Here is a 144,179-nt window from a genome sequence, read left to right as displayed (position 1 = left end):
CGGAAATTCAAATTTTCCCACGAATACCAAAACCTTCGATACTCATTGCAGCTTAGTATCTTTTCAGAAAAGTCTTTGCTGTTGTCTTCAACGTTACCATTCCTCATGTAAAACACATATATTTCCTCATTGTCAGCAGCTCCAATTATTATTTGGAAACCAAAGTTTTCATTGTGGCCAACAAGAGTTACGAATGCATCTTTGCAAGCTTTAACGTCAAATATCATTGATGTTGTTTCTTTCAAATTAATGCCGTATGGTACAAGATCAGGTCCTGCTGCTATTGATTTCTCGGGATCTTCATTTAAGTCAAAAACTCCGTCTAACTTTTCCGTGAAAAACCAAAGATAGTCTATGGATTTACCTACAAAAAACAGAAACAGTAATATCGAGGAATTTCTAATGAGGGCCATAAGAAGTCAAGGTATTGCTACCATTTAATTTTTCCTAAAAGGAAACAACAAAAACAGATTGCTCAATTAGTAATGACAAAACCCTTCTGTTTTTTTTAAATGAAAATGCTCTCGTTTTCTAATGGTCATTTCCATCGCATCCATTTTTATTCCGCAAAGTGTTATATGCAATACACAGCTATGTTAAAGCGTTTTGGTTATCAAATACTATTATGACAATGGAGATTTTTGAAATATTATTACATTTTGAAAATGTAACCCTAACCCTAACCCTAATTACGAAAAGACGAAAAAAATTGCACACTTACATTCGAAACGATATTATTTTCTACACGGACCTAAAATACGCTATAGCTTAGACAATATAACGTCTAAATCGAAAGTGGCCTATTATTTTATATTTTAGTATAGAGTGTTTCATAATGAAATGACTGCACTTTGTCATCAGTATTTTTCTTTTCACAGATTTTCTGTGTCCTGAATTAAGAAAAAAACGTTATAGCTATAATTTTATTCGGACTAGAAGCAACAGGGTGCTGTGTTTTGGGAAAAAAAAAGAAAATATTACTGATGCATTTCAATGAAGTTTTTTTTCCAGATGTTTCTATGGTGTTTAGGTTAGTTTGTGGTGATTTGCTCATAGTTTATCAAGCAACTGCCATATTTTATGAGGTTGTTACAAAACATCTTGACAGCGTATTTACTAATACTGGACGAAACGGGTGTATTTTATCATTGGTTTAATGCACGTAGTATGCGCGATTTGATTGATTTAGTTCTTTTAGCTATGATCTAGAATATTGACAACTTTTTCATGAGAACTTGTTCAACTTGTCATAGTTTGCCTTTCCTCTTTTGTCTACCTTTGACTTGACTTTTTATAAGCAACTCAGCGGAGTAGAGTAGATGACGATGAGAAAAAGTAGATGACGCTTACCCTACCGGTGCACCTGGTCCATGTATGTTATGCATGCACCATAATTTTGATAAGTAAAACTTCTATCAAAATTACCAACATTTATTTCAGATGTATATAAAATGTACGTGTATTACTCATAATACATTTAACTATAGAAAACAAGGTCTTGGATTCATGCTATTGATATGCAAAGAAGTCATGAGAACATACTTTATGTAAACGGAAAGTTATTCTAATTAAGATCCTTAAATAAAAACACATTCTTATCTCTTTAAAAGTCAATTTGTCTAGACATTGGTTGGTGTGTCATTGGTTGTATTTGTCTAAATAACAATCTTGTGGAGGAATTGGGTTGTCTTGTAGCGTATGGGGTCAAAATTTAGTTTTTATATTTTGTGTGTTTCTGTCATCTTTCTATATTTCATTATACATTATTTTAATCTTATCCCGATAATCAATGCCTATGCCTGGTTATTGACAAGAACGTGTGACTAAGTTAAGCATGTAGGTTTAACATGCTTATATACTGACATGAATGATGGAGATCCCGACCCTATATTTTAGCGTACGCTCAAAAAATGACAGCGCCTCCAGCTTAAAATTTTGAAACTTTGCACAATGAATCATGCGTACAGGCTAAATTTTGGATTTTTGCGCCTGCAGAAGTACTGCGTACGCTTTAAAAACGAGCTGCATACAAGAGCTGGAGGGGTTACACACACAATGACATTTTTCAACCCTGGAATAGTGTTATTGATTTACATTATGACTTTATATTAAGTGTATAAAGTTACCCTAAAGCTCGTATGGTACAGATTCAGATTTGTCAACATGTCAAGGGTTTGCCATTCTGAATGTCTACCTAAAATGAAGGTTGCAATGCTCTGTTTATTATATTCAAATTATCTGCTATTGATTTTACATTAGTTTAGAAATGTTGTGCCCGGAGAACTCTACATCCTGTTAAGAAAATACTTTCTGCAATATTTCGGATGGACATTTGCCTTAACATTTATGTTCTGACAGACATTGGTAGGGGCAAGACTTTCATATTTGCTGCAAAATCAATCATTAGAAAAATCTGGTTGAAAAATGAAAGTGTCATCAAAGTCCTGAACGGAAAGGATTATGATTTAATTGGCGTCACTCAGATTGTACTAATTACATCTAGATAAAGACTATGAATCATATAATTTAATTTTAAATAAACATATCATAAATAATAAATTATTAAAAGGAGTAACTGCCTCATACAAAGCTATGCGCTTAAATCATGTTCACTCTACTGGTTAGGTTAGGTCCTTTCGACTATTTGTTCTCAATCAGTTCTTGACAAATTTGTTCGTTTGGAAAACACTTATCACAAGCATCTAGATACTTCTCTAAACTATCTAGAAACTTCTCTAAACTATCTAGAAACTTCTCTGTACTATCTGGATATTTCTCACAAGCATCTAGTTGCTCCTCACAACTACCTAGATACTTCTCACAAGCATCTAGATGTTTCTCACAACTATCTAGGTACTTTTCACAAGCATCTAGATGCTTTTCACTACTATCTAGATACTCCGCACATGCATCTAGATGCTTATCACAACTATTTAGATACTTCTAATAATCATATAGATGCTTCGCACAAACATCTAGATGTTTCGCACAAACATCTAAATGCTTCCCAAAACTATCTAGAAACTTCTCACCAACACATAGAATTGCCTTATCCACATGTATCTAGATACTTCATATAACTATCTAAACACTGCAAGAAATTTAATCAGTTATGCAAAATGGGTTAAAAATGGAATAATATTGACGACTCCGCCAATATAATTCGCTGTTTCCTTATTCTGAAAAATAAGCTGATGTAACTTGGTTTTGCTGTCGTTAATCTAACATGCCATGATCGCCATCACAAACTTATTGATAAATGTAGGATCATATAGCGTTACCATATTTGCTATGAGAACAGAATTATTTGTTTCCTATACCATAGTTTTCCACTTTTGATCACTGCCTACATACTTGACATACGAGCGACTCAGCAAATGATACAAAATAGCAACCCAGTAAAACCAACCGCCGAATTCACAACTCTCTCCAAGACCGTCATAATCTGTTGAAGATCGTAGTAGAATCGTGGTTAAACAATGTCACCAGAGAGCTACTTGTACGCTGAGGTCAACAAAATACGACCGCAAACCTGTAATTTGGGGACTAAGTCGGATACTCTATACTATTTTACGCATATTGAAAATGGCGGACTGCTTAGGCACCGACCTTTTTTATCCTGGGAGGTGGGGGTTAGGCAAAGGCTTTGGATGTCGTCTAAGATTTTTTTCACGTAAACGCAAAATAGTTAAGCAGTGGCTATTTGAACGGAGCCGGTTGAATAGCCTGTCTTTAATGGACAGGCAATTCAAACGGGGGCTACAAAAAAACATATTTAAATAGTTGTGAGAAGCATTTAAATGATTTTGCGAAATATCTAGATATTTGTGAGCAGTACCTAGATACTCTTGATAGGTATCTAGACAGTGGTGAGAAGCATCTAGACGCTTTTGTAAAGCATCTAGATACTTCGCAAAAACATCTAACTGCTTCTCATAACTATCTAAATATTTCTCACATATACATAGATAATCCTCACAATTATATAGGTATACTTATTTCGCATGAATACGATACAACTAAATAATATCATCTCCACTGATGCTTTTTGCAAAGTATTTAAATACTTGTGAGAAGTATCTAGATACATGTGAGAAGTATTTATATACTTTTGATAAGTATCTAGATAGTTGTGAGAAGCATTTCGATGCTTTTGCGAAGTATTTAGATAATTTACAGAAGCATCTAAATGCCGTTAAAAGTATCTAGATAGTTGTGCAAAGCATCTAGATGGTATTGCGAAGCTCTCGGTAGTTCTCATCTAAATGCTTTCGGGAGGTATCTAGCTACTTTTGGGAAGGATCTAGGTACTTGTAAGAAGTATCCAGATACTTTTTTATAAGTATGAAAGCATCTATATTCTTTTGCGAAGTATCTAGATATTTTCAGATGCATGTAGATGCAAAGTATATAGATACTTGTGAGAAGCATCGAGATGATTTTGCGAAATATCTAGATACTTGTGAGGAGTTTTTTGTGTATCTAGGTACATGTAAGAAGCATCTAGATAATAGGAGCATCTAGATACTAGTTTATAGGAGCATCTAGATACTAGTTAGAAGTATCAAGATAGTTTTTAAAAGTATGTAGATATTTGTTTAAAGTATCTAGGTAGGAAATAACATCTATATGAAAAAAAAGTTATTTTGACATCAACGGTCACTCATAGAGTGTTTACAAATGTATCGTTTTCTATCTGTAACATGGAGATAATTTGTTGGCTAATATATGTTATATGTATATGTGTGTTTCTATAGGGGATTATGGTAGCCCAATGTTATATCTATGTGTATGTTCCTATAGTGGACAATGGGTAAAGGAAAGTTAAAGCTATCAGTATGTGCCAATTTGAAACCATGCACAAACCAATTTATTTTATATATGCATGTTCGTATAGGGGACCATGGGTAACCCTGTATTCTATCTATATGTATGTTTCTTTAGAGGATACTGGGAAACCCAATATTATACATATATATGTTTGTTTGTACATGTGATCATTGGAAACAAAATGTTATATCCATGTGTATGTTCTTAATGGGGACCATTGTAACCCAATGTTGTATCGATATGTATGTTACTATAGAGGACCGTGGGTAACCTAATGTTATATATATATATATATGTATATATATAAAGAATTTTTCAGACCCTTCTATAAGTTTACGTTATCTTCCCTGTATCTATTTGATCCGATGGAGCAGTGTAGCGAATAGAGTCGTCACATTCTGAGACGTTGTATGTATTTATATATATATATATATGTTCGTTTCTAAAGGGAGCTATTGGTAACCAGTGTTATATATATATGTATAGGAGACCATGGGTAACCTAATGTTATATATATATATGTTAGTTTCTAAAGGGAGCTATTGGTAACCCAGTGTTATATCTATATGTATAGGGGACCATGGGTAACCCAGTGTTATATCTATATGCATAGGGGACCATGGGTAACCTAATGTTATACTGATATGTATATTTCTATAGTGGATCATGGTAACCCAATGTTATATCTTTTTGTATGTTCCTATAAGATACCATAGGTAACCTAGTGATATATATTTTGTGTACAAATTGTAATGTCATACATATAATTTGTATGAAAATATTGTATAAATTGTAATTTGTATGTTGCCTTTGTACACATTATATTTTGTCCAAAATCCACTTGGAAAAATTATATTTTGTACAAAAATAGGTGAAAAATCACTTTCAACTTGTGCAATATTTTCAATATTAATGATACGACCTTATATATGTGATATTTAATACTAATTATTTTATAGGAATTTACCTGTAGTCTTGTCATTAAATACCCTTCAGTCAAGTAATAAAAAATCCTAAGGGTGATTAACACTAATGTCTCACCGCAGGGTTTTCAATCAGCCTCCGTATAAGGCAAGTTTTGGATCTGAACCGAAAAGTGGTTTGTCTTCTTCCAATTTACTAAAGGAATTACTTCCTACTTTGGAAACTGAAGAAGATTTTGAAAAGGTACTAACAGAGAGAAAAGAAAATGACAACTACAATGTAAACCCTATCAGTACCGATGAGACCACAAATGGTGAATCAGCAATATCAACCGATGACTCTGTTGATAATTCAACAGATACGGGTAATAATTCTAATGGTACGGGTACTGGTTTTTTTTCTATATAGGAAAATGAACAACCCAGATATATCTATTTGTTTGTTCCTATAGGTGACCACTGGTAACCCAATGTTATATACATATGTATTTTCATATAGGGGATCACGGGTAACCCAATGTTATACCTATATGTATGTTTCTATAGAGGACCATAGATGGCCAAATGTTATATCTATATGTATGTTTTTTTATCCATCTATCGATGGGGAACATTTGTATAGGATACAGAAAAACAAACGGAAAGCTATACGACAAATTTAAGTATAGTGTTTTTACACAAACAAGTAAACAACAACAAAAATATACTGTTACCGGCAGGTAAAAAACTCAAACTTAATTCTATACGGAAATCAGAACAGACCCCCGAATTTCCGGAAACGAAAAATACCGTTATGTGAACAGACAACCATCAAAAATAGATATACAACATATTTTTCTATAGGAAACCATTTGTAACCCAATGTTATATCTATATGTATGTTCCAATAGGGGACATGAGCAACCTAATGTGATATCTATATGTATGTTCCTATAGGGGACCATTTGTAACCCAATGTTATATCTCTATGTACGTTCCAATAGGGGACCATTGGTAATCCAATGTTATATAATTCATGTATTTTCGTGTAGGACCATTGGTAACTGAATGTAAAATCTATTTGCATATTTTCATAGTCAATTAAGAAAGTTGAGAAAAATGAATATGTATGTTTTAAAAGTCAATTAAAATCCAACTTTAGAGCTGCATATAACAGGTTAATCTTCCGAAATCAGCCAACAAATGATATCATAATCATTTAGGAATTACATTTAACGTTGAGTTACAAGCATAGCTTCTGTTTTTTTTCTTTTTTTTTTTCTTTTTTTTTTTTTTTATAATCTGCCTGCATCTCCTATTACGTTTTTATGTCTAGCATTTTCCAAGGTAGAGATAGTCAAAACATGGCGCCTTAATGTTTACAAAAAAGACGTAATCATCTCATCAATTCTGGTCATTCCGGTCCACAGACATTGCGGACCAGGACAACTTTGGCTTCCTTACGAATGCGAGACATTGTGCCTCATAATCATTTCAGACCATGATAATTTCGAGATTGATACCATATTTCAAGACAATTTTTACTATATAAAAAAAATATAAGAATATGTTCTGGTTTCACCTGTCTTACATCAAATTTTATCATATCATATTATATCATATCATATTGTTCATCTCATACTATACTTCAAATAATATACTGTGTTCTTCATTGCTTTGTAAATATCAATTATTCTGGTATACCACCCTTTCCTCGCAAAAAGGATACCACCTGCTCCTATCGGAAGTCTTTTATTATCCCCTTTGTTTCAATCTCTGCTTTTGTATACATCCAACAAAATACAAAAACAAACGACAATTCTAGGAAAACTAGATTTTGAAAGGGAGTTTTTTAAGGTTTAATCAGTTATTTATTGGCAAATAGGGACACAAAAGAGACACACCGAATTCTGCAAAGAGGAGTGAGATTGTTCCACCACTTTCTATTAGATTATTGCATCCTATTGTTCTGAAATGTATCCAAACAACAATTTAATGATAATTTAGTATAATATTACACTTACTCGTTGCAGTTGCGATTGATATACTCAGAACAATGTATCACCCTCAATTTCATCTCTGGTCATATTCTTACTCCATATGTGGTAATCTAGTATACCACACTCAAATGGAGGCAGTCTGTATACAATATTGTATTGAATTAAATTATAATTTTTTTTTAAATATTATTTAATTTACTCACCCATGCAAGTATTTAAGCCCAGAAAAAAGCTAAACTGATAGATAAACTTTTAAATGCTTCGTTTTGGCCAGGTTTTGTAACAAAACTGAAATATTACTAATCGTGCAGTTATATATATACAGTAAGTTGTACACAAAACAAATCCTGTTTAAAAATTTATAATTCATAACACAAACAGTGTTGATTTTTTTTACATTTCCTGTCCGAGAATTATAGTTCGTAAATCATTACATCTTTAGTATATATTTTTCGCCTACCTATTTTATTTGTGTTGTTCAATATTGTACGTATTTCACAATTAGTAGTTTTAATAGACTTATCCCCCTTCATTATGATCTGTGTTTGTTTGTTGTTGATGGTGTTGGTTGTTGGTATTTTACTTCAGTAAAGCTAATTTTTAGTACTTTAACGGCGCTGGAGGGATTGGGTTATTTATTTATTATTATTATTTTTTTTTTTGCTTCATTTATTATTTTTATATAAGTTGCCATTTTTCTTCCGGTTTAAATCCCTTCCTGTATTTCCGAATGACAAGCACCTGCAGTTATTCCGAAATCATCATCCGATGTTGAGTAGAATAAAGAATAATAGCACTGTGACAAAATAGAGGCAATCACTCTTTTTGTTGACATGAAATTGATATTCATTGTTTGTAAATTTCATTTCATGACCAGTCTTTTAAAATTGTCGTAACATTTACTTGTTCTCATATGTAATATGCCTAAACGTTTATCTGTTTTACGGAGTTAAACTTCAAACCAAGAACAATGTTAAAAATGCGAAATTAAAACAACTTGTGCAAGGGCGAATTAATTAATCAATTAAATGATTCAATAATATGCGTAGGGCATGCTTAAGTAGTTTAAGAGTAATCAAGGGAACCAACGTTATAGCGGTAATCAAAAGAACATCATCCAGGGACAACGACCAGACATGGAAAACACACATACACAACAATAGCATAAAGTAAGTAAAATCATATATACAAAGTAACAAAAGCAAATGAGCAATTCGGTAGGGTAAGCGTCCTCTGCTTTTCTAGAAACATCCGCCGAGTTGCTCAGTAAAAGTCAAGTCCGGGATAGACGAAAAAGGAAAGGACAAATATGACCCGTTGAATAAATCAGTTTCCATGGTCCAAATGGATACACCATAACGATCCACGAGTTCATGATGACGACCATAAAACTTCTGTAGTGATGACTTCAACCTTGTATCAACATAACCCTGTTCCAGAAGCCTATTTGTTAGAGTTCTAGCGCGATACAAAAAGTCTGCGTAGTTTCGACATGCTCTGGCATAACGTATGAGTTGTGATATGAACACTCCATACGCAGGTGCTGAAGGGATGTTGCCACATATGAAAGGAAAGTTGACAATTCTGAATGAAAATTCATCACGTTTGTCGTTAAGTTTGGTCAATAGTTTTCCTTTACCATCGGTTTCTAAGTGAAGGTCAAGATATGAGGCTGACTTCACAGTGTTTGTAGTATCCTTTATCTCAAGTTCTTTGGGGTAGTTGCGATGTATCAAATCCCCGAAATTAGGATTGTTTAAAGATAATATGCCATCTATATAACAGAAACTAAGATTAAAGGATCTAGCCAAACGATATTCTTTCTTTCGGATCAGATCAGCTATAAAGTCAGCCTCAGAAGAGTGAAAGAAAAGGTCAGCAAGTAAAGGAGCACAATTTGTTCCCATTGGAGTACCGACCGTTTGTTGAAAAACACTTCCACTATACTGGACAAATACGTTGTTGATTAAAAATTCCAGCATTTTGTAAGCATCATTCTCTGTATATTTGGAATAATGATTTGAAATTTGTTCTGACTAAGTATGAGAAATTTCTACCACGAACTGAATATTTGTATCTAGGTGTACGATCATTTTGGGGAAAAAAACGATGTATAATGTTTTTAAGTAAGTATACAGTGTTGCAAAATCATAAATTTCAAAAACAAAACAATACGTAGGCGAATATTGCGGTAAGATGAAATACATTAAAAAAAAACTATACTGGTGAACAGGAAATATCAAATAAAACATCAACTCGGTTTTCAGCAAAATGATTTATTTTTATTTGGATTGCTTCCGTATATAAAACATATTCTGGTTGATTACAATTACAAAAGGGAACAGATGTTATAAAAGCAACAAATGCACCAATTATTAGATACAGTCAGTTTTAACATACATTTTTTATGGTTTTGAAATCTGTCTTAAAAGTTGGAAATAAAATGTTGATAATTGGAAAACTGACTCATCTCTACTACATTATTTTAAGCGTTACTACATGCAGGGGTAAGTATTTTTAATTATATTTACAATTTGGCTGATTTGATATAAGATGATGTTGAATATATAAAAAAAATAATTAAGTAATTAGAGGATATACCTATAATTAATAATGGCTCAAAAACCATTAAATTATATGTAATAATTTATTGAATATTATTAGCCTAACTGCACATTTCGTTGTTGACTTTATAAGACTATTTTGATATTTTTTATTGCAATCTCTTTTGATGATGACATAAACTATAAATTGTGTACACCTAAATAATCATGTATCTTAGCAAAAACATTACAATCAGCTTAGCTAGATTGAACATTAACATTTTTATATGACATTTGCGCGAGCTAGGCCATAAGTGCTTGCAAATTTATTTTCGGAGTAAAATTTTACATATCTCAATATACATACAAAGCGTTGCACTTCTTATTAAGCTAAGCTGAGCTGTTAATCTATCTCAGAGGTAGGGGTGGGTTCCTTTAGAACTAACAACATAGCGTTCTACTAGATATAAACGTAGAAGTATTCATATTACGATAGGTTTCTATTGAGGAAGTAGCATATACAGTATATGTATAAATTTAGGATAACTATTCGAAATTTAATGGCACAATTCTTCCTTTTTTTTCATTATATAGATAACATATAGCAGGAAGGGTGATAAAGCGGTTTGTTACCCCGAGAAAATCGTTCTTACCCAAGGCATAGCCGAGGGTAACAACGTATTTTAAGGGGTAACAAATTCTCTGTCACCCTTTGAGCAATGTGTCAATTTTTTTTATTATACTGAATATTCCAATGTTAATTATTTTCAACAAACAATCAGTTTTGCATATTTCTTCTTGATTAATATTGTTTCATCACTCTCTTTGACATGTGTAGAACCAATCAAAATCTAGCAAATTGACTTGAAGTATAATAATAATAATAAATATTATTATTTTAATCCATAAAATGAACAAATAAAAATACAAAACCGTTTCCGATGAGAGTATTTTCGAAAACCATCGAAGAAATTAAGTTCAAAACTGCAACATATTTTTGCAGGAGGATACATCTACCCTTATATTTTTCATTGTATGAAAACAAGAAGGAATAGTGCATTCAACAGTAAAGATTAAGGTTTTTAATGATATTGTTATTTAAGAATTGAATATTTCATTTATGAATATTAAAAAAATCAGTGTGATACATTGGGGGGTAGCATCTTTTCAATAAAGGACTCTAGAGTCCGAAATTTGCTACTTGTCATCACTTTTACACGCCGATAAAATAACAAAAATGAACCATTCAATTCTTTGTTTTGTTTTGTTTTTTTTGTTTTTGTTTTGTTTTTTGTTTTTTGTTTTTTTTTTGCAAGCAGTAACAGTAATTGGTAAAAGAAGTCAACTTAATTATGGCTTTGGCCTACAGATGAGAACAACAAAAACAAATAAAACAATTCATTCCTAACGGCCTAGAGTAGGAATTATATTGTAGGCAAAATTTCAATCACTTTTTGTGTCTTTCATTGGCAGTAACTTTAACAAAGACCATTGGTCCCCTATAGGAACATACATATATAGATATAACATTGGGTGACCACTGGTTCCCTATAGGAACATTCTGTCACAGGCGGGAGAGTGGTCGTGTATGTTTGCGAGCGATTTGTGAGACCTTAGTTTTCAGCTGAGTGTTGGTTATATTTGATAGTGGTATTTCTTTGCTAAGTCGGTGATAAATTCTAGCTAAGTTGTAAATTTTCATAGTTTATTACATATGGTTGATAATATCCACTTTCCTCGTGTAGCGATAACATTTACATAAATATGTATCAACTGACGTAAACCTAATGATGAAATAAGATGGATGCTGGCTTTCCATTATAATATTTCACCAGATAAATGTACTGGTTGATATTGCGTCGTGAGCCGTATGTTGATTAAAATAGCTATGCTTAATATTGCGGTCTATAGAAAGTCAATATGGTGGGATATCGTTCCTTAAGTAATATTTGCGTTATTTCATTAAGTTAGAAATTAAGTGAAAATAGCATCTTTTCTATTGCTCTCCCTATAATTGTACTTTATTTCGTTGAATAATTGCCGCTATAGCCTTGGTTCCCTTGATTACTCTTGCATACAGAGTTAAATAATAAAACTCTGTAATTACTTTTAGTTTTTTGAAACGATATGATGCCATGAGTGCACCTGAGCCGTATTTATAGGGCCCGATATTCTCATACGCTGGCCCACGATACCTTTTGGGACATATAACTTCATAAATACACAATAAATCCTGGCTCATGATATACTAGAAGATTCTGAATTAAATGATTCCCTTAACGCACCATACTTTAATGATTTAACTAAAAATAGCTTTTGGATGACGTCATGTCGAAAACGAATGTAGTTAAAGTATGGAGTCATCCGCAATGAAAAAGTTCATGTATAGTTCCTTTATAGTACAATAGAGATAACTTATTGCAAAAAAGAATTGTAAAACTGATAACGAATGACCATAATAATCTTTTCTAAATACTTAGGCAGTATTTGAATACTCTAAATTACTAGATATTTCGCAACTTGAACAACATCTGCAATGGCCGCCAAGTATGAAAACATTTTCCATGGAATGAAATGTGGGGATTTCTTATCTGCTTCTTAAAATTAGCAGTTATTAAGGAACTTGTAAAGTACTGCAATGATATTTCAATGATACATTATGCCAGAAAGGAACATAAATACAGATATAACACTGGGTTACCCATGATCCCTATAGGAACATACATACATATATAACACTGGGTTAGCCATTGGTCCCCTATAGGAACACTGTAAAACATGTAGATATAACACTGAGTTGCACATGATCCCCTACAGGAACATACATATATAAATATAACATTGGGTGACCACTGGTCCCCTATAGAAATATACATATAGATATAACACTGGATTATCCATGATCCCCTATAGGAACATACATACAGATATAACGCTGGGTTACCCATGATCCCTATAGGAACATACATACATATATAACACTGGGTTAGCCATTGGTCCCCTATAGGAACACTGTCAAACATGTAGATATAACACTGAGTTGCACATGATCCCCTACAGGAACATACATATATAAATATAACATTGGGTGACCGCTGGTCCCCTATAGGAATATACATATAGATATAACACCGGATTATCCATGATCCCCTATAGGAACAAACATATATAGATATAACATTGGGTGACCGCTGGTCCCCTATAGTAACATACATATAGATATAACACTGGATTACCCATTGTCCCCTACTGGAACATACATACATGTATATAGATATAACAACAGGTGACTATTGGTCCCCTATAGGAACAAACAAATAGATATAACACCTAGGAAGTCGGGAACTTGATAATTGGTGTGTTTGTAGAGTTTGATGAGCTCTATCATATTTTGCAACAAAATGGATCAATGTTTTGTGTTGCCATGATCGAAAAAACAAAACTTTGGGCTGACTTTTGTTATTTGTCAGATGTTTTGTCACAAATTAAAGAAAAATTGAGATATCTGTCTTTGAGCAGATATATAAAACCATCAAGGCGTGATTTAAGCGTGATTTAAGCATATTTTGAAGTATCCAAGATTGCTGCCATTTCAAAGTGGCCTCCATCCAAAGTATGTGAAAAAGTATTAAATTCATCAAGAAATTTTTGAAATTTGGTATTTCACACACACACACACACACACACACACACACACACATTATATAAGAATTAGCAGACTAATAATTATAATAATTATAACAGCCTATTTATTCTAAGATAACAAAGGAAAAAAACTTAAAAGAATTGGTCACATACATTGACAAATTTAATTAAACGTCGCTGGTACCTTACTGCTCACGATCAGAATAAATTTCAAGAAATATAAAATCTGTGTTTTTATTTTGAATTCGTTTAATTCAGAGAGCCTGCTAAAAAATACAATGGATGATAAAATGAACATGAAATGATGGTGAAATGAAAAATAGGTTGGGACACAAAGATATTAGGGTCGCCGAATTTTGATTGCCACTGAAAATAGGGGGAGTTAGGTAGGGTCGGGCAATTTAGCCTCTTGCGGCGGAGCGCCAAGGTTCCTTCTATTGAATACCACAGCAGAGTTTTTGGACGTGTGGGTAACATTGCATCTTTTCCTTCACGTTGCACTACTATGGTTTGAGGTCAGGTATTAAGGCATGACGACCCCAACATGTATGCCAGGTTTACCCCATTCAATCACCTTTGGAACACAACCCAGCTGCATTTTTGGCAGAACGTCCTAGCTGTTGGCCAGGGTTCTGGACGCTATTAAGACGCCTTCTACGACAAGCTTAGCGCTGCTGTGGGCCTATTCTTTTGACACCTGAGCAGGGATACATTTGTGATATGAAATGGTTAAAAATATTTTGAAACTAAACTTTGTTATGTGCCACCAACAGCCTGGTTTTTGCATGGACATAAATAGAAACAAAACATGTATGTTTTTTTTTTTTTTTTTTTTTTTTTTGTTTTTTTTTTTTTTTTTCAAAATAAAACGGATTCGAAAAGTGCCTTTAATACATCAAATGGAACCATTCCTAGATTTTCTAAAATGCTAATACAATGCTCTTCTTTTTTCACGAATATTTTATTTCTGGTCGTTCACATTGATGATGTTTTTTTTCTAATTTGTCTTTTTATGTTTTAGAAATTTTCAAAATTACATTTCAGTTTTTAATTTTTCAGGTTGTGAAAATTTGTGCCATAAAATTTTCCTTTAAATTGTTATCATATTAATGATGTTATGAAAATTGTTCCTAATATGGAAACTCTTTTGAGCTGAATCAAACCATATTTGTCCATAAAATGGGTGTTCTGATCATCCTTATTGCTATACTATTATTTGATAACCTCTCAACGCTTTAAAATGTATGCACATGTACCTGTGCGCATGCGTCTCTAAAGACGAAAATGACCTTTAGAGTATAATCACAGTTCCATCTGAAAACAAATAATAATACGAGGTCACTTTTCAGTACTAATCTGTGTTTTTTTCTCCATAGGTGTTTTTTGTATTATTTCAATCTTTACATATCTGAGTATTCCTCGGCAGTGATAAAAAAGATTTTATTTGTAGGTAAATCAATTGACTTTCTCTGGTTTTACACAGAAAAGTTATACAACATTTATGACTTTACGAGAAATCCCGAGAAATCAATAGCAGCAGGACATGATTTGGTACCCTACGGAATTAATTTGGTAGAAAAATCGTCAATGATTTTTGAAGTTAAAGCTTGCCATGAAGCAGTCGTTATTCTTTTTGAACGCAATGAAAACCTTGGTTTTCAAATTATAATTGGAGCTAATAATGATGAGGGAATACAGGTAGGTATACATGCGATGTTCGTAAAAAATAATAATGCTGGAGACGACGGCGTATTCATCAATGAAAACCTACTAAACTGCAAAGAATTTCGAACGTTTTGGTATTCGTGGAACAATTTGCTTTTTCGATTGGGACAAGGAAATATAACTTTTGAGAACCAGATATATCAATATAAGATGACCTTTAATGCATTTGTAGAATTCAATGTGATAAACATTTACACGAACGAGAAAGCTGACGGAACATGGATTATTCACAATATGGGTAAGACTTTCTTGAGACAATCTAATCTGTAACTAACAGAAAAAGTAATCAAGGGAACCACGGTTATAGCGGAAATCAAAAGAATGCAATACAGGGACATATACCATACATGGAAAACAGATAAACACAACAAAGAAAACAAAGTAACTAAAATCATGCACACAAAGCAACAAAATCAAATGAGCAACTCGGACTCCACTAAAATGTGGGAGCATGGACCGGTGCACCGGTAGGGTAAGCGTCATCTATAGAAAGAATGCACGAATTGTTCTTCGTTTATATCATTGTTCATTTTAAGGGGGTTCAGGTAGTTACTATGCGGGAAATGATTTTACGTGTTATGCAGTGCTTAATTGCGTTCTTTTGTGATACATTCTTTAAAGATAAAATTATCAATAACTTAATTGTTATATGTTAGCTATATGTAAAACCTAACACACAATACATTTTTCAATCATGTTGCAAATTTTTTTTGGATTGCAATTGATGAGGATAATATAATATTTTATATACGTTTGAACTTTCAGCAAATCCATCGGGAGCTTTTTGTGGACGCAATAGCTTGAAGGCAGATATGCGACTACTGCAGAAACTGAAAGTGAGATCGAATATCGAATGTGGCTCCAGCTGTAATGCAGATAATGACTGCCTAGGCTATAATTTTAATTCAAAAACAAATGAATGTGAGCTTGTCGACGGGAATCAATTGATTAAAACGAATAATGATCCAGATTGGAGATTTTTAGCAAAGTGCTTACAGGGAAAGGATGCGTGCATTCAATGTTTATTATAGTAGAAACATATTGGAGAAATTGGAATCATTGCTAGCACTGAAGTTAAACTTGTATTTTCGACATACATGACACAAAAAAGTTACATCGAACTGTCGCTAGTAAATAGATATTCAATACCACAAACTATCCAAGAATAACTGAACCCTTCTCTTACAGTTGCCTCAAGTTAACAAAGCAACCAATAATGAAGATAAGTTTTCTCTACACCCATCATTAAGTCATGCTTTTGTTAGATTCTGTATTACCAATATTGATTTAACAGCGGAACTCTTATGACCATTTTAGACATGATTTGGCTAACCAAAAAAACTTGTTTAAGTAGCTGTCTTTGTAAGAATCATGCAAAATCTGAAAAATGTGATACACCCTAAAAAAGGCTACATATTTTTATTTTTGTCATTAAGTTGTTTATGAGTCTATACTATGAAATGTGTAATTATTCATTCAAATCTGCTCTTAGGAGATAATCAACATTGGAAATCCAATAGATTATATTGTAGGTACAAGATCACAATTAATTCCCCTTGACTTTTACGACTGTATTTCCTTTTTTTTTAAGTGTGTTTCTTCTTGATTTTTTTCCTTGCTTAGTACTAACTGCAGAAATGTAGGACAAGGATCAAATTTACAAGGTTTTCTTTTCATTCTGTAATTTTATGTGGAAGTTGTGATTTGGTCCTTTGAAAGAAGGTCAGAATTTAGGACATTTGGCAATGGTCACTTTTCATGCCTACGGGGTCTCCGAAGCAAAGTTGCTAAAAATAAAATATGATGGTGAATTTTTCTAGCACTCTTATAGAAATCTGCTTTTATACATGTTTCCATATTGGTGAAGTTTGAATCGGTGGAATTTTTTTATATGTCAAGATGGGTCTGTTGAAATTCACTACGAAATTAATTGTGTCCTCGTACCTGTATCTGAGTTTCATTTACAGAGTTATCTCCCTTACTTTTGAATTTTACAGTGCATTCTATACAATTTTAATATCTTATGAGCACGGGTTATATGAAAAACCAAATGTTAATTTCTGTTTACTAAAGCATTTTAAACAAGATATCAAAAATAAAAATATGTAGGCTTTCCAACCATGTATCACATTTTGCTGGCTTTTTTCTATACGGATCCGATACGATTGAAGGCCGGTGGGACTACGGATTTAAACGGACCCACCAAGGACAATTCTGGAAAATGGCTATAATTGATACGGAATGACACGGTTTAATACGGATGGGTACGTGTCAGGACGTATTCGCCACGGTGAAACAACGTATTGCTACGGTATAGGTAAGGGTTACTACAGAAAACCACGGCCTGATACGATCAAGTACGGAACAGTAAAGAGTGCCCTCATGATGTTGTATAGGCAAACACAGGCTAGTACAATTACTTGAACTGTATCTGGCTCTTGGTTCATGACTGACAGCACACATCTGAGAGCCATCAGAACTACTGAATGACATCCTTTGTAGTTGAAGTAAAGAGAACCTTCCTTTGGAGGACACTGTATGGCTACATGTTTGCCATCCAGAGCACCAAATGTGTAGGGAAACTGCCATCTCGCTTGAAATTGCTCAGCTATAGCCTGCCATTGTTCAGGCCCAGTAGGGGTCTGTATAACGTCCTCGGCATATATTGAAACTATGGCCTCGCAAATATCTCGAAATATACCACTTATTGTGTTGTTAGCAACCCTAAAATTATACTTCAATGTTCGGCAACAGTCCCCTGTATCCAAATATGTCATAGCTAGTCTCAATCCAGGATCAATGAACTGCCTATACCATGTGTTCTTCTAAGTAATCATAGGACCAATGACTTGAAGAAGTTCCTGAAACATTTGTGGATCTACCCTCACAAAGTTCACAGAGGATGCTTACCCTACCGGTGCACCTGGTCAATGCTCCCAGTTTTCAGTGAAGTCCGAGTTGCTCATTTGCTTTTGTTACTTTGCATGTCTGATTTTAGTTACTTTAAGTTCTTTGTTGGGTATGGCTGTTTTCCATGCCTGGCCTTTATCCCTGGGTTATATTCTTTTGATTACCGCTATAACCTTGGTTCCCTTGATTACTCATTCAGAAGTAGCAAGTTCTCTAAATTACAAAACGAGACGATGTTTCTTCAAATTCCTTGTCTAGAGAAAATTGACACAAAATTATTTTTATTTGGTTCTCTTTTATCAAATGATAAGCAAAACAAAAACATTTTTTCTTATTGTTCAAAAATTGATTTTGAAAAGTAATCGCTTCTCAACTTGCATTCACTCCTTAAATTGCTTACCAATATGTTTGTAAGTAGACACTTTTAACTCTTTATGCACACTCTTCATTTTTCCTATTTGAACGCTTATTTAATACTTATTTAACTTTACTTGTGTGCACTATTCATATTTATTATATATGTAGCAGTGTTTTATCGAATGTTCTCAATCAATGAACAAACCATATCAAACAATATTTTTTTTTCAACGAGAGGGAGTTTCTCATGCTCATCTCGTCGAGCGGTTGAAAAAAATATATTAGATAATCTGTTTATCGCTGTTTTGCTGAATTGTAAGGTTTTAGTTTTCTTTTATTTCAGTTTTCCTGACTTAAACATGTAAGTTTTATAAGCGCTGCAAAATTTCCTTTCGTAACTATTTTTCACCGACGTGCTATGTGACGTCACGTAAGTTGTGCAGCTGTGATACACATCTAAAAAAATCGGTTAACTATGATGGACGTGTTTAAAATTTGTAGAATAATTTTGGGATTTATTCATTCTAATCGGGTAAGTTACAGTATTTAATCATTTTCTATTGTAGACTAGAAAATATTGCCGCAAATTAGCCATTATTTCATACGTACATGTATTAAACAGACGGTTATTTGGGTCGTTAAATATTCCTACGCTGTTGCTTGTATGTCACGCGGGGACGTAGTAACTAGCGATAATTTTCATTCTCACTCGACTGACTTGAGATGGAAAATTATCGTACAGCAAGATCAAAGGGATTTTACACATAATAGCGATAAATAAGGAAAACTACAACATAGCAAACAAAATTTCAATCTCCGAAACAGCGTCTAGACGCTGCAGCTATCCCTCTCAGAAAATGCAAGAATCCGAATCTCCGAAACAGTGGTTTGTAGCTCCTTCGTCCCTGTTTGATTGACGTAGGAGATACAAGGATTTCTGTTTCGGAGATTGGCAAGAATGCTGCAAAGTCGAGAAAAAGTTAATGATATTACGCGACGTTATCCGATTGTCAAACGACGTTTGAACAATTTAAGATAAAAGCCTACAGAACATGTAAGTAAAGTGAGGTAGCATCTTTTAATTTTTAAAAATGGTAATTGAGAAACCCTCTTGATGCCTCTTATCGGAGGCAGCATTGTAACGTCATACAACCGTTGCATGACGAAATGTCACAGAACAACAGCTCGAAAAACATTTTTGAAAATACATGTACGTCTGGCACTCTCTTAGAGAAAACTCTGGTAGTCAACGGGTTAAAAAACATTCAACCTTTACACATTGACATTTTAAATGAATGTGGTGTTAGTGTCAATCACTTTGATCTTCTTTGAATTGTTTTGGCAAAATAATACATCAATGCCATTTTATTTTATGTCCTTCTTTGATATACTACACCAAACGTTGGATATACATACTTGCCGAAGACTTTGTATGACCTTCAAATGTATTTCAATATTGACGTACTTACAGCAAAAAATATTTTGTTGACACCAAATCGTAAATGAGAAATAATCAGTTCTGAATTATATATTGAATTGTATGTTGAATTATATATGTGTGTGTTACTTATCACTTTATAATCTAGGGATGAAATACTTCCTTACCCAATTTTAGATGTCAATAATAAATGAGATGTTTTTTGTAAAAAAAAAATAAATGTTGGAAATCACATGTCCGATTGTAATCTGAAACAAAGAAGGAAACGATGACAGACGTTAAGTCATTAATCCTTTGAGTGCCAAGGCTTTTCCTCGATTTTGCCAAGGAAAAATTTGAATATTCAAATTCAGCTGTCCTGCTTATGTCGTCGACAATAACCTTACCTCAAAAGAAAGGGCACAAGGGCGGTGCGCTCAAACGCGGAAACTAAAAAAAGACATTGCATATGGAATTAATTTCTTGAATGTTTTACGACTGTAATGTGTACTGTCAAGTTGATAGGTCGATCCAACAGGGATTTTTTTTTAGTAACAACGATGAATGCTGCTTTTGAATCGGGATCTCAACTAGGTATTAGGAATATAAGTTTAGGTTAAAAAACATAAATCGGTAATTATCAAGCGTTGAGGTTTTCCAGCAGATCTTTTTTCGTTTCTGTTTTTCAGAATAAAAATTGAATTGATATCACAATACCTGGGTAATAAGTGAGGACCCTTCTTGGCAGCTGTCATCATTGAAGTTAAGATTCAGGTAAAGTCAATATCTAGGACATTCCATAATGAAATGTTTTAATAATACATCATTTTCATGCGCTGATACACTGCTAAAAGCATCATTCAACACACAATTACAAGTTAAACTTAAAAAAAATGTTTTATAAATTCTATATATCATTTACAACAAAAGTGTAAACATCATATTTTAGACTAAATCTACAGTTGTCAAAAACAAGATTTGAAGTCTAAAATTCATAAAGTCCTGTTCCTAAATGTAATATGTAGTGCAAGCTAGCATTAATTTTCTTGAAAAATTGCCACTTCTTTAAATTTAGATAAATTTTATGCCATAGATTAAATGCCATGATCCAGCTAAATACCAACACCAATAAACATAAAATATTAAAATTTCATTCCAATATGGCAGTTTGTCACAAATTATGGTTAGCTTGCACTGTACTAGATATTTTAAATTAGGCTACTCTAGCAGCTTTGCATCTCCGAACACAACTATTATCTTGGTAAATCTGTTCATCTATTTTAAAATTTGATTTTTAAACTTCTGTAGTTAGCAAAATATAGCTGTAGTAACATGTTTGTCGAAGAAAGGAAACATGCGTATATGTAGAATACTGTATAAAGAAGCATTAAGCAAATTTTTCAGAAAACATAATGATTGCATTCTTAATATCTTCATTAAAATTATCTTGACAATTAATGTCCTAGATTTTGACTTTAGCAGAACCTTAATAGTTTCGAAAAAAGGTTTGCACTCCAACACATCGACGAAAACTTATAATTATCGTCTTTAATTGGGAGATCAAAAGAGGACAGAATTGATTTATGGCTTCCCACCATATCATACAATTGTATTAGGAGAGTGTAGTAGCAATATAGTCCGTATTACTGCTTTTATTTTCGACTTTTACCTCCGATAAAAACAATGTATGTAGACAAACGCAATGTTGCTGATACAACATACATGTATAGTAGACAATGTTATGGCTACATCAAGATCTTTGAAAACTGATGTAACATAAACACTCATTGACCTACAGCCACTTAGAACTCTCATACGTTTCACGAATAAAGACTTCATAGCTTTCACCCTCTCCTTCCTTGTCTTCTTTTTCTCGTTTTAACCATTTTTCTATGAATATTAAAGTTATAATTCCAATTTATGGACGTAAGATCTTTAGCAAGGACTTTACGGAGAGATTTGTCTTCTATGATGTCTAAATCTCATAATTACGTGACTAGAAGGATCATATTTGAATGGAGAGTTTTAACAAGAACAGTCAGGTGTGTTAGCATTGAAATCGTCAATACACTTTTGCTGTTGAAAAATGCATAGGTGAAGATACTTGGTACGGATTTGCACGCGACAGTTTTATGATAGAGGATGCTAGGATGAAATTTTCATTAAATTTCATTCAGTGGTTTTACGTAGGAGGGGTAACAGATAAGAGATGAGTAATCCAATGTACCAATCTACAAAAGTGACAATATCCATGTTTTGCTAAGTGAAAACTCCAAATTTATTTGGATTACTATCTAAAACAAGAGATGTACAATTGGAATATATAATGAAGAGTCTGTGGAAGCTTTAACCAATTCCATTGAATGATTTAGGAGGAGTAACGGGTAAGAGATGGGTCACCTCTGCGTGACTGATGGACACCACTATCAATATATACCGTATTTTGCAAGTGGGATATCACAAGCGCAAATTCCGCACATATGATTCCGAGCTATTTCAACCAACAATCACTTCTAACCATCGGGCATCGTCCTTTTGCGCCAATTGGATAAAAAAATCGTAGTTAAATTGCGCCAAAATAAAAAAATTCCGTGTAGTCCTTTTTCCGCCAGAAAAAGACTATCTTTTGCGTCAAATACAAATAAGGAAATTAAATATCAAAAAGGTAAAAATCTAAAATAAAACGAACATAAAATAAAGAAAATGAGTTAGAAATGACTAAATTAAAGATGAGAAACATGAAAAAATGGATATATAATGTTTAAAAGTCCTCTTATTTTGGTGCAAAAGGAAAACGCCCTCACCATCACACTCCGCACGACTGCCGAACATCTCCGTCTCATCGCGGGTCCGAGTCTTCCACAAAAGAAGTACTTAAAACTGAATCTCAGCATTGGAAGCAAAGCCAAACTATTACAGTAGAAAATATTTTATGTAATTAGAGTTAGACAAGTCTTAAGAGGTAAATACTTTCTTGGATCTTTGGTACAACAGGAGAGATGTCGACCCATTGATGTCTAAATAGAAAAAAAAATATCTGACACATAAATATTGACTATTTCATAATGATGTAAAATGTACACGTTTCAAAGAGTAATTTTTCATGAAATGGTTATCACAAGACGCTTTCTCGTAAAATATATTTGAGATGTAATATAAAATCAAAACATTGGCAAAATAATCAGTGTTATCTTTTTAATAATTTAGATAATAATACAATAACTCATAAATTGAACTTTCCCCAAATAAAAAAAAAAGATTATTTGTGACAATTGTTAATTAAATTCCAATAGTAGCACGCTAAACCATTATTTTCAACGTAGATTAAAGATCAGATAGACATCTATAATTTTAAATAGTATTTTATACATATGAACATGTACTATTTATGTCAAAAAATATCTTCAGTTAAAAAAACATGTTGTTTGTATACGTGGAAAAAAATCATTTCATTAGCAACAAATGACAAATATAGAAGCTAGAAATTTAACTACATGTATACGCGTAATTAAAAGGAAGCATTGACAGAAGATACTTTGAGGCAGCGGTTAAAATGTAAAAAGACATATACCCTATCTTTCATAAGCAATAATGCTATGATGGGTAATATTAAACCCTAAGTCAGGATTGACTCAATAGTAAATGATAACTAATCAAACTCAATGCTGGACCCAAGACGAAGGTTCAAGAGTCGGAACACACCCCCTTTTATGATTGAAATATTTTGCTAATTTTTTGGACAAAGATGAGAAAATGTTTGTCTGTATCAACATTTTTCTAAACCTCCCCATTCAAATTATTTGGATCTGGCACAGCTGCCTAAGCTTAACAGTATACTCTCTGCCATACTTTACCTAGCATACAAAATTACCAGTAATGTAATGATCTACAATAAGGAGAATGGATATGGTGAATACGTCAAAGAGACGGCAACCCCACTGGGATGTAAACTGTAAGCTCAAGACCATGGTTGCCTCTATACACTCCAGAAACATAAAGTGAATTGAAAGTTAAAACGTAAAAACGAAACAAGACTAACAGATGCCTGAAATTCTCCACTTGGGACAGGCGCAAAAAAAATGCAACGGGGTTAAAGTACCTTGGCGTGATCATAACCTTCCAAATATATATTTTAATGCATATCACCCAATGGTGAGATTTAGACTTGTTGATGCTTTGCATACAGTCTTATTGGCAAAAGTATATGGAAGAGTAATCAACGGAACCAAGGTTATAGCGGTAATCAAAAGAATGTATTCCAGGGACAAAGACCAGACATGGAAAACAGACATACACAACAAAGAACATAAAGTAACTAAAATCATACATACAAAGTAACAAAAGTAAATGAGCCAATCGGACTCCACTAAAAACTAGGAGCATGGACCAGGTGCACCGGTAGGGTAAGCGTCCTTTGGAAATTGTTCCGAAAATGTATCTAGACTTCCTACAATTAGACTTCTGAAATAGATTGCTGCTACAAGATTGAAGTCATCACTACAGAAGTTTTACGCTCGTCATCATATCATGAACACGTGGATTATAACGATGTACATATACATTGTACATGTCTATTCAATCTGCATATTAGAACCTATTTGTTCAACATGTCATGGGGTTTTCCTTTCCTCTTTCGTCTACCCCAGCCTTGACTTTTTTTAGCAACTCGGTGGGTGTTTCTAGAAAGGTTGAGGACGCTTATCCTACCGGTGCACTTGGTTCATGTACCCAGTTTTTAGTGGAGTCTGAGTTGCTCATGTATTTGTGTTTCTTTGTACGTATTATTTTGGTTATTGTATGTTCTTTGTTGTGTGTGTTTTTGGTTTTTCATGTCTGGTCCTTGTCCATGGATTGCATTCTTTTGATTTCCACTATGATCTTGGTTACCTTGATTACTCTTAGAGAACTTTCTCGTATATGTTTTAGCTTGGTTATGCATTTCGTCAAAGCGTTGTAAACAAAAATTAACATTATATCCTCGATGGGAACACGAAATCCACTGCCGACAGTGAGACCCAACGATAACCGTGTACTATTATATGGTCCAAAAGCCCTAAAGTGGACATTATGATTAGTGCACATTTGGGACGAAAATCCCGCTTTAAAGTGGATTTTATTGGCATGTTCAATTTTAAGTGTGTTTTATAAAGCTCTGACATTAAAAGAATTTAAAACATTTTCTTCTTAATACATTTACGTTAAAAAGATCTACAAAATATTTGAAAAAGAATATTTAAGTATTAGTCTTTATAAAAATCAGCCAGAAGGTGATTCATGCATATCAAGAACCCACCGAATTCAGTTTTATTTCTTGTTCAGAAACAGTTACTGATCACATAACCAGCCTTAGTTTTTCATTTGGTTGTTGCACTTTTAAGATAAAAATTATATAGATTGTACATGACATTTGCACTTTGCAAGAGTTATTGTTCTTGATTAGACTTCATTTGGTTGATTTTCGTGGGAGATAAATGTATGATTTCCCAAAACTGCAGATCTGAATGCAGAAAAGGTTGTCGTTATGTGAAAGTTTAGCATATGTAGACTGAAAAAAGCATTGTTTGTTTGGTGGGTTTTTTTTTTTCACACCATGAATCACTTTACCATTGGTAGTGTCTGAATTTTATGTGGACTGGTAATTAACAACACAACACTTTATTCCCCCTTTTTTTTAATTTAGTCTTTACTTAATAACTAATTATCAATGAATTCTAAGAATTATATTAATATTAATGACCACTATTACATGTATCATTTTTAATGAATTCTACAAGAAGGTGAAACCGAATTAACTTTAGAATGACTTATTATAATAGATTTATTCAAACTTCAATTCAGTAGAAATACATGTATAATGAAACATCGCACGTTACATCTTACATGTACAAATCAGATTATATACACGTGCCTAATTTTGCACTGAGTCTCACTTTTATGATTAACATACTTTACAAATCAATGACTTATTTGAAGAAAACATAAATTAATTCATACATTTTTGCTCAGCAGAAATGGATAATATGACGAAAAACTTGAATGCCATGTGATTTTTTTTCGTCAAAGAAAAAAATCTGTCCGCTGTCAATTTTTTATGATTAAAAATTTCTATAACTTTTCTTCATATTTTTAAATACAAACCATGAGAAGTGTGCATGATAAACGTCAAAACGTTTTATTTTTTTTAAAGTTCAAACATTCAAAGCGATGAAATGACAAAAACAATTCTGTAACACCGGTGAATATAGTTTTTACAACAGTGTAATCGTAAACATCGCTTCGACAAAATATAGAGCCGATTGAAGGCGTGAAACAGTGCTTTACTCCATTCATTTTCGGCATCGGATATTCAAAACAATTATTTTTAAATTGCTCATGACGAAGAAACTTGTGCGGGAGATGCTTTTTTTTTCATTTTATTTTATTTATGGCGATGAAGAATGATAATGAAATGCTTTCAAAGAGAAGAAATCGGCCTGAGAAACATGTCATTAGTTCTAGTTGGCCTAATGCATCTTTCCTTTTTCCTACATCGACAAACACTTCATACATGTACTTATTAACTGATGACTTAAAATACAGTGCAAATTGCCCATTTAATATAACAGGAAGTTGCATGGATTTATTACACCCGAATGTATACAGGGCAATGCCCTGTATTAAAAATTTTAATACAGGGCAATGTCCTGTATTAAAGTCGGGCAAATTCGGCTATTTCCGGAAACGTACAAATACGAAATGAACTATAGTCAAGTGTAATTTTCTGTAACATACTATAGTTTTGCAGACGATAAACGAACAATGAACATGGCCGCACCAGAAAGAATGTCAGATCGAAAAGCAAAGAGCGGCGAGGATATGCTGGAGGTATTAGCACATGATATCATGAGATATGAAACATTGGCAGAAAATGATGAAATGTTAGCACTGGCATCGGCTCTCGCCGGGGAATCTGAAGAAGGGTGTACGATTTACGAGATTGATGTCCCACTGCCACAGCCACAGGCACAGGCACAGTTCGAGGCTGTTTATGTTATAAAGAACTAATGGCAGTCATTTTAAGTTATCAGTTAATATAGGTGTCATGAAATGGGTATTTTCATACAAAGCTGTATTATGTCCTCTGTACGAATAAATACGAACTAATGGCAGTCATTTTAAGTAATCAGTTAATAAAGGTGTCATGAAATGGGTATTTTCATACGAAGCCTGTATTATGTCCTCGTACAGTCGTATTGGGTCTCGATCATCTGTATAGACCCTCGGCGTTGCCTCGGGCCTATACAACTGACCTCGACCCAATACAACTGCCTCGGACATAATACAGGCTTCGTATGAAAATACCCATTTAATAACACTATAATATAAAGAATAGAATGATACATACACCTCAAATTTGACAATTCGTATTATTTAAAATACAATTCAACGTAATTGACGATTAACATATGGATAATGTTATTGTTAAAAAGTATGTAATAGATAAGATTTAAAGTTGGCGGGGTTTTGATAATAACATATGTGAATAATTCATAGATGAATTGAAAACAAGTTTAAACTCCGTATTACAGTTATCACTAAAGTCGTCCACACCTGAGTAATTCCTCTATGCTGTATTGAATCGCAAAATATAACAAACATTTAAACTTTTATTTATCGACTTATGTTTCTCTCTTCCTGTTCTAAAGGACCTTCTGTGATATTTTTGGGTCTCGTGACTGAAGATGAACTATATTTTTGGCGTTATTTTGTTCATTCTTAACAATGCAGGTAGGAAAGCTCATAAAAACACCCTGAAAATGAAAACTTGAATCGAATTTACGTAATCGTCTCTCTTGATATAACGGTATTGATTTCCTCATATAATGTGTTACTTATCCTATATTTGAGGTATACAATATCTAAATGTGTGTATCTTTTTTGCAATATTTTACCATTTTTTAGGAAACAATAGAACGTCCTATATAATGACTCTGTAGGATAAACTTTGAAGATCTAATTCCGTGAAGTAATATATTCCAAACCTATCATGAGAAGGGCGTGGTTAGATATAACTTTCATGCCTTTAGACTTTATAACCAAGATACATGTAGAGTCTAACGGGGTAAACAAAACTCTGGGATGGCTCATAACCTGTTCTGGTTTCAATTCTACCCCCTCCTATGAAATAGATTCTGAATTTGTAAAAAAAACAGTGGGGATCCTATTTAGATATTGATGAAAAATATGATTCCAGGCTATCATAGCCCCTTTTCTTCCCTTCAAATTGTTGTATATATGAACATTTTTTCCAACAAAAAGGAGGGTTATTACTCATGTCTTCCCCCTCCCCCCATTTGGATCCGTCTATGATCCATCCGTATTTGTCTATAATATTTTGTCGTTACTGTTTCTTGAATTATCATTTTCTGTTTTAGGTAAATTAATGTTAATCCTGATAATTAATAGAATATTTACATTCCAATATTAAACTAAGAAGTGTTACATGTAAGAGTGTAATTTGACTTACAATATAGCCCCAGACACAGGCCTTTAGCACTCAAATTTGTAAAATGTATCAGTACAACGAGTGAGTTAGACGGGTTGCTAAAAAGGGGGTCATTACATGTAAGCATGCTCGCCGAAGAACCTTTTATTTAAAAGAGTAATCAAGGAAACCAAAATTCTAGCAGAAATCAAAAGAATGTAATCCAGGGACAAAGACCAGACATGGAAAACAGACATACACAACAAAGAACATAAAGTAACTAAAATCATACAATTTAACAAAAGCAAATGAGCAACTCGGATTCCACTAAAAACTGGGAGCATGGACCAGGTGAACCGGTAAATTTCTAAATTTTAGTGTAAACTTTGGATTTAGCATACCGTACCTATGAACAGTATTGTTACAGCGTCTGTCGTGTATATATACATGCCTGACGTACCGATCGCTGTGCTCATGAGTCATTCTTAAAGTTTCCATTCGTGAGAAGGGGGGATGGGGCTCTGATGAAATTCAGAGTTACTTTCAGAGAAATAGCTATAATTGTACACTGGCAAAACTGATCATATGATGAAACTAAACGTGGATCATAACTTTAGTAAGAGTGTACATCGCATTGAGTTACAACCCAGTATTTTAAAGAAATATCGATATACCTTCATCCTTCCAGCCCGACCGCATTGCCGGATCCTTGGGGATTCAGGGGTAGTTTGAGATTTTCCTTTTTCTAAGAAAATTGTGTTGATTATTTTTGTAATATTTGTGTACACATGAGCAAAACGAATGATAATTCAGAACACTCTTTGTAAATTTCTAGATAGACGTTTCTCTTTCTCCCCCTTTTATAAATTTGTCGACTAGTCCTAGACACTTCCGGGCAATATAGCCCTGGGAAAAAGAAATGATGTCAGATAACGTACTATTCATAATTTAACAAACTTAGTTTTAATTAAACAGTCAAAATTGAGTAATGAGGAAGGATAAACATTATAGATTCATTTATCATTCAGAATTCAATTTTAAAGTACCAGTCCAAATAGAATTCAGACACTGCCCTTGGTACAGATGATTCACGGTGTAGCAAATAAAAATACCTAATATACATGTACAAAGGCAGAAAAGCCTTCAGATTATATATTTTTACTTATATTAACAAGAAACTTTTTTGTATTCAGATCTGCATTTTGAGGAAACCATACATTCATCTCTCATTAAAACCAACTGAATCAAATCGAATCAAGAACGATAACTCTTGCATACTGCTGGTTTCATGTACAACCAATTTAATTCGCAGCACCCAAATGAAAAACTAAGACGGGCTATGAAGTCTGTACATGTGTAACTGATTCTGCCTAAGAAGAAAAAGTTAAATTCGGTGGGTTTTTGACATGCATGAGTCACCTCCTGTCCGATATTTATGAAGACTACTACTTGAAAGTGTTTCTGTCCAATATAAATCTACCATGCATAAGTGGCTGGCTCTCATCTTATTGTCAGATTTACGTAAATATATTTCAGATATAATGGGTTTGGTTTTTAACGTTATCGGTTTTTCTGTGAGAAAAAGCTGATCATAAAATAAACAATTATTGGTTTAAAATAAGATAATGTTTATGCCTATGTGATGTACAACCGTTCAATACGCTTGCAGATTCAAATAAATTAAAGCCTCATTTTTCGAATAACACATATCTTCCGATTGTGATTCTGCATGGTAACCAAGGTTCTCTGGTCACAGTTCAGTTTGACTAGTTTGTTTATATCATTTCTGGTCATTTAGGTCCTTTGGTCACAGCTCAAATTCACAGGCCCTCTGTATTTCGTTCAGATCCGGCATGCTCTCGGGTCGTAGGTCAGATTCGACAGGTTCTTGGATAAATAGACTCTAATGATATTCGGACTGCCGCTACAATCATGCGAGCTTGGAAATTTCTTACCCTTAGATGCTAGAAAGGTTTTTTGGACAAAAATGTATAATATACACAAATTTTATCAAGAACATATATGTAGCTTTATATAGTAAAATCAATCTGATAGAAATGTGCGTCATTACTATTTTTTTCTTCTTCAAACATGTACGAAATAATACGATCGTATCACCAACAAGTACAAATGTATATTAAAATGACTGAACTTCCTGTTTGATGTGTCAGTTATAATGAACACACATGTACTTCATGGTCTTTTTTTTATTATCTTTTTTTCTTTCCTTTTTCTTTTGTTTTCGTTTTGTTTCTGTTTCGTTTTGTTTTTTTTTCTTTTTTCGTTTTTTTATTGAATTTTGTTTCTTTTTTTGTGTCCGTTCTTGTTTTATATTGCGTTTTTATTACTTATAATAAGATTATAAGGGTTTGGTTTAGACAGGTAACCGGTTTGTAATGGTTGATTTAGGCAGGTAACTGGTTAATAAGGGTTGGTTTAGACAGGTAACTGGTTTATATGGGTTCGGTTTATACAGGTAACTGGGTTATAAGGGTTTGGTTTAGACAAATTACCGGTTTATAATGGTTGGTTAAAACAGGTAACCGGCTTATAAGGGTTGGTTTAGACGGGTAACCAGTTTATAAAGGTTAGTTTAGACGGGTAACCGATTTATAAGGGTTGGTTTAGAAAGGTAATCGGTTTATAATGGTTGGTTTAGACAGGTAACCGTTTTATAAGGGTTTTGTTTAGACAGGTAACCGGTTTACAATGGTTGCTTTAGACAGGTCACCGGTTTATAAGGGTTTGGTTTAGATAGGTTTACCTATAGTATCAATTGTATAATTCAAAGTAATACAAAAATACATGAAATGCATTTTGTACATGTACTATAGTATAAGTTTATTAGTTCCAGGAATTAATCTTAAAAACTTTCAGGATATTTGAATCCAAATCTAAATATTTTCCACATTAGTAAATGAAAAGCCAAAATATGTGCGTTTCCTTTTCCATAGACATTTTATAAGTATATATTTCTTAAATTACGTTGCTTTCATTTATTTATTTTTTTTTTTTTTTTTTTTTTTTTTTGTTCTTTCTATAACACTGTTAAAAATATAATGTAAAATTCCGGATTATTTCAAAATGGTCAAATGAAAGAGTCATGGAAAATGGCAAAAAAGGGTTAGACGGGGAAACAGACACACGTGAAAATAAGTTTAGCCAACTGAGCTCATGACCCCTAATTAAATGTAAATATTTTTTTTACCAAATTTAAACGGACCCCATATTCACTCTGCCCACAGATAACGGTGTATAATATCTGGCCGGTGTGTAATAAATGTTTCGTTAAAATCAAGTTCAATACATTTTCGTTCAAGAAGAATGAAAAAAAAATATTCCTCTAATGGTCAGTACGTTTTAGTTTCATCTATGTTTGATGAAAGGAACAAAATGTGCTAAGTTCAAAACATTTTAGTGGAAAAATCTCTGCTTTTGGTTTGTTTGGGTTTTTTTTGTTTTTTGTTTTTTGTTTTTTTTTTTGTTTTTTTTTTTTTTTTGGATTTTTTTTTTTGGTGGAGGGGGCCTCTAGGTTGCCCAGTGGGAAAGTAAAACTTACATTCAATAAGGCCCTATATCGACAAGACCCGTCCCCATGTATTTTGCAAATGACATTAAAATTTCATTTTAGTATGTCAACCGCATCAAAATGATTTGAATGTAGCTCCTCATGTACTTTAAATTCGGAAAAACTATTACTTCCAGCTGTCAGCTGCCCAAAAATTTGGCAAATGATTATTTCCCGCGATTTAAAGTTTTTGCTAGAATTAATGAATTTTTTGTAAAAATTAACAATTATGCGGCAATACATTTTTTAAGTATAAAAATCAATAAACTACTTGTTTGAACAATCAAAGTTCAATATGATACATGTAACAAAAATTGTGCACTGACTTGACAAATACTTTAATTTGATATACGAATTCGTCTCGGACCGGTGAAATTGCTCGGCACAGCCTCGCATTTTCCCGCGATTCTGCGTCTCCTCCGTATATCAGTTTTATATCAAGTTAGTGTACTGTTGTCTAAGTAAGCTCTAGTCAAAATGACTGACTAATGATAAGGATATTATATTATTGGATCATTTCAGTATTCACAAATTCACAGACAGAAACAAAATTAACAACTGATGGTAGTACTACACTGAAAACTATGACGTTACAGTATACTAGTACAGAGTCAACTACGTTTTCAACAATAAAGTCAACTACGACTCATCCAGGACAAACAACTGTACATACATCAACTGTTAGTGAAATGGCTTCGTCTGATTCTTCAGCTAGAAGTGGAACAGTTACGACTAGATCTTCAACTCCCATTGAAAGTACAGTAACAATTACAACACCAAACGTACAAGCATCTACAGGTAAAACAACATCAGAATCCACCACTTCACCGTCAACTACAACAACACAATCAACAGAGACACAATCTACCACCGAAAGTTTTACAACATCATCGACTATGGTCCCGACTCATTCAACTGCTACTTTATCAACACCAACAACATTTACAACAGGAACTTCACAAACTTCTACGATGTCGTCCAAAACAACTTTAACAGTATCAACATCTACGCCTACTCCAACATCAACAACAGCATTCACAAAGTCAACTTCAACATCGCCAACAACATTCACAATGTCAACTCTAACATCGCCAACCACTTACACGATGTTGACATCGACAACAACAACAACAGATGCTCAAACGACAACCAAATACACTCACTCTACAACAGAAGAATCAACAACGTCTACCTCTATTGGCCTTGAAACAACATCGAGGCTATTAACAAATGAAACAGACAACTTGACAAAATTTAAACCGGGAATATCTAGCGAAGGTTAGTATGAATTTGTTTTAAGCATTGAAATAAAATATTCAGAAATTAACATAGAAAGAAAAACTGGCTCCGCCCTCTATACAATGAATATATGAATGATGAACCTAGATAGATCATTCCGATATACATGTATCTCCTCAGACCTCATGATATATTACATTGTACCAAGTATTCGCAATATACAGACCAGCAACTGCTTTCCCATTTTAAATACGCAAATACAATTTCTTGCACAGTCGGTTTCTTCGCTATTTCAAAGCCTTTACATCTCTGTCACACTCTACACCCAACCCGAGCATTTTATGCTAATTAGAATAGTACTACGGAAACAGCTTCGTGGTTTGGTATTATCAATGAGTAGTGTTCATGCCTTGTGATTATTTTTTCGCTTCCAATACAGCAGAGCCTATAGAAAGGTAGTTATACGTGATAATCAGGGAACGGTAATAAAAAGGTAGTTATACGTGATAATCAGGGAACGGTAATAAAAAAGGTAGTTATACGTGATAATCAGGGAACGGTAATAAAAAAAGGTAGTTATACGTGATAATCAGGGAACGGTAATAAAAAAGAGTTATACGTGATAATCAGGGAACGGTAATAAAAAGATACGTGATAATCAGGGAACGGTAATAAAAAAGGTAGTTATACGTGATAATCAGGGAACGGTAATAAAAAAAGGTAGTTATACGTGATAATCAGGGAACGGTAATAAAAAAGGTAGTTATACGTGATAATCAGGGAACGGTAATAAAAAGGTACGTGATAATCAGGGAACGGTAATAAAAAGATCGTGATAATCAGGGAACGGTAATAAAAAGGTAGTTATACGTGATAATCAGGGGACGGTAATAAATAGGTCTGCCGACTGAAGAGATTGGAGTAAACGTATTCAGTGTATATGTATTTATATAGCACAATTCCAACAGTAAATGGATTTACATAGGAATGTCCTCTACCACTACAGGAATAATGTTTGTAATATATATCATACATTTTGTAAAAAAAATTAATCCAGGTATCTTGAGTGGATATGCATGACTGTATAAAATATCTAATACTGTACATAATTAAGAACCATGTAGCGTGTATATAAATTAATTTTATACAATTTTAATGTATTTATAAGATATATTTAATGTTGGATATATACTAAATCCGCTTGCCTAGCTATTTGTCGTTTAACTATGGAGTCCACTATCATGTCTCTGAGTATGCATTTATAAATCTTTTTTTACTAGACACGAGTGACCAAGGCTAGCAAAGTTACCGGTTTGTGTATCATTATAAACTCTAATTTGCATTTTTCAGCGGTCATCGGAATAGTAATTGCCGTGATACTCATCCTGCTCTTGCTCATTTTAGTAGGCTGTTTCTTAATTTACAGGTAAGACCAACTAACAATATATATATTTTTTACTATAAGTCCATAAAACCAAAGATATGTCTAAGTTTATAGTGTGAAATGCATAATCTTTAGTTGAATCACCATTCTTCTCCTCTTTCGTCCACCACGGACTTGACTTTTTATGAGCAAATCGGTGGATGCTTCTACACGCTTACCCTACCGGTGCATCTGGTCAATGTCACAGTTTTTAGTGGAGTCCGAGTTGCGCATTTACTTTTGTTGCGTTATGTGTATTATTTTGGTTATTTTATATTCTTTCTTGTATTTTTTTGTTTTCATGTCTGGTCTTTGTCCCTGAATTTTTTTTTGTTTCCGCTAGAATCTTGGATACCTTGATTACTCTCCAAAGATGGGGTAATTTTAATTGTAATTGTTAATCAGCTGTAATTGATTACATTTCTTCAAGTAATTATTGGAATTATTAATCACCCAGTAATCTGAATACAAGTAATATAATTTAATCAATTACATTTAAAAAATATCCTGTAATTCTGATTATTTTATGTTTACATTATGATTACAATGGAAATATTAAAGCCTCAAATGGTATCTACGGATAATGCATGAAATGTCAACGACAAAAAAGACTAACATGATTGTTAATTATTCAATGTGTAAATTTTTTTCATTTGTATTTTTTTTTCTTTTTTTGGGGGGAAGATATTACAAAATGTTAATTTAATACCAACTAGTAAAAAAAGTCTAATTATTTTAATGAACAAAAATGTTTGTAAATTATAGTTCTCCTATACAATTGTTTTAAAAAATTTGATGAATTTTATAAGAAGTACAAAAGTAAAAGCCAAGGGTATTATGGCTATTTTCTTTTATATTCGAATATCCCCAAGGGCATAACTGTATACGACTCAAGTACAATGGTTCTTAAAAATTCAAGTGAAAGTCAAAATTTGTTATATTGAACTTATATATATTTTATTATAGATCTTTCTGGTTCAATAAATTGGTGAAGATTAATTTTCTACTATATTTAAAAAAAATAATATTACCTGTTAAATTAAAAAAAAATTAAGGCCTAATGAAAATTACAAATAACATAAACAAAATGTTCTAAACCTTTCATTAATTCATAGTTATTTGCAAATTCATCGTAATCAGATGTATTCATGATTACTTGCCAATGTAATCATTAATTTAATCAATTACATTTAGAAATGCTGTAATCATTAATTTAATTTAATCATACAATTGACAAAGAAATTGTAATTTAATCAATTACATTGAAAGTAATCGGATCCATCTCTGTTACTCCCTAACTGATTCATTTTATGTAGTTCAATATACGTAAAATATACCTACACAAAGTCATACAGATCACCTGTCTAATATGACCATGATATTTTTCTCACTCGAAATATCACTCGGTTTGACTGTGTTAATATATATTAACTTTACATTTTGTATAGACATGATGTCTTATAGACTTGGTGAAAAGGACTCTTTGAAAAAATAATAAGTTGCGCTGCTAAATATAGATATGTTATTGAAACCTTTGAAAAGCATTGCCCTAAAAATCTGCTTTAATATATTAGCACAACTGTTGACTACATCATTAACTGCTTTTGTCATCCGAAAAAAATGTATAATTTGTTATTCAATATCGTCACGATATAATCACGATTTCTCGCAAGCTTAAAGCATCCGCAAACGTTCGAAATTCACTTCACGCATGGCAAAATGCAAGAAATAATCTTGAAAAGTCGATCCTCATGCGACTTTATACAATTCTCAAACAATATTTGATTGAATATTGTCAAAGAATTCCGAAAGGCCTGTCTGCAGCGGTCAGTAAGGGAGGAAACGAATTCGAACGTCTGCCACGAGGTGGAGAATGTGTTTCTCTTTATATCTATATATTTATATATATTTCAGGTACCGGAAGCGACGGAACCAGTATAAACACCAGAAATATTCGGATGTTAAAATATATATGAATACAGGGTTCGAAGAGGATTTTAGCTACGACAACTTTATAAGAACAGCTATTGGTGAGCATGACGATTCGGCGACGGATCCAAATGAACTAAATTTAGAAATGTCTCCACATGACAATTCAAAGCGGGACTCGCATCCGTATGACATTTTAAAGAAGCAAGAGGACTCTCACCCGTATGATAATGTGCATAAAGACAAAGACACAGCTCCTTATGCAAACTCTGGCTTTAAAACTTCGAACCCTTATTCAAATACTGCTGTAGGTCAAGGGTCATCAACTGATTATGCGAATTTTAATCCTCCCGCTTTTTCATCTTTCAAAGATGATTAGAGTATATCTAAAATATGTTTCAGGGTAAATGTAATAGCAATTATATTTCACTGTGCAAATAATGTATACCTAGGCACAAAACAATGCAATGCTTCTTATACTTAAGTGTAAGTGTTTGTAAGAATCGGACAAAATAAGGAAAAATCCAAAACATGCATGTCAAAACCACACCGATCGGACAATCTAAAATCCCTCAAGGATACTTTCTCTTTTTGAAAAGACCATTATTTGATCTCTGCATCACTGACTTCGCTCAGAATTTTTTCAATAGAATGTTAGAAAAAATAGGATTTGACAGAGCTATCTGCCCTTGGCATGTTCATTTTTAGTGCATTTCAATGAAATTTTAACTCAATGCACCAACATGATATGAAAAGTCTGTTTTCCTTGATTTTGATCTGCAAATAGTTAAATTACACTATCAAAATGATGGTTTTTTTTTCATATTGTGTTTCATCCACTGCATGATTCTTGCAAAGACTGATACTTAATACAAAACTTTACAATTTACTGCCTTTACCAAACGTTGTGTATATCAGAAAACTATTCGCGCATCATTCATTTGTGTTCATTCAGCCCTATAACCAAGGGGTTCAGAAGTTACGAACCTACTTTGAAAGCAAAAATGTGTAAAGGAAAGTTAGAATAGGTTACCCACTCTAAAAATTGGAAACACATCTTACTTATATACATGTAACCGGGAACTTTATCGAATATACACTTCCTAATGTAACCTCTTCCCGACCAACCAACCCCTATGCATTTTCCAACAAAATTTCTGGCGACGGACCACACATTGTATACTTGAACTTTTACTCTTGTAACCTCTTCCCGACCAAACTCGTAATATTTCATAGGAAAAGAAGTTCGTCATACGACTTGTACATAGCGTATGGGAGCATGCACGTCAACATGTAATATTGTTTCATATTCATAATTAGGAGTAAATAAATTCATTTTTATTAAGATAAAACTTGATCAGTAATAACTTGACTTTCTTATATTTTAGTTTTAGTCTTTAGGGTTCCATCAGTAAGCGTGTTCAGTAATCCGACCGTCACATTTCGACCAATCAGCGTAGTATGAAGTATACATGTATAATCATCATCATTCTCCTCATTTGTTCATTTTGTAAGAAACTACATGTACATGGTAGTCATTAAACTATCACACTGGATTCCCGTTAATCACATATCCTGTTTAAGTAAAAGGAATATGCAAATAACAGAATTTATCATTCCAATGGAAAATACCAAATATTTTCAAATAGTCTTTATTCCTATCTAATTCATTGTGATTCGTTTTACGTTTTTTCTAGATCGATTTTCGTCTTTTATGATGCTTCACATCATTTATTTTGGGGGCTTTTACAGCTGATTTTATGGTATGGGTTTTGCCCGTTATTGAAGACCGTGTGGTGACCTGTAGAAGTTGTATTGTTCGTTGCTTGGCTTTTGGTGGGTGTCTATCTCACTGGCAATCAGACCACATCTCCTATTTTTATTTTTAACAGTTACGCTAATTACGGACATACAGACAGCACGCAGGTCCTACAAATGTCCAGTAAATGAGCAAAATTCAATAAAAATTAAGCTCTTGCGTTCCCCTTTCTCCTCTACTCATCACGTAGAACACAGCTTTAAAAATTGAAAAACAGGATTGGTCAAACTACAATCATCTACCATGCGGAGGTATTTGTAATATTCTATTTTAACCTTACAGAAAGTACCGAATATGCTTATCACTCCCTGACAGTACATTACGCAGATTACGCGTATAACATGGATGATGATTAAAATGTCAAATAACGACGCGGAAAAAACTTTTATGATTAACATCTCATGGCTTGTCTGCGGTGCGGTTAAACAAATAACCATTCATCTTTAATATAAGGTCAAAAACGAACTGAAATAACAAACAAACACAATAAAATTCCCTCAGTAATACATCCAAATTTCTTCAAGGAATATCTCAACATACGACATGCATGTTTAAACAAAGTGATACATCTAATGAAAAAAAAAAACGCTCGCAGTTACTGAAAGCTAGCTCAGAACATATAAAAAAAATGCCAATACCATCTAAATTACCGGCATTGGAAATAATTGGTCACAATAACTCCAGTAGTCAAGACTGGAAATGGAGTAGTCATCTTAACTAGGTAAGTAACGTAGTCCAACAGTTTGGTTTTTCTATTTTCATATTGTTTTCTTTAATACTATAAAGCCTTTGTCGGAGTGATAGCTCTGATCGAATGTCATCAACTGCCAACGCAGACTAAAGAAAATCAAAAGACATTCACAATCGTTGCGACACTCTTTCGAACTACACGGCCGCCATATTGGCTTCAAGTTGACTAGCGTTAATGCATGTATGAACGATCAGGCTAAGTTCATGCAAGTATGAATTTTCTGGCAAAGACGTTCTCGACCAATCAAAAACGACTATAAGCATGACGAATCTTATGATTAGAATTATAAGGGAAATAATAGCTACATGTGAGTGAAGATCATAAATCATACACATTTCTCATATTCATTGGCGCCATCTTGGAAAGGGAGGAAAGTTAAGCAAGAGGACCAACCAACATCATGTACTGTTATTTGTATTATTATAATGCCAAAGGATACTTTTAATTACGCATGATCCAAAATTTACCTTGCACGCTCTAAAGGAACGTATATATTAGCAGGTAAGAGGCAAATCGGTCTTGAATTTCGAGAGAACTCCAAAATATGGTCAATACTTCTATTTCAATGAAAAAAATCAATATATAAATCTAGTTCATCATCATTGAAATGTAAATTACGGTAACAATATTAACATCTCTTTAAGAATTGGCAATAATAAAAAATTTGTCTATTGAAAAATAACATAAATTTTCCATGTGCATATTGTTTTCATTGCGCGAAGTGCAATAAACGAAATATGCACATGGAATATTTGTTATTTTTCAATGGACGAAATTTTTATTACTGCCAATTCTTATAAATTAATTTTAAAACATATTTTTATCTTTGAACATGAGAAAAGTAGCTCCGAGTTTAACTGAATATGGGCTTGTCAATATTTTTTATCCATTGAGATATAAAAAAAATATTTTAACCAATCAGATTACAGTATTTATTTCAAATTAATTTATTATAGACTAAAACAAAAACAGCAACATTTAACGAGTTACATGTACATGTAATGATGTATTCATATTGACCTTTAATCCCCATTGAAGATGAAACTCGATCTTTATTGGAAGGTTTGTTTGTTTTTTTTTTTTTTTGTTTGTTTTTTTTTTTGTTTGTTTGTTTGTTTGAATAAGTAGTAGACGTAGTATTTGTATAAATAAGAATGGATGTTAATATAAGTGCATTGGTACATGTAACCAAAATGCATGATGTCAAACACCCGTTTTCGCATGTGGGATATTGAAAGTGATAGGGATGTCCGTTCGCCTTTTGTATCCTTCAGTTGATGGGGAACATGTATATAGGATACAAACAAACAAACGGAAAACTATACGACAAATTTGTAATGCGTCACTTTGCTCTGATATTGGTGACAAATTTGAGATCGGTGTATTTTGTGAAACGTGAAAAATGAATTTCAGTTTTTTTCTGCCGTAGACTGACGAAAAAAGGAAACCTGTTTGAATCGGATGTTGGAGTATTAATTAAGTCGGAAATTTGAATTTCGATTTGTCTTAAAACGAGTCATCTAAACGTGATTTTGATTTATAATATTGAATAGAGAGTTCTAGACATGTTTCAATTCAGTCAGAGTTGTCGCGCTTTATACATGTATGACGTTATATACAATTTCAATATTGTAAAACTCACCTCGACGAAAAATTTCTCACCTGCTTTTTAATTCAGTCGACTAACAAAGCGAGAAAGATCTCACCGAAAAGTGCAAATATCTGTTGACTCAGCATGGCGAGACAAATCTCACCGATACGGAACTTTCTTGATATTTCAAATATAAAACAGTCATTCAGCAATACAGTCAGTTGTCACTAACTTGCAAATACGCAACAACCATAATCGAGCTAAATGTGGTATTGAATGGACACCATGTAGGTATAACAATGACAATCTGAAGAAATACCGTGCTCTAGTGGACCAGCCTTTCCTACTATTTTCGAGGTCCATAGAAAACTTCGGCGACGTCTTCCTATAGATAAGGTTGGTTTCTCTAATGAAGGAGTTTACAATTTGAACTTGCCTGTCCAAAGTTCTATCATCCTGCGTACATCTCGAACTGTAACTGCCACAATGATTGTTGAAACTTAGTATATAGGCAACTCTAATAACACAGGTTCCACTTTTGGAAATCTTGTACATGTAACAAAAGCATATATTACTTTATACTTTTCAATGAGATCGTTAGCAGACGAGTTGTCCCGTGATTCAAGGTGCAATAAACCTTTATTTTTCACCGTCAAACTACACGTACCAACCAAAATATAAAGTACAATACGGGGATGCCTGCGGACAAATGTCTATTAATTGTATCGTAAATATTTCAACTGCCCCTCGGCTTTAGCCCCACCTCTAAACCACCATTTTATCTCCCGCTTAACCGCATCACTTAGGTAGCCTGTCTTAGTGTCTAATAAAACGACTGGTTTTTTCAGTCGGATATAAAACAGGGAAGGTTGAAACGTTTGAATTGAATTCAGTTTGATTGCATAACAAAAATTCATCTAGCAAATTACCGGCCACGTGCTTCCAGTCATATACAAGCTAAGAAACGGAAAGCTATACGACAAATTTAAGCTTCTATAATGTTTTTACACCAACAAGTATACAATAAAAAAATATACGTCTGCTCCCGGCATGTAAAAAGCTCAACCTTAATGCTATCCAGAAATCGGAACAGAACCCCAAATTCCGGAAACGTAATACACTATACAAATGGGATTTAGGTGCACTATTTCGTACACAAAACTGACCCGGTCTAATTTTCTAAAACTTAAAAATAAGAGGTGAAACTTGGTGAAAATATTGATTGTGGGTAGTAGAGCAATCGTACATAAATAGATGCAATACTTGTGAAGGTGACGAGATTCAGGTCCTCACCGGATTGGATTCTCTTTTCTGCATCAACAGGCTGTTTTCCAGAAATGCAAAATTTCGCACGCACTTTAAGAATTAAAATCATGAGCAGAAAAAGGTACACTTTTTATTTGTTTTTTTTTTACAATAATACCATGCCAACTTACTTTTTCTAGCAGTTTTTAAGTGCCTGATATTTTAGAAAACCTGTTTTTTGACAATTAAATTTGGGAAGGCACCCAAAATTTGTTATGAATACTGGCGTATATTTTTATCATGTTACCATGGCTACAGATTTTCATAACAAAATAGAAAAGAATATCTATCTTATTTTTATGGATCTCCATAACGTAAGGTTTTGAAAAATAATATAGGTTTTACAGAAAAAAAAAATGTTGGCTTTGCTTGTTTAAGTGTCTCAATATAGCTTTATTTCCATAAATTGTCATAAAGTGATCTGTAGTGACCTATCTATAATGTACATGTATATAGTGGAAACTTATGTGAACAGACAACCATCCGAAATAGACATATAACACGCCCTACCATCCGTAATTCCTTCCGTTAAACAGGGTGACTCATCTCTTATTCGTTATTCCACCTACACCGTTGAATGGAATTTAATGAAACTTTCATAGAATTTTTACCATATATCCTCATTGTGCATCTCCTACAAGTATATAAGATTTTGATCTGAGTCAATTTTGCAGTTGTATTGCAAAACATGAAAATTGTCATTGATGAATATGGAGCGATCCTTCACTTATTGGGGAGTCGGGGTATCACTTTTGTGAGCATTGCTAACGGTTGATTTACTTTAGATACATGTAATAACAGATCACCTAACCAATCTAATTTTCTACCGGTTGTTGTACTTCTGAGATTAAAATTATAAAGATAGTACTAGTACAACTGTATATGAAATTGGTATTTTACCAAAGTTTTCGTTTCTGATTTCGATAATTCAGATCGAATGTAGTTGCTTTAAATATGGTGTAAGTGGATCGCAAAAAGCATAGTTCGTTCGGTGGGTTTTTCTGAATATTGTATCATCTCTAATATAGGCAGGGTATGATGTAGTTTATTCATGTATGATATCATTTAGATTGGTACATAAAACGTTTATGGAATTGGTGGAATTGAAATTTCTTATAAGGATAAAATTCACAACCCCAAGGTCCATACCCATAGCAAATAACATCTATCGAACGGCATTTAAAGACAGACTATGCTACCCCAACTTCCACTAATAAAATAGAAACAAGACAAAATTGAAAAATATAAAAAGATATCTTTGAAAAACATACAACAGCAAATTTACTCCCTTAAACTCTGTCTGAACTCAATAATCAGGAATTAATCTAAATATACAAGGGTGATTTTGCATTTATAAGAATGCTAATTTTGTTAAAATGTACAAATATGATATTATCAACATTTCAAGCGTTTTTCGTGTTCTAATTGCTATACAAATGTAGAATTAGACTCATATAGACGCACAGATATTTTAGAGAACAGTGAAAAATCTTGTATTTATGCCGTACTGGACTTTAAGTAAATGAGCAGTTCCAGAGTACAAGTCAGATATGAGCAGTTGTTTAAGTTCTCGACTGTAGAAAACTCCGGAAGGTTCAAGACATACTTCGGATAATATCGTTCTGCAGTATTCACCATCTCGTGTTAAGCAAAGAACACGATTTGTTCTACCACTTGCCACGAATATGTTTTTATATTCATCGATAGCTAGCCCTCTTGGGTACTTTAAATCTTTTCCGTTGTATTTCCATATCAGTTTCCCGTCTCTATCCCGACATTGGACGGTATGGAACTCCCAGTCTGTCAGGTAGATTTTATCCTCACTTATCACAATATCCTTTGCAAAATCGATACAAATAGGTATTGACTGTAAAAGATTTCCTGCTTTATCGATTATTTCGATACCGACTTGGTTCGACAGTAAGTAGAATTTACCGTCTTGGTAATGTATTCCGTTGCACGACGTCGATATCAATATTCTTTTTTCAAAGCAATCGGTTGCCAGGTCAAAAATATCTACTTTAAGTTGGTCATAGGTTATAGCGACCAAAAAGTCTTCCATTTTTGCAAGGTACCTTGGTGAACCAGAAAGTTCTATTTTTCTGTCGATTTTTCCATCTGTTTTACAAATTATTAGACAGTTACCGATATTGTTAACAAAAACATATTGCTGGTCGGGCAGTATCACGCAACTATACATTACTGGGGATACTAGTTCTCCTAAGTGAAATAACCGATGCTGTGAAAATTCTAAATCATTGTTTAAACTCAAGCCAGGAATGTGCAGTTGAGCCTCTTTTCTCCTGGTCTGCATCAGTTTCACTGTAGATGGCCTTTGGTTAGTTTCAATGTCTCCAAAAGAATCCATCACTCCAACTAGCCGGTCAATAATTGTATTTTTCTTAAACGCAAAATCGACTTCTACTAAATCTTCTAAGAATTTGTCCATTTTTTCTTCCTGACGAAGAAGGGCATCGTTTAGTTTATGGGCACCAACAAATACATCTTGTCCTGATAATTCTTCTTTCTTGTCCACCACTTCTCTCTTCATTTGTAGAATGAATGTTCGTTCGTCTTTTAGCTGATTAATAGTTTTACGAGTCATATTATCAAAGTTAGTATATTTTGTGGTTAGTTTCGTGGCAATAGTATTTTCCATTTTATCTAGTTTTAAATCTATTGCCTGTCGAAGGTCTTTAATTTTCTTTCTCACTTGACTTTCTGACTCGAGCATTTTCACCAAGTGGCTTTGTCTTTCTCTAATAACCTCTTCAATGTTCACAAGGGCCTCGTTTATTCTTTCTTCGAAGTCCATCACAAACGCGGAGGTCTTTGCATATTTAGCAGCTTGGTCAATTGGTTTGAGACCTGAACAGTCGGAATGCGTTTCATGGAAGCAGGCTTTGCATGCCAGTTGATCATGATATGAACAGTAGTATATAATTTTGAATCCATGTTTGTCACAGTTTTCAAACTGAAATTTGTACTTAATATGGTCTTTCTCTGAAAAAGATTTGAAATTGCAACTTACCTAAACCAAGTTTTTAAAACATTGGAAGAAAATCATTGGTTGTATTTCATGTATACATTAGGAGAGAATCTATGTTATTATAATCAGGTATGCACAATGTAGATGTGTTTCGTGTTTGAGACTTCTGCATATCTAAAAGCATACATATAGTGATCCTGTCATACCTTACATATAATATGTAGAACATGAAATGCGAGACCGTGACCAGAGAGACGACACTTCCAAGATGATAATGGACAAACCAAACAAATTAAGTAGTTTAAAACTGCGCCACTTAAACTTTAGTAAATGCCATTATGATACCTCAACATTTAACTAACAAAGGAAAAATGAAACCCTTACTTTGAAAAAAAAAATTGATATATGTATATGCGAATAATATCATGTCCTTACATATTTTTTATGCATTTTCTGGTGTTCTAAATTGAAAATTTGAATAAAAGAAACAATAGGACACAAAACAAACATATTAGTTCTACACACATACATTCTTGCAATTCTTCAAAATACGTATGAGACTTTTTTTTTGTCAGGGCCTTACAGAGCCTTATAATACATGTACTTATAGACCAGTATATTTACACTTATTGAAAATCTTCATAATGAACTCTGAAAGTATTTACTATTTTGAATTTAGGTTAATACGTGTATACGCAGGTGCATTTGTTGCGCTTCTCCATATCCGTTCTTTTTTCTTCCATGCACTGCCCCCTCCCCCCCCCCACCCACCAAAAAAAATAAACGTACATGTAGCCAAATAAAAATCGCTATAATTTGCATGTGCATATGTAAAAACCCAATATTTTATGAACATTTTTTTGTAAGATTTCTAATTGTTTTATATTATTTATTTACAATTATGGTCACTTTATCTTTCTTGAGCAATTACCCTTGGATGTCGACTGCACTACAAGATCCATGCTGTCTCCGCATAGCTGTATAGTATTCTCCGTCTGCCTTTGAATTCTATCGATAAAACTTGTCGCAACGCTGTGAAAGGTTTCAGAACTTTCTAAGGCATCTTGGTTAAACTGGACATTAAATTTTATCCACTTGTTTTGGTCGGAAGACAGGTCAAACTCGTACTCTTCAATAAAACTGGATTCCAAAACTGTAAAATCAAATTCATATACAAGTACAAATGTAATTCTTGTTGAAATTAATATAGCATACTCCGAAACAATACTTTCTACATTTTAGGCGTGTTGATTTATAAGAGCACAGATTGTTGTTTGATTAGATATGCAAAAACTTTACAAATTTCATACATGTACATATTTGTTACGTTTAAATCTTTTTTTTTTTCAATTACCCTTTTAGTTGAACTCCAGACTCAAAGTATTATATATCGTCGTTACTATAAAAAAGATGAAACACCTGGACACAGATATGTAGTACTTGGAATAAAATATCAATTCATAGTAAAAAAAAACGATTCTAAATCATCTTTTAAATAAACCGAAGATGTTGTTAAAATGCTTTTTATTGACAATATATTTGACCAATGGGTGGATGTGTATATTAACAGACGATCGGCATTCCAATGGGACCAAATTGTGCTCAATTACTTGTTGACCTATTTCTTCACTCTTATGAGGCTGACTTTATAGCTGATCTCATTCATCTCATTCAACAAGATGGATCATCGTATAGTTCAGTTACCGCGATATAGATGACGTATTTTGTCATTAAACAATCCTAGATTCCGGGATTTTCATACATCGCGTCTACCACAAAGAATTCGACACAAACAGCAATATAAATACTACGAAGTAAGCCTCATATCTTGAACTGCGCTGAAGAGATCGATATAAAAGGAGAACTCATGACTTCTTATTCTTTATTGCCAGCTTTCATTTTATCTGTAGCAACATCACTTTAGCACTTTTGTATAGAACTCATACGTTACTACACGGGCTTTATGACTGAAAAATGGTTACGCTGCTACAAGATTAAATTCATCACTACAAAAGTTTTATAGTCATCATCATGAACTCGTGGATAGTTATGGTGTATCCATCTGCTCTATGAGAATAGATTTAGTTCACCGTGTCATAGTTCTTTCATTTTTCGTCGAGCCCGGACGTAAAATTTAATGAGCAAGGTGTTTCTAGAAAAGCAGAGGACATTCTCCTACCGGTGCACCTGGTCCATTCTCTTCGTTATAAGTGGAGTTCGGGTTGCATCTATTTGTACTTTTGTAATTATGTTTATTTCATGATCTTTTTTGTATGTGTCTTTTCCCCCTTCTAATCTTTATCCTTGGAATACATGTACTTAATTCTTTAGATTATTGCTCTTATCTTGGTTCCCTAGATTATTCTTTAATGTTATTCAAAATTTGATAATAAACAACAAAATTTTCAAAATTTTGAATTCACACAGTTTGAGCGTAGATATGCTTATTCTGTGGGTTCAAAATTAAGTTCTATCTAACTATCATTTTCTGTAAGAACAATTTAATCTTTTATATACTTACTTCCGTTACAGTTTTGGTTCAATGTATTTAGATAAAAATTGGCTTTGACAGCTAATTTGACTCTTGGGTAAAACAAACAATTAAGATTATTTTCTCAAAAACAAATTATTATTAAATGTGTTATAAAAGAAATTATAAGAACAGAATTAGAGCCAGCTATGCTAGAATTGTCAGAGAGCTGACTCTAGGATTGTTCTTTGACACTTTTATAATTGTCATAGAGCCTGTTCATCTGACAGTTTGGCTTATTAGTTATTAGAACTGATCTCATCTATATAAGGTATTCGACTGACTTATTTTAGCCAGTGCAAAAATAATAATTAATATTATACATACCTTGAGGGTCAATAAAGTCATTGATAAATAAAGAAACATCGACCGTTTCCTTAAATAGTAAGCATAAGTAATAATGGCTAAACATGTGTTTTAAAAACTCCATCGCATGTGTATGTAAACTTTCCGCTGAATTTAAAACGCTGGCTAAAAAAGTAATGTAAACCAGAACACTCCCCGTCTCAGCACTTTCAAATATGATACCATAGTTTCCATTGTTTATGTTTTCTTTAAGTTCGTTAAGAATGCGAACAACTTCATCTTTGTTTGAAGATTCTTTAAGTCCAGAAACGTAGAGAATAGCATTCTTGTTCTCAGAGTCTATAAGAAAGAAATACATATATTGATGAAAATAACTTAGGCCGGAAAAGCCATAACATACAGAAATGATTTATATCACATAAAAGATATATTTCAATATGTGTTGATTTTGCAACACATTATGAGTATAATGTGGTACATGTCTGTTTAATTTCTTTGCATCATTCAATCAGACCTCTTCCGCTTCACATAAACCCTCGAACAAGCCCTCTGTTCATATGGGATTCCCACTACACTTCCTTTACATATAAGAAGTACCCGTAAAAGAATTAAGAAGTTCACCATAAATACATAATAGTAATAGCTTTATTCTTTGAGAAAAGTCAATGCATGTGACAGTGTACCGGTAATGTGAAAATGTGCATTGTATGACAACAAATTTGCATAGAAAGTATAAATGTACATTTTTAAATCCTACATGAAGTAACTAAATGGAAAAATTAGTACATTTACACTTAGTTCTAATTTAAATAAAGTGCTATGCGAAGCGCAGCATGATACGATCGTCGTATGTTGAACTCGTTCACTTGAGGTAATTGTGGACAAAATACTAGTTTCTGACACACTTAAGGACATGGACATACCGTTCATAATGGACACATAATTGAAATTCAAATTAATTTTTTTTTCCTAAATAAGACCAAAAATAAGTCATTTTCGGGGTTGTTGGCTCTTTGGTAACTTATATCTCAAAAACCGTAACAGCTATCTGAAATCTAATTAAACAATGCAAATAATGATTTTTAAGGGATCTAATTAAAGAAAATCGAAATCGGGCCATACAAAAAAAGATTTTTGAGATGTGACCCATTTGACCTCTTATACAACATGTAACTCGAAACCCGTGACAGCTATCTGAAATCTGATTGAATAATGCAAAGAGGGATTATATAAGGTATCCAATAAACACAAATTTCAAAATCGGACCAATTAAAAAAGGTGTATTTTTGGGGGGTGGCCCATTTGAAACCTAATTACTCGAAAAAGGTAAGAGATACTAGGTATCTGAAATCTGATTGAAAAAACAGGCAGGTATGTTCATAAGGAATGTAATAAAAAAAAAATGTTAAAATTGGACCAAAAATAAGTTTTATTGTTGCGGTGTGGCCTAATTTTGTACCCAACGGTTTAAGATAAGTCTATCATGTAAATAAAATCGAAAGCCGAATTTCAAAACGAACAAATTGACATCTAAATCATAAAAATCGGATCAACAATATATTTGTCCTATCAATTCAAATGATAATATCCATATCCCCTTTTTAGCACTGTTTTCAAAACGGTTGGAACAAAACCTCCAAAAACTTTAGGGCTCTTTGCCATGTCGCTAGGAACAATGTGGTATTTTTTTTTTAAATCGGATCAGTTTTACTTAAGTCATCACAAATTAACTTAAAGTTAACGGAAGCCAACGATGCCAACGACAACGACGACAATGTACCATTATACGACCGCAAAAATGTTTGTGGACGCATAAAAAGACGGTTAAAACTTAATGATAGTTTTGTTTCTACCTTTGCCTAACGACATCTGTATGTCTTTTCCATAATACATATTAACCTCGTGTCTTCCAATTGTTTTACTACATTGACCTGTGGAAACAAGATGATTGAAAGCGATAAAATGAGGTTTTTTCCTAGAATTCAGTTACATGTAAGTGTCTTCTTCACTTTCGATGAAATGGATAGCCTTATCAATGCGTTGTGTGTTGCCAAATATTCAGTAGTAATGTAACCAGAACTCTACCTGACTCAGCACTTTCGAATGCGATACCAGTTTCTATTGTGTATTTTTTCCTGATAAACTCGTTAAGAATATGAACAACATCTTTGTTTGAAGATCGTATAGATTAAAGAGCATTGATTTCTCGTCTTTTATAATTTGAAAGTTATGTTTGTAAACTATTCATTGCGTTAACTGTACTTGTTTGAGTAATTTGTATGTGCAGCCAATACGTTCCTGTTCTATAGAATAAGAAAGTTCATCAGATGAGTGTTATTTAAACAATTATATAGACCAGCAGTATACCCTGAACATCACCACTGTATTCGCTGTAAATTGTGGAGGAAAGACACTGAATTGTAACATGAAGATATTTACTTTGTCAGTACTATTTTCTAGATAAGGTGTATTACACTTCCTAAATTAATTCAGCTTGTTAGGGTGTTATCCAACTGACCAATAGACCCTCCTGTGTTAACTGCAGGATTATTTAAGAGCATCATTGATATACACATCCGTGAGAAAAATTAATCCCCAATGTTGTGGTTTTCATATCAAATAATTGGAATGGAGAAATTCATCCAATTATTTGTATGAAACTCACACGTACAAGCAGTAGACCAAGCTAAAATGTAGCTACCATGTACAAATGTGCCTTTTTGAAGATTTTTTTTCTATGCTATTTCCGTTTTTTTTTCTTTCGTTTTTGTTGAAAATACAGGGGAAAAAACATTTTTCCCTGTATTTTGTATAATTATGTATATATCCAGCTATTCCTTCATTTCTGTGTTGGGTTATTCCAACAAACTAAACTTAAATCCTACTTTGAAAACAACTTCCTGATCAAAATTTGCTACGTACTACTCAGCTAATTCACATAGACTCTGGTGTAGGATGAGAATGTTTTCACAAGATATGAGCACTGAACATACATTCCTTGACACGTTTAGGTTTCCCCCTCGCACATTACCCAGACGCTAAACGCTCACCAAGCGCACGATCAACGAACGCTTCTATCGCGCGTTTAAACAAACGCTCCTATCTTGCGTTTAAACGCACGATAGACGACCGCTCCCAGCTCGCGTTTAAACGCAAGATAAACGCAAGATAGACAAACGCTCTTATCATACGTTTAAAAGCACGACAGACGTTGAAAAATACTAATATTAACACATAATGAATAAACAAAAATTAGAAAATAAAATTAATAAAAAACGATGTGTTTACGCACGATAAACGATGCACGAACGATGAAATTAGAAACGTGAACGTTTCAAGGAGTGACAAAATTATTTTCGTTGTACTGTTCTGATTGCATTAAGAGTATTGTAGTTTAGTGTAGAATGTGACAGAGGCATAAAAGCTTTGAAGTAGTAAATACAGTTTCGATCACTTTTAACCTCTCTTAAATTCTGTCAGCAAAATTATGACAGCAGATAGAACAGAACTCCCGAAAGATCCTGACAGAAAAATATGATAAGCCGTTTCTAATAATCTCTGAACAACTATCAAAGAACAGGAAATCCGATTCTAAATGGTTATTCAAAAGAGTAGTATTATAATATTTCAGGATATGTCAGAAACTGTTTTCAGTAGAAACCCTTCACAATGGCGTCAAACAGAATAGTTCTACCTAGAACAGTTCATGACAGAGTGTGTCACGACCCATGACAGATTACATGTATGACAGAGTTTGACAGAGTCTGATAACTGCGTCATAGTTCTGGACAGTTTCTGACAGTTAACAACTGTTCTATGACAGCAAATCCTGACAGTCTCAAAGAAAGGTTAGATGTGATCGCAACTGTACGCGCACTGTGCAGGAGATTGCAATTCTATTTAAATTTGTTTAGTAATAATTATTGATCATAGTACTCCAGTTACAAATGTACTTACGTTTTAATTGGACTACCTCCTCAAGTGCCTTAATGTATTTTTCTTCAGTTTCTGAGTCAAGACTTTTTATCTGAATATCCATTATTTCCTTTTGGAAACCATGGTCTGGATGTTTTCGTAGGAAATAATCTGCCCTTTTTGCAGCTTCTAAAGTAAGGTTATAAAATTCCTGTTCTTCGACCATTGACAATTCTGCACGTGGCATGTGTACAATTGAATTTCGTGACTTCCTAAGTCTTTCAATATCATCGCCGACTTCAATGTCATTCCCCTGCGGCTGGTTCCCCCAACCTCGGTTGGGAGGATTTACCAAATTGAAATACCTTATAAGTTTGTAAAGAAGGGAAAAATCGAATTCCTTATATCCAACTGACATCAGAGTTGGCAAAATGCGCATTTCATCATGACTCAATTTAGTTATGATAAATTTGTCTCTTTTCACCATAGCATGTAGAGTTTGCGGGGGCATTGGATTCTGCGGATTGTCAATATACTCAATTAGAATCTTTGGAAAAACATCTTTTGCAATTATCATTGCTTTGGTATATTTTGATCTTCCTGTTGACGACATCATGAACACTCAAATCTCAAAGATACAACCACCGAATGACAAATAAACACAAGTCACGTGGTCTGTATCTTTTCCCCGAACACGAGTCACGTGGTCTGTGTCTGTTTTCGAGTAAGAAATAAAAGATTAATGGGTGGTTCTTGCATAATGATTATTTAAGAGACTGTCTTTGAGAAAACTATTAAAAAGTCTAATTTAAACTTAAAAGTTATTGTAAGAGAAAAAAAAACAAAGGGGAATTTATTTATCTTTTACTTTGTTTTTTTGTAAAATATAAAAGAAAGTTGTCTTCATACCTTAACTTGTTGATTAAACCAAAGTCTGTTTTACCGGTTAAAATTATGCTTCCTTTCGAAGACTGTAATTATATTAAGTTACAACCGAAGACTGATAAAAGATAAAGAACTTTCTTGATACATAATGTTTTATCAAAATTTCGAATCTGATAGTTCAAACCTTTCTAGTCATAGAAAAGTGTAAGTAAGTCGTACTTCACAAGCGGCACCCTTCAAATTGCAAGGTGAGTATAATGCAGCTATCGAAAACAACGTAGTGCAATTTGTTATCATTTAAAGCTGCATTAGCTGTCAAATTCGTATTTTTTCCTTTGAAATATACCTTAACTTTAAATTATTTCTACTACTTTTCCTGTATAATTTCATTTGATGTCCACACATAAAATGCATTAAATACATGAAATAAGTGTCTATATATTTATTGTCTTGGAAGAAAAAAAATCGACCTAGATAACTTCGTATGCATGTGACCTTTGGTGACCTTAATCCGCGCATTTGCTGTAAGGGTCACTTCTTCAGTAACAAATCTGATTGCAAAGCGAAAGTGGTTATTCAACGGCAAGGAAGACCGACGGACTCAAGCCTTATAAGAAAAAAGTTCGAAAATAACGCAAGAATCCTTTTGAAAATTACGTATTGTGATATAATGTGGCTCAAATATGGTCATTATTCATTTGAAAACTAATGAAGAAATAGATGAAATAAAATGAAAACAAAACACGTGCTTACCTGTGTATCCGTTGTTGTTATTTTTTACCAAGGTTAAAGTATTTTTAACCCACGTGTATGTCCTGTCGACAATCTTCGAAAGTAATGGCGAAAAATAATTAGATCCGAGCTATTGATCTTCTTTGATTAAAAAAACGTTATTTTCACAATATTCTGTAGATATTATCGACTTTGATTGCTTCCATTGTAATACTACAACTAATTTCATTGAATCAGCCAAATTGAGTAGAATCAAAACTGAACATATTTGACAGCTAATGCAGCTTTAATTTAAATGTTTTTACTCAATTTGTAATGATTTAAAAAGGGTAAAAAACATGGAACTGATATACATTTATCAAATTAAACTGAAAATTAAAATCTAATATTACCGTAACAACTGGATCAGTATAAATAAGAGCACTGACCGGCTGGTCTTGCATTTAATAAAACGTGGCAATAAATCATGCAAAATCAAGGAACTTTAAAATTGGTAAATGAGACCATAAAAGTCATACGTAGACGTGTGTATGCACAAATGCATACGGTGCTACCTACATGAATGTTTTGATTAGTTCAGTTGAGTAGTTCCAGAGGATCCGACAATCTACATCAGTAGTAGGCCTATATTTAGGTAAAACTTTCTTAGACCAAAGTGGCGTAACTCCCTCAGAATTTAGGAGTACAAATATTCTGGCCATATGGTGTCCTGGTATTTATAGAATTTCATGACACTGTGTTGAGATTATCTGAGAAATTTCAATGACAAACTGTCTGATAAACTGACGGACAGACGAACGGACGAACTGATAGATGGACAACAAAAACAATATGTATTACCATAATGGTTGGGACAACATTTGGGCTGTCATTTCATAATAGTTTGTTTCAATTATACTTTAAATAGCACGGGTTGTGTGTTGCACACTGAAAGGGCGATGCATTATATACAACATTTAAACGGCTACTACTCCTAGGTCCTATTACATCAATTATATTTTAACTGTAGTTGCACCAAATTCCCTTGAACATACATATTCTCTTAAGGAGGTAGACCTAGGGTACGGGACACAACTCTTAAAAATCATTGGAACGTTTGTATTGAGCATTATACATCAATCTTACGTAAGTATCTACTTGACTGGGGTTCATTTTATTCTGCTTCAAACTAAAGCTTGAGAGGCTTTGATGAAATTGAATATAATACAAACATATCACTGATTTCATGAGTTATGTCCCTTACCCAAGGTCTACCTCCTTAAATGTAATTAAGTCTAAATTCGGAAGAAACAACGGAAGTTAAATATGACGTAATTTTAATTAGTGGATATTTGCAAATAATTTAATTTCACGAATAACAAGCTTTCTGATTGGATACAAAATTTAAATTGTCCTTCATCTCATAGACCAAATTTTGTAATGTGACTAACGTCGTCAACCTTTTCGAAGATATACTCGTTAAATTTGTGTACTAAATTAAATTACAGGGAATGACAGTTATATTAATATTTTTTTTTATTATTCTTTTTTTTTTTTGGTCTATTTGAAATAACCTCACTACCCGTGCTGAACACTAAATGATTGAGGTTATTTCTTGATAAATCGAAAAAAAAAGAAAAAAAGAAAAAAACAATCATTCCTTAAATGTTTCATGACTAGATTATCTTTAAGTACATGAACAACTTTGTTTGGAATAGTTGTACAATGTACATGTAACTTAAAGACATAGTAGATCTACAATATTGATAATTACTACATTTATTATGTTTCATAAAAAAAAATTATTAAATTCACAGTCTATTGACATTAGGATCTACGCTAGGATCTTTAATTTCTATTACATTGTATACATGTATGTATCGCATTTGGTCACACTAGATGTCCACGACAACCTGTCAACAACGATAACTAAACACAGTCAGTAGCCTGAAGTCTTACCAATTATATGCTGTAAAGAGTCCTAAAACGAGGATACTTTATCATAAATAGCTTCATCAACAGAGTTATTTGCAGCGCGTGTATTAATGAGTTCAGGCTCCTGTGAATATGCATATTAAAACCATGTTGATCAAATGAAATCTTATGATACATGTACGCTTAGAACAAATGTATTTCCTTGTTTATGTGTGCCCTAGGATGTGTTCCATGTTATAGTTACAATATTTTATCTTGAATAACAACAAAAAATTTACTCACCTGCTCAAGAGTAGTCATGCAATTGTCTTAGCATATTGATTTCGCCAGTTTGACAGGCTTTTCCACGAATATATGAACTTTTTTCAATAGCGTCGTAAAATGTTGAAGTAAACCGGAAGGAAACAAGTGACAGACTTGTGTGTTACACGTTTAAAGTTTTCACCTCAGATTGTATTTATAGTTAAAGCAATATTTATATTGTTTGAGTTAAAGGGAATTCTATGTAAACGTTACTGCTAAAGTGTTGATACAGATGAGTATATTATAACTTGCAATTTAATCCACAAAAAAAAAAAAAAAAAAAAGACGATAAGAATGAAGATCGTAAGTAAAATAACTACTTTTTATTGTTCCTCCAAGGTCAAAATTTGGGGAATACACGTATACATATAAGAATGTAAATATACACTCAGCCAGGTCATAGGTTAGTGGCCGAAAAGTTTTTAGCAGAAATGCGCATGCGCATAATCTCTTTATTTTGACAGTTATTAAATACTGACGAAGACGACTCTTATCAAATTTTAACTTTAAAATGAAACAAAAAAATCATCATTTAACCAAACAACCTTGAAAACCGGGAATGATTTGATGTTTTTTTTTTTTTTTTTTTTTTTCATAATATCCTTAAAACGTTAAAAGGTTGAGGTTTGAAGCGAGTAAATCATTAAGAGGAACATGTAAACATGCCATGGCGGTACAAAACATATTGAAACATGCGTTCACTTGATAAAATAAATTAATGTGTCCAGCGACCGAACTTCCGGTCAAATCATGAATTCACCCCTTTGAAAGACTACAGGAAAACACATTGCTTTCTTATGAAATAAAGGCACATACACACGTTAGTATCTTTTCTGTATTTTATGCTCTTATCGAGCTGAAAGGGCTTAAGTGTAAACATATGTTTATTTATTGTTGATAGCAATGTCTAATTGATACAACACTATATATATACTTTTATTCAGAATTGTCAAATTTCCTTTCATCTGTGGCAACATCCCTTCAGCACCTGCGTATGGAGTTTTCATATCACAACTCATACGTTATGCCAGAGCTTGTCGTAACTACGCAGACTTTTTTGTATCCCGCTACTCTTCTTACAATTACGCTTCTGGAACAGGGTTATATTGCTACGAGCATAAAGTCATCACTACAAAAGTTCTTTGGTCGTCATCATGAATTCGTAGATTGTTATGGTGTATCCAACTTATCCATGAAAACTGATTAGTTCAACGTGTCATAGTTTTCCTATCATTTTTCGTTTACCCCCGACTTGAATTTTATGAGCAACTCAGCGGGTGTTTCTAGAAAAGCGGAGGACGCTCACCCCACCTGGACACCTGGTCAATGTTCCCATTTTTTAGTGGAGTCCTAATTTTACTTTTGTTACTTTATATGTATTTTTGTAGTTACTTTATGTTCATTGTTGTGTTTGTTTGTTCCATGTCTTGTCTTTGTCCCTTGATTACTTTCTTTTGAATTCCACTAGAATCGTGGTTCCCTTTATTACTCTTTCTATGACTGTTTGTTAACTCAAATATTTCAATATATAGCAAAGGGAATCCAATATTTATTCGTGGCGATATTAACGGACATGTAGGTTCTCTTCAACAAATAGACTATATGATTGACCTAGTTCCGCAACGTAATCAAAAATTCGTTTGGAGATCAATTGTTTAACTTCCTGAAAGACAGTAAATGTTGTGTGTTGAACGGACGAAGCAAGAAAGATAAAAATAAGTTCACATACGTTTCAAATACTGCTAGATCGTCCTGCAACACATGGTCTAAAATACGATTAATTGATTGATTGTTGGGGTTTAACGCCCGAGCAGCAATATTTTAGCTTTATTCAGGCGATGAACATGAAATGGGCTAATAAAATGAACATGAAATGATGATGATGAAATGAAAAATGGGATAGGACAAAAGTATAATAGGGTCAACAAATTTTGATTGCCAAAAGAATAAAGGATGGGTGGGTAGGGTCGGGCATTTTAGCCTCCTGTGGCGGAGCGTAAAGGTTCCTACTCCTATCGAATACCACAGCACCTTTCCAACACGGTGCACCGCTATGGTTTGCTGTCAGGGTTTCCGTATTATAGCCTGACACGCCAGGGGTACCCCATTCCACCACCTGGGGCACACAACCCAGTTGTTCTGTGGGTAGAGTGCCTAGCCCAAGGCTAGGTTTCTGAGTACTATTTAGTCGCCTTTTACGACAAGCTCAGCGCTGCTGCAGGCTTATTCTTTTGACACCCGGACCTGCACTGGGCTCTAAAATAAGAAGAAATTTTGAACCGAGATCAAGTACGATGGATATTCGATGTTCGATATTGAATAGTTTGAATGTCGAGTATTGAACATCGAATATCTAACGTACTTGATCTCGGTAAATTATGAAGTGAAAATTGTTTTCAATGTACTGATGAAAATGATATTTCATTAGCTTCGAATTAAAATCCCCCTGATCAATCGTTTCTTCTATGTTAAACTGAACTGTCTGAATATTACAAAATAAATAGATTAAATTCTGTAAAAGTCACACGAGCTACATGAAACATTAATGACTTTCCTGATGTTTTGAAAAGGAAATACACGTCAGGAACATTCCTGCAAAAATCGGGAGAGATGTGTTAAAACACTTAACGGAAAAGTAGACTCTCTCGTAAGAGTACAAAATGCAAATGATGAAATTAATGCGATTTACGAAACGTTGATCAACACACTTCACAAAGAGATAAACGAATACATAATGTACAAAGATATCAAGTCTTCGAGTAGAAAAGCGAAAAACAGAAGCAAGTCATATTTGAACAATCACCTGAAACTTTTGATCAAAAAGGTATTTGTAATTTAAGGGCGAAAATCACAGGAAAATCAAACTTTAAACAGAGTTCACGGCAGCCAGAAAAAAATGACAAGGCACTAGAACAAGAAGACCGCAATCTCACGAGGGAACGTATAGAGAAAATACAAACAATAAACACCACAAATCCTGATGAATTCTTGAATAAGATCAGGGAACTTGAACCAGGAAGAAAAAGGCACAACTATTGATAGTGTATTACTGGGAGATGGAACCTTCCCGAACAATCCTAGTATAATTAAAGTATTCTCCAGAAACAAAACCGAAGCTGACGATGAATTCTAAAAGAGTGTAGAATTCGTAAACAATCAATTGGAAACTGAATCCTTACAACTTCAAGCAAACATGGATGATAATGCACCACTTGTGAAAAGCAGCATAAACGACAGGTTAATCTTGCATGAGAAGAAAAGTGTCATTCGAAAAGCGAAAAATGGGAAAGCTGACTCGACAACAATCCGATTGAAATACTATAGAATGAAAAACTGTTAGCAATTATACACCGTCTCTTCAACACTTGTTTCACTAATGGCTCTGTTCCGGACTATTGGTGTGAAAGCATGATTATTCGTCCGCCGTCGAACAAAAAAAGGAAAAGACTATGGAGACCCTTCAGGATACCGATGCATTAGCCTTTTGTCAACAATCGTTTACTTACCTATCTGGAGGAGAAAAAATTGCTTAGTGAGAAACAGAATGGATTCCGTGGACTTCGATCATGCTTGGATCATATCTTCAGTTTGTGCACAATTCTCCGAAATAGAAAGGTGGCAAATAAAAATACGCATCTTTGTCTGTGTCACAGCTTACTCTATTATAAACTGTTGTTAATAAGAATTCATGGAAGCATGAATAAAGCTATCAAATCAACATACGAAAAGCTTCAGGCATCAGTTTGTTTACATGGCATACTCATAAATTGATTTGTGGTAGAAAGGGAGTTTGACAAGGCAACTACTAAGCACTTACTCATTTTTGCTATTTTCATTGACAATCTTGTGCCGGAAATAAATCGTATTGGAAGAGGAATCAGCATCGGAACATAATTATTTAGTGCCTTCTCTATGCAGACGATATCATGTTGTTCTCGGATTCGATAGATGGATTCCAGTCTTTACTAAACTGTGTAAGCGAATGTTCAAAGGAATTGCGACTTAAAGTAAATACGGACAAAACAAATATCATGCAAGTGCGCAAAGCCTCGAAACCCAGGTTCAACCTTGCGTTTCAGTTTGATAATATGACTCTTGAAATCGTTTATAAATACAAATATATCGGACTCAATATTGGTGATTACTTGGATTATACGGAAACAATAAACGAACTAGTTTAAAGTGGAAGCCAGTAATTATGATCACTTGTATCGAAATACATTACGGTGGATCGAATGGACTTTGCCACTGGCTATAGACTAGCGGGCCTAGTGGTCTAGGCCGCTTGACTGTGTAGGCGGAATTACCATAGACGTCACAGCGGTACGAGTCCGAGTCCAGCGGAGGGAACGACAAAGCATTTACTTCATAAATTTGACATTTCTAACATCGTTGCGAATTTTTCAAACCTTTCTATGCTTACCTTATGGTCCCTGTATCAATTTGATCCGATGGAGAAGTATAGCGAATAGAGTCGTCACATTCTGAGGCGTTTTATATATAAATATACACAGGACAGCTCATCAAGATGTCATTATGTAGTATCCTACACAAAACACCTAGATGAGCTGTTCCGTACTACCATACATCGTGTACTAAGTTAGAGCCCTAGATTAATCCTACGAGGTGGAATGACCCGGCCTAGATGGCCAAGTGGTCTAGGGCGGAGGACTTTGTGCAGGCGGTGTTGCCATAGATGTCACTGCGGTACGAATTCGAGTCCCGCGGAGGGAACGACCAAAAATTTGCATCGCAACTTTGACAGTTCTATCGTTGGGAATTTTCATTCATTCATTCCTTGCATTGCATATGGTAGAACCTCTCGGTGATGGTTTGAAAAAAGTTATTGCTGTTGTTGGAAACAGAAACAGTGTATATGGTTGATGGACTATCCGCGTCAATTGATCTCTTTCTCCTCGATGGAGGTAATTCACAATACATAATAAAGGAACTTTTGTAAATTCTTTGGTATGTAAATGATTTTTCAAATACAAGGGAGGCATCTGAGCCATTATTAAAAATCTGCAAGTATGAAAAAATCTGCATAATGCGAATTCAAAAAGTGAATTTGCTTGTTTTCATTTTTATTTCATAAAAACATCCACTAATAGTCTTTTTTAATATTCCCGACTTTGGCTTTGTTTCATAAGATTTTTAGCAAAGGGAGTAATCGCTCTAGACTTCTAACAAATAGGCGTCTGGAAAAGTGTTATGTTACTACAAGATTGAAGTCATTACTGCTGAAGTTCTATGTTCGTCATCATGAACTCAAAGATCGGTACGGTGTATCCATCTTCGCCATAGTTTTCCTTTCCTCTTCCGTCTACCCTGGACTTGACTTTTTATGAGCAACTCGGTGGGTGTTTCTAGAAAAGCAGAGGACGCTTACCTTACCGGTGCACCTGGTCCATGCTCCACGTTTTTAATGGAGTCCGAGTTGCTCATTTGTTTTTGTTGCTTTGTGTGTATGATTTTAGTTACTTTGGTCTTTGTTGTGTATGTCTGTTTTCCATGTCTAGTCTTGGTGCCTAGATTGCATTCGTTTGATAACCGCTATAGCATTGGTTCCCTTCATTACTCGTTCTACAAATTTGTCATCCGACAGACTGGTTTACTGTCAAATGGACAGCAGAAGACTTTAAATTCAAATATTCAATTTATTAGAGTCGTAGTAAGTACTTGGATACTTTTATATAACTTATTTCAAATTATTCATGTACTGATCGAAGTGAATTTTTCAAGTTTCCAAGAAAAATGTTTACCGATTTCCTTTTCCCTATTGAGACCGCAAACCAAATTGTCGGGTGTTGGTGGGTTATGTCCCTTATGAAAAACAGGATAAAATGACTTGCATTCCGTAAATATGAAAAACAACTATTTGGTTAAAAGTTTTAAAGAAAGGGAAAATTAAGTCTACCATTTTGTGTGATTCTATTTCTTTGCTACGTAAGATCAACACCTTATGGCAGTTATACAACATAATTTACCTATTAATTTTATAGGAAACAAATTCATATCATTAAGCATTCTGATGCAAATAAAATCGAATGGTTGATTGATTATGGTTTAACGTCCATTGACGAGTTTTTCATGCATTTCAGGCCAAGAACGATTGACCATTCTAATAGGCCTGCTTTGTTTTAATGTACATATAAAATATTTTAAAAGGTAATAATTGAACATGTTAAATGTTGATATGCTTACTGAATACGCCGTAAAATTACAGACAAGTCATCCTTTTCTGAAGTTTTGTCCAGGGATTGTAAACGTCCTGCACGGTCTTTTAGAAATATCACTTTCCCCTATAAACGCTGTTTGCTCTATATCTGGAATCGTTGATCTGTTCAAAGCACAGTTATAACCAAAATATTCCCCCGCACAAGTGCATTCACCTGCAAACGTACAAGGTATTATATAGTAGCAAGGTGACTGACTAGCCATAAAACCTGGTTTAACCCATTATTTAATTTTGAAATGCTTGTACCAAGTCAGAAACATAGTTGCTATTTTCGTTTTTCCGGTTTATTTTTTACCTAGCCTGTCCATGTATCATTTGCTATGATCGATAAACGAGAGAAATAACCATAATCAGTTCTATATATTTTAAAAAAAATATTTTTAAAGACCTATGATATTTTTTCACCTTATGGGACAGATCAAACTTTGATGCGCTGATGAAAGTTGTCATACTCATGAGAACGTGGAATTGGTTGCTCATTGTCTTGACAACTTTCCTGTACCTTTTTTTTGTTTGTTTGTACAAATTGTCATGTTTTTTTTTTCGTTTATAATACCGCCGAGGAATTTTTTATATTAGAATATATATTTTTCTCAAGAACGTCATCGTAAAAGATGTCTGAGAATGTTAAAAAAAAACAATATTAGTATGTCCTTCAAACAGCTGTGAATAAATGCACATATCATGACATGAAGGAAATGAAGATGTAAGGTACCCTGTCAAGAATATGCCTTTGACACATATTCCATTGACTGAACAATTACTTGGACACGAAGCTTCCTGTATCAAAACAAATATCAAAATTATGTCTCCATTATTGTTTGTATCTTCGATGATGTCAGATTCTCTTTTTCTAGCTTCCCTGATGCAGGTATTGGTAAAATCAGTCAAGGTGGCATGAATCCAGTGTTGATACTTCAAATATAAGTCAAAATTGATAATTAATGGCCATAATAATTATTGTTAAAATTTGTTTAAGTGTTATTTTGCTTCTACCAGTACTGAGCATTTTAAAGAAAATAATATTTAATTCTTTGTATATATCACAGTACGAATCGGGATCCATCCAACTGCTACTGGACACTAAAATAGATAATACTTGTGCGAATCGGAGGACAGAAACAATAACTTTCTATTTCGGACAACAATATAATTTTTTTTGTAGTTCGATAACCATTCGTCCTCTCTTGTATGTACATTCTGGTAGATATTGGGAAGAAAAACGAAGAGTATATAATGGGACATTTCAGATGAATACAAATCCAAGTTCATGGTCTAATCGCAAAAACAGGAAACAATGACGATTTATATACACAATGTAGCGAACATGACAAACTGCGATTACAAACTAAAACTGATGACAAACAAATAAGTCATCACTAAGAGTGACATCATGTGATGATTTGCATGGAAAGGTAGGCGCATCCTGCTCTGCCAGCGGCACCCGTTACATTGCAAGTGAGTATAATCCGGTAAGTGTCTAGTTACAGACATTGAGATATGTGTATAATTTTCCGAGTGATTTGTCCCCAAATCTAGCTCTCAATATCTATCTCTATGTAAAAAATTTCTGTGGTACTTTATAACATTTCATTCCTTCCGTAATTATTAAGTTCATGTCTTACTAATCTACTAATCTTCGAAAGAAACAATGACATTTATCATAAGTATACACATGCAAATACAATAAGTAATAAAATACTTTCATTTTTCCCTTGGATAAGTTTTTCAAGTACTTCAAGTTCTGCTTTAAGGAATTACTTCCCAAAGTTCGTGTCTCATTGTACATGACATTGTGGTTTTAGGTGTTTAGAAATGCTTTGTTGAAAAATGACGAGCAAACATCCTTATATATAAGTTTCATGGTTTATTTTAATGTGAAATTTTCATTGGGAATTGTAAGACCATGTAATGCAATGTATATTTTTTAGGATATTGTATTTCTACAGTCTTTACAACACGCAAGTCCGCTATGGTTCACGGGAAAGATTATATTCTAATTAGGCTGTATTATTCGGCCACCAGAAATGCACAAATTTAGAACTCTGTGAGCTGAGAATTCAAACACTGGCCAAATTTCTGAGTATTTCTAAACTCTACGACAAGCTTAGTTTTATATCGGCCATATCATTTTGAACTCATTGACCGTGCATGGGGCTTACAAAAGGATATATATATATATAATCTTCACCAAAGTTGACAAGTATGAATCTATTGGACAAGTTCGGAAAGATGTATGGTACACTGTTCTTTTATGTATTATTTAAATCATTTTTCTTGCATATCCAAGTAAACGGTTTACCTTGATGTCTAAAATGCACGTGGAAATGTACGAAGATACATTAAGATAAGATAGGTTGTTGGGTACAAGGGGCATAATTTGGAGCGTTGCTTAGCCCTTGTGAACAAAATTCTCTTGCTAATTCATCTGTGTATCCATTTTTTCCAATCTGCAATATTCTGTAAATAAAATAGCAATTTAAGTATAAAGGTATATTTACCTTGTAATGGAATTAAACTTCAGAAATCGTTTTCACAATCATAATATCATATTAGCTATTATTCCTCGTTTAAAAAAAAAACAACATTTTTTTCAATAAAGTGGAAAACAAATATTGAGGTTTTCAGATGATAGGTGTATCAGTAAAACAAGAACAAATTTAATTTTAATATTATACAAAAAGGAAAAGGGGTGTTGTATTTAATAAAATTTATTTACATTTGTTGACTGTGAGTCATCTGCATAAAGCGGAAAGATGGGAAACTAGTCCTCTTCATTGTTGTTTTCAGTTGATCTTTTAGATCTACCATCATTGTAGTTTTACAATTGCACAAGACGTTCTAACAATACTAGTAGGTACTTCAGCATCCCGGCATGGTCTCATGGCAGCTGTTAAATTACAACTAAAATAAGGCTACTCAGAAGGATATGCCTTGTCTTCCATCTTACATGTACAATATTGCTGTCCCTGGTACTCTGTGTTTGGTAAATTTCCAGATGGATCAAAGAGCGTAAGGTTTGTATTTCCATTTGATTCACTTACTCTTAAATCGGAAATATTTGTTGCCAAATCGTGTATACGTTACTGTGTAGTAATAGGCTTGCAGCGTTTCATTTAAAGATTATATTCATATTGAAATACAACAGTAATATATGTGTTTTATTCATCGGTCACGCAGGTAAATTGAAAATCCAATGTGTATCCTTATCAATTGATTTACCAAACAAATTGGTAATAATTGTTTGTACACGGTATAATTAACATTTCTGACACATACGATAAGAATGTTCAATAGTAAAGCAACCTTTCAAAAGATATTACGATAAGCAAATGATTTTTGGAAACCATGAAAAAAATAAGATATCGCATTGGTGAGAGTTTACTCCTTGAATATATATATATAAATGGTATTTTTGTATTTAATAACCACTGTGTCGATGCTGGTAGATTAAAGGTCTTCGTCCCAGTTGTCAGACTTGTCAGGCCCCAAAATCCATAAGACTGTATTTATTATATTTATCGAAATTTGCAGTTTAACAAATTGCCATCAATGCCATAAATTCTAAGGCTAATGTTGTACATGGTAGAACCCATCGGTGCCGGCTTTACGACCTATTTTGATTGTTTTGGTTCTGAATAATTCTTGCATTAAGTCAATACTAATGATGAAAGGTTTCCCCTTGAAACACAAGTACAGCACATCGAAATTTGTAATATATATAATTGGTATTTTTTTTGTATTTCATTCCTTTGTATTTCCTTACTTCCAAGACTTAACAAAAGTTTCTATGTCTGCTGTGCCTAATTCGTTTCTAACTGTAAACTCATCCGATTGGTCTCCATTAAATATACCACACAGTCCACGAGTAACGTCCATGTCAAGTGTAGATGGAAAAATGTTTATTGTGTTCAATCCATAAAAATGGTAAACTTGACCATGTGAAACTACAACTTGTGTTCCGGTTGGAGGAGTAATCTGTTCAGGAAAAAAATAAACAAAACAATTTTAGTACATGCACAGTGTAGTAAGATATGCTTATTCTTAAAAATCCAATTTACTTTTCCCAACAGATTTTAAGCAAACAATGTAAGTTTAGGTAAAGAAATCTTGTTTTTTTTAACTATTTTTTATATTACATTTTCCGTAAAAAGACATATTATAGATACATGATCTTTTTTTTTATAATTAAAGCAAATGCTTTTTCTAGATGTTTTTTTTTAAATTTAGGTTTAGGTTTGCTGAATGATATTTAATGAAACAATTCAAGGTTTCGCTGAATGTGAAATCATATCGTTTGGTACCATAGTTTCTTTTTTTATATTTAGGATTTAATCAACGACCCTTAAACGAGATCAAAATATTTGTTCGTATGATATACAATAATTACATTAATTGTGCATATAATAAAAGAGTAAAATTCTAGCGAAAATCAAAAGAATGGAATCCAGGGTCAAAAACCAGACATGGAAAACAGACAAACACAACAAAGAACAGAGAAAAAAATAATATCTATAAAGCAACAAAATTTTATGTATTAATATACTAAATAAACTAAATAAACTAAATAAATTACATTATGGATAGAAATGTATTGCCTACTCGAGAGATCTCATTTTGATAGTTATTGAGAAAGATAAATATGTGACAGTGGGAGAACTTAGTAAATTGATATTTTAACAAAAACATATATATTATACTATACATTTATCGAGTTTCCAATCTCAGAAACAATCAAACTCTCTTCATCGCACAATCTTTCTACCATATATCTGTTTACTCTTCTCCTAGTTATTGTCCCAACAGTTTCTGTGGTCTCACAAAAGTTTGCAACAAACAAGCTTTCTGCATTCTGACTGCCAATCCGCAGTTGCACAATGCTGTTGCACTTTTACATTGACGGAAATACGCGTTAATCTGAGAAAAATAATTCGGAGGGACACAATGATATGAGGCTGACTTCACACTGTCTGTAGTATCTTTTATCTCAAGTTATTTTGGGTAGATGCGATGTTTCAAATCCCCGAAATTAGGATTGTTTCAAGATAACACGTCATCTATATAGCGGACACTGAGATTGAAGGATCTAGCCAAACAATATTCTTTCTTTCTGATCAGATCAGCTATAAAGTCAGCCTCATAAGAGTGAAGGAATATGTCAGCTAGTAAAGGAGCACAATTTGTTCCCATTGGAATGCCGACCGTTTGTTGAAAAACACGTCCACCACACTGGACAAATATGTTGTCGATTAAAAATTCCAGCATTTTGTAAACATCTTCCTCCGTATATTTGGAAGATGATTTGAAATTATTTCTTACAAAGTATGAGAAATCTCTATCAAGAACTATATATCTGTATCTAGGTGTACCATCTTTTTTTTGGAAAAACAACAATGTATAATGTTTTTAAGTCGGGATTTTAACTGAGTATGGGGAATAGAAGTATACAGTATTGAAAAATCACAGGTTTTAATGCTATTATATTCAGATAATAGTCTTGAACTGATTGTCTCCAAAAGATCTTTTGAATTTGTCAGGATCCACATTGAATTAATACCACTACGGGAGTAACAAGTATTGTGGTAGGACTGTAGACCCTCTTTGACAGTTGTGAGTATAGAAGTTAAACGTTTTGAAAGAGGTTTGGTGGTACATTTTGCAGATCCAGCTATGAAACGTTGTTTGTATGGATTCTTGTGAAGTTTAGGAATCCAGTACATAGACGGTAAATCACAATCATCGTCCTTGGTAGAGAGACCAAAAGAGGATAGCACAGATTTATGGTTTTCCACAATCTCTTCTTTGGAAAGAGTGGTAGCAGTGTAGGTCTTATCACTGCTATTATTTTCTACGTCTACCTCTGATAATAAACATTGGATATAAAACGTTTTGCAGACAAAAACAATGTTGTTTTGGGCTTTGTCTGCTGGTACGACAACATATTTGTCATGTATAGTAGACAATGTTTTTGCTACATCGAGGTCTTTGAAAACTGACAAAAAACATGTCAAAAAGTTGGAGAGTTAAGGATGTTCTTTAATCCTGAATAAAAATCCATATTTTTTTTTATGCTGAAATAATATCCAATAGAGCTCATTTTATAACTTAATAACAATGATTGAGGAGATTAGTGTTCACACATATGATTAAATTTGAATCTCCTTTATTTTGGCTGGTTTTCATATTTGAATAAGAATGTCTCAATTTTGGTAGTTCATACCTAATACTTTCCCTATTTTGTCTCAAAGATGAATTCAAACAAAGATACTGTAAAATTTCAAGATAAAACAATTTAGGTCACGGAACTTAAATTTGGAATTGAGTCTAAATATAAGCTGTTTTCGACGTAGTGGGCGTGTTTTTTTCAACAAACGGTCGATATTCCAATGGGAACAAATTGTGCTCCTTTACTTGCTGACCTATTCCTTCACTCTTATGAGGCTGACTTTATAGCTGATCTGACCAGAAAGAAAGAATATCGTTTGGTTAGATCCTTCAATCTCAGTTTCCGCTATATAGACGTATTATAAAATATATAAATATAACTATTTACTCCTTTAAAATTCACATTTCTGTACGAATTAGCAAGTTGACTGAAAAAAAATGTTCCATGTAATAGGTTTTATCTACCTTTAACGGTGCATGTTAGGAAATATATGGCGACAACAAAACGTTACATATTGGAAAAAAAATTTCGAAAGGGACACAAAAAACACGCAACTATTTTTGCCATGATATTTAGAATCATTATCTCGTCAATGGTAAATAGAGTAAGTCGTTTACCTTAAAATCTGGTAGTGTAATAGCTGTAAACATATATAGAAAGTGTGGATTAAGCGAGCTATGCCTTGTATCTTAAGACAGTCGGAGAAACACAATCCTGTAATATTAAGGTATCTTGTCTCATTCCACTTGGAATGATTGAATGCTACACCACAATACTGGTTAACAAAAATCAAACCTTCATCTGAAATACCATTTAAACATAAACTGGGATCCTGCTGGTATTTTGGAATGAAGTTGAGATGGCATTTTTGTTTCCTGGTTTCATTCCTGTGTAGACAAATTAAATCTTGCAAGAGCATTCATAAATAAATGTATTAATTCTATCATAAAAGCAACAATCTAAGAAAAACTTTCAGGTATTTCTGCCGACTTCTAAAAATGGATTGAAGATGTCACGCATACAAGAATTTATTTTCTGAGTGTGCATTAGCTACTTCACAGCACAACAATATAAAATGAAAATATAATAAATGTTTTTACACACTAATCGCATATAATTTTTAAATAACATATTTTGCAGAATTTATGTTACGATGAAAATTTTGAAAAAAGTTTAAATGTCTCGGCATTGCCAGAGATAAGAGTTAAAATAGTTTACATTCTTAAGTCATATTTTACTTATTTTTTTATTCGAAACCTGTAACTTTTGTTTACATGCCATCAATACCAATGATGTCAATAACCAAAGTCAAACTGCATTTTATACAATTTTGGTGTTTAAGTAGATTAAGCAAATGACCCTATACAGCGGAAGTCTATATTGCCATTTGCCTTTTAAAATTTTGCATAGTTGAATCATGCACAATAATCACAGTAAATTTTGTTGTCTGTTGTTGTTCTGCAGGCTTTTTGTCTGGCTTTTCGACAAAATAGTACTTAGGGTTTCAAGCAAAATTAGACAGGAGGGGCACCGATTGTAGTGAACAGGGCATTATTATTATGAGTGGCTACTTATGCTCTAACAGGCCAGCCACATGGTATCGGAATGGTTAGCCTGACCGGTATTCTTATACTTTTTGACTCTGACACTGCATATTCATTTTGTTCGCTCTAGGACAAAAAGAACAAAAATACAGTAAACAGAGTTGTATTTTTTATAATAACATAAATGAAATAAATATCATAAATCACAATAATAGTTTAGTCTTATTAAAAACAGTTTTCACTTTTTTGCTTGCTCAAGATTTCATTTCAAACAAAAATTTTAAAAGCTGTTTTTGTTTATACTAATACACATGTATGACGTTCTTTATAGGCTTTGAGACTACAACTGATTTTCGATTGCTATATGAGCGGCACCCGACTTGAGCGTGGTTTGTGTGTGTATAAATTACCGCCCACGTTAATCATGTAAACAAACGCATGTATTATTCTAATGTGTATCAGCTGTTTTCATTCATATCAGTAGCGTAAATGAACATCAAATTTATTTTTAGTAAAAATATTAAAGTTATAATTTAAGAAATGTTATATCATATTCCGTAAAAATCTCTTACACACATAATTGGTAGCAGTGGCCACGTTCAGTCGTCACGTGCCCCGAGCGCCATCATGTATGAAACCAAACAATAACAACTGCCAATGAATGAAACATTGTACCTGTCCGTGTGTGAAAGTCTGACCTTATAATGCTAACGACTGATGTCATATCTAACATCGATCTACTTAGTTCACCCTTCCCTTCATTTTAAAAACAAGAAAGCAAACATAGCGAGCATAAAGTGTACAGCCAAGGACAAATTAGCGGGTCTAAGGGTACCGTAATAGGTCCCGGAAATGTTAAAATTAGAATCAATATAAATCATGGAAACACCATTTTATCATTGTTTTACAATGGGGTGACCATTTATGCCGCATTATGTTACCCCGTGAGATATCGAGGGGTAAAATATCGGCATAAATGACCAGCCTGTGGTAAAACAAATTTGACAGTTCTAACATCGTTGGGATTTTTTCAGACCCTTCTATAAGTTTACGCTATCTTCCCTGTATCAATTTAATCCGATGGAGCAGTGTAGCGAATAGAGTCGTTACATTCTGAGACGTTTGTATAATATTGATTTGTTGTGACATGCATCAATTTGATCCTCTATCCTACATAATAACACCTAGATGAACTGTCCTGTACTACCATACATCGTGTACCTGGTCAAGAGTCCTAGATTAATCCTACGAGAAGGAATGACCCGGCCAGCGAAGCTTATTTTTTTATATAGCCTAGCTGGCCGAGTGGTCTAGGGCGCTGGACTTTGTGTAGGCGGTGTTGCCATAGATGTCACAGCGGTAGGAGTTCGAGTCCCGCGGAGGGAACGAGCAAAAATTTGCATCGCAAATTTGACAGTTCTGACATCGTTGGGAATTTTTCAGAACCTTCTATAAGTTTACGTAATCTTCCCTGTATAGATTTGATCCGATGGAACAGTGTAGCGAATACAGTCGTCACATTCTGAGACGTTTGTATATATATATATATATATGTATATATATTATTCATAGGAATTGATTACCTTGACACCAGCGAAAAATGGTTCGGAAAAGTATTCTGGTCCAGTCACGCCATATCCATTGCCCCAAACACTCATGGAGCATTTGATCATGAAATTTGGTCTATAACGAGAGGTCCAATGTTCTTGATGTAGTATAGCTTCACCATTTTCAATAGCAGCTTTCGTCGGATTATATTGTTTAGCGTTTATTAACTCAAGCTCCGCGACATACCATCTAATGTTATACTCATAAAGGTCATTTAAACTGTCAGCTCGGCACGCGAATGTGATGTTGCTGAATATGTAGTCGATTCCTCTTAATTTTCCAGGAATTTCCTTAAGCTGTGATGTTAAAAAAGGCCTTCGGGTAAAATTTGTAAATGCTGCAAAAATACAAATTATATATCACACAATTTCGAAGCGTTTATGTGCCTAAATAGTATACTTCTTTTGAATTACAAGTCATAGAAATAATAATACTTCCCTACAAAAGCTTTGAGTACTTGGCAAAGTTACCTAACTCTTTCGAAATATCCAAATTACAATTGTCTACAATTCTTGGTTTTGTTTAATGTATATATCATAGGTTAATATGACCCTTTTCAACACAGATTTTTTTTTTTTTTGTAGATTTTTATAGTTTTTAATTGGTGTACGCAAAGCACTAGCTCAGGATTTAAAAAAAAAGTCATTAAAAGAAAGAAAAAAAAAACAAATATGGTGAAGACAACTACTGCACCAATGTATTTCCTAAAAATTCATCCATGACTATCATCTCTTAGCTATTGATAGACAAATGTCTGTTGTAGGGCAAAACGAGTTTTATAAAGCCGTCACCATCCCTCTTTTTATAAGGACAATAATTAACCTAAACATCAAACAAACACTCAATAATTCTTCCAATTCCCTTAAAAGAAAACCTCAACATACACTAAGTTACTGAAAAGTAGCTCAATATATATAAAGTAATGACAATACCATCAAAACTACCAGCATTTGAAATGATTGATTACTACAGTTCAAATGGACTGGATTTAGCGTTGTAACGTCAAAATACTTAATAGACAGAATTCGAAGTAGTGCAACAATAAACACATACTTAGTTTTACAAAGAGATGCAATCAGTGATCGATTTCTGTTTATGTGAAAACTAGGTTCAGGGAAAGGACCATACATTGAAAATTAGCCTAATTAACCTACTAAGGACAGTAGGTGTTCTTAAATGTGCTTCTTTATAGAATATTTTCGTAGGAAACCGGAATGGCAACATCATTTTAAATCACATTATATCCGTTTCCAAATATCTCTTTAGGGAGTGGGGATACTTCGCTTGAATATACCATATTATGGAGCTGTTTATAAATAGATACCGATATACAAAGATATGTCATTGTTACTTACGTCCACATCCAGGTGGGAATCCCGTTTCTGACGACTGTCCCTCTGGGCATGGAATCTTATCACATAACAAGTGCAATATTATGAAGTGTATTTTAAGTATATATTTATTATTTGATATGTATAGAACATAAAACATTACTTACTAATAACAAGGTATATATATATAACTCCATGAAAAGAAATGATCACTTTTTAATTAATTGCATACATGGATTTTTAATAGTTCTCAAATGACCACATGATATTGTTCTAAACGCATATTCTGTAGCTAACTGTCATTAGTTTATTTCATTCAACAGTATTTTTCTACTCAAACATACATATTTTTTTTGTCTTTTATATTTCTCACTACTCTGAACGCAAGCTTTCTCTAATATCATTATAGCAACATTTTGAATAGGTGCCTTACTTAATGGATGATGAATTTCGATACGAGAACTCTTTGAGTAAAGAATAAGGCAAAATATGTTTCAATTAGAAAAAAAAGCTGAAAAGAAAATAGATGTTCCCTTTCTTTCAATTTTTCCCGATATAAGCAGTGAAATATTTCTGGGATGTGTTAAATGTTTTAAGCAAATCAGACCAAATAGAGGAATATGATGCGCTTCCTATTGCTTGAAGCTTGCACAGAATTGTACTTAATGATCATTACCAAAACAATAGGCAGAGAAACATCCAACCGTACGTACAAGTTTATACACTAAGTAACCATCGCATCCTTTTATCTGTATGTTATATGTATTCTATTTACAGCCATACAGGTTAGACGCATATGCAGCTCTGTTTACAGTTATGCCTTCAGCCGGATATAAGTCCTGATTAGCGTCTACAGTATCTTAAAAAATAAACTTTTTCGATATATGTATAAACTTTCAAGAACTCCCGAATCTGGCATGTTTATAAAGTGAGAATATGTATAGTATGTATCATGTCAATGAGACAACAACCCTTAACGTTTAAGTTCCTTTGTGTTTGATTTGAGTTTTACGGCCAATTTTTCGTCGAGAAGGAGAATCAGGAATTGTAATACTTTGATCTTTCTGATGATGAGAGGAAGATTATGGAGAAAAAACGTAACTTAAAGGAGTCAAGAAACTTTAAGGATATTTTCATTGACCACTCTGTTACAAGATCACAGCGGATTATCAATTCTAGCCTTAAGTAAATTGAGAAATCTATTGATGATAATAAACTAGATGTTAAAGGTTCAGTGGTAAAACCTAGATCTGATTATACCAATCACAGAATAACCAAGGGAACCAAGGTTATAACGGTAATCAAAATAATGTTTACAATTATAAATGAAAAGTCATCACATTTGGTCACTAGTTTTCTTTTACCATCGATTCCTTAGGTAGGTCATGATATAATGCCGACTTCACAGTTTCTCTGGTATCCTTTATCTCAAGTTTTTTTTAGGGTAGAAGCGTAAAATGTTTTAGGTAACAAGACTCATCAGTTGCATTAGAAGCAAATACATATACATGTAGTTTAAAATTAAAAGGTAGATTGTATACAACAAGTACTCAAAGGCAATTTAAAATATCGAAATGAGAAGCCATATTCAGCGCCGATTAATTCCAACAGATGATGTCAAAATGCTATTGTTTTGTAGTTCAATGTTTAATACAAGGAATGAAGCATCAGTGACTTAGGGGGTTCGAATTTTTGGCTACAGCAAGTGTCGGTAAATAATATAATACATAATATATAATATAAATCAGAAAAATTCTGTCTACTGGGATGATGAATACCCATGAGGACCTGTGGCCAACCAGTGGTGTTATCGTTCAAGTGGATTCTAACTTAAAAATACCAATCATATATTGCAGATTCCAATATGATGTACGCGTGCTTCCATGTGTACAACCTCTCATCGGCAGCACTAGAATCAAATAATTAGGAAGTCCCAGATTCACACACAAGCTGTATACATACAAGAGGCACTCACAACCAAGGTTAACAGATCAGTAGTCAATACTGGTTTTTAATGATTATTACCAGTCGATTAGATAATACACATGTAAGCATTGCAACATATGAATCGTTGTTCTTAAGGTGGATGAATTTATGTTTAATAAGTAATGTTTAAAGCAAATTGGCTTTTTATTTTGCTAGTATCTACAATATCAATCACTCTATGATTCTTAAATCTTTTTACTGTTGCACTATGATATTGCAGTCTTTGCATCTGATACTAGTCTTACTAGCGTCTTCGTCAATGATGTAGAAGTTCAAAATTTGAGCCCCGTGCAAATTCGGGTGTCGAAAGAATAGGCCTGCAGCAGAGCTAAGCTTGTCGTAAAAGGCGACTAAATAGTGCTCAGAGACCTATGCGGGGGGCTAGGCGCTCTGCCCACAGAGCAACTGGGATGTGTGTCCCAAGTGGTGGAATAGGGTACCCCTGGCGTGTTACATGCTGGGGTTGTCAGGCTACAATGCGGAAAACCTGACCGCAAATCATAATGGTGCACCTTGTTGGGGAAGATGTCACGTTCCTCGCACGTAAAAGAACCCTGTTGTGGTATTCGATAGGAGTAGGAACCTTTGTGCTCCGCCACAGGAGGCTAAATTGCCCGACCTACCCATCCCTCCCTTTTTCTTGTGGCAATCAAAATTTGTCGACTCTATTATCCGTATGTCCCATCCCTTTTTTCATTTCATCATCATCACTCCATGTTCATTTTATCATCCCTTTCATGTTCATCGCCTGAATATAGCTGACATATTGCTGTTCGGGCGTTAACCCCAACAATTAATCAATCAATCAATCAAAATTTGAGGGTCTCATCTTGACTTTCATGTCAATCAAGTCAATCTAGCCACTGTTATGAAGGGATATTGTCCGACATTACCGTATGCGGACCGGAATTAATCTACCGATCAACTGACTGGAATAAATTCTTTGTTTTGTTACGCATAAAAATGGCGTGTCCCAGATAACGCCAATAATATTTTGTCAAAGTAAACAATGTAAAAAAATGGCACATTCGAAAAAAAACCATGTTGACAACTCTTAAAAGTTTTGGTGTGCTGTGCCAGAATGCATTGCAGACAGTATGAAGAAGACTAGCGTCGAAGTTGTAACTAAGGGCGGCAGAAAGGCTAACGAAACGTTACCGGAAACGTCTTTTCCAACCTCCATCACAAAGAGCAAACGATCTCGAAAATGTTAATGACTACCTGTCAGCCAGGTGAAGAGTAAATTAAATTAATATATAATATTTACTTAATAAAATAAAAAAAGTTCACGAATTAAAGTTTTTATTTCTTATAAAGTTATGTACTACATTTACAGGATTATTAGTTATTTGAATGGGAAATGTATATTTTCCGTCGCAGTAAGTATAGTTTCGCTTTTCACCTTTGACCTTAAGGACGCTCTACCATGGAAACGCAAGTCGTCTGATTGCAATTCTGCTTCCCGATTGGCCAGCCAAATACTAATAACTTAGGGGCGTTCGAAAAAAAACAAACTGTATCGAAAATTGAAATTGCGTGCCATGTGTTATTTTCTGAATGAAATGTAGAAAATTCTAAGTAAAGAGAACAAATTTTACTGCTGCGTCGGGTATCTTTTTTCAAAGATAGTACTATTATATCATGATAAATTGCCCACCGGATAGTGATATTGCCTGAAACGTTGATAATGTTTTGAATCGCAGGCGAGGGCATCGTCAATTTTGAAGGCAAATATCACTTCCAAATGGCCACCAATTTAACGATAATGCCCTCTAGGCTACTACTAAGTAATTATTGTGTTTATTTCATTGAATTATCTAAAGAGGGCATTATCGTGTGGTAACGACCCGAGCATTTACGCGTGATAATGACCCGCGCATTTTCGCATTACAATGCCCGTCTGACATATTAAATACACATTAATGAATACATTATTAGGTTTTAACGAATGAAATAACTTATTCTTCTCTGATATGAAAAAAATGTATCGAAGATTCTCTTCTTAATTTGTTTAACAAACCTTTATCCGTTTGGCCAATAATGTGCAGCTTTATACATGATATAGTTTGTTTTGACACAAACATGTATACAATATCAAAAGCCTCGAAAAATGACATAAACTTTTTCATTGGAAATGAAACGACATAAATTGACGTGATGATATTTTAAAATGTCTTAACATTTTTGGAAACGCAATGCGACCATTATATCTACCGCAGCACCAATAGTGCCCTCGTCTTCCGGCGTTTCAAGCAATACTTTGAGCAGTAACCATTTCAAGGTTAAATGTCTGGTTCATAAGTGACACCATCATGAGCTTGAGATTGTGTTATACAAATGCAAGTGGCCGATTATGAAAAGACGGGCGAAAATCGTAATCCAACATGTATAAACTGTCACTCATGCGAAATGCAAGTTACAGTATGGGCAACTTTTGGGTTTGCATGTGTCTACAGTACTAGATATGAATAAAACATGCGAAAAAAACAAGTTTTAATATATTGCAGTGAAATACCACAGTTTCAAACATTATCTGACAAAATGCAATGGCACATAGCTTAAACATGAACACTTTAAGTTAGATTCAAATAAGAATCGTATAAAACTCATTGAATTTAAAGTATAATTTGAAGTACACGTTTTAATGCTTTAATGTTCGGATTAAATTTTATTCAAAGCCTGGCTAGACTAGTGTGCTGTAAAAATTTGTCATCTGACCTGAACTAAAATATAATTGTTTATATTTTTTCAACTGAGTTTAAATTAGCCTTCCTGATCAGAAATCGGCCTAGCAAGTTCGTATACATCTTCCTGTGTGATGTTTGCTTGTCTATTGAACCCAGTGACAGTTGGATCAAGCACAGCATATTGTTCTGGCACGTAGTCCGTGTTCATTGCTGCATCAGAGCTTATGTTGTAATAACACTGTTCGTCAATACATTGTTCTTGTTTTTCTGCAGCCTCATTTCGTAAATTTTGAAGTCCTTCCGGAACCACTTCGTCATAGTAGGCGGCGTTGCTCAATGCATTTCCGGTCACATGTCGTTGGTTGGTCTCACAAGAAGAATCGTACACCGCCATGTAGGAATGTTCGTCAACTGGATTTTTTGTATGTGAGTTTGAATAAGCATAAAACCCTTTATAGTGGTGCTGGTCCCTATCTGGTCCCAATGAATCGTATATCAAATTTTGTTTGGGTGAAAGTCTGGAATTTTGCTGTGATTGGGTTGTTGGTGAACACTGCTCTGCAATGTTTTCTGTCGGTGGACATTCTTTGTCAGTCGAAAAATGCTTCAGACAAGGAACTGGAACCTGAATGTGATACCTACAAAATTGATTGTTTTGATACAAAACTTACATTTTATAGAATTTTTATTTTGCTTAACAACACTTAGCAACATACATGTATTAGTAGAGATACACAAAGAGACGATAAACGCGTGATAGTATTTTGAAAAGTGTCGCGATCTTTTATGTTATTTGACTATAATTTTGATTGCCACCAGAAATAGGGAGAGGTGGGTAGGGTCGGGCAATTTAGCCTCCTGTGGCGGAGCCCTACGGTTCCTACTCCTATCGAATACCACAATAGGGTTCTTTAACGTGCGAGGAACGTGGCATCTTTCCCAACACGGTGCACCACTATGGTTTGCGGTCAGGTTTTCCGTATTATAGCCTGACAACCCCAGCATGTAACACGCCAGGGGTACCCCATTCCACCACCTTGGGCACACATCCCAGTTGCTCTGTGGGCAGAGCGTCCTAGCCCCCGGCTACGGTTCTGAGCACTATTTAGTCGCCTTTTACGACAAGCTTAGCGCTACTGCAGGCCTATTCATTTAACACCCGGACCTGCACGGGGAACTCCGCAACTTAAATAATTTCACACAAAATAACGTTTTGATTACTAATCGATTATTAATATTTGGACTGTCACCCATTAAAATGAAATTATAAGGGATGTTTCCAATTTTTAACAGGTTAATATACGAAATAACCTGGTTTGGACAAGTTAACATCATTTTTTATAAACATTCCTTAATGTGCATTTCTTGAAAATACCTTGTAATGATCAAAATTTAAAAACACTAACAAAACGTTTAAAAGGGGAAAAGGAAAGTGACGATCTACACACAACGGAATAGAATAGAAAAATAGAATTACATGTTTAAGAAAAGGAAAGACATTACCCAAAACAAACTGAAGCATTTGTAATATGATCTATTAAATAAAAAACTGTAGAGACATCAGGTGCTCGAGATGGGTAAGCATTTCCAGCTGTGCATTTGTAAGTGAGTAAATACAGATTCTCCTTCAGTCTCGAGGGGATTACAGGATTTTTGCACTTGAGATGGTTAAATTTAGGATTTTAATCCACGAGCTTTAGCGAGTGAGTTAAAAATCGAAAATTTAACTATCGAGAATGTAGAAATCCTTTATTCCCCGAGAGAAATGAGGGAGAATCTGTTTCTACCATGAATAAAACCATTAAAAATAAATTAAACAACACCCTCAATACTCCCAACATCAAATACGTCATCAATGACCTCCCCTCCAGTCATCAAGTCATTGCGTCATCGATATCACTACCATTATGATTAGTTGATATACTACCAACTAATCTTTTAAAATATGATTAATATTCATAAATCAATAAGTATTTCATTGATCAACAATATGAATAACAACTGTTAACATGGTAAACATGGTAAGCGTGGTAAGCATGGGAGTCTTCACGCGACATATAAATTTCCCGGCACGTGGCGGGAAATTACATTTTTTAATCACTCGCTCGTGCGGTGTGAATGAAGCCTATGGATGGGAGAAAATTCGGTAAACGTCAAGTTCGTGGGTTGTCTATACTAGTCAACGCATTGAGACACGAAATCTAACTGAATTAAATTATGAATTTTTCTAAATTATTTCGTAGTTAAAACAATGTTATAATTACATAATCGTTTTTACTTACCTTCGAAAAAGAAAAATTGAAACGACTATGGCTGCTACTACCACCAACAATCCAACAATTACGCCGGCTACCACACCTGGGAAAGTGACAAAAGTGCTTCAGATTTTGTTAAATTATTATTTAAAAACCTCATATTGCAAGGCTTTACGATGAATTATAATTAAAACAAACCAGAAAAAAAACAGAGCAGAGCTCATTAAAGGATACCACCGCTCCCAACCAAAGACCCCAAAAACCCCATATGGTCAAAATATAAACTAAGTCGTCAATCGCCTCAGTTTGAAATTTTGTTATGTAAACACCGTCAGTTTCTGAAAAATATCTTTATGTGGCCGTGATAAGTAGTTGCGAAAAAAGCAAATGAAAAAAAATATGGACGGACAGACACTATTATTACTATATATTTCCAACAAAAGGTGGAGAGTAATGACGCACTAAAGCAAGACTTTGTTAATATCTGTGCGAAAACTTAACCTTGCAAGCCCTTAAAGGACGTGACCATTGTATTTCTGTTATCACCGGTAGGTTAGGTTAAGACTAAATTTTATTTTCTAGACTATTTGTCCTATTTCCAAGCTCGACATCTAAATTTCAACTATAAATACATGTAGGCATTTTTTTTTCATAGGTACAAATGCGCGTCCTGGGTTCTTTCTCTGTAATCACAAATCCTAGTCAGCTCAGGTCAGTTTTGATTAATTTTGTTCTGTTTCAATCTTCTTTTATTAAATATTGAATCTACACCTAGAATATATCAAATAGGGTGCTTTCTTACCAAGTCCAATATATAGTCAGCGTTGTAATATTAAGTACAGCAACTGCGCAGCTGCGTTTCTTGAAATAATTTCCTTTCAATCAGCACATAAGAAGCATATTAGTTATCATGTTTGAGTAACTTTTGATACTTGATTCAAAATACACCATGTAAAATAATGAAACATTACAGCAATGCAGATTGCCGTGCACTGTAGGTCAATATACATATACCATGGACCATTATAATTTACCTGCTGAATTGGACTGTTGTTCTGGGTCAAGTGGACTCGATGACGGCTCAGAAGGGATAGTTGTCATAAAATCTGAAACTACAGTTATACTGAAGTTACATCATGTGTTAACTGATACAGCATGTATGATGTCTCCAACAAAGAAAGCATGCGGCTCGATTTATTTTATTCGTTATTGCTTTAATTTTCACTCCAAATCCGTATGATTGAATTAAAACGTTAATATTTACTTTGAATTGCCCATTATATATACAATATAGGTACATTGTAGAAAATTATTGAAGATATGTGATGAGGCGACGGAACGGGTACGAAATGCGCGGCTCCGCCGAGCTATTTCCCCCGTTCCAAGCCGAATACACATATCTTCAATAATTTTCGACAATGTACCCATATTGTTTTTATCCTGTTATATTAATAGTTTTGTGCGTGTGTACATTTTTAAAATAAAATTTTAAAATGCATATCCCCTGAGGAGCCCCGATCGTTAAACCTGAAGAAAAAAATTAATACGCATGGCGCATGACTCAGTAAACATTGAAATTCAATCCGCACCATATAATCCGTCAAAGCTGTTTGAAGAAAATAAGCAATGTATCAAAATTTATTTAATTCCAAGAGACAAATAAGTAAAATGAACAATAAATACAAATATTTTGAATGTTGTAAAGTCGATTTTAAGAACATTAAAGTTTTTAATTTCGCGAGGAAGGTGGAAGCTGACTTGTTTCCGTTTGGTATATGGCAGTATAGTTCAGGGGTGGACTTTGTGCACTAGTTTCTTTTGGATTTGAAATATTTGTTTGAGATTTTTTAAGAAGGAGAGGCAGTTGTATGGGCAGATCTATAATATAGTGTTCCTCTGATTCATTATCTTGGGGTTTAGGCAGTAATAAATCCAAGACCATAACAGTTCCCTGGTCATTTGTCCCTTCAAGAGTTTTAATTATCATATTGGAATGTTTCAATTTCTTTAAGTGGGGAGCAGTTTATGTTAAATTGTGACGGACACTCTGGCTCCGAATCCGACATGATGACAGGGGAAGTCGTCTGCAAACTGAAAATGAATCAAATCTGAACGAGATTTGGGATTTGCCATATATATGACGGTGAAAAAAATACAAAAAAATCATTATTTGGTTTACATAAAATCTTTTATTTCATTCAGGTGAAAACGAAACAAAACAGCAAAAAAAAAGATTAACCGGATACGCAATCGCAATTTGTTTATATCGTACCTATGGTGGCGGCCATGATTAATTTACGCATACCAGAAAAAAGTAGTTCCGCCGATCACGTGAGTGGGAGGAGCCAGAAAGTCGATAACCTGCTAATGTACGGATACAGCAAAAAAAAATAACCTTATACCTTTATTCGTTTAACAAATAACCTCATTGCAGGATAAAATACTTTTAATGCTAAGATGACAATAGATCGGAGTAGTTTATGTAAGCTAATTCTATAACCTCACTACCTCATCGCAACAAATCTTTTATTTATGTGAAAATTCTTAACGATTTGTGACATCAACAGTTTCAAAGACTGATTGATGTCACCATAGAAAATAGGAATACCTAAGACTTTGGTTACTTTTAAAAAAAATCGTAGCATTCAGGCCTGTTTTCAAAACATGTAGTTCATCTAAGTGACTTAAGTGCTGTGTTCACAAAATTAACATTAGAGACTCCGAAAGCGCGTATTTACAGTACAGAAAGAGAAATTCCACGACTGAACACCGACATCGTGGCGACACACTCTTATGATAGTACCAAAGAACTTCTTTTTCAGTAGAAAATTTAATATTGCTTTCTTTTGTACAAAGAGTGGTAAGCCATAACACTTGCAATACCGAAAAAATGAAAATATCTTAAAAAACAAAAAAGGTATATACCGCCACTCTAATATTGGTACACCACTATGTCGGTGATCAATCGCAGAATGTCTGTTTCTGTGCTGTATGTACAATATATAACTGTATCTCCTCCTCATTTTTCAATTTGTCGCCGTAGGTTTGCTGACACTAAGCATATATCACTTCCATTACATGACCATGTATGTCGTTTTGAATATACCTTAGTTCATTGTCGCATATTCGTCGTTTTGACTTACCAGTAGAAACTGTCATATTTTCGAAACACACGATGAAATCTGCTCTGCATCCTTTATCTGTCCAAACAGTATCGTTTATGAACCCGTACGAGACGTTGTAATTACAGCCACTACTTTTTCCACGTTCCCTCTTCACGGTGACATTTGTTATTTGGGCAAAACCAGGTAAGTCTCTAACAATACATGTGTTGTATTGTTTATTTTTACTTAGGCATCTCCTGTCTGTACATGCAGATGCTGCAATATATAAATATGTTGCTCTTAAGGCTTTTAGTTAATAAAAATATTTTCATGGCATATAATTTTTTTGAGTATTATTCCTGTATCCTTACAAGCCCCACGCAGCGGCAGGCGTACGTCTTCGCTTGACGTCAGACGCTGTTCGGAGCTTAGTGTCTTTTGTCATGTGTGAAACATTCACATCGTAACCGACGTCGATACCTTCGATGAATTGAAAAGCTGTTATTTAACAAATTCATCGGTAAGTGTATTTGTTGTATGTGAAATCTACGCAACTTTTGTGTATGTCATTTACAACCAGGTTACGATTCAGAAAGCAGAGTACCTTAAAGTGGATCAGTGGCAGATACAGGGGGAGGGCCTTGGGGTCCCTCTTAGAAATTAATTGTTGAAAAATTGTGTGCGTTAAATCAGAAAAAACACATACTTCATGATCCTCACCGGTGATCCTGTCAAGAATTTTTTTTTTGCCCTCCGCCCCACCCTTACCTAAAACTCTGAATCCACCACTATGGAATAGTTATAAATTTTGTTGTTACATAGCGTATATAGTTTTTGCTCTATCTGGTTCATAGGGACTTGATGTCACTATTTAATAAGAATTGAAACTAGTACAATCAAGTTGTATGTTCTGTACTAGCCATGCTGCATTTTTGATCGTGGGCGCAAGTCCGAACAGGCACTCAATTATCTTAACTGTAATAGTGTTTCGTTCATTAGAAATTGTTTACAGGAAACTTGAACGTGAATTAAACCGGAATTTCAACTGATATTTATCTCAATTGAAGAAATGGACAAATGAACTTTAACACATTCATGTTTTTGACCGTCAGCCTCCACGTACACATATATTTCAAGTGAATTTCATTATGAAAATAGAGAATTTCAATTCAAAATTAAAAATGCAAGCGTAATGCCTGTTACATGTAAATATTTCATCTTTACTCTGACATTGCTTTTAAAAGTCAGAACACATGAGATTTTCGCCTTTCTTTTTTATCACATAACGGGTCTATTTCCAAAGCAAAATCTATATAGAAAGTTTAGATGCACATTGCCTCTTGTCAGCATACACCTTTCAATGTAGAGAACTCTTTGGAATTATAAAACAAGAAAAAAATCCATACTAGTACGTGTACATGCGTAACTTACGTTAGCAAATTGATAAAAGGTGGTCCACTCCCTAAATTTGTTTTTGAACTTCCAAGAAACTATGATATTTATCTCCTTTATTGTAAACTTAATACCCTATAGCAGTTCGCCTCGAGTGCATAAACCATCAATAAGTTGTACAAATACTGCATTTTGTGTGGTGTAACCTTCGATAAAAGCCTTACAAGGAAACAGCATATAATGACAGCAGAAGCCAAAGCCAGGCGAAAACTAAACATCATGAGAAAACTTGCTGGTACAAACTGGGGTGCTAATGAGAAAGTTTTGAAATCTGTCAACAAAGGAAATGTACGCCTACATCTAAAATATGGCTTTAGTGCTTGGATGACAACAGCTAAGTCTCACCATAAGACTCTAGATAAAGTCCAAAATCAGGCACTCCGAATCATTACAGGAGCCATGAAGTCAACACTTATTGCTAATATGGAAGAAATTACAAACATACCACCATTAAGTAAGAGAAGAGAATGTAAACCTATAATACAGGCCACCAAATATCAATGCTTACCAAACCAACCAATGAATGAGAGACTAAAACAACTGGCCTCAGGCATACTGAGAGACTAAATTTACCCTCAGGCAGACTCAAAAGAGCCAGTTTCACTCTAGAAACAAGAGCACTGCAAAGAAAATACCAAGAACACCTATCTAAGCATGTTAACCTATAGATTTTAAAATGAATGACAATCTACGTGCAGAGAAGGAGGACAATGTAACCATTCAGACATTTTCGTTACTCAGTGCCAAAGATGAACAATCAAACATCGTCAGAAAGACCGTAATAATAAACATGCTGGAAGAAGAGTATCCATCAGAATTGTGGGCAAGAGTTTACACAAACGTACAGCCACAAATGCGACAACAAAAGGAGGGGTATCTACATAGAATACCCAAAGGGAGAACAAAAGTCAATGGCAATACCAACAGGACTACATTGCTCCAACTACAAAGCTGAAGAAGCACTCATCCATGCGGCAAATTAGATCAAGGAAAACACAGAAAATATGCATGTAGTATTCCTAACAGATGCGCTCTCCGTAATAAAAGCACTGTCCAATAACAAACCACCACAACTTGAAAGAGCTATTTATTCCATCAAGAGCCTTATTTTCTGCCATACAGTTGATACCTTCGCTTTGTGGAATCATCGGAAATGAATATGCTAATATAAACTAAAAAGATCTCATCAAACTACAATCTCCAGGCTCAGGACAGGATACAACAGACTCAACCAACATCTGTAAAGAATTTTGAAGGTCATACCATCACCTATGTGTCCCTGTGGAGAAGCAGAGTAGAATACAGAATACTTTCTGCAGACGTGCAAGTTACACCAGGCACAGAGAGAGAAGACATGGGATAAACCAACCCCCATTACAGAGAAACAGTATGGACCTGTGGAAGACCTACAGAAGACGGCCAGATTTGTTCAGGAGACTGGCATTCAAGTGTAATGGCGAACGACAAGAAGAAGAAGTGTGATGAGAAGTGATTGAAATCTTATATCAGAAGGCCACCGGCATATTTCGCAAACATTTAATTTATTAGCTAAACGTCAAGTTCCGTTCAGAAATGTCATATTTCAATGGGATGGGAGAATCTTGAATCTTGAAGTTTTCATAATGATTTATGTTATACAAATAACATATTGTTTTGTGCATTTGTTACAGTACCAAGGAGATAAACTACAAACTAGAAACGATCGAGTAAAGTCAAGGGAATTAACTGCCACTTTATGCAGTACAAAAAACAACAAAACAAAACAAAAACGGCATCATGGGCGGATCCAAGTTTGTGCATGCTTGAAAATTTTGGTTGATCAAATAGAAAATCACTGAAAAACCATTGAAGTTGGTCCCTTCTTATTGTGCCAGCAAGCCGCATTCTTTCGGATGGACTCTATGTATAGTGATATAAGGACATTTTTAAAAATAACTTTTTTTTATAAAATACCCATGAAGTACATACCTGACTAAATGTATTACATCTATGTCAACATAGTAACAGATGATATATATTATACAAACGAGACAGAAAAGATATATCCTCATGACCATTCATCTGAAGTCGTGAATTTGTCATGTGGAATGTCATTTAGGGGCTTGTTGGGTATTAGAAAAATTGATGCTCCACAGTTCAGTACAGACTACACGTATCAAATTTCAAGAATTAAAATGAACAGTTGACGTCTTCCAATAACCACTGTCAATTTATTTGTATAAACAGCAGTTAAAAAGTCACAAGATTTCAATTATGTAGTGACATTGGTTGAATTGAGAAAAAAATATATATCCCTAGATTCTCTTCATTTTTACATTATTGTAATGTACATGTAAATAATTCGCACATGGCTTATTGTATTTGTTTTGAATATGTATCATTGCTAGTTGTTGGTGCTCAGAGAGCAACTTTTCGACGTCAGGATGTTCTTAAATTAATCGAATTTCCAAAATGTAAGATATAAACAGGATAACATATAAAGGCAAACCGAGAAAATGTGAGCATTAAGAAATTCGGCAGGACTTTATCCAGGACAATATATATTGCACCCTAACTCCTTCTCCTGGTCCCGTTATTCCCACATAAAACTCAAATGGTTATCTGAGCATACAGATAATAAAAATTATATTAATCATAATGTAAAACTATACTGTATCTTAGAGTTAGACTTTCAGCAACATTTCCCTGCATCTAGTGAGGTTTTCAGCACCATGGCCGTGATTAAAAGCAACCACTTAGTTAAGGATTTGATTGACAATAAATTATTGTCTTTTATGCAAAATATGGAGTTCGTTGAAATCAGTAGGTCCAATAAAATATTAATCTCAGATGAAACCAATAATCGATCACATGTAAGTCTATACCATTACAACACTACCTGATAATGCCTGAAAGATGAGAGAAGGTCCCAAAATCCACAATAATAAAAACTCTTCCATTTTGATTAAATTACACAAAATCTTGTGTGCGTCATATGTTCATCTAACCGTGACCACCCAAACATTTAAATCGCGTATATTGTCAACTTTTTGATTGTTTTATTTTACTATGACCTTTGACATTTAATTCCTCTTCGGACCTTCCTTTGTGTTTGTTTAAACTGTGATATAGGATTTATATGAACCAATCAATGCAATATGTATTAGATTAAAGCAGTTGAAACAGCTCATTGTATATACAAATCCTCCAAAGTATGACAAATATGCGGTTGACTTACAGGGTCACTATATAGCCAGGTCAGTGGACAAAAACCTCAAATTTATAAGATTTAAATTAAAATTTAGACTGTACCTATGGAATGTCAGTGGGAAAACCCCTTTGCATATTTTCACAACTGATAGTTACATGTTATAGTATATAACTCTGATATGTATATGTACAAAATGAAATTGTGTCCTTTGGGTAGAATGCATATGACGTACGGAACCTCTTGGATTTTTGTAATTCAAATGTCTCTTGAAGTTAAGTCAATTAAATCTTACCCCCCTCCCACCAATCAAGTATTAAATTGTCAATATCCAGTCGTAAAAAGCTAAGGTGACTAACGTTTTACGTTTTAATTTTTTGGGCAACAAGACGTGATAACAGTAACGAACTCGTAGTTGCATTACGACCTAAAGATCGTTTAATTTAACGAATGTTATGTCGATTACAAGTGTGACCATATCATCACGTGCATGTTTTATTTGAAAATGAAAAAAAAAATTGTATATGTACATGTACATGATATAAAAACCAACCTCTTTTTTTCTAGATTTGGTAAACACCATTTATCACAGAGACAATTTTCGTTATGGATTGGCATTTCTTAACTGATTTTTTCTGCAACAGTTACATTTGTGCAAGTAAAATGACTGTATTAGAGCGATACGATTTCTCGATATCCAATTGGTATTTTTTATTAGCGGTCGCAGTCTCGCTCAATTTTTATGAAACCTTATTTGATGTATATCTAAGAAGAGCCCTGCTAATATCATACCTTTTAGGTTAACTTTTAAATTTTCTATTCTTGTAAATAACTAGTGGCTCAAGTGTTTTGAAACATAAAACCATATTATTTGTAAGAGTGTTCTATTTATTATTGGCGATGCCGTGAAGTCTCCGAGTTGCCATAAAATTCCTTTTTTTTTCAATTTCTCTAAGATCCTCAAAATAGCATCTATATAGAATAGGAAGTGTTAGTAGAGGACTGTGTTACGCCCTACACTGCAAAATGCTAAAGACATCCATTCATCAAAACTAATGTGTGATCACAATTTATACCTTTATAAACTCCCCTTTGTGACTGTATACGGAGACAGCCCTCCTTAATAAATTCGTAACAGATCCCCTGCAATAAGTGAGACAAACTGAAGGAGATACTGCTAAAATTGTTTCTGTTCACCAGACAGTGGTGGAAAAAAATGTGCACCACCACAAGCTCCAACAACACCACCACTAAAATAAATATTAACAACAGTAGCACCACCAACAATTGCATCAGTACCAACAACAACAACACCACTAATAACACCAAAAATAATACCACCACCACAACCAACAACAGCATTAGCAACAACTCCGACAACACAACCCAATAATAACAATAGAAACAACACCAACAACACAAACAACTACTAATAACAATAAAACAATACTACCACTAACAACAACAACATCAGCACCAACTCCAACAACACAACCCAATAATTACAACAATAACAATGCCAACACCAACAACATCAGCACCAACTCCAACAACACAACCACAAACAACAACAATAGTAGCAGCACCAACAACACAACCACTAATAACAACAATAACAATAGCAACACCACTACCAACATCAACATCAGCTTCAGCATTAACACTAACAATGCATCCAATAAAAACAACAATAAAACCACCACCTTAAACTCCAACAACACAACCACTATTAACAATAAAAACAATATCACCACCACCAATAACAACAGAATCAGCACCAACTCCAACAACACAACCACTAATAACAACAACAATACCACCACAACTACTAACTTCAGCAACAGCTTCTGCATTAACACTAACACAACCCAATAATAACAACAATATAACCACCACAATCAACTCAAACAACACAACCGCTAACAACAACAAAAACAATATCACCACCACCAACAACAACAGACAACACAACCCAATAATTACAACAGTAACTACGCCAACACCAACAACATCAGCACCAACTCCAACATTACAACCACTAACAACAATAATAGCAGAAGCATCACCTATAACAACACCGACAACAACAGGATCAGCACCAACTCCAACAACATAGCCACTAATAAAAACAAACACAGTACAATACCACTAACAACAACAACATCAGCACCAACTCCGACAACACAACCCAATAATTACAACAGTAACGGTGCCATCATCAACAACACAAGCACCAACTTCAACAACACGACCATTAACAACAACAATAGCAGCGCCACCTACAACAACAGCATCAACAACAACTCCAATAACACAAACAATAACAGTTACAGCAACACCACTACCAACTACAACAACAACACCAACTCCAACAACACAACCAATAATAACAGGAATAATCACACCACCACCAAGAACACATCAACATAATCTCCAACAACACAACGAAAAATAACAATAGCAGCATCATCACCTACAACACCCACAACAACAACAGCATCAGCACCAACTCCAACAACACAACAGTAACAACGCCACCGCCACCAACAACATCTACACCAACTCCAACAACATAACCAATAATAACAACAGTAACAATGCCACCACTACCACCAACAGCATGCATCAGCACCAACTCAAACAACAACAATAGCAGCATCAGCACCAACTCCAAAAACACAACCAATAATAACAACAATAGAATTACCACCAATAACAACAATAACAACAACACTACCACCACCATCACCAACAGTAAAACACTGAACTTTTGTCCACATTTAACTGTTCTTAATCATTTGAATATATCTTAATAAGTGCAAATGATAATTCTATTTTTTTTTTTTTTGCTCTTCAAAAAGATGTGTTTGTTGCAAATTCAAACATTTACCAGGGGTGTTAATTTCAGTCATGTTCTTTATTTTTTTTTTGAGTGTACTTCTTTATTAGATTTTTGTAATTCTGATGCAGGCAATATTAACTGTTGAAGAGGTCTGACACTGGATAGTGTTTGTAATTTTGTAATTTTCTGGATTTGACTGTCATTGTAACGCTACAGTGTATTAACTTCAGGTAAGTATTTCCTTGTATATTGTCATATTTCCCATTGAGGTACTCTGATTTGATGTGTTGGTGATTGAGATCTACGATGAGTGTTGCCATCAGCAGAACTGACAGCAATACGTGTTGAAAATCAATCAGTTTCATATTTGTTTACATTGGTTACAAATTCGAAAATGGCGCCGATCGAGGACAATGGATGTTATGTTTTGATAGGAAAAAAGCTGGATTATTATGTAAACAGATATAAGCTACATCGTTTTTAGTGTTGTATAACCAATTTGGGGGATAGGGAATATCTGTGATCTACAAAATTCGATGTTTTTTGGAGCTCTTCACAAGATGTTGTTCACGCATCGGTCACTTCCGGCCTCTCCTTTAAACGCACGCTGGGAGCGTTCGTCTATCGTGTGTTCGAACGCATGTCTTTAGCGTTCATTTATCATTCGTTTAAACGCACAATAAAACCGTTCCTTTATCGTGTGTTTAAGTATCGTGCGTGTGAGAAACCTAAACCTGTCAAGGAGTGTACTACAACTTACCTTTCATTTTCCTTTTTAATATTTCTTTTGTGCATTGCATTAATCAGGCAGTAAAATTATACGTAAAATTCACAGAAGAATATATGCTGCTGATCCAGAGATATGTTCTAATCAAAGTGTTACGATAAAAAGTATGTTGCTGCCTAAAAAATTACAAATAATTTTAACCAGACAAACAGACAAACTAACACCTAGTTTCCCATTCATAAACAGGTTGAGTAATGATGAGTAATTTCATTCCATTGAAAACAGAAGTCAGAAATATAACAAACTTACTTTATTTCATAAATATTTGGTCATAATTAAACAACATTCAACAATGCCATGATCGAAGAGAAAACAATTTGCAAATTAGAAGGTCAAGTTACATGTAAGTATATGTACATTTATTGTAATCCGCAGGTTGGTAATACTGGAGAAGTTTCTTATAGAATTTCTTTAAAAGAGGGCAAGTATATAAACTCTTTCCAGGTCAAACTTATGGTAAAATGAACCATTTAAATTCTTTACAATTTACAATGTTAGTAAAGCATCTGTTGTAATAAATGATATTAAATTGTTTAATGGTATCAGTTTATTAAAATTTTGGACTGCACTTCCTCATTTAAATCTGAAGAAAGGGAGATAATCAAAATAAACTAGCAATGCTTGATGACTCGGTTGAGTTATCTTTCTTATGCCACACAAAAAGATGCTACATATTGTAAGACTGACTGTGAAGTATCTTGACCAAACCATATTTCAATCAAAATAATTTCAAATCATGAAACAATATCAGTGTTTTAGGTATAAATATTTTTTCTAAGTCATAACAGGTTCCCTTAGATAATGAACAATAATGATAGTACTTTCTTCAAACTTTGCTATCAATTATGAATCCTAAAATGTTCAGCTCTTTATAAAACATGACTATTAAGCTTAACTATCATATTTTTAACTATAGTTTTCTACCATATCAGAAAACTTAATACAGAGACTAAATTTTAAAAAATGCAAAGCTATGACCATCAGATGACGAAATTCAAGAGTATTTCACATAAATGTATCTTGCTTGTAGTTAATTTGTATTACTTCAAGTATTTTGGGGTTCAATTAAATGAAATCTGTTCAAAAATGCAAAACATATTATCATGGGCAAAAATATGGCAGTGTAAAAAATATCAATAAATGCTATCAAAAGTTGTATAATGATTTGTGCCATTAACATGAATACATACATTTTTTTTATACGCAAAATGAGGAAAAAATAACGAAAATCTATAACATTAAAGACCTACAATCACAAGATAAGAAAGAAATTCGATTAAAAAAATGCCTTTGGTAACAATATTTGAGTTTGAGTTTGTACAGTGAAACCAGTTGAAAACGAACCCAGAATAAACCTGTGAAAACAACCGTTACAGTAAAACCTGTCCAAATCAGATGGTCTTTAAAGTCCCTTTCCCTCAATTTCAATGTGTTTTGAACCTTCGTAAACCAAACACTTCTCTTTACTGCACAAATGTTAAGGTTCAAAAAGGGGTTTCGGGTTTTGACAGGTTGCACTCTATTAAAAAAAAGCCTGACTAAAGTGAGAAATAAAGGAGGAAAAAGATCACATCAGAAGTGTTTTAAGTACTATTGCACAATTTGAAATGTAAAATGAAAATACAAAATTTCACATCTTTAAAACACCATAAACAACTAATTTGAAAAATAATGATAAGATAAAAAAACATGCTATTTCAAAATTCCTTGACTATACAACTGTTTTGACAGTTTTTTTTAATAGAAAAATTGCTGTAAAATAGTTAGGCCTACCAGATACACATGTATACCATGAGAGTTCAAAACTTTGATAAAAGAGGGTCATATGTTACAATTTTTTTCAACCATGAAGGAGATCTCTTCAGACAGCATATAGGAGACTCAAAACAAATATTTGCTATAGTATATAACCCAGGAAATGATCCTACAACCTTTAAATAAGCAATACTCTTATCCTTGAAAAATATTTATTCATTTTTTGCATTGATCTAAAAAAAGACACTCATCACATAACGAGCATTACAAAATAGAAATGGCAATTTTTAGGTAAATTTATACCTGAATAATATAGTATATAACAAAAAAAACTTGCATCATAAACTTTTTCTATGACACAAATATTTGAATAAATTGCATAAAAGTGTATTGAATATAAATCTCCTTTTATGTATAAAGGGATTACCAGAGTTGGCATGTTGAAAGAAAACTTTTGTGGAGCCATGATTTTCTTTAATTGAAAGGAATAGTCATTTGTGTCAATTTAAGGGTTAATTTTCTAAGTCACTATTTTGTTTTGGGTAAAAATCATAAACGTTTTCTATCACAGAATACAATGGATTGCATAATTTGATTTCATTAACAAAATACTATGAAAACAACAATACACTCCATGTCAATGGTTCAGCTAAATTTTGACGATTCTATTGTTGGGCTCAAATAAAAAAAAATCAAAAATTGCTTATTACATTCATAAAAGATAAAAAATTTTGTGTCGTAACACATAAAAACTTGTGGCCTGATAGTTCAGCAATAGATTTTCAGAGAGTTGCATATACCAAAATAATATGTCCTCAACCTGTAAAAAGAAAACAAAATAAACGAAAAATGATCATATTTGTGTCAAAATCTATCCAAAAATTTTAATTTGTTCTTAATCAGTAACTCATCTAAACCTAAATTAGTAAGTCAATACCATATCCCACTGTCAAAATTTGTGGGCACCTGAATATTGTAGAATGACAGACCGAAAGAACCTAAAACTAAAATTCAAATTAGAAGGATTAACTAATGACTCTTTCACAGTCAATGAGAAAACTGAGATATGAATCCTACATTAAATAATGTCCTAAAAAAAAAGAACAAAACAAAACAAAACAAAATTTACAAAAGTTACCTGTACATACAGTTCCACCAAAACAAAAACAAAACATACAGTTATTAATTCATGCATTTTGCATAAAAATATGTTGGCTATCAATTTTTGTTGAATTTTACAATGAAAAATAATCAGGAAAAATTTCCTGCCAAAATTTGTATACTATTTGACACTGTAAAATTATCCCATTATTCCTTTGTATTTTAGATACATCTTAGCTATATCATATCTGAGATCAAATAGACGGCAAATCACTGAATGCCTGACGTTTTGACAAAAACTATACTTAAAGCCTTCTTCTACATGTAAAGTTCACATAAATATATTAAAAAAAAAAGAAACAACAGATCAAAAATCTCAAAACTGTTGCTCTGGATTATACATAATGAAAAAAATGTATAAAATATTTGAGTTTCATCCCACCAAAAATTTCATGAACTTTTTAAATACATGTATTCAAGTTTTGATTTTTTTTTTAACTTTGAATGATAATTATAAACACTCAATAGTGGAAGCTATGTAAATTATCTTTTTAATGAATTTCCTGTAAAACATCACTATGGCAACACAAAATGATATGAAGTCTAGTTTAAATTAGGATATGATGATCTATTTACAATGAAGCTGATATGGAAAATTAACAATGATTTTGAAGATAACATTGGTCACAATTTTTCACAGTTCGAGGATTATAAGGTTCTCTCATATAACACAATGCCACTTTTTTACATATATTTCACATATAAGCAAAAGTTTTAACAATTATGACAACCTTTAACAGCTCAAATGATGCTATAGAAATCTGGATCAAGAAGAAGCAGATGTTTAATCACAATGATCTCTACAATGACATCCTCATGCTGTAACTTGGATGCTAAACAACTCCAGATCTTTTGACTGAATGCAATGATAATGAAAACACCCTCAGACTTCAACTCTGGTTCTATACTAATGTTATTCTAATGCAACAGAAGGCTGATCACAATATCAATGGGATTTGGATGACAACCTCAGACACTGCCTCGGCTGCTATACAAAAGTTGCTGTAGCACCGTTATCACTATCATCTGCATATGGAATTGACGAAATTAATGATAATCTTGGAGTGTCACTTTCAGCACTCATTAATGGTTTTTCTTCTTCAGGTTGGATTTCTAAATTTGTTTGCTGAAATTATAATTGGATACTTTCTCTTTCTACAATTCTATTATGTTATTCACAGTCAAAATTATTTTACTTCATTACCTGACTTTCATCCAAATGGAGCAAATAAAATTTGTGACAGTTTTCATGTGAAATTCATGTGAGTTAACCCTTTAAGTGAATTTTACTTGAATTTCTCACAAGAAGTTAATGTTAAGTGAATTTCATGTGAAAATCACATTTATTTCATGTAGAGATCACATGAATTTTACATGAACAATATTTGGCTGTGTTATTATATTTTCTGATAGTACATTTGTTTATTTAATTTCAGTTAATGTCCTATGGTAGACATTTCAGCTTTTCAGAATGAGAATGTTTAATCAACTCAATCAACAGACCTTTCTTTGTCCTAGTTCAACACAGTGAGCTGGATTTTGACTGTGCTACGTTACAGAAACAACAGTCTACATATTATATGTCATTCCACTCCAAGTAAACTAGTCATTACACCATGTCCTATACAGGTTATATGCCATTCCACTCCGAGTCAACTAGTCATTACTCCAAGTCCTATACAGGTTATATGTCATTCCACTCCGAGTCAACTAGTCATTACTCCAAGTCCTATACAGGTTATATATCATTCCACTCCGAGTCAACTAGTCATTACTCCAAGTCCTATACAGGTTATATGTCAATCCACTCTAGGTCAACTAGTCATTACTCCAAGTCCTATACAGGTTATATGTCATTCCACTCCAAGTCAACTAGTCATTACTCCAAGTCCTATACAGGTTATATGTCAATCCACTCTAGTTCAACTAATTCATACAGGTTATATATCATTCCACTCTGAGTAAATACTCAATGTCCTGTATGTAATACAGGTTATATATCATTCCACTCTGAGTAAATACTCAATGTCCTGTATGTAATACAGGTTATATATCATTCCACTCTGAGGTAAATACTCAATGTCCTGTATGTAATACAGGTTATATATCATTCCACACTGAGGTAAATACTCAATGTCCTGTATGTAATACAGGTTATATATCATTCCACTCTGAGTAAATACTCAATGTCCTGTATGTAATACAGGTTATATATCATTCCACACTGAGGTAAATACTCAATGTCCTGTATGTAATACAGGTTATATATCATTCCACTCTGAGTAAATACTCAATGTCCTGTATGTAATACAGGTTATATATCATTCCACACTGAGGTAAATACTCAATGTCCTGTATGTAATACAGGTTATATATCATTCCACTCTGAGTAAATACTCAATGTCCTGTATGTAATACAGGTTATATATCTTTCCACACTGAGGTAAATACTCAATGTCCTGTATGTAATACAGGTTATATATCATTCCACTCTGAGTAAATACTCAATGTCCTGTATGTAATACAGGTTATATATCATTCCACTCTGAGGTAAATACTCAATGTCCTGTATGTAATACAGGTTATATATCATTCCACTCTGAGTAAATACTCAATGTCCTGTATGTAATACAGGTTATATATCTTTCCACACTGAGGTAAATACTCAATGTCCTGTATGTAATACAGGTTATATATCATTCCACTCTGAGGTAAATACTCAATGTCCTGTATGTAATACAGGTTATATATCATTCCACTCTGAGGTAAATACTCAATGTCCTGTATGCTATTTGCTTGGAGGAGAAGTAATGACTTTCAATTATAAAGTCTTCAGCTTGGGATCAAACCCACAACCTTGATTTCTTAAAACAATATTCTCTGATGTACCTTTCAATCTGTAGTACTATTATTGTTTTATATCATATTAGAAAAGGTTGTGGTAATTGCATCGTATAAACATTTTAAACGCTAAATGTACTACACGTACCATGGAAATCTCATACATTGTACTTACATTTAAGGGTAAAGTTGTTAAAGGAATAGATTCTACATAACTGTTTCTATTACTAGTTAAAGGCAGAGGTGGCTGAAATAGAGAAAAATATCCTTTCACATGTGATAGAGGATAAAATGAAAAGACAACTGTGTCATTAGTGCATGATATGTCTGTCATTAAAGGGAGACAAACCAAACAAAAGATATCATCCTTACTAACAATTCAGTTTAGAGAAATCTGTACAAGGCTTCTGGCCTCTGTATGTCTTAGTAAGTGCAGTAATAAATCATAAGAGTATTCTGAATAGACATTACATTATTTTGGATAATTTTATCTACAACTGGTGTCATATTGACAGAAATATATAGTTTTATAAACAGTAAAATTCTAATTTCTTTATACTTCTACCTACCTTATAATTCCCATTATTAAGATCACCATTTTGTATTATTTTCAACTGCTCTGCTTTTTCAGCTTTCTCTCTTTCTCTTCGTCTTTTATATCTAGAATAAGCAGAAAGATGGAAATTGAATTAAGCACTCTGTACAGTACATGCAAAGACATTTGGCAGTGGCATAGCTACATTATATTTCAAGAAGACATGGCTTCAATATGCTTGCAATATAAGTCAACCAAAATATATTCCCCCCTTTTCTGTGCCACGAAGGGATTCCACATTGATTTGGGAAAGGAAACTACTGAAGAACAAGTACTTGTTTTACATATTTTTATTTTTATATGAAATAGACACATTTCACATTTGCTTCCATTTATAAAAAGTTCATATTTTGAGGTTAACTGAGGTCCCCATAATATCTTAAAGTACAAAATGGAAATCGTAGTGTTACCTACCTTTTATGCCATATCAAGATAAATATTAATACTGTAAGAAATAAAATAAGAGCTGTGATTCCAACTGCTAAGCCTGCTTTTGTTACTTTATCTTTATCATCCTCACCTGCAAAGAAAAAAAGGTTGGAGTATAATTGTTTAGAAACAAGGACATAATACAACACGTTTTTTGTTGTTGTTTTTTTCAATTCACAGTTTAAGTTTTAGGTACAGCATAATTATTGGTATGTTGGCTACCATACCTGCTGCACCTGCTACTTTTAAGGAGGCAGACCTACGGTAAGAGACACAACTCTTACAAATCATTGGAATGTTTGTATTCAGCATTTTACATCAATTCTATGTAAGCGTCAAAGTAACTTGGATTGATTTCATTCTGTTTCAAATGAAAGCTTGATAGGCTTTGATGAAATTGAATATGATATAAATATATCACTGATTTAAAGAGTTATGTCCCTTACCCTAGGTCTACCACCTTAAGATCCCTTTATAATGGTATCACATTAACTTTTAAAGTGAAGTGTGTTACCATTTATAGACAGCTACATATAGTGAACTGTCAAAACTGACACTAGAAAATTGGAAAACCGGTCTAAACCAAGCACATTTTTAAGCCCCTTTCAATTTAAATGTATTTTACATCTGGGTAAACTGACTATCTTAACTGAACCAATTCAAAAGTCCAAATGGGGTTTGATTTACTTAGTTTTCACTGTATATGTATATATTTCTCATCCTGATTAACTTAATCATAATTTTGGTGAAACCATCATTTCAACGTGTTGCCAGTGTATCAGTGCTACCTTGCTCACCTTCATTAATTAAATGTTGATTCATCAATTTTAATGTTTCTCAGATAAATCATTGTTGAAAACAAATATGTGATGACTACTAGCATATCTCGACATAAATAGTAACTTACTATAGAAATTGATATCAAGGCAATCAATGTACTATTAATTTAGTAGTTGTCATTAATCCATATCAATATGATTCAGTCTTAAGTATCAAGAATTTGTTTTGTCTTTGAACTTTTGTCTTTTTTAAAGTCTTGATATATTTGCATGTATATCTGATTTATCTTAAAGGATATCATTTTTCCTAAAGCAACAGGTAACACTTTAATGGAATTTGAAAGAGAACATCTGTGAATAAAATATATAGGAATTTCCCAATTCAAATATGTACTTTTCCAAAGATATTAATTTTTTATTTTTTTTATAAAAATGCTATTATTTCAATGTCTGGAGAAATCAATTTTTTTTATTAAAAAAAACAGCTTTTTCTTAATCATTCTGAAGGACAGGGTGACATATCAAAAGGAGGGAGGGGTTGAGTGCCTTATATTTCAGGATAGCTGGGACCCTTCCTTAAATTTTCAAAACTCCAAAAATGAGATTCTCAAAAAAGTAATGTAGGATGACATTCAATGAATTACTGAATAGATGAAAAGGTTGCTCTTCAATTAATTTCATACCATTTCAATTTGTTTAAATGCTCATAGTATTTATTTGTGTCAATTTAACACTAACATTTTACCAATAAAATACTGAATGGAAAAAACAGCCCTATTTCATTACAGTGTGGGAGTAAATTAAAATACTTACTACCAAATATAATGAAGGGATCTATCATCTGACATCTGTCTCCCACATATCTCTTTGGACACCTAAAATTATACAAAAAATTAGTAAAAAGATGAATAGAGATTCAAAGATGTTCACACATTTTTAAGGTGTGTCAGTTTGCATAGTAAAATTTAAAATGAAATTGACACATATTTCTTTGTATATGTTATGTATGTTATGTGTTGAAGTTTTTAATTGCTTTGAAAACTGTAGAGATCACGCAGAATGTAAATTAAAGGATTCATGCATATAAAAGCATGCAGACATGCAGAATATAAATTCATGGACTTGAGATCAATCATATGAAAGGTATGACTGCATATATAGTAAAATCAAAATGGTGTTCTAATATGACATGCTTCAAAGCTCTTTAGACCACAGCAATGCCAAAAAAAAGTGATAAACACATGACTAGCATTTTGTACAACACATAAGCTGCATCTTTTCAAAATTATGAAGAAACGAGTCCTATTAGAATTGAAATAAATCACAGATACTCCATTTTATCATTGTTTTACCATGAGCTGGCCATGTGCGTCGTTATTTAAACCCTGGCTATCACTTGAGGTGAAACAATGTGATGTAAATGGCCAGCCCATGGTAAAACAATGATAAAATGGAGTTTTCATGATTTATTTCTTAATTTTAAATGTAGAAGGCACAAATGAAAAAAATATGTCAAAGATTACGATTGCTGATTAAATAACAAAAACATTTCATGTACCAATCTATAAGGTTCGAAATAGTAAATGAAAATTGATGTTAAAAGAAGAAATTTCTTTTTCCATACCATAATTTTATCTTGTTATGGTTCTAAGGAGGAAGATTTAAACAATTTCTAGCAATTTTGTAAATTTCTTCATTTTTTTGTGTGAATTGAATGCTAAAATAGTGCTAAAAACCTTCATTTTGGAATTTTTACTAAACTTGAAAGGCCCCACAAAATTACCAACATTTTTACAGTTTGAGCTACTCACAGCCCAAAAAGGTTATAGATGGTAAAAGTGTCCATAGTTCAATGACAGCTTCATGCTCCCATAAACAATTTAAGAGATCCAACTTAAAAATTATTTGATCAAATCATTAATGTGTGCTCTGAAATACATTAACTTTTTGACCATGTTCCATGACATATGCGCTCTAATAATCTAAATGTCTTGTAGGTGGTAATTGTGGTTAACCTGGAGACCTTAGGGATAAAACCAGGACAATTTAAAAACTTCTTGAAACATTACTTTAAGGAAACAATATTTGACCCAGTCAGTTATATCTAAGTTTAATGAGCAACTTGCACAATAGAAACTTTACCACTCTCTATCAGATTTTCCTCTGGCTTCATCCTTCCTAGAAATAGTTCACCTGATATCTCAGGTCCTGAAGAATACAAACTCATTCAGCCTTGTAGGTGTGCTACACCCAAAGTGGAGATCATACCATCTACATATAGTGTCCCAAGACCTCTTGCAGCTTTCACCTAAGGTGTCCAGTTTACAGGGCTTTTTATATAGTAAGACAGATTATCCAGGGTTTGGTTTGGACAGGTTTCCCATAACTACTTACTGGCATTGTAAAAGTCTATATTCCACATATGTAGCAAAACAATATCCCCCATTTAGACAGGCTGTTTCTAAAGTCTCATTATCTGTACATGGTAGTCGATGATTCTCTGGTGATGATGATGTTGTTCCATTCGCTGTCAAGGGAGATAATGTTGTAGTAGGGGGGTTTGGTCTTGTTGGTGTTCTTCCACAACCCTCTAAAAAAAAAAAAAGACACAACTTGTTTTTTTCTTAAATCTATGTACCATACAGTGCAAGTCTGATGTGGATCATGCAGGGGTGGATTCAGAAAAGGGGTTTTCATGTAGTCAAGAAAAATTTCCCAGCAAACTGTGGCACTATACTAAATTGCATTTCTGTTGTTTGATTTCAAGCCAGTCAAAGGGACACTCCAGCTGAGCGAGTTCTCACCATTCACTGAAGGCCTAAATGATAGACTGCCCATTCACTGAAGGCCCAATTGATAGATTGCCCATTCACAGGAGGCCCATCTGATAGATTGCCCATTCACTGAAGACCTGTACATGACATGATAAACTGCCCCTTCACAAAAAAAAGCCTATATGATAGATTGCCCATTCACTGATGGCTGATATGAAAGACTGCCCTTTCACTGAAGGCAGGGCAGAGGATTGATTGCCTATTCACAGAAGGCCCATATGATAGATTGCCTGTTTGGATGCTTTTTTCACAGCCTCTGGCAGGTAGTATTGCAGTCTCTAAGACACATCGCCCATTTTTACATAATTTTCTACAAGATCAATTCATTTCAAAATAACAGTTTTAATTTAACTATGTTACAGATTCCATTACTTCAATTTTATAAAATCATAAAAATGCCAAAAATTCCATACAAAAAAGTAAAATCTGCTGTGCTAAGCAAATTGTAAAATTTTACTTTCAAATGCATACATGCACAGACTATTAATCTTGATTTAATACATGCACAAGGTACATAATTTTCAATTTATCTATTCACGAAAATGTTTGACAGATGCAAAATCAATACAAATTTCAGAATTTGATGTGTTTTAAGTACCTCACCATCTAGGAATCGGGCAAAATGCATAAAAGGTGTGGCACATGAAGGAAAAAAAATGTAGATATATTATTGCATTACCCAAGTATTTACACCTGATAACCTTCAGAAATACCCATCAAAGTGTTTGTAAAATTTGCCTTTTTAAGATATTGATAGGTCAAATTTTAAGTTGAAATGCACTATGGAAAAATGGCTGGAAAATTTTCCTGCACTTTTTCCTTATAAATTATTTATTTATAATTTATAAGCAGACAACAAATATCTAGATGATTCAGGATAAATTTCAATGACTTTTCAGTTGTTTTCTAGATGTTTTGTATATGTTTGTGACACCCATTGCCTGATTCTTACACAGAATGGTACTTAAATGATCATCAATCAGAAGGAATGGAATTCTGGTACAAATTAAATGCACTTATCTCATAAATGTCAATGCATTCATAATAAATTCAAGTCCTACTGAGAACTCTTTGATCCATTTATGAATAAGATTGCACCCTCTTTCCAAGCTTTAAGTAAATACATTAAAACCACAACTATGTATACAATTTCAATTTTTTTTAAATGTTTGGAACATTACACTTCATATTTCGACTACCAATCACAATTTTGTGGCCAGCTTGGGGATATGGCAGCAACATTCATATATGCTAGTGCAAAAAGCTTTCCATTTTAAAATAAAGATGAGAAAACGACTTGACATGTACAACACTCATACTAAACTACCACTTTTCAATCAGACCCAAAATAATTATAAGTCCTTTTTAAAGTTTAGATTGTGAATGGCAGAGTTCATGTGTACCTAGTTTCACATCTTTTTTTTAAGGGGTAAAAAATACTCCCTTTCCAGTTGTTGAGAACAATGCTATAGAAAAAGCTGTGAACATGGATGGATGGACAGACCAACACAACATACCTCAAAGAAAGATTGAAATAAAAAAAAATATACATCAATGTACAAGTAAAGCTTAAGCCAACTCATTAATTGCAGAAAAATCATTAGCATCAGCAAATTTTTATTTGCTCAAACCCCTTTAAAAATCTTTCAAGTTCTTTTTTAAAATTCCATGTTGAAAACTCAATTTTCTGATGGCTACATTGTAATAACTGCGGAAAGTTAATGAATCCATGACAATTTAAGATATAACAGAATGCATGGTGTATACAAATTCACAAATACAAAGATATTGGTCAACACAGTGAAACTGCTCTTGAGACTTGAGGATTTCTTCTGATATAGCAAGTGTTTGGATTATGTACACAGTTCAAAAACTGCATTGAAACTGACATAAAGAGACTTCAGAGGCTACCTTGTTAATGCAGGTTTCCAGTTCATTCAGAAATTGTTTTTAACAGATTTCACTATATAAGTAATGGCTGCCTCCACGTGTTATGTAAAAATTTAAAGTTACCAGGTCCTTTTTTATAGTAAGAAATAAATTAAGAAATTAAAGATTACTGAATTTTTTAATTATACATACCTATCAAGGGATTACAATTTATTACAGAATCTCTTTTTTCACAAATTAAAAATTCACAATTTGACAAGAATATTGTCAATAAAAGAAGATAACTGTTCATTTGCATATTTAACAGATACTCCTTATTCAACAATTATCCAAGTTTTGGGTAGAAATCCTCCCATATCTCATCCATTAACCTTTTTATCCACTGATAAATTTATAAAGTTCGTTCACTATCAACAACAGTTTTATCACATTTTAAAATCAAAGTTCGATTATTCAAAGAATTCACACGAAGATTTGGTCAGAATTCTAAATATGGGAAAAATTCTTTTCCTTCGATGCCCAAATTAAAACATATGAATCACTAATCAATAGAAGTTGTCAATATATACATTGAAATCATTTTCACCTCAATTTCATCTATCAATGAAATTAAACTTTTCCACCTGTAGATATTTACGATCTCGCTAAGGTTCTCTGAGCAAAAAAATATCATGCCTTTTTATTAGGTGTAAAAATGTTTGAAATGACTTTTTGAGTATGTTTCCTGATGAAGTTGTAAAATAGTATAATCATACCATGTTTGCGGTTTAACTGGCCAGTTTTGGAAGCAATTCAGTTATTGCAATTCATTCTACAGAAGATGGAAAAGGAAAGGCAGGGCTTAAAAAACTGTTTGTTTGCTCTGAGCCAAGTCCAATCAGACAGCAAAAAATACAGCATTGGATCTAGAAAAGGGGGATGTTAACTTTCTTTAAAGGGGTGTCACTCCAATGATTTTCAATTTTACTTCAAAATAAACCATTTTTTTTAGTTTTAAGTGGGGCTGGCCACCCTGGGCCCCTCTTTGGATCGGCCTATGATATACAATTAAGACATCAACATGATGATGACAAATTAAATCTTCCTAAATTTTGGTCCACCAGGACTATATAAAGGGAAAATAAAACAACTGGAATATATTTCCTTATTGGATAAAATATTGTTTGATCTTTATGGAATGTCATATTAGAATTTTGTCTGTTGATCGGTCTGTATGTCTGTCCTGTTGGTTGAAAATTGGAAAAATTGTACTTTACTTTGCCTTCAGCACGTCAATGTTCATTTAATTTGCTATACTATGTGATCCTATAGAAACATACTAGCAGGCCATGAGAATAAACAATTCTAATTTACACTATTTCATTGATTGATTAATGTTCATTGACTGATTGGTTTATTAATGATTTTATTTATTCAAATTGATTGACTGATTGTTGTTTAACATCAGTTGACCAATATTATGAGTATTAATGAACACGTAAGCAGTACAATAAGGATGTTTGCTGGTCTATATAAGAAAAACAAGGATTTCACAAGGTTGTAAAATCTTGAAAGATTTTTCATGCTAGAATAATAAAAGAAAAAAAAATAGTTGGGTCAGTGTGCTCATTTTTGAAACATAAGCATTTAAAATTTTGGCGGGAAAAGGATTTCTCTAGATTTTTCCAAAGGTTTTGCCTAAGGTTTTATCTACTACCACAACTGAAGAAATAACAAGGTATCATAAAAAAAACTCCCCAAATAGCATTTAGATATATGTTTAATGAAACTGTGTAACGAAAAGTAGGGGTCACTAGGCATAAATATCAATGCTATGAAATGGATAAAACCAGAAGAGTCTGAAAACTTGACAAAAATGCCTGAACATGACAAGCGGACATCCTTAGGGCATATAATAGCTAAGTTACATTATTTTGATTCCTTTCAGATTATTATCACTTTCTTAAGCTTTGTCAGCTTAAAGAAGAAGTAGTGCCCAGTCTTTGGTATGATTATCAACCCTGGTAAATTACCAATAGTAAAAGTCTCCCACCTTCCACAAACTATTAATTAGGGTCAAAAGTGATCTTGAATATTCACAGATTAAAATCAATAGACATTTTCCTTTTTAGTAACAACCACCTTGACATTTGACCAATTATAATCTTCCTTTTACCAGTAAAGTAACTCATCTGGGACTGAAACCAATCATGGCTAGAAAGATGGAAAAGATAAACAGGTCACGGAATATTGCAAAAGGGAGATAACTCAATCAGGTTGACAAAAGTCATAGGAATAAAATGTCCTTTAGTCCTAAGATATTACCTGTCTGCAGTAATATGTAGAATCCTATGGCTATTATAAAGGGAAACTTCTTATACATTCTTCAACTCATGTGTGTTGTTGGTGTATCAGCCTCTCTGAAAAATACAAATAAAGATTCAATAATGTAACATACTTTAAATATGCCATGGGTAATACTTCTTGCTTTTGCTCTCATCATCAAAACTCAGGTATAATGTCATTATGATGTTAAAAGAGCACTGTCTGCCTACTTTGGTCTCATATCCAAAATAAAAAATTAAGATTTTACCCTATGACCTTGACTTTTGACTTATGACCTTTAAAAATATCATGGTTCAAGGCTTTTTTAAAGTCTATGTATGTACCAAATTGAAATCAAAATCCTTTAAATGATTGAGGGATCTAAGAGTGTTAAATATTATCAAAAAAACAGTTGGACACACAATACAGTTTTCCTTCACATCTTTATTGTCATGGGAAACAATAATGGGACTTGCATCCTAAATCTTTATATCAGGTGACAGTACAGTATCAAACAATTATGGTTGCATTTTTCATAGTACTGGACTAAACTCTGCATATTAGTGCAAATACAAGTTAATTTTTAATGGATATAAAAGCACAAATACTTAACACTTAAAATCAACTCTATTATTTGCCATTGTTCACACTGCCTGATGTTTTTAATATAAAGCTTCAGTTGTGATAGTTAAAAGTATTGAGAATTTCCAATGACAATTTTATGTCAAATTGCATGTGACCTCAATCAGTAAGCAGAAATAAATGTAAGTTTCAGAGGTCTACACAGAACATCACATCTCTCCTTATCTGGCTCAGTGTGAAATTTTCTGTCTTGATTTCAAAAGTAGTTTTGATTTCTATATCACAGCTAATACAGTATTCAAAGTAAACAAATAAATAATGTTTCAACTGGAAAACAGTGTTTTCAAATGTAGGTGGTAGGCTGCTTTTTCATCTGATATGTCAAAAATGTTGCTGTTAATACTTCACCAAATGATTGTAGGAGCCACATACTTTGGGATAAAAAGACTAGTCCTAAAACTCTTGAAACCTTGCCATTGCAAGATAGTCACAGATTTTTTTTCAAAACCAAATAATTAGCAATTAGCGTTACTACAAGATAATAACAAATTGGTTGATTGTGTCCTGATGTATTTTAACCGCTTAATCACTGCCCTGGTTTTTAGCACTAACCTGACCCAGAAATGACTAAACGTTAACGATTTCACTCCCCACTACTGATAAGCAATCCTAGAATTAATGTAAGAACTTAAAATCAATTCTATAAAAAATACTGACGACAGCATAAAATTGCCTGTATTTACACTGTGTTTAATCGCAGCAAGGATAATATGATATTGGAAAATGGTTTTGAACTACAATGACTCCTTAGCAGGATGAGATGCAAATTAGAATTTAGAAAGCATTGATGCAATGAGATACTTTTTACACAGTGATGGCTCATTCTGGGCAGAGGTGAAGGTCTAAGTCTGTCCTTGTATATATGAATCATTCAGTTTATGTGAGTGACAAGGCTGATCTGGATATAAACAATTAGCAACCCTGTTCATATTCAATGATTGATGAGATTTGGTTCAAGCCACTCACCCAAATTTTCAGTAGAAACAGTGAATTTATCCCATTGGAGAAGTCATTTCTTTTGTTCAAGCACTTTGCAAAGACATATGTGAATTTTTTTTATATATATATATTTTTATATCAGTCTTGCCAATTATACATGTTTGACTACCCCCTTTTGAACAGTTTTAAGTCTAATTATAAGAAATCATCTATTTTTTACAATAGAAGAGCAGTAAAAGTCCTATTTATTCTAATTCAAATATTGGTAAAAGAAAAAGATGGGAGATAACTCAATGTTTACTGAAAAATAGACTCCCTAGTACCTGTACTGGGAATATATCCGGGAAAAAAGGCAAGTTAAAACTCACAATTCTTAAGAACATATAAATGTGGATTAATGTATTTTTATGATATTTATACAGATATATATATCAGAAAAAAAGTTTTGCAGTTATTTCGGACTAATCCAGGGCATTTTGGAATGCTCTATTTCTGAAAAAAAATAACAATTTTGACTGATTTTTTTTTCTAACACAAGGACAATTCATGATTTAACAGAAACATCAAAATTTAAAACCTTTATCCCTCAATTATTTTTTCAACTTTTATGAATGAAATTTTATCAATTTGTTCAATGCATGCTCAATCCCATTTCATAGTTTCACAGTTTGCACATTGGAAATTATTGAAACATTAACCAGTGATTTCCAGTACGCTGCAATCAGTTCAATTGAAATTTATCTGTATGCAATGCTAAGTAATTTAACATGGGATGCTGATTAAATGGATTTTATGATCAAAGAGAAAAAGCCACCCACACACAATGGCGTGATATGAATGAAATATTACGAGGAATTCAGTTCCCAGGACTAAATATATCATCCAGTTAGTCATAAATTCACAAAGTAAACAGTCACTTAAAGTATTTTTTTACCAACTGACATTCCTCTATTTCCTGCCATAAATTGCAATCATTGAATTTTCATGTCAGGCATGAGAACTAACAGTTTTGATCAATGCAAATACAAAAGCATTCAAAAAGGTAACTTTTACAAATTAAATTAGAGTTATCTCTCTTATCACATTAATTCAATAAATTGTTTCTAGGCAAGTCTTTGCAAAATAATATAATTACATGTACATGTATGTATATTGTACATTGGAACCAGTTTAAACTAAACTCTTTACAGACTAAATAATTCCAATGGTTTGAGAAGTTTTTGGTTTGCAGTTTGACAATGCAACAAATTTATATAAAGGCGACTTTAGGAGAAGTGTGTTTGAGAAGTTTTTGGTTTATTTCAAGGTTTAATTATATGGGTTTCACAGTATAGAGTCAATGTAGAAATGGAGAAAATCAAAGGGAGGCAGGCAGGTTTTTTTTTCATTCAATTTATTTCTATTTTATTGCAATGTAATTTTTTCGGAAACAAAGGACAAATGGAAATGGATCTAATTATGAAAACAAGAGGCTCTCAAGAGCCTGTAAGTTGCTCACCTGGCAAACAATGCCCTATAAACTAAATTAGTATATTTAAGAATTGGCATGAATAAAAATTTTGTCTATTGAAAAATAACATAAATTTTCCACTTCGCACAATTAACAATATGCACATGGAAATTTTATGTTATTTTTCAACAGACAAAATTTTTATTATTGCCAATTCTTATAAATTAATTTTAAAATATATTTTTATCTTTAAATGTGAGAAAAGTAGCTCTGAATGTAACTGAATAGGTGTGTGTCAATATTTTTTTATCCATTGAGATATATCAAAATTATTTTAACCAATCAGATTACAGTATTTATCTCTAATTAATTTATTAATGTTTGTTGTAAATTAATCTGAAGACTAAAGCTCATAATATAAAGTAAACAATATTACTGAAGTTTCAGGGTCAAAGGGATGAAATAAAAAAGAATATAAAAGTGATATATCAGTTGGGTTGAGCATAAATAAAAATTTTAATGTCTGTCCTTTTTTCTCAAGCTTTTCCTAATTTCATTTTCAATATAAAATGATGTGATTTTTTTAGAGATTCTTTTTAATTAGCAATTAACAAGTAAATTGTTTCTCACAGTGACATGTGTTTTTAAGAAGCACTCCAGCTAAAAATTGTGCAAAATGTGACTCATGGCGGAAAAGCCTACATGTTTTAAATTTTAATATTTTGTTTAAAAAGCTAAAGTCAACAGAAAATTGCAAGGGTTTCTCAAAGAAGCCTTGATCATAAGAGAAATTATATACATGTATATGTATATATATGTACATTATATAGAATGTACAATCAAATTCAAAATTAAGGGAGATAACTCTGTAAATGACATTAAAACACACCAGAAACTGTAGGATTTGCAATGTTTATTATCTTCTAAGAGCAGATTGATTGGAATGAATAATTATACATTTAATCATATAGACCAATAATTCAACTGAACTGAAAAGTTATCTTAAGGAGGTAGACCTAGGGTAAGGGACATAACTCTTGAAATCAGTGATATCAGTATCATTCAATTTTCCCCAAACCTCTAAGTGCATGTTGCTTTGATGCTTACATAAGATTGATGTAAAATGCAAAACAGAAAAGTTTTAATGATTTGTAAGAGTTGTGTCCCTCACCCTAGGTCTACCACCTTAATAAGTCAATTTGGGTTCAATTCGACACAAAATTAACTTGATGCAAATAAAAACATTATACACCAGAAATATAATTTCAAAACAGACAATTTTAGTCACCTAATAATACTTAAACTTGCATACTATGGAAACAGATGTGGCTCTAAAAAGAATATTCAATATTTCTTAAACCAAGCAAAACTTAACACCATTCTTTTTATTTTCATCAAGGACCACAATCTGCACTTAGTGCACACAGAAAAAGAAGCACTGCGGAGAGAGAAATTAATTTCAAAAGAATTGATTATTTCAGTATATGTTCTTACTTGAATGGAAGGATGCATATGTTGAACGGTATGACTGTACATCTGTCAACCTGTACTTCTTTTATCTGATGTAGAAACAAGTGTAGCACATTTTGTAACATTTGTGCCAAGTTTCCATCAAATTTAGCCAATAGTCATGAAAGGTAGAATACTTTCCTGTAAACTCTTAATTACTTATATATCTTTCTTTATCAAGATTTACGACTGTAAAATGGTGTACTTTTTTTCACATATTAAAAAAAATTTTTTTTTTTGGATTTATTAGCAATATTCTAATGCTTGAAATATATACATGTAGTTTTGATACATGTAGAAAGCATTATCAAATTCATAGTATTCATCAACTTTTTGCAAAAAATACTAAACCAATTAAAGTGTTGCATTTCTTACCTTTTAAGAAAGTCAGAAATTCCAATTTTTTTTTGGCATATTAACTACAATTGTTGCTACAAGCATCCATGCTGGGATTTGGAGCAAGTAGTTAATAAATTCAATTATATTCCATCGATATAATACCATATTCGTAGTACTACGAATATTACGCATCAACGATCAGCATTATGGTGTCATTAATAATTCAGGCAAAAAGGTAAATACATTGAGAATTCTTCTGTTTATCTATGCACTCTTTTTATTTGTTGACTTCCCACAAAAATCAATTTACAATCCTGAAATTGTCTGTCTTTTGTGTAAAAAATAATGACAGTCTGATTTACAGCCTCTCACTGTAAATATTTTATAACATTGATATGTTCTTGTTGCCATTTTTGGGCTTACCATATGTGATTGTTAGTCTTAGGTCTATTTTTTCTCTGTTTTGTTGTAAAATAGGAGTCAAATTGCATTTGTGGCAGAAAATAATTCAAAAATTGGAATGTAAGTGAACCAAAAATAACTGTCATTTAAACATTTATTACAAAATGCACTCTGTTGCTATATTAACAAAGTATCCTAAAATAGGAAACTCGGCTTATAGATAAAAGTGAAATTAAAACTTAAAAATTTTAAAACTTGGTTAACAGATATAATATTTATATAGTTGGTAAAATATTAAACAAGCAACTCCGACCATCGCAAAAAAAAAGTTGAAGTGCCGAAGTCCCATAGCTCCTGTAATATTCGTCGAATCGAAATGATCAATAGCGTAATATGATCAACTACAAATAGAGACTAACAATCCTACAAAATTTGAATAAAATCTGTCTAGTGGTTTCAGAGGAGTTGCATCCAAAACTGTGCCAGGATAGACGGATACTAGTATTTTAATGTTCCTTACTGTGTAGGGGTCGGGCAAAAACAAGCAATTATAAATATGAGAACTGGTTAGTTTTTTGGTCATATATTGTTTAGGCAGGTATGGTTGGCATAAAATTTGAGGACTGTAAAAAAAATATGATCACCATCATCATCATAACAACAAATATATCATACCAAAATTGGAAACAAACAAAAATAATCATCATTAGAAAAAAATAAATAAGCATGCTTCTTTTCATTTGAAATGAAGATCACTAGGTGTGTAAGTATGCTTAAGTCTTGATATACCCCTGCACCAAATGTCAAGGACAAGGTGTATAAGTACACTGGATAGGTCTCCTGCTGTATGCTCATTGTACCAAATGAAGGACTAGGTGTGTAAGTACACTTGATAAACCTCAGGTGCATGCTTATCATATCAAATGAAGGTTATAGGTGTGTTAAGTACACTGGATATGCCCCTGCTGTATGCTCATTGTACCAAATGAAGGACTATGTATGTTAAGTACACTGGATATGCCCCTGCTGTATGCTTATTGAACAAAAATTCTACAGTAGGTGTGGAATATGTTCTCTTCTCATCCATATAATCCCAACATTTTTTACTCTAGCTGATGTCTATAAACCTAAACCTTTAATAAACTTCCAAATTCAAACACCTTTTACCCACATTAAAAAAAGAAAGTTTTAACATTTAAAGTCAACAATATTTAAACAGAACAATAATTTAAGACCTGTGCATATGTTTCTTAAATCTGCTTTTCAAAATTTTTCATTAAATTCAGCAAACAAACAATAGAAGTTAAAAAATAATAATAAAAAATGGACAAAAAATCTAGAACTGCAATTTATCATATTTACCTCCAATTTCTTAAGACAATTAATCAAAAAAACAAAAACACAATTGTTTATAAGTGTGCCTCTTACCACATAATGGGATAGGAAACACTTAACATCTGCTCTTAACGGGACACGCTTTTTCCGCTTATTCCGAATATTAGTCTTTTTCAACATAATAGTGATAGGATGGTATGTCCTAAATCAATATGAACTTCCTTCATTAATAATTCATAAATTACGAAAAAAATGTCAAGAAAAAAGTTATCAAGGGTCAAAAGATATGATTATATATCATTGGTATGTCTACTGTCCTTTGTGCGTGAGTGATTTGATTGGAAAGCCCGACATCCGTGTCAGAATTGTTGACCAAGCTAATTTTAGGCTCATCAATCGTTAATTCTTCCTGTCTTTTTAAGGTCATTCATTATTGTTATTTTTGCTATCTTGGACTTGTTGGTATTTTTATCTAATTAAACTTATACAGTGAAACTTGTTTAAAACAAACCCTAAATAATCCAAAAACCTGTCTAAACAAAATCCTGAATAATCAAAAAATCTGTCTAAACCGAACCCTGAATAATAAAAAACCTGTCTAAAACCTGATACTTTTTAAAGTCCCTTTATTTCAATTCAAATATTTCATGAACCTTGGTAAACCAGACACCTGTCCAAAACAAACCAATTTTCAAGTCCAAAAGGGGCTCAGTTTAGACAGATTTCACTGCATTGGATTATAATACTCTATGTTTCTTGCAGATTTTGAGTTTCCATTACTCGAGTATAGTCTCCTACATGGATTAATAAATTTGTATGACTATTTATTGAACTATGTTCCTCCCTGAACTTTTGTCATATTATTGTAAACATGAAAAATAATTACATACTATTATTTTGTTTAATTTCAAAGAACGAGTCCCCCCACTCATAACATGGTCTGTTCCTGGCTTTTAGATCCATTATCAATTTACCAAAGTGTTTAAAAGGCTTTAAACAAAGCTACCAGTACAACTATAAAAGAACTGTGTAGCAATAAGAGATATATCTCAATTTTCAGACTTACTTACATGTGTAGTTGTATGTTTTCCACTATCAGCAATAATATAATCCTTCTCAAAAAACTTCTTGCAATTACAATGGCTATTAAAAAACTTCTTCACTTTTCAAACAAGCCTATTATTTCATAAGAAAGTTACCTAATATCCTTTAAGTTAAATTTCAGAACAATAAAATCCTTCTATTACAACTGTTATTCTTCACTTTTGATGATAATCTATTTTATGCAAATGACCCTAGCTTTAATCATTAGCATAAAAGTAATTTGTCTGATTGTAATCTACATAGGTTTTTACCTGTCCTCAAGGCAATACCTTTTATCTTGTCAATCTCTTAATTAGGTCAAAGCCAAGCCCTTTACTTCAGATTTTTTTACAATACAGAAATTAATCTTTTTAGTGGTGGGTGGTTGATGTATACTGCTTAAATCAATGACATTGTACATTTTTATCCTGAAGGTCAAAGTTCAATAGGTAGTATAGTAATTGTTGCTTCTCATAATGCACAATTAGCTATACTAGTTTGTTTGCTTGTCATTAAAAATGCAAAGAGCTAGACCAGCCATCAGAAAGAACTCAATCAGCATATTGCTCAGTTTAAAAAAAAGATTCACCTTTATGTATACTTGGCAAGCTAGTATTAAAAAGAACACATTTCAGATGTTATAAGGTTAACATGGGATAACTAAACAAAATGGAAAACTTTCAATTGTTTCTTGTCTTTATCTTGTTACTACACCTTAACCTACTGCTATTATATACTAATTAACAAACCAGGGGTGGATCCAGGATTTCAGATAAGGGGGTGTAAATAGAATTTCCCCCTGCCTTTAATTCTACTTACACCCTCTAAATTAGCATTATTGTTGTATTGTGTTAGTTATCTGTCTCTTGTTACAGTGTAATTTCTGTCAGAGAGTTATAAAACTTGAAACATTGAAACTCGGGAAGCAAGACAAGTAAAATTTGAGGGGGAAAAGGATTTAATGCAAATGTTTTCCCGTTTTAGACCTGGTGTATGCTGGGTGGCCTAACCCTTCAAATTCACACTTACAAACATCTCATACTTATACTGAATAAGCCAATGTCATAATTTTTAACCCAACTATCGAACTATATTTACCAATTCATCCAACTACCGAGCTATATATACGTATTCATTCAACTACCAAACTCTATACACCAATTTATCCAACTACCAAACTACATATACCAATTCATCCTACTATGAAACTACATATACTAATTCATCTAACCACCATACTAAATATACCAATCCATCCAACTACCGAACTACATATACTAATTCATTCAACTACCAAACCACATATACCAAATCTTTTAACTACCGAACTACATATACTAATTCATCCAACTACAGATCTACATATACTAATTCATTAAATTACTAACTACATATACCAATTCATCCAACTACCAAACTACATATACCAATTCATCCAACTACCAAACTACATCTACCAATTCATCCAATGTCCTCTACCTATATTCACCTAACATTGGTTGAGCTATTACATTTTTCAATTAAATTAATATACGTTTTGTTACATATCAGGTACAACCAGCTTCAATATATTTATGTCAAGACTTTCAATTTTAAAGAAAACCATCAGCCATAATAAGCTAGGTTTCATCAGCCTTGCCGTTAGCTACAAAGACTTGATTTTTGAAAATTAGAATTTACCAAACAAATATATCATATAAAATATACAACTTTACCTTTGATTTTAGAAAATGAAATCCTTTGAAGTTGATTCTTAAACTGTTGCAGGTCAATACAACTGAATATTATATAGCTCAAAATCAAACTCTTTGTTGAACATTAAAATCCATTTTACTGACCGGAAAAATGTATTATGGGGCAAATATCACCTAGCAGTATTATTCAAGGGTAAAAAAATCAATTGATCAGAGAAAAATGAACATGTTGAATGAACAGCTAAATTGGAAGGTGTAATTGAAATGTTATTGGCTTTTATTACATGTTCAAAGGGGTCAATTCATTGATTAAAGGTCAGTTTGAGTCAATGTGACCAGGTAGACAATAAGCAGCCTAGAGCTACAGCTATTTGCAGCTATTTTGAAACTGTGCAAAAGGAAATACAAGATTGAAAGCTTATTTTATTTTTTCATGCAAAAAAAATTCTTTTTCTTTTCTTAATTTTTTTTTTTTTTTTTTTTTTTTGGGGGGGGGTTATGCCTGGCATGCCTTTCCATGGATCCACACCTTAGACTGTATGACATTGATTATGATTTTGTAGTAAAATATAATATTGGATAATTATATAACAGAGAAACCTGGATAAACCAAACACTAAATGAACAGGAAGTCTGCCTTAACCAAACATCTCTGATTGGACTAACTAATCTGCTAGAACCAGAGATATCTGCCTAGTAAAATTAGGCCATTAAAAATCCTATAGAATTTCTTCTCAATCGACCTTTTGTTTCTCCTAAATATTAAGCAACAATAAACTGTTGTGTCCTTTCCCCTTTTCAGGTTTTGAATTTCTATAACAGACCATCTAAAGACAATGAAAAAAAAAAAGAAAAATAACACTTGACCAAAAACAAAAAACAAAAAAAAACACAACACTAAAAGCATGTAAATTAAGTTTTAGCAGAAAAAGTGGAACAGATAGACAAACAAACAACTGGTATAATAAAATAATATTATTATAAAATATATAAGAAGGCCATATAAAAGTATTACATTTTTCATGGATCTGAAGTAATATATTGTAAAAGTAATCTTTCTTCATTGTTTCAAATAAATGAACCAAAAAGTCATAAATTTTCAAAAAAATCTATAATGAATTAATCTTAAACAAAAAAAAAACAAGGAAACATTGAGTCACCTCTGCAATTGTGGGTGAGATCAACTATTTCAAAGATTTAAAGTATTTAAATCTGCAATTCACATACCTGTTTGGTTCAGGTAATAAAAGTTTTACAGTAAATATTGACACACAATAAAATGAATGAATGAGAAGATATAGGCTTATCACACAAACTTTACAAATGTGTACATAATGGGGTGTCTTGTAAAGCATTCTTTAAAAATCAATGCAAACTGTTTGATGAAGTTCTTCACAGAGAATATTAAAGTATGGGTACTATAATAAAAACAAAATCAAATATGCCAGCACGTATGCCTCGGAACTGGCTTATACTGTCTTAAAAATATAAAAAATGGGCAGATCCAAAGGGGGGGGGTGCAGGGAGACCCAAGCCTAGGGTGCCCCTCCTGCTCAAAAAGTTTGATTGTATAAAAAAAAATTGGCAATCACTGGAGCACCTCTCCTCTTAAGGCCAGTAAGTGTACCCTCACCTCCTATTCAGGAATTTTGTGTTATACCATTGTAAAACTAGGGAGTTTGTGTAGCTTAGAACCCAATATAAAAATTGATCAGTAAAAAATATAGACTTATATGTACAGCAATGGTTTATGGTAAACCTAACCTGGTTTAAGGTGGTTTCCAATTAAAATTTTCCTGGTGTGATTAACATTCAGAGATTATATCCAGAATCTTGACACTTTCATAATTAAGATACATATATGAGATATATCTGCCTGTGTCATTGCAACTACCCCCTTTTTTAGCATAAAGTCCCTTAACTCGGAGACAAAGTATCTGAAAGCAATTAAACTTAAAAATAGGAGATGTAGTTAACTTAAGACAAACAACCTTTATTTAAGTGATCAAAATGTTGATATGACACTCAAGATACACAGACAGAAGGACAGACAATAATGAGGTATAAAAAATTTCAAGAAAAACACTAGGACAAGTCAGCGTTTTTCAAAACCAGAATTCAATTAAGAGAATTCCAGCCCTTGGTATTATTCAAATACATTTTTTCTATCAGAATTTAAGTTACATGACTGCACAAGAGGTTATTTACATACTAGCTATCAACACAGAGAAGATTTATTTCTTTGTTTACGTTTCACTTCCTAGTCTGTTTTTCCCCTTTTGGAAATGTGTCAAAAGTCTTATATCACTTTTTACTGTAACACATATTAAATAACTTCTAACAGTACTTAAGAAAAAAAATAAAAAAATAGGACACAGGAAATCAATGCCATTGTGTAACCGACTGAAAAGACAGATTAAAATGGACTTTTGCTTAAGTACAAGTTCAGGGAAAGTTCGCTAAAAAAGTATAAACATGTTGAAAGTAAAATCACACAGGCAACATTTATGATTTTAGCATTCAGACTGGCATATAACTTTTATAGCTAAGGAGCTTCACTTAATTTCTACACTTCAGTAATAAATAAAATAATATGGAAATAAAAGTAAAGTTTATTTAATAGAATAAAGAAATAAAGTAGTATTGAAATAAAATTAAAGATTTTTTAATAGAATGAAGGCTGAGATCATTTTTCACCACCATTGAAATATAAATACATATATCATTCATTTCTATAGTTTTAGTGTATAAAACAACTACTGGCATATCTGGAACAGCTGCAGATTACCCCAAGAGCACTTTGCCATAACAAATGTTAAAATATGAATTTTGGAAGCAAATTTTTTTTAAAGCATATCCAAACAATATCTATACTTTTTAACAATAAAAGATCAATAGGTCATAAAATCAAAGATTTAGGAACAAAATATCAGAGTCCACATAAACTCAAACTCTTAAGGAAGACTAAAGGTCAAGAACTTTATCATGTGTTGTGATAGAACAGATCTCATGTAGTACACCCATGCTAAATTGTAGTAAATGTGCAAAACCTTAAAAAACCTTGCTTTTTTTGTATAAAAACATTCCTACTACATGCCCTATACATATGTAAAGTTTTGGTATGAGGTAAACTATCTTTACAAGCTGCACTAAGCGGCAGATCCAGGATTTCAGGTTGAAGGGATTAATACAAAAAAATGCCAAGCAAAGTGAGGCAAAACAGTTTTTGGAGGTAGAATTTGTGAAAATCAAGATTTAATGCAAAAGAAAAAATTCTCAATTTTACAGGGGCATGTACCAGATGTGCCCCTGCCTAAATCCATGCCTGCTACTAGTCATTACACCCCTGTTTATTTAGGGTCTTCAGAATTATCTCCCCTGCCTTAAATATATACCTATTCATGTAAAACAACCACAGTGCTCATGTGAAAATCAGGTGCTGCGCTATTCATATCAAGATTCCAATGCATGTCAGGTTTGACTCAGTATTGAACACCCTTTTATTTTGATAAAAAGTTCACGAATGTTCCTCTGCAAAAGTTATTTTCGTAGAACCGAGATGTGGTACAATGCAAATGAGATAAGATTAATGCAGCATAATTCCAAGCAGAATAAGACAAAAGACCAATTAAAAGCTAGCATTCTTTGTGGAAATTAAAGAATAATACTTCATGGTTTTTAATGTACATGTAGACTGATTCCTAAAAAAATCTACTACATATTTGAATTTTTCAATATATATTTTCTTTGGCGTGTTTGAAAGGAAATGACAATTCTGACAAAGTCACAGTACATGTACAGCCAGATTACTAGCTAGATATAAAATATTTTATATTGGAGTGAATGTTATGTACACTTTTAAAATACTGTGGTACACAAGGGAAAAGCAAGGACAAAAATGGTTCAAAATGAATTAAGTGACAGTCTCTGTAAGAATCAGGCAGTGTGTGAAATATGATATCAAAAAACCCATCATTTTGATAGTGTAATTTGACTATTGGAACCATCAAAATCAAAGAAAGCAGACAATATTTTCCATATCATGTTGGTGCAATGAGTTATAATTTCACTGAAATGCACTGAAAAATGAACCTTTCAAGGACAGATAACACTGTCAAAAACCTCATTTTTCCTAGATTTTTTTATAAAATTTCAGAGCAAAGCCAGTGATGCAGAAATTAAATAATGGTCTTTTCAAATAGAGAAAGTATCCTTGAGTGATATTATATTGTCAGATTGGTGCGGTTTTGACATGCATGTTTCAGATTTTTCCCATTTTGCCTGATTCTTACATATAATTACACTTAAAAGTGTCAAAATCTTATTCTTGAATCATCCTTCTTGCACACCAAATAATGATTTCAACATGTTTACAACTCAATATGTTTTCCACATGGATCATCAAAATAATGTATTCCCCAAAATAATTCCCCCTCCCCTCCCCCTAAAAAAACAGTCAGTAAAATTTTAAAAATTCAAAAAATATTGATGTTTCATCAACCAATTGTCTTATCAGTCCTATTCGGAAGTTGAATGTGCATCCGGTCCAACTCATCGTCTTTGATATGATTAAGACATCTTCTATTTACAAAGTAATTTGTCACCAAATAATCATAGATACATTTTACAAAATAGGCCTTTGTTATTACCCAACTGGTTAAAAAACAGATTCCTGTAATTCAATTCCCTGAACTTCTAACATTCAAGAAAACCAAATCTTTAATTAAACCACAAAAAAAAAAAACACATACCCACTTCCAACGATAACAAGATAACACGCAAATTAAAATAACTATTGTTAATAACTACTGTAAATCGATCAGTAATATCAACAGTTCTGTTCATCATTTTGTAACATTGGTTTCAGATTTCCAAAATTACAAGTCATCCAAATAATTAACCATGCCCCTATGTGATTAATGTATGTATATACCATATAGCCTAGAAGTTTGTGAAGTATGAAACCCTGGAAGAATCAAGCAAATGATTGAAATCTGAAGCTGGCATACTCTAAAACATGGCCTGGTCTCACTAGCCTGGCCTCAAAATTTTGGCTTGACCAGTCCAATTGAAACATATGATTTTTTTTTGTTTTAGAGTATGCCTCTGAAGCTTCCATGTCAAAAACCAATTCTACTGCAACAATTGTCAAAATATCAAACTTCACTTAATATCATCTTGTTATTCAGTGTATCAATTTCACAATCATTATGCCCTCAAATTTTTCTTATGAATACTTTCATTTACCATGAATTTTGAGTAAATCGACATTTACACTGGAATACTTTGGCACATTTTTCATTTAGATAGATAATGTTGGTTTACAAAAATTAGCTAAGCCAGAGACAAATGGCTGCAGGTTAACTTAATTTGCTACTGCATGACCATACATATCAGAGGTAAAGACCCCTCCAAAACTCCCATTACAATTTGGGATATCTACTCTTTAATAATTCAAAAACAGTTTTCTTTATTCATTTTGACCATCATTTCATCAAGATTTTTTTCACCGGAATAAAAATGTCAAGAGTTATGTTCCCCTGATTACTTCATTTTCCGTGTATCTGTAATTAATAAAAAAAAAAATTCACCATAAATATATCATAAATCCAGTCTCTATATGTTAATTAAGATGCTGAAAAATAAAATTGAAATTGTACCTACAATATGGCGTTGTTTTCTCTGTTTTATAGCTGTAGACTTGAAATCAACACAATATCAAGTACCTGAACTTTGTTTGAAAAAAAAACAGAGTTTTGGAAATTCCAGTGAACTTTTATTTTTAAACCTAGCATGAAAATTGACAAATTCAGTCTTGAGGATCTTTTTACAAATCTCAGCAATGTCAACAATATTGTAAATACTTTCAAGTCTCACCTAGACATACAAATACCATTGAATCTAGGTACATTCCTTCAGAAACCCAGTACTGCTATTGTGATGTCAATCCTGCGTAATAACTAGTATATTGAGAAGACATATTGCCAAGTTTAGTTTCTCATTTTTTGAATTACATAATACATATAGCAGATAGAGACAGTGAACCGTTCAGACAATTTGTCCAGAAAACTATAAGGATTCTTAGGAATATTTCTAACAGGCAATAATATCAACATCAATCAAGTCTCTCCTATCTCTCAATCAAATACCACAATATCAAAAGAATTACAGAATATTGAATTTATTACAAGAAAACTGCCAAGATGGACGAAAAATTCCTCTCATCTAATCAAGTCCTTACAAATAGAGAGACAGATAAAATCTTGGTATTTAGATACTAGTATTTTTTATTATATATTGTTATTGACGAGTTACTATTTGTGGTTAACAAATGCATTAAGCATGATTAGATGATATTTCCAAGTGGGAAAGATTAAATTGCAGGAGCATGCACTGAGAGTCGTGATTTGTTTCTCAATGATATTTACATATATATTCTCAGTTCCTAAATTTACTCACAAGCAAAAGTGGGTGAGAAGCTTAGAACCACAAAGAATGCTAACCAATTTAAATGTTTAAAATGTTGCAAATTTTTGGGTTGTAGAGATACTGCAGAAATGTCAAAAACAACATGAAGTTGCATGTTTTGTCGTGCTAGGCATACTCCCACTCATACAGGAAGTTGACAACACTTTGATGGTTATTTCTGGAGGCTACGAGGTATAAATTCTTGGTTAATGCAATAAAATCTCTGCATTTTCTTTTCTTCATGTGTCACACTTTATACACATTTTACCTGATTCTTAGATGGAGAAGTACTAAAAACATAAGAAACCACACATTAAATTTGAAATCAATTCATTTGGAGCTGAGACAATTGTAAATATGGATGGACGAAACGGAATGCGGACATGGCAATTCCAGTTAATACGCACTAACATAATAATTAATGGAAGCATGAAATTCAGTGAATTTGGTCTATACAAATCCTTGAACATTATTCCTGACCACTATATATCCCATGATCACCCTACTATGCAGTGAGACATTTGGAATACAGTTGTAACACCACTGTGAATTTGCATGACTGTAGCAAGCTCAATTTAAGGTTTTTAAGCAAGACCTCCACTACAGTTCTGGAGTTTCTCCCATTTTTCATTAGAAACTTATCCTTTCAAATCCTTCTAACAAACCTTTGAAATTCAAGCAACTTACAGGAGACTTATTTTATTTAAAAAAAAAAGCAAGATAATTCTAAATTTGAGCCCCAAATGTTTACATAGCCATGGCCAGAAAAAAAAATTAACAGAACATAAAATCCCAGCCCCCACTGCCACCCTCAAGAAAATGGTCTGTACTTTAATCTTCTTTTGCTCAAAGGGAGGATTCTTTGTAACCAGGGCCCACAAACCTGTGGACTTGAACCCCTATTGCTACAAGCCTAAATATTGGACCAGTAAAGTTCAATCTCAGATTTCATAGTACAGAGTTACTAGAAGATTATTAAGACATACATTTAATTGTTTCTTTTAATAGCCAAAATTATGATATGTTTATATGTGTCACCTTTATAGCTAAAAAAAATTGTGCAATGTCACCTTACAGAGTACAAACATATAGTTAGGCTAACATGAATTCATTTGTTAGGTTCTTGGGTTGATATAAAGCACTGTTTTTTCCAGATCTTTTCATTTTATCAGGCATAAAATCCAGCTACATGTATATGCAGTGTATGCCTGTTTTTATCTGCAGTGTACCATATGCTATTTTGCTTTGGGATTTTTGGAATAATTTAAGCATGTTAATGATCAAATTATAAATTTTCAAATGATGCATGTCTTGTGCCAATAATTTGTATTTGCCTCATGCTGGACAATTATTACAATGGAAAATTATTTTACAGGTTTGCAGACTTGCATCCATTTTTTAACATAAAAATACATGTAGACTCTTTAAGATTTGAATATCATAGCAAATGCATTCTCTCAGGACAACTCCTCCAATACTTTGGAAAGATTTTCAATTTTAAGTAAAAAAAAAATATCATATAAATATTGCAAATTTCAATAATGCTGTACACATGCTACAATAAAGGAGTACATAAATTCTCATCAATAGCATTAGAACCAAATACTTAGGAAGTTCAAGATTAAAAAATAAATTATACAACAAAAATATTAAAACATGAAACTGTAACCTTTATTAGCATTATAGTACCTGAACCGATCCGTGCAACAAAAATTGTGATCAGTCATCGGTCACCGATCAGTTTCTGGTCAGTCATCGATCCGTCAAACTGATCCATTAAACCAGTGATCGCATCATGTGACCACGGAGCGGTCATTGTATTTTACAGTTTTTATTATTTTCTCTGTCAATTTTACACATATTTACATTATGTAATAGATTTAAACATCAATTCATACTTTTATTTCAAACAGATCTTACGTCATTTTACATAACAAAATTGCGATCAGATCGGTCACCGGTCATCGATCCACGAGCGATCAATCAGTCAATGTTTATCGATCCATCAAATCGTTGCACAGATCGGTTCAGAGACTGTACATTTTAAAACCCAATATAGTACATGTAAAATATGTTTCAATATTTGAAACTTCACTGTAGCCATGCATGGTATTTATATCTCCTATGGTAAAAATCAACAAAGAACATTTAAGACTAAATCTATGAATTATTTCACACATTCAACCACATGCAAGCAAGTCATGAAGACATTCTTATCAATTAACTAAACTCCTGCAAAATATATTTCTAGCAACAAATAAAGTTTTGCTTGGCCTAAAAATGGAACTTAAATTTCCTAATGTAAATCAACTTCAATCAAACAACTGTATATTCAATCAAAGAGTAATCAAAAGAATATAATCCAGGGACAATGACCAGACATGGAAAACAGACATACACAACAAAGAACATAAAGTAACTAAAATCATACATACAAAGTAACAAAAGTAAATGAGCAACTTGATGACTGAAAAATGATTCAAAAATAGGAAACAGTAAAATTTATCGACAAAATTGCAGATACTGATATTTACCTTGTTTTATTATGATGTATGATATCCTTCCACCGGAGAAACGTGAGTGACTGTCACCAGATATACTTTACACTTGACTATTTATATGTTTTCTTCAATAATAAATTCAAAACAATATTTTATGTCAAAACTACTTTGATATTTGGAACTTGGACTATGCCTCGCTCATGTCTATTACACTGTCAATCATTTCTTCCCTTTTTTTTTACAAATCTAAATTTAACAAATATTGTTTACCATAATCCTAAAAAGCAGCCTACACCAGTATGAAATTTCATGAAATTCAGATTCTCCGAGTGATATCACACTATAACAGTTGAGCAATTAGTTAACAAATTCTACACTTTCAATCACATTGAAATAATAAATAGGATTACTGTATACATAACTTAAACAAAAAACATCCATTATCTATTCAGTAAATGCTCTTATAATTCCCAAACGCCTTCTAATTCCTTCACTAGCAAAATAGTAATTTAGGCAATATCCCATAAATAATTAACGCGTAATTCTAAAAGCATCAGGTTAAAAATAGTCATGTATGATTGAGCTATACCAATTTTATCTACTTTGTCACTATTGATATATGTCAATTTAATTAAGAACTCATTAAGCAAGTATATTCAATTAATTAGTATACAGGTGTACTTAATTAACAACAGGATACTAATCACATGTATACACAAAGTACATGTATGTACTTCAATTAAAGGATCAAAGGATTAACATGCAAGTACATGAAAATTAAGAAAGTACAGAAATAATTTCTTTATGATCTTGGCACATTTTTGTAAAATGGAACCTCTATTGTATATTAATTATTATTGTTTTGTATATGGACCATTTATTACCTAAATAATCGTATTTACAGCACAATCTTAACATCAGGCAGTGGTGGATGAATAACCTTATTATTTAGGTATTAAATAAAGCATCCTTTTTAAAATCAGATAGGCGCTAGGTGATTCATGCATGTCAAAAACCCAATGAAATCATTTTTATTTCTTATTCAGAATCATTTACAGATCACATAACCAGTCCTAGTTTTACATTTGGGTGGTGCACTTTTGAGATAAAATTTATGTAGATTGTACACGAAAAAGGACTTGGTTAACTGAACCAATTTTAAGTGTCAGTCTCTGTAAGAAACAGGCAGTGGGTGAAACAGGGTACCAAAAATACACCATTTTGAAAGTTTGTTTTGACAACAATTTGACCCATCAGAATCAAGGGAAAAAGAAAAGATTTTCCATATCACTTTGGTAAATTTCATTGAAATGCATTAAAATTGAAGATTTCATTAGAGCAGATGACTCTGCCAAAAACCTCATTTTTTTCCTTACATTCTATTAAAAACTTTCTGAGATCAAATAATGGTCCTTTCAAAATAGAGAAAGCATCCTAAGTGAAATTATATTGACAGATTGGTGGGATTTTGATGTGTGTGTTTCTAATTTTTTCCTGATTCTCACAAAATCTTACATTTAAGGTCTATGATTAGGTGTCTGGTTTCCTCAGGTTTCACTGTAGCCCCCTCTACTACCAGCATTTATACTCAAGACAGTGGTGGATCATCATCATATCAAATTGAATGTCTTAGTTTTCCATCTTAATACAGATATTTCATGGATATCAACTTTTGATTAATAAAGCAAACTTTGTAATACTGGTAGTTGTGGAGAGTCTATAAGCCATATTGTTAATATGCTAGCAATTAAGTACCAGTCCACATAAAATTCAGACACTACCAATGGTAAAGTTATTCATGGTCAAGAAAAACCCACCAAACAAGTGACGCTTTTTTAGGCTACATATGCTATACTTACACAAAGCAACAACCTTTTCTGTATTCAGATTTGCACTTTTGAGAAAATCAAACATTTATCTCCCACTATAAGCAACCAAATGAAGCCAAATCAAGAACGACAACTCTTGCAAAGTGCCAGTTTCATGTACAATCTATATAATTTTTATCTCAAAAGCGCCACAACCAAATAAAAAACTAAGACTGGTTATGTGATCAGTTACTGTTTATGAACAAGAAATAAAACTGAATTTGGTGGGTTTTTGACATGCATGAATCACTTTCTGTCTGATTTTTAGAAAGACTGCTACTTCAGCTCACAATAGCAACAGCCTACAAATAGACAAGTCACAACCCACTGGGACACATTAATTTTTCTGACTGCAAGTCAAACAATTACTAGTATCACACTATTTCCTATGTACCACATGCTACAACTTAAGGAGGTAGACCTAGGGTAAGGGACATAACTCTTGAAATCAGTGATATGTTTGTATCATATTCAATTTTACAAAAGTCCATCAAGCTTTCATTGGAAACAGAATAAAACAAATCCATGTTATTTTGATGCTTCTATGAGATTGATGTCAAATGCTGAATACAAATATTCCAATGATTTGTAAGAGTTGTGTCCCTCACTCTAGGCCTACTTCCTTAATTATTCCTAAGTTTTGGGTATGATTCAGCTGTGCATTGAACCCATAACCTCCAAGAATTGAGGTGAACACACTGCCACTAGACAAGTGAAGCAGTCTCCTCTCTTCAGCATCACAGAAATAAGCCACAAGCCATCAAGTGTCCTAGATAACCAATGATTAAATTTATCAGCCTAAAGTACAAAGATAACATCATTTGAGTTTAAATGTAGACAAGATTGAGTATGTCTTAGAGGAAGATATGATGTATACATGTATATATTTTAAATATCAGACTGTTTATGAACTTGCAGAAACTTGGTCTAATGTATGTTGAAAATGAAATCCTAAACATAGACAAATAGCCCTTTCCAATCAACTTTGTAGCTTTACTGATAATGCTCATGGAGATGATATAACGTACTGTAACATGAGGTCAAACATATATATACATGTTACACATGCCCAAAATAATTAGAGCATTATAACATTCTAAAATTTGTTGACCCTGTACAGTACATAGTTTTATAACATACATAGAACCTACCATGATGGCCTTAATTTCAAATACTGCCTTTTGGAATCTAGCAATGGTTTAATTTTCAAAGATATGAAATTTTAATTTTAAAATCAAAAGAATTCCAATACTGTTCTACAGAATTCAGAAAAAACAATATGGGGTTCAGGACTTTTCAAAAATTTTAAATAAAAAAAATTAAGAGCACTATTAACCTACTATAGTGGCAGTTTCCATACTGATAATAATTAACAGAGGTAACTCAGGAATTTTCAAAGATAAGGTCTAAATTTAGAAACTTAATTGTCAACAAAGAAATAGAAATACACAATGAAGAAATGAAAGGAATTTGGCATAAATCCTAAAATGCTCTGCATTCTTTCCCAATAGTATGATTTAACATGCAGTAATCCATTTAATTATAATATTATTTTAAAGTCAACACATATAAAGCTGGACTTCATAATTAGATTTAAATTCACCTTTAAATAACAAATATTGGTTTGAAAGGATTAAGAAAAATGTTAGGTTTGGAATTATACTTGACCGAAATATGTATTATTACAAGACCAGTATTTCACTTGTATTATTTGTCAATATCCCACCATTATGCCCCTCTACCCTAAAGTCTCCATTCCATTTTGTTAAAAAGAGTAATCAAGGCAGTGGCGGATCCAGAGTTTAAGGTAAGGCAAAAAAATTATTTGACAGGATCACCGGTGAGGATCACAAAATGATCCTAATTTGCTAGGGGGTTTGGGGGCATGCCCCCACCCCCCCCCCCCCCAAGAAAGTTTTGAAATATTAAACGTCAAATCCTGTATTCTGAGGTTATCTTGAGGACAATTTTTCAACAATTTTTAAAAATTGCAAATTTCTAAGGGCACTGAATCAAGGGAACCAAGACTCTAGTGGCAACCCAACCAAAAGACTGTAATCCAGGCACAAAGACCAGACATGGAAAACAGACATACACAACAAAGAACATAAAGTAACTAAAACAATACATACAAAGTATCAAAAGCAAATGAGCAACTCAGCCTCCACTAAAAACTGGGAGCATGGACCAGGTGCACAGGTAGGGTAAGCATCTGCTTTTCTACAAACACCCATATAGGTTACAGATCAAGCCCTTTTTCCATCTTAATTGGAACAGTATTTGACATTTCCAGACATTTAGTAAAAAAAATCACTACAAACAAATGTCATATATCATTACATTGTACGTCTAGGGTTATTTTGTAACGTCTCTATGTTAGAGTTGCTCTTCATGGCGATGACACAAGGAGAGATAAACATAATTTGTCCAATGTCAACATCATACAACAAAAATAACCTTAATGATGCTGAATTGGGTACTAGACAAAAACAAATAATACAAATAAAAGAGTAATTAAAACACTTTAGGTAAGGCAAAAAAAAATTCCTATTACAACTTTGAAAGAAATAGGATAGGTTGGAAGGTACAAATTTTTTTACTGTTTTCTAAAATGTGAGTCTATATAGAAGTAACGTTCTGACTTAAACAGTACTAATTGAAAAATTTTAAAAAAATTAAAATAATAGAGTATTGAAAAAATAAGGTGATAGGAAACACACATCTTTTTTATTTGACCTAAATACAAATTTGAACAAGGGATGAGTATTAGAATGTCAATGTAGTCTCTACGTCACAGCAGCCCTTTGCAATGACGTAAACAAATACCAGTTCTCATGGAAGCGCTAATTTAGCAAACAGAAAATGACAACTTAATGGTACATCATACAAATCATGCCAATAACTATTTGTTTTTCTATTCAGCATATACAGCAATGGTAATTTAAGTTTCATATAGTGGCGTCACCAACAAATGTCATAATTTTCCTTTATGCACAGGAATGCTAAAATGTTTTAATACCGTTATGGAAAATACGTCAATTGCAAGCATCATACAAAACAAACAGTCATACCATGAATAATAGGATACATATTTATTTCAGTGCCATTGTAGTAAAATGATATATCTTCAATTTATATTTTCTATATTTTGACAGCTTTTGAACTTTTTTTATCCCTTAAAGTACCATACAATATATTCAACGACTGTGAGCTATCTCTAAAAAAACATATTTAAAATTATGATTTTGACTGTGAGCTATCTCTAAAAAAACATATTTAAAATTATGATCTTGACAAGTTAATATGCATTTTTGTGCATGTTCAGTGCATTTCTTGTCTCAAATACCATAAATAATAACAGTGTTGATTACTTGATCACAAATTCTTTTTGTTTACTAGTACATGTGTATATCTTCCAGGAAAGTTTTTTTTAAAATATTTTCATAAATAAAAAGAATTGTCAATGTTATTGTTGTCTGACCTTATGGCACTTTCCTTTAATCAATATTTTTTCAAATGATTCAAGTTTGATTCTGTTTTTGTCACCACCCACCTAATAAAACTCAAAGTGGACATTAACAGTACTTGGTCGCCTATGGAATACAAGTCTTAGTAAGAATCAGGCAATTGTGAAAAGTTTGAAAAAATCTACTGATTTGACAATATATTTCTTCTCTACTTGAAACTATCAATATCTTATCACTAAATCGCTGGAGATGTTTTGTAATTCTTCAAATGAATTGTTGACTTTGGCAGAGTTATCTGCCCCTGAAATGATTCAAGTGCATTTCAATGAAATTATTATTCATCTCATTAAAGGAATACCCTGTTTAAAATTTTATTTCTTGATTCAGACTCACGGTACAAATAGTCGAAATTCACAATGTCAATAGGGTGATTTATTTCATACCACATTTCACTCATTGCCTGATTCTTACTGAGACTGAGACTTAAAAGATTAAAATTTTCAAAAAATGAACTTTTGAACTTGAAAAAATAACAATAGTTCTCCTCAATACACTTAACAAACATACATGCAAGACTGTAACTTTAAAAATAATTTAAACCCTAAAAGTACAAACTTTGTGCAAAATTTCACCTATAGAACTCAAACAAAACATTATGATCATTTATTCAAAATCACATTTGCAAAAGGGAACAACTTTCATGAGTAATCAAATTTGACCTTATCAAAAAGCAATTACTGACCAATATAAACAAGGGTTTCCTTTGATGACCAAAAATAAATTCAAAAAGTTACAGTAAAACCTGACCACGAATCAACCAATTTGTCTTCTGAGGGGTTCATGGGCCCAAAAAAAAAATGAATTTTTTCTTACTTCTTTAGTTTCCTTTCCTGCATGATTTCATACACACTCTTGCATTTTTAATATGAATAGTTAAGTCAGATACCTAAATAATGAATTAATTTCTCAGTTTTTTATTCTGAAGGGTCTGAAATTTGCTTAAGCATGGACAAGGAAAAATCATCCTTATATTTCTGTGGTGATATTTTTAATTCTGTTTCTGATCTAATGCACTCTTAGTAGTGTCTGCAGTCTGCACCCTACCAGTGCACCTGGTCCATGCTCCCAGAATTTAGTGAAGTCTGGGTTGCTCACTTTAGTTTCTCTGAACATGTCATTTTGGGATTTTTTCATGTTCACTCTGTTGTGCGTGTCTATTTTCTTTGTCTGGACATTGACCATGGACTGTATTTTTTTTCATGTTCTAACCAAGGTTCCCTTGATTTCCATTTGCATTTTGGACATGACAGTTCAGTAGTCATATACCTAGGTATCTTATATTTTAGACTTAAAGGCTTTGGTTGATATAAGTTTCACTGTAGCTAAATGCAAAGATCTACTTGAATTTCACAGAACTATTCACATATGGCTATAATACATTTGTCATTCAATGTGAGTAAGGTGCCCTTTTACATATTAGAAATAGGTCAGAGTCATAAATGTTAAGCTGACACAGGTTGTATTGATATTGGATCAAATAAAATGAATTTAAGACAGCAGAGCCTTGTTTAGCATTTTAAAACAAAAACTTTATTTTCTGGATCAGCTGGACTATTAGAATACCATCACATGATATTCATGTACTGTGCAACTGCAATAAATTACTATTGTAGGTCCGAGTGTCTGGACCCTCCATTGCTGACCCAGGACTTTTCAAAATCTATTAACATAGCTTCTAGGCTTTCAGTACATTTTTGAATTTCAAATAAACCCCTTTGTTTGACATCAGATGGAATTTTGGTTTGAAATCTACAAAAGTCCTGGATCATCTAAAAAAGCAAATCACGGCTATTTTAATATAAACATTAGGCTCCACAAGCTGATGGCCCAATTACCCAGTGCTTTCCACCCTTATCGCTTCCAGTGAAACACTACATAACCTACAATTCATTAGAAATTCAAACTTGATCTGGTTCCTACGGTAATGAACTTTTGTGGAAGTTTTAGGAAAATCTGTCTTCCCATAATCTTAGACTATCATGTCACCACCATACTTAACGATTCATGCCTAAGAGTCCTCATATAGTTTTTGTGTCAAGTTTTAATTAAAACCTTTAATGACCCTCTTCTCAATTACGTTTTTTTTCTAGAATCCAAAACTGGACAAACAGATTGACAGACAGATGCACAATCATAAACATTTTTCACCAAAAAAATCTTGGAAATTTAGCTCAATAGTTCCATTATTTGTCTTTCAGGAAATCCATGAACGAAAAACATATCTTTTATAATATTTAAAAGTTTTCTCAAGAAAAAAAGTGAGATTTGCATATGACCATTAAACACTTTTAGCATGCTCTATATATCATAAAAAGTACTATCTTTAAAAAAAAAAGATAGTCGACACGGTAAAATTTTGTTCTTTCTACTTATAATTTTCTGCATTTCATTCAGGAAATAGCACATGGCACGCAATTTCTATACAGTTTTTTCGGACGCCACTAAATTATAAGTATTTGGCCAATCAGAGAAACAGAATTGCACTCAGGTAACTTGTGTTTCCAATGGAAGAGGGTCTTTAAGGTAAAAAGGTAAAAAGTGAAATTATACCGACTACATCGGAAAAAAAAGCATGCCTACAATTTCCTAATTGTTATCTTGATCTAATCCAAAGACATACAGGTACATGTATTATAAACTTTAAAAGAACACTTCAGGCTATTTAAACTTTTTGCTTCTTAAATTCAAATTGCCTACTGACATTCTTTAATATTAATCATATTTCCTCAAAACTTTGACAGCTGACAAACAATTATAAAAAAAAGGTAAATAAATAAATAAACAATGTTACCATACTCTTACAGTTGTATATAAATAAATGCCCAATCCCATATAATTGACAATTAATGCTTACTGAATCATGTACATGTATATCAAATGTCAAGCGTAAAGAAATTTTAAATGAATGGATCAGTTTGTGTGATGAAAACATATGATTGTAAGATAAGACAGAACACCAGTGTACTATGTCAAATATTTCAACAATCTGAATCAAAATACCTAGCCTACACACTGTAAAACTTTAAGGTAATGACTTTTGAAGTTTTAATGAGACGAGGGACGCAGGTGAGGATGATGTACACCAGGTACATGTATGGAAGTGCAGTATGATTAACTTTGGGTGCCGCACTTCAATAAATAACTAGTTAGTTTATACAATTTTAAGATAGTTGGCAGTCATCAACGTAATTCTAAATAACTTATATAAAAATGGAAGTTTATAAATTACATAATGTCACAATTTAAAGTTTCATCAAAATTGTAAATATAAAGTGTTCTTATGTAACTAGGCTTAGTTTGAAATGTAATTAGCGTTTTTCAGTATTCTTATAAATAAGTTATTGTGGAAAGTTTTAACTTTTATGTAATGTTGATAAAATCTTCATGAAATAACATTGGCATTAAAAGCTTATTTTTCAAAATGTCAATTGTGAAGATTGAAATTCACATTTCAATGCAATCTACACTTAGCTGCAGTAATATAAGGGTCAGTCTGGTATCAGTAAATAAAATTCTGAGCAACTCAGATTACTGCCAACTGATTCATTTTTGGTTGTGGTCACATCTCTAAATTTACATTTTCACAACTGCTCCACCCCATGGACCAAATTTGTCAGATTTCATCCATCAATATCATCACTTTAGAAAAGACCAATCATGGAACAACATTTTGCTGTATTTTAAACTAAAGGTGACTCACAATTCCAAATATCAACCATAAATCAACACAAAATGCAATCGAATTTGGCAAAATGTTAGTCATAGGTGTTAACATTAGGAAACCCAAAAGAATGAAATCTCCCTCTTAAAATTTTGAAAGACTCTGGGAGATTAGATATCAGTGTCATTTTCATGGCACATTTGCAATGTTTAAGCCCTCAACCTTTTTTGAAAAAAATTATACCAAGTTTGTGACAAGTGTTTTTTCATACATTACAACACAATGACAGCCAGATTAAAATTCTTTTGAAAAACTGTTATTTTGGCCCCAAATAGATATATGGCACTTCTCAGCTTCATGGCTTTACCTTTTCTCCACATTATTGTGACTGATGAAATACAGAAATACTGAAAATTCTACCAGGAAACATGCAAGGAAACAGGAGATTCCAGAATGTGATAATTCCCATTCAAAGTGAGAGAGTTAACACCTATGTATATTTTTCATGTATTAGGAAATGTCAAACATAGACCATGTACGGAGAAGAATTGAAAAGCTTCACCTTGTGTAATTGGACCAATATAATTATTGTTGATGGATATAACTGATAGTAATTAAAGAGCACATGATGTTCCATGTCATGACCCCAATCTCATATTTTTTTGTCAGGTGATGACCCACCACATCAACTACAATTTGATTATTTCCCTTTCAATCTTGATTCAAGCACATATTAATCATATAATTATAGCTGTAGCTAGAGCAGAACACAACATAACATAGCTAAAATTTCATAAAAATTTATTGAATACTAGTATGATGGCAAGGGTTATAAGTGTGCTTAAGAATACTGTGAAAGTCCTATTGTTCGTGGGGTACCAATTTTCGTTGTTTTCGTGGTTAAGCCAAACCACGAAATTTGGTTCCCAACGAAAAAGAGATTTCCATTGATGTGTATACTGAAAATCTCAAAACCACAAATTCAAGAATCCACAAAACTTATATTTCTTCTCTAATCTATCAAAATTGGTATCCACGGATTAAAGTACTTTCACAGCAAGTAGCCATATTTAAAAGGTAAAAATAAACTTATACAAATAAAAAAAAAATTAAACGTGATAAAATGAAGAAAGGGAGGCCCAAATGTTTGGCCTTACAGCCTTTGCAAGGGACTATTTGCACTGGCTGAAAGGAAAACACACAAATTATACATACAAGCATATAACCAGTAAAATCCTTACAATGAAATATCTCCCTTTTGTTCTTCCTTCTAGCAATTTTTATCTTGTTCAAGTAGTCGGATAAAGACTTTATTGGTAAGATTTAGAATTAAATTCAGGAAGAATATGATAAAATTTGATTTCAAGGCTGGTTACATTTACAGTTTATTTCCAATTAATAGTTTGCAAGATTGTGCACTCCACCATTCCGAAGCAGCTTCAATTATTTAAATAGGTTTCTTAGTTTAAGCTTACAAAAATGATGGAACAGACGATGAGCAGCAAAAATGATATGCATGACATTGATAAAAAAAATTACTAATGCATGGCCTCTTATGCCTTGTGCCTATTTTTTTAGCAAAACTGTTTTCTTCGGTGAACTATAATTCTAATGCGATTAAGTTCAAATGTTAGAGAAATATCAAACATACATGTATAATATCATATTCAATTGATTACTTAATTATTGTATTGTGTGCCAGATTAAGTACACCGTTTGCATGCTGATTTGAAACAATTACATAACAATAATTGATCAAAGTAAACTGCATAGTAGGTGATTTTTGTGGAGTGCTAATTTTGGCCTTTTCAGTAGTCTGTCTTAAAACGGCAAAATAAATTTCTAAGAAAAAAATAACTCAAAACTTAAGTATATACTTAGTACATTCCTTACACTTTCCTCAAGCTAAGAATTGGCGAAATTTTTGCAATAATTTTTGTATAAAAAATCACTACATTTTACATCTGTCAAAATAATCCACAATATAACATATCTCTTCTCTTGCCTTCTCTTTATTATAAATTTTCAGGTGTGTGAAAAAAAAAAAATTATTACATATCTTTCAAGGCCAAAAAGGAGTCGATTCCTCAAATCTTCAGTTGATTTGGAGACTCAATTTTATTGTGCAGACATAATATAATATTATTGAACTGAAAAATGACCAGAAACATATTTACTGGTATAAAAGAGGTATTGAATAACATAAAAGCAATTACATTTGGCCTGTATTTTCCTATAGAGTTAAGAATTCCAGGCATAGTCCAGTGACATAAGGTATTTTGATCCTGAATTTTGTACTTAATTCATAATACTGTAAAGTTTCATTCCATTCAATCCATATACAGAAGATTGGGAGCTCAAGATTGTATCAAACAGTAAAACAGACACAGACAGACAGACAGACATGCAAGATAAACATGGTTTCCCTGTAAAATATGGCAATGAAAGGAGGAAACCAATTATATAATTGTGAAAAATATAAATAGTTAGAGCCAGGTTTTATGAGGGTAATATACACAGATATTGGTTAGCTTTACCAATAAATTTTGTGTTTGCATAAAGTAAATACAAATTTGATACCAACTTTCATTGATTGATAGCAAGGTTGTGATACAAGTAATATAACTACAGTGAAACCTTTTTAATCTGACGAGTAGTCATTTTAGAATCCTTTACGATCTGACACTTTTCAATTGGTTGAATAAGGGTAATAACAAAATTACCAAACACTAATCCAATCCATAATCAAGTCAAGTCCAAAATAAACCTGACAAGAGGAGCAGCTGACACCACAATGGTCCTGACTTGGTACAGGCATTTCAAATAAAAAGACACCCTATAACAATGAAGGATGATGCATCTTTAAGATATATTTTAGCCAATTAAGGAGGTAGACCTAGTGTAAGGGATACAACTCTTAAAAATCATTGGAATGTTTGTATTCAGCATTTTACACCAATCTTATGTAAGCATCTAATTAACTTGGATTCATTTTATTCTGCTTCAAACGGAAGCTTGAAAGGCTTTGGTGAAATTGAATATGATACAAACATATCACTGATTTCATGAGTTATGTCCCTTACCCTAGGTCTACCTCCTTAAATTTTACATTTCCTTCATCATATCCTAAATTCAGTAAAATGTGTAACCTTAAGACTAGGCAGATAAAAATGTGTTTGTACAGAATTATAGCATTGTCTTTTTCAATAAACATTGTACATCTTTCTTGAAATGACTACCAGAACATAACAAGGAAGGTAGTATCATCTTTTCTCACTCACGGACATGGCCTATTTACAGAGCTTTTCAAAGCTGCCTTCAATAAAGTACAAACAAATTAAAGTAGGGCTAAGTATAGACAAAAAGGCTGAGGCCAAAACAAAAAATAGTCTTGTTTCCTGCTACCAACAAGAAAACAATTAGGGTAGATAGAAAGGGAAATAATAATTTTTTTTTTCTATTTTATACTGAGTCAATGGGGAAACAATCTAGATTTAAAAGTGCTTCAGACAAAACGGCCATTATATGTTTAGGGAATAGGGTAGATAGGGTAGCAGGAAACAGACATTTAATGTTTATGGCCTGAAAGGATCTGATTAAATCACCACTTCCATTCATACACAATTCAAAATAAAGTAAACAAAATATTTTGTTCATTTTTAAATAACATTTTATTTCTCTTTAATCGTGAGAAAAAAGAGAAACAGCAAAGATTCATCTAAGAGTCTTAAGATATTGTCTTTAAGTTCCACCTAAACTTATAAGCTGAGCTGTAAGCAATAGCTACCAGTATTATAGTTTCATTATTATGACATTTTCAATTAAGATTAGGTGTCAAAAGCAAGGTATATGTAAAGCACAAGGCAAAACTTACTCGTTTAAGTGCTGTTAGTCAAGCAATTCAAATCAAAAGACAGAGTAAAGATAAAAAGAGGGCAACTACTTCAAAAACAATTCAAAATCCTCCTCCAAAAACAAGACATGAAACTAGGAAGTACCATTTATTACAATTAGAAACCATGGGCAGATGTAAAAAAGGCAGATTTTTATGCTCTGTGCTTGAAAACTAGGGTTGACTATAGAAAATAAACCTGAAAATGACTAAAGCTTCCCCTCCACTCCTCCTTAATGTCAGAATTTCTGATTCCACCACTGGAAAATCAGTTAAACAATAGGTATTCTCATATGTCATTCATAAAGATAACACAATCTTAAAGCATTCATGCAGATTCATGTACCAGCTACATATTTACCTTTACCTATACAAACAACTACAATAGTACATAAGTTTTTAAGTTTAAAATAACTTACCAAAAATTTAATAATTCAGAATATCACTATATCCAAAACAAAACATACACATTATAATATACTAGAACAAAATTTATACACATTGGTTGTTATACAAAATGTTCCGCCCTTATCATGGATCACCTTAAACCACCTGTGTACAGTAATATACAAATTTTTTGTTTTTAAACTTACAGAGGAACCTGGATTACCAGAGTAAATTTAAATACTGTATATGTAGCTATATTTTTAAACAGATAAACTTACTAATGAAGAGTTACTGGAAAACAATATATTTAATTTATGAATGAGTCATTAAAAGTCAGTGGGTATCCAGAAATTTATTAAAAAAAGGGGCTAGTCCATGCCAAGAAAAGAGTGTAAAATATGTAAATATGTGCATCATACTCAGTTGTGTTAATAATACATTGCTAAATAACAAATAAAAAATGCTTGAATATTTATAGACCTCAATCCTTTTTTTTTTTTTTTTTTTGTTTTTTTTTAAGTATAATACCATGTTTAATTATAAACTAGAGGCTCCCAGGAGCCTGAATCTGTTACACCATTGTTCACTTTTCAAGTTAATTTCTAACTCAAACAAGGAGTTGTCCAACATCTTCCACTCAATGAGGATTTTTTTTGGCCTTATCATCATAAGTATATTTTTAGGGGCTAAAACTTGTTCACCTTTCAAGGACAAAAACTACACAGAGTTATCCTACAACTTTAACCTAAAGAGACTTGTAGACCTTATCATCAAGGAATGTTAATATTTCTATCTATTATGGTTTTTAAGATTGGCAAAAAACTGCAAAAAATGTCATATTTTGCTTTTCATGGAAACAAGGAGTCATCAATAACCTCAGCCCTGTGAAGACTTTTGTAGAGCTTTCCAAGACAGAAGTTGCCCCATCATCTTCATTTTTCACTATCTTTCATAGTTTTTTTTTAAATACCTTGAAATAAGTACATGTAGCTTTATCAGTATGTTTTTATAAATAGAATATTGGTATATGGTGGCCATGTTTATTAACAGATAAAAATGCAAAATGCCAATTTTGTGCAGGATAACCTTAAGGATCTTGTAATTTCAATGTTTTAAAAAAAACCGATACCAACAACAACACCAAATTATGATAGCCATGTTTTTTGTGACCCTTGAATTGACCTATGCAAGTGATATTCACTGCTTTCTTCACATAGATTAAAGCACCTATATTAAGAAAGAGTGAACCATTTTCTACAGCCTATCCACATCTGCTGTTTGATATTAAACTGTTATCAATCAATCAATAAATTAATCAACATACTAATCAATCAACTGATCACACCTGTAGGATGCACCTAGAACAGGTACAAAATACATGTGAAATTATTTATTCTTAAGCCCTAAATAAAATCTGTATACAAAGTAATTATGTTAGTGACTGGCACATCAAACATAAAAGCAGACAATGTCTGTGAGCAAATCATCAATTGCAAAAAAACTTGAAATATTTTAGGAGAGCATTTTCATGTTCTGAATATCAAACAGCTAAAAGGCATTAAAATGATCGTAGCTGTCAGAACCAAAAATTAAATAATCTGTCTGCATGGTGATCGAAATTAGGGAAGATAAAAAGCTATTGTAATTCATGACGCAAGAAAAAAGGGGGATGTAAATTTTTTGCTTGGTTTCCCTTTGATGTCCTGCATATCAATTATCTTAAATCAAGTAAAGAAGGAACTTATTATTATCCGTCAAAACTTTAAAGCAGCCATACTGCTGGCATCAATATCAAAATGTCGGATGTGTAATATAACTAACTCTACATAAAATTATATATTTTTTTGTTTGGCTCTGCTCTTTTAGTTCTGTGCATCAAAAGACATGATTATAGCTGCAAGAACTAATAACTGATTTATTTGACTCCATTGTGGTTAAAAGTAAGTATGGGAAGCCCTATACATTTGTATTCCTGAGAATAACTTACCACATTAATCTTAATCTAAATAATGCACTGGAATAAAGGAATTGAGTACATGAACTTTTGCCAATAATTTGTATCATGTTTACATGTATCTAAATTGCCATCTGGTAATGGTATCTCTGTTATTCTGAGTATAAACAATTTTAGAAAACTTTAAATCAAAGAATGTAATACAATATAAATTTGCTTATAGAATAAGTTGAAAGCTATGCTTTCGATGACTGAAAAATTTAAAGGTGGATACAAGCCCAGCCGGCTGTTCCTGGTGCACTCCCTCCAGTTTTTTTGGGAAAAAAATATTGAATTAAAAAGAATATAACTGAAGCATAATGGTGTGCAGCCCCTCTTTGGTCAGTCAGCTTAATTGCCCCACCTCCCCCACCCCAGATCTTCAATTCCTGTATTGTATCTGCCCCTGATATTAGTATATATCTGAAACCCTGGTTGTCTGGGCAGACAATGCAATATAGAATGTTAAAAAAAATGAGAGATTTTTTCATTCTATAAAAAATATCCTGAAAAAAATTAGAAAAAGTCCAAATAAGGAATCGTCTAAATTTGGAGTTATTTTGGATTTTTTTATGAAAGTAAAATAATAATTTGTAAAACTAACCTTTACTAAGGGAGATACTCATGCTGTCATGACTTAGGGGGTTAGTAAGTTTCCTTATCTTTTGTTATTCAACTAACCTAACCCCATAGCCATGGCATCCTATTCTATATAGCTTGTTCATTATTTTAACTCAAAAAAACAATATATATTAATGTTTATAACTTCTTATAAAACAGGGTATCAAAAAATATACTTCATTTTGAAATATTTTATCCTTTTATAAAACATACAATATTATCTCACTTACATGTATCATGCAAATTTTGTGCATGTAAATGCATATTGCATGTGGGATTGAGAGTGTCTAGCACTTCAGATCCAATGAATTGGCCATAGGACTGGTAAAGAAGTTTGAAGAAGCTCAAGGTCAACCTAAGAATTATGCAGAGGATGATTTATGGGTAAAAATTATTGCATCAAATGGGACATTAAATGATACCCCACCATGTTGCAAAACATATTTAGGGGGTAAAGACTAAAAACAACACATAATATTTGTATGAATAATCTGATCAAACCGAAACTCAATCTTGATCCATTTTTATGACACTCAATAGATATACAAAATAAGAAATAACATCCTTCAATATCTTCTCAAGTTATCATTTGGAAACCATTGAGGGGATGGAGTTGGGCAGACAGATGGATGGATGGATGGACAGACATGCACATTTTGGGATGGTTTCAGATAAGACCACCCTGCTTGGTGTGGTAGGGTGAAAAACATGAATTTGTATTTTACTGTTCAGTAATTTCGAAATGATAGTGATATGTATAAACAAGAAATATAAGAGAATTTCCCTTTATTTTCAAATTTCTTAGGTGTTGATGAAATATATATAAAATTACTGGTTTTACGGACAGTTTCCACATAAGAAAGCACTAGAAATCCAGAAATAAAGGGAAATTCTCTTTGATCTATTGAAAATTTACTTGATTTAAAAGGAAAATTTAAACTTATGTTTGGAATCATCCACCTCCTTCACAGAAAAATTCCTGTTCTCTTTAACTTTGTAAGGAGTTTAACAATACACTGGAACAAAAATGTGGTGGGATAAATTTAACTCTGTGCTGCCCTATATATCATATGAGCTGTCAGTTTCTACTTGGACAGTCTTTTAAGTAATTTGTTTGAAAAAAAAAACACATCCTTGAAGCAGTTTCTGAACAACATACCAATACTGAAATTACCATATGTCATTTTTATACCCTGTCACACGAAGCAGGGTGGTCTTATCTGATACCATCCCAAAATGTGCATGTCTGTCCATCCATATGTCTGTCTCCAATGGTTTCCAAATGATAACTTAAGAAGACATTTAAGGATTTTTTTTTCTTACTTTGAATAGTTAAAGAGTATTATAAAATACAGATGAAGTTTCAATTTCAGTTTATTTGGATTATTTACACAAAGTTATGCATTATTTTTTATTATTATCACCAAAAAAAAGTTTTGCAGTGTGGCTGGGTATCATTTAATGTCCATAATGTCAATAATATAATATGTAGACCTATGTCAAATCATCTAATATACAGAATTATGTCAGTTTTGTAGGTCTCTACAGAATATCACATCTCACTGGGATATTTTGAATTTTTTGCGTTAAAACTTCCATTTTTCTGTGTTTATTATTGTCATTGTTAGAACCTGTCTATAATAAACATATACCTGTCTAACCCAAGCATATATTTTACTTCCAAAGGTTTTTTGGGGAAATTTACATTATCAACATTTAAAAGATACTAGTAGACAGTCAGACGAACAGATGTCTTATCTACAAGTATAATTCAATAACCTCAAATGTAAAAATCTTAAATACAATGTATACATCAGAAAAACACAAAATTTATCAATCACAACACAGACACAGATATTAAGTCATACAGCCAGGTACAGACAATCGGTACGAATGTAAACAACATACCTTTTTCTGTCTTTCATATAAGTCCAAATTTCATTCATAAAACCTTGAAAAAAATTCTGTCATGGTACAAGTGTCACAAACAGCTTTAGGGGGATTAAAAATGATGAAAATCCAAGCAGCACCTGGTCAATAGAGAGTAAAGAGATATTCAAATTAGCATTAGATAAAACCACAAAAATCCAGTCAGGTAGACAAAACCACATGTATTTATATCATCATTGGGTAATTCTGTCATGTTCTTATACCAGGGATTAAAGTCTTTCCATTCATAAATGTTATGTGTGTGGGCCATGATTGATATCAATACACACCAAAACCTGCATTAACCAACCTTTTTCAAACCAGAAACCTATCTCGACAAGACATCTTCTGTTGTCAATTAAGGCATGTTTCAATGCACTTTGACCCTGTGTTATACAACCACCTGCCTAAACTGAACACAACAAAACCTTCAGTCTGAAAGAGGTTTAGTTTAGACAGGTTTCACTGTACAGATAGTAGAGTTATTACAGATTAGCATGGTTCAAAAAAATTGCACTAAAACAGGTATACTTTAAAAGCAGGTTTGAATGTATAAACAAAGAAATTGTCTAATCTACCATACCTTGGAACAAGAAAATTATACCTAAATAAGAGAGGTAGTTAAATATACAGGTTAAATAACAATATGAAAACACCGTAAGCCAGGGGTTTTGGGATGTTATAAAATATACCCTAAGCAAAAATACTTTTTGTAACTTTTTTAAAATGAGATTGAAATTTGGTAATTAGTTCAACAACATTAAAGTTGAGAATAACATACAATTTACTTAAACAACTCTATCAGGACAAATGACAATGTCCAAGCTCTTATGTAGCTCTCCAGATAAGAATCATGCAATCTCTGATACATGGTTGGAAAGCCTACATATTTTTATTTTTGATATTTTGTTTAAAACGTCACAGTAAATAGAAATTGACATGTGGCTCTTCATAGAATCCTTGTTCATATGAGATGAAATTTATATAGAATGCACTGTAGAATATCAAAATTAAGGGAGGTAACTCTGTAAATGACACTAAAAACAATAGAAACTATTGGATTTTCAATATGAATTAACTCAAAACAGCAGACAGATAGGAATGAATAATTATACAATTCATCATATAGACCTATAAAGCAACTTAATAACAAAAAATAAAAATGTGCAGCCTTTTCTTGGATGTATCACATTTTACAGAATTTGCATGATTCTTACAAAGACTGCTACTTAATGTTTCAATGGGAGTTCAAATATGTGGTCATCAACAGTTCATAGTAAGACCAATGTGCATAAAAGACAGGTTTAAATTGTGTTCTCTAACCTTTGAAGAAAGACAGCCTCAACTCAACCCTGTAACCACAGACTGGCAGACATACTTAATGAAAACTTACAGTGAAATCTTATTTAGGCCTAAATTAGCTGATGATTTTAAAAAAGTTAATAACAGACTCAGACACTTACCTGCTTGTAAAGTCAATAGAAAACTGAAAAAAATATACGGATATACAAATCAATTGGCTTGAGTGGGTCAAAAGGAAGTTTTATCCTTCTTCACACTTAATTTCAAAGAAGAAGGAAATTTGAAACTGGGGCAGCAATATGCTTCCTGATGGAAAAAACCAGGTAGGAAAAGCAATTATTTTCACTTGACTGACAAAATATAGTTTTAAACATGTGAGGCCAGTCAGTCATAAAAATATTTCTAATTTCTAGAGCATTTTTCTTTAATTAGTGATGGAGCAAATTGGTTTAGTCAATTAAATACAGTAGGCTTTAAATCCAAAGTTACGCATTATATTTTTTTTCATAAAATTCATAGGAAAATATTTCTAAAAAGATAAGGGTGGCATTATGTGTTAATCTATGTAAGGAAATTTAATTTAGTATGAGAATAATTTTTTTTTTCATTTTATGTTGGGACCTCAAGCTGCTAAGTACCAGCCCATTTAAGAACCATGCATATTGTGATACAAAATGTACTTTGATTATAATCCATTGAACAGGTCAAAAGAAAGTTATACCTCAAAAAGCAGAATGACTTGAATTAAAAGAGGAAGGAAACCTAAGTACTAGTCCATATAAGAACCATAAATGCTTTGATTATGAGTGTATATAATATATTTTCAATAATATGTAAGAAATAGCAATATACAAGAAACAATACTCTACA

At 32.9% G+C, this 144,179-nt stretch overlaps 5 protein-coding genes across 10 annotated transcripts; 2 read left to right on the top strand and 3 right to left on the bottom strand.

The window, feature by feature from the left end:
• The first annotated feature begins 27,939 nt into the window (after positions 1-27,939).
• LOC148619953 (uncharacterized) lies at positions 27,940-38,319 on the top strand. The gene is made up of 4 exons (XM_088580409.1): positions 27,940-28,096; positions 32,884-33,639; positions 34,951-35,026; positions 36,938-38,319. The coding sequence occupies exons 1-4, from the start codon at positions 28,051-28,053 to the stop codon at positions 37,329-37,331; spliced, it is 1,272 nt and encodes a 423-aa protein (XP_088436535.1). The 5' UTR covers positions 27,940-28,050; the 3' UTR covers positions 37,332-38,319.
• Positions 38,320-43,653: 5,334 nt separating this feature from the next.
• LOC148619952 (uncharacterized) lies at positions 43,654-56,130 on the bottom strand. Of its 2 annotated transcripts, none has more exons than XM_088580407.1 (6): positions 55,972-56,130; positions 52,201-52,872; positions 50,097-50,174; positions 48,265-48,582; positions 46,339-46,560; positions 43,654-45,421 (listed from the first exon to the last, which is right to left on the bottom strand). In XM_088580407.1, exons 2-6 carry the CDS (start codon positions 52,772-52,774, stop codon positions 43,890-43,892), a joined length of 2,724 nt encoding a protein of 907 aa, XP_088436533.1. In that variant the 5' UTR covers positions 52,775-52,872; positions 55,972-56,130; the 3' UTR covers positions 43,654-43,889. The 2 variants fall into 2 exon arrangements, with proteins under 2 accessions (XP_088436533.1, XP_088436534.1); XM_088580408.1 differs by having other exon boundaries at positions 53,797-56,126.
• Positions 56,131-77,341: 21,211 nt separating this feature from the next.
• Positions 77,342-87,365, bottom strand: LOC148619951 (uncharacterized). Its single transcript, XM_088580405.1, has 5 exons — positions 87,242-87,365; positions 82,951-83,187; positions 80,842-80,919; positions 79,835-79,910; positions 77,342-78,190 (listed from the first exon to the last, which is right to left on the bottom strand). Exons 1-5 carry the CDS (start codon positions 87,300-87,302, stop codon positions 77,629-77,631), a joined length of 1,014 nt encoding a protein of 337 aa, XP_088436531.1. The 5' UTR covers positions 87,303-87,365; the 3' UTR covers positions 77,342-77,628.
• Positions 87,366-88,213: 848 nt separating this feature from the next.
• LOC148619950 (uncharacterized) lies at positions 88,214-90,038 on the top strand. Its single transcript, XM_088577065.1, has 3 exons — positions 88,214-88,219; positions 88,916-89,391; positions 89,539-90,038. The coding sequence occupies exons 1-3, from the start codon at positions 88,214-88,216 to the stop codon at positions 89,978-89,980; spliced, it is 924 nt and encodes a 307-aa protein (XP_088433191.1). The 3' UTR covers positions 89,981-90,038.
• A 1,376-nt stretch (positions 90,039-91,414) lies between these two features.
• Positions 91,415-142,147, bottom strand: LOC148619949 (uncharacterized). Of its 5 annotated transcripts, none has more exons than XM_088580402.1 (8): positions 141,987-142,147; positions 105,768-105,862; positions 101,134-101,329; positions 99,553-99,614; positions 97,946-98,051; positions 97,506-97,596; positions 97,112-97,183; positions 91,415-95,221 (listed from the first exon to the last, which is right to left on the bottom strand). In XM_088580402.1, exons 2-8 carry the CDS (start codon positions 105,823-105,825, stop codon positions 95,084-95,086), a joined length of 723 nt encoding a protein of 240 aa, XP_088436528.1. In that variant the 5' UTR covers positions 105,826-105,862; positions 141,987-142,147; the 3' UTR covers positions 91,415-95,083. The 5 variants fall into 5 exon arrangements, with proteins under 5 accessions (XP_088436528.1, XP_088436526.1, XP_088436527.1 ...); XM_088580400.1 differs by lacking the exon at positions 141,987-142,147 and adding an exon at positions 137,497-137,658; XM_088580401.1 differs by lacking the exon at positions 141,987-142,147 and adding an exon at positions 124,163-124,657.
• Between the last annotated feature and the right edge of the window lie 2,032 nt (positions 142,148-144,179).

The sequence above is a fragment of the Perna viridis genome, chromosome 4 (assembly GCF_037379345.1).
Source record: "Perna viridis isolate PV_CMFRI_1.1 ecotype Kerala chromosome 4, ASM3737934v1, whole genome shotgun sequence".
Lineage (NCBI taxonomy): Eukaryota > Metazoa > Mollusca > Bivalvia > Mytilida > Mytilidae > Perna > Perna viridis.
Note: the sequence above shows the minus strand (reverse complement) of the source record. Positions and strands in the feature narration are given on the sequence as shown.

Coding starts and splice junctions, on each gene's coding strand:
- LOC148619953 (XM_088580409.1), top strand. CDS start 28,051: ATGAACTATATTTTTGGCGTTATTTTGTTCATTCTTAACAATGCAG. Junction 28,097..32,883: donor GTTCATTCTTAACAATGCAG/GTAGGAAAGCTC, acceptor GGATCATTTCAG/TATTCACAAATTCACAGACA. Junction 35,027..36,937: donor GGCTGTTTCTTAATTTACAG/GTAAGACCAACT, acceptor TATATATTTCAG/GTACCGGAAGCGACGGAACC.
- LOC148619952 (XM_088580407.1), bottom strand. CDS start 52,774: ATGATGTCGTCAACAGGAAGATCAAAATATACCAAAGCAATGATAATT. Junction 46,561..48,264: donor TGACTTTATTGACCCTCAAG/GTATGTATAATA, acceptor TTGATTTTACAG/TTTTGGAATCCAGTTTTATT. Junction 45,422..46,338: donor AGTGCAGTCGACATCCAAGG/GTAATTGCTCAA, acceptor AATCTTTTTCAG/AGAAAGACCATATTAAGTAC.
- LOC148619951 (XM_088580405.1), bottom strand. CDS start 87,302: ATGGAAGAGTTTTTATTATTGTGGATTTTGGGACCTTCTCTCATCTTT. Junction 79,911..80,841: donor ACAACAGTCCAATTCAGCAG/GTAAATTATAAT, acceptor TCACTTTCCCAG/GTGTGGTAGCCGGCGTAATT. Junction 78,191..79,834: donor TCAATTTTTCTTTTTCGAAG/GTAAGTAAAAAC, acceptor TCAATTTTGTAG/GTATCACATTCAGGTTCCAG.
- LOC148619950 (XM_088577065.1), top strand. Junction 89,392..89,538: donor ACAACTACTAACTTCAGCAA/CAGCTTCTGCAT, acceptor TAATTACAACAG/TAACTACGCCAACACCAACA.
- LOC148619949 (XM_088580402.1), bottom strand. CDS start 105,825: ATGTATAAGAAGTTTCCCTTTATAATAGCCATAGGATTCTACATATTA. Junction 101,330..105,767: donor CTACATATTACTGCAGACAG/GTAATATCTTAG, acceptor TTTTTTTTTTAG/AGGGTTGTGGAAGAACACCA. Junction 97,597..97,945: donor ATCTTGATATGGCATAAAAG/GTAGGTAACACT, acceptor TGCTTATTCTAG/ATATAAAAGACGAAGAGAAA.